The 140,854-nt window shown below is 37.8% G+C and overlaps 2 protein-coding genes across 6 annotated transcripts; both read left to right on the top strand.

The window, feature by feature from the left end:
* Positions 1 to 56,130: 56,130 nt before the first annotated feature.
* On the top strand, positions 56,131 to 66,112 carry LOC126473455 (uncharacterized). The gene is made up of 3 exons (XM_050100512.1): positions 56,131 to 56,238; positions 61,014 to 61,115; positions 65,027 to 66,112. The coding sequence occupies exons 1-3, from the start codon at positions 56,214 to 56,216 to the stop codon at positions 65,341 to 65,343; spliced, it is 444 nt and encodes a 147-aa protein (XP_049956469.1). The 5' UTR covers positions 56,131 to 56,213; the 3' UTR covers positions 65,344 to 66,112.
* Positions 66,113 to 71,700: 5,588 nt separating this feature from the next.
* Positions 71,701 to 136,491, top strand: LOC126473456 (zinc finger protein 846-like). 5 transcript variants are annotated; one of them, XM_050100517.1, is made up of 4 exons: positions 71,701 to 72,167; positions 72,285 to 72,368; positions 78,561 to 78,727; positions 134,594 to 136,491. In XM_050100517.1, exons 2-4 carry the CDS (start codon positions 72,303 to 72,305, stop codon positions 134,649 to 134,651), a joined length of 291 nt encoding a protein of 96 aa, XP_049956474.1. In that variant the 5' UTR covers positions 71,701 to 72,167; positions 72,285 to 72,302; the 3' UTR covers positions 134,652 to 136,491. The 5 variants fall into 5 exon arrangements, with proteins under 5 accessions (XP_049956474.1, XP_049956473.1, XP_049956471.1 ...); XM_050100516.1 differs by having other exon boundaries at positions 71,701 to 72,368; XM_050100514.1 differs by lacking the exons at positions 71,701 to 72,167; positions 72,285 to 72,368; positions 78,561 to 78,727 and adding exons at positions 106,799 to 107,034; positions 107,136 to 107,282.
* Positions 136,492 to 140,854: the final 4,363 nt, after the last annotated feature.

Raw genomic sequence — 140,854 nt, 5'->3', positions numbered from 1 at the left:
CTTTCTACAGCTACATTTTCTGAACCGTCAGGTGTAATTATTGCTCCAAGATATCAAAATTTCTTCAACTGCTTGATTTTCTCTTGTTGTATTTCAATATGAGGAGGAGCATGTTTGATGTTTGTGATGAATTCAGTTTTGTTAAATGCTATTTTTAGGCCAGCCTTAGCAGCGATTGTAGGCTGGACACTTGAACCTTGGCTTCATCAATATTATTTGCAGTGAGTGCCAGATCATCAGCAAAAACCAAACAGTTTCCACTCAGTTTCCACTGAGGCCGTTTCTTTTGTGTCCAATTTGAATCCCATAACCTGGCGGTACGGTTGTTTCCCACTCTCTGACTATGTTTACCAGGACACAGTTGAAAAGCAATGGAGAGAGCAGGTCACCTTGTCTCACCCCTGTACATATTTCAAGTGGTTCTGATAGTTCGCCTCTGAACTTGACCTTTGACACTGTGTTATTTAAAGTGGTGCTTATCAGATTGATTGTTTTACTATCCAGACGAAATTCAGCAAGGGTTTTCTTTATTGTTTTTCGATCAGTTGAGTCATACGCTTTTGAAAGTCGACAGAGGTCACAACAGACATTCTTGATCTTGATTTGGCATATAATATAACAGATTTCAGGTTATGGACCTGCTTTGCACAGGATCTTGATGTCCTGAAACCAGCTTGATATTCGCCCAATTGTTGATCTAAGACTGAGTCAGCTCTGTTTGTTTAACAACAGTCTGGAAAAGATCTTGTACGTTGTTGGTAGCAAAGAGATTCCTCGGCAATTATTCAGATCACTGTTATCACCTTTTATGAAGTGGGTGAATAATTGATATGGTCCAATCTGGAGGTAGAGTTTCAGTTTCCCAAATCTTCACGATGATATCATGGAGATGTTTTATTGTATCATGATCTGCGTATTTCCACATTTCAGCCAAGATGTGATCCTAACTTCCAAATTCGTTATTTTTCAAGCCTTGTATAGTTTTCATCATTTTTGGAGGTTTTCTTGCTGTTTCATTTTATCCAAGCCTGTCTTCGCTTTTCAATTGCTTCATTACAATCTTCGTTCCACCACGGGTGTTTATATTTTTTATTGGTCAGTATAGTTTCAGTGGCTGATTGTACCATGGCTTCTTTAATTCTGTTCCAGTCTGTTTTTTTTTTGTTTGCTGTGTAGAGTTTATGTAAATTTGTTGTTGACATCTTTCAGTTTACTTATATCAAATTTTGGAGGTCTGTTTTTTCTTGGAATATTGGAAAGGTTCTTTCGGCTGTCTGTAATGATATTCATTTTTACCAGAGACAAGTAATGATCAGAATTAATGTTGGCATTCCTCAAAATTTTAACTTTGAAAATTTCCCTGGTGGATCTTTTAGAAATAGCTACATGGTCCAGCTGGAATTTTCCAAACATTGCGTTAGGGTGTTCCTAAGTTTTGGCTTTTCGAGGAAGACACTTGAAGGCTGTGGATTTTAAAAGAAGATCACAGTTCTTACAAATATCAATTATTCACTCACCATTTCTATTTGTTCTTTTATGTGCAGGGTAGTCACCAATAATTTGTTGATACTTTTTTTCTCTACCAATTTGTGCATTAAAATCGCCCATCAAAATTATGGAATGGTGTTTTGGAACTTTGTCAATTGTTTCATCAAGTTTTTCCCAAATTTTGTCGATTGATTGTGATTCTTTTTTTGTTTGATTCATTTGTGGGAGCATGGAAATTTACTATGGTATAAGCTTTATTCATAGATTTGAAAGACAGTGAATTGATCATTTTCTTGTTGACACTAAAGCAAGTGCCTAGATGTGGTATATTTTTTGTGACTCTTTTGCCAGGTTTTCCTTTGAATATTCTAAAGCCTTCTGATTTGAAACAACATTCAGACGAGATGAATATAGTGAATGTTTGTGTATTCCCCAGTCTCATGTCTTAGATTTTAGGTCCTTTTATGCTGAAATTATCATTGTTATCAAAACTTTTTACAACTAGGTTGTAACTTTATTTTATTGTTTCTGTGTGTGTGTGTGTGTGTGTGTGTGTGTGTGTGTTTGACGGTTCGGTTATATTTTAACTCTAGTAGAAACTTTTAACTTTTTATTGTTAGTTTTAGAATGTTGCTGTTGTTTGCCTAAGTACAAATATCATCATTATCTGCATCATAATTAGTTACTTTCTTTTCTGTTATCATTTATGAAGTGATTAGATTTTAGGAGAGATTCTAATTTATATTGAATGATAATTCTGTTGATTATGAATCAAATCTCGTTTTAACTTTATTGCAGAAATGACTCACATATAGAACACTCAGGTAACTTTGTTTTCTACACAGTAGTAAAAGTTTGTATTTGTAGTTCCATAAGTGTCATCAAGCTAGGAAATTACCAAAGAAAATTATATTAATTTATTAGGTCCTACTGGAAAGGAATTTCTCTGAATTTTTCATGTATAAACCCTTGAAGCTTTTTAAATAAACAAACTTTATTAACTTTCTGCATCTTTATTCTCCATGTCAACATCTTTCTTTCTCAATGTAGTCACCGTGGCAATGAACACATTTCTCCCAACAAGAGACCAGTTTGTTGATACCATCACTGTAAAATGTTTGACTTTGTTTACAGAGCCACAACCTGACTCCTGTTTACACACACCATGACTATCAAAATGAAGTCCTCGAAGATGTTCTTCAAGTTTTGGAAACAGATGAAAATCAGATGGGACCAAATTCGGTTATATCACTGTTTCCTTCATTACAAGCACGAACAACCCAACACTGTACATTACTAATGTTCATACAATCATCACCTACACAGATTTCATTCTTCTATGGATTTCAATTGGAGTCATGTTTTCTGTGGTTAGAAATTTAATTACAGGATGGTGTCTCTCACGTGCCAAAATACTTTCATTACAAACTGCCATGTAATACATTACAATTCGGAGTCCTCTAGTGGCAAAGGCTTGCAACTTGCATCAGTGAAGCAGGAAAGTCGGCAGAGTAATATGCATGACATGTAGACCCTCACCCAATATTGAGAACAGACTAAAAAATTAAAAGGCATTAGTTTTCAGCATGCCCTCATAATAATTTTGTGTCAAAGTAGCATAATTATTTTTGTATTCTGTGTTTCTAATACACACCACCAATCAAACAGAAAATATGAGGGAAGTACAGCATTTTTTGTTTTTTGTAAATATTTTCAAATTTTTGGTTAATGTGCAGGTTTCTTTTCTATTCTTGTGCAATTAAAGATGGGTAAAAGATCAAGATTTTCAACACTTTTTCCATAATGAATATTTCACAGGTTCAGTATTTGTTTATTTTCTATCAAAGATTTGCATTATTTTGTTTCTTATATATAAGTCACTTATTTCCATGAAAAACAGTAATTACATTGTGGCTTTGTTGGAGAACAATTTTATCACAAAAACATTCACATAAAAATTGCAGACAAGTTTGGTTTATGTATTAAGATAGAATCTGTAACAACAGACATTTTCCATGATATTATGAAGATGCAGTGGTGTTCTGAGTTAATTATTTCTGTTTGATTTCAGTGTACTGGCGTGATGAAACACAGATGTCATCTACTGAAGTAATTGCATTTGACCAAAGATTTGGCATAAACTCTATAGATAACAACCAGAGGACAGATCTTTACAAATGCCATATGTGTTGCAAAACCTACAAATTGCAGAGTTCTTTGGTGAGGCATATTAAATATGAGTGTGGAAAACCACCTCAGTTTCACTGTCCTTACTGCACTGAAAAAAGTCATCACAAATATAATTTAGAAGTGCATATTAAACGGAAACATAAACAGGTACAAGAGTCACTGGTACTGATGTGAAATGAACTGGTCATAATAGACATTGTTATGTTTGAATTTTCAAGTGTAGAATTCATTATTGGTGCTCCAAAGTAATTAGTCATTGAACAGTTGAGAAGCATTATTTAATATCACTTGCTATATGACTGGTGAGAGGTTTTGCACTTTGTAAATTGTATGCATTCTTTTAAGGATGTATAATGGTACAAAAAGTTTCCAGATTCTTTATGTATGTTGTCTGCAATAAAATTTTCCTGAAGGATGTTTGAATGATTAATAATCATGTACACATAGCCTCCTGTATTTATCTGGCACTTCTTTCAGGGGTTTCAATCAGAGTTGCACTGCTTTATTTCTTCTTCTATATTGTGGCGGTGCGTAATTTGTTCTTACCACAAATCTCATGGACATCTCAGGGTGCAAAGCATGTGTTATTAGCACAGCAGTACAACAAGAAATAAAGATTTCCATTTTTAAGTATTTTTATTGCACTGGTGTTATACAGAAAGTTATAGCATCCTACAAATTATGCAAGTTTGGAAAAGCTTATGAATTTTCAATAAAATAAACAAAATTGTTTATAAATGTATCAAGACTTAATACTATTTCAAGAGAAAAATGGAATTATGACTCTCTATTCACTGTTTTCAGGTGCACTTGCTGCATATGACAGAAGAAACAACTACTGTTGTAAATTATTCATCTCCGCTAGCCAGACAGATACAGATTTCTGACTATAATTTCTTTATGTTTGGTGATAACTGGCCATAAAATGACGTTAAAGTGGTTCTTACTTGTTGTCTAAATTCTAGAATTTGACATTCATACTCAGGAAGTCGATGAAAACATGTATGATTTTGAATCTTTTTGTTTCTTAACAACAGTATGGAAAGCATAGATTGCTATTCACCATATAAAGGAAATGATGAGTTCAGACAGGCACAGTGAAAACAATTGACACTTTAAGTTTTGTGTTCATCCTAATATGAGCTGATATGTTATCATTTTTTTGTTTCTTAGTTTTTCATGCCATGATGGATGTCTTATTCTTTCATAATCTTGAATGGGTCAGCAATCAAATTATATTTAGCATTTCTGAGCTAAGTGTTTTAGATTTGTTGTGGAGATGAATTCTGTCTGTTAATTCTATTTATTCAATATAAATATTTGAGGCAGACACAACAAATGAGCACCATGGATATTCACTGCATTTATAGAAACAAATGGGTTAAAAAAGAATATGATGCTTTACAAATGTGTTTCCAGAAGCTTTCAGCATGGTACTAAACCAGAAATCAAACAAACTCTTGAAAACAACATATTCTGCTTAACTAGTGTTTAAATCCTCACAATGGCACGTCAAATACTAGATATTCATGTGAGCCAATTTCACTGATACATATGCAAATTATTTCAACTTATTTCTTTATAACACTTCCAACACCTGCAGGGATCATGAAGAGACATTAAGATAAATCAGGTAATGAATGGCACCATATAACTACTTCTGCTTGGATAATGTATAATGTTCCTTGTAATATGAGCTGATTAGTCATGATTTTTGATGGTTATTATTAAGTATGTTGTTTGGTTGAGAAGCAGGGGAATGTGGCATAAATGAATTGAAACATCCAAGAATGTAATGAATTAAAAATAGAATGTGAAAGCCAGTAATTAAAAGAATATTAATATGCTACTTGCTTGAATAGTTCTCGGGCATATTTCAGATTGTATTATCTAAACCACTTAGTATTTCCAAGAGGCACCATCTGCGACCATGGCCAACTGTTTTGGCATGTGAAGTCCATGCCTTAATTCTCAGCCATGGAGTCTGTAGGTCAACATCCCCAGTGATGATGTTATAGCTCCTCCACTTGAACCCTATGTATTTCTGGAGGACCAGTATATAAATAGGCAAACCGCAACATCTGGTCACAGTCACACCTTAAGATAATGAGCAGCTGTCTCTTGGATATAGTCAACATTTTAGGCAGTAGATCCAGTGCATTGTCCAATAACTTTTCAAGTAGTTGTTGCTTAGAGAGAGTCCAAACAGCATAATATGCAGCTTGTTTTATAAAATTTTTCCAACTGTGTTACATAATTTCTCTTAGGCATCATTTGACTCCATAAGACATTTTTTTTATCCAGAATGAGATTTTCACTCTGCAGCGGAGTGTGTGCTGATATGAAACTTCCTGGCAGATTAAAACTGTGTGCCCGACCGAGACTCGAACTCGGTCGGGCACACAGTTTTAATCTGCCAGGAAGTTTCACATTTTTTATCATCTGTGTATCTACATCTACATGGTTACTCCACAATTCACACTTAAGTGTCTGGCAGAGGGTTCATCGAACCGTTTTCATACTAATTCTCTATCATTCCACTCTCGAATGGCGCATGGGGAAAAGTAACAACTAAATCTTTCTGTTCGAGCTCTGCTTTCTCTTATTTTATTATGATGATCATTTCTCCCTACATAGATGGGTGTCAACAAAATATTTTCGTGTTCGGAAGAGAAAGTTGGTGATTTAAATTTCGTAAATAGATCTCACTGCAAAGAAATCCGCCTTTGTTTCAGTGACTGCCACCCCAAGTCACGTATCACATTAGTGACATTCTCACCCCTATTGGACGATAACACGAAACGAGTTGCCCTTCTTTGCACTTTTTTGATGTCCTCCATCAATCCTATCTGGTAAGGAACCCACACCACTCAGCAATATTCCAGTAGAGAATGGACAAGTGTAATGTAGGCTGTCTCTTTAGTGGGTTTGTCGCATCTTCTAAGTGTTCTGCCAACATAGTGCAGTCTTTGTTTTACCTTCCCCACAATATTATCTATGTGGTCTTTCCAATTTTAGTTGTTCATAATTGTAATTCCTAGGTATTTAGTCGAATTGACAGCCCTTAGATTTGTGCGATTTATCGTATACCCAAAATTTGTCGGATTTTTTGTGCACCCATGTGGATGACCTCTCACTTTTCTTTGTTTAGTGTCAATTGCCACTATTCCCACCATACGGAAATTCTCTCTAGATCATTTTGTAAATGGAATTGATAGTCTGATGATTTTACTAGATGGTAAATTAGAGCATCATCTGCAAACAATCTAAGGGGGCTGCTCAGATTATCACCTAGATCATTTATGTAAATCAGGAACAGCAGAGGGCCTATGACTACCTTGTGGAACGCCAGATATCACTTCTGTTCTACTCATTGATTTACTGTCTATCACTACAAACTGTGACCTCTCTGAGAGAAAATCATGAATCCAGTCACACAACTGATACTATACTTCATATGCATGCAATTTGATTAATAGTCGCTTGTGAGGAACAGTATCAAGCCTTCTGGAAATCTAGGAATATGGACTCGATCTGAGATCACTTGTCAGCAGCACTCATTACATCATGGGATGATATTTTCTGAATCCGTGTTGGTTATGTATCAATAAGTCATTTTTTTCAAGGTGATTCATAATGTTAGAGTACAGTATATGCTCCAAAATCCTACTGCAAATTGAGGTCGGTGATATGGGTCTGTAATTCAATGGGTTACTCCTATTTCCTTTCAGTGCTACTTTCCAATCTTTAGAAACAGACCTTTCATCAAGTGAGCAAGTGTATGTGATTGCTAAGAAAGGCGCTGTTGTATCTACATACTCTGAAAGGAACCTGATTGGTATACCATCTGGACCAGAAGACTTGCCTTTCTTAAGTGATTCGAGTTGTTTTGCAACAACTAAGATATCTACTTTTATGTCTCTCATGCTAACAGCTGTTCTGGTTTTGAATACCAGTGGACCTATGCTTGTGTCAAAATTGAGGGTATGCTCTCTCCTACCACTTGCTATCCAAACTGCATTTTTTGTAAAACCTACTTCATCAAATAGTAACATCTGTGAGCCAAAATTTATCTTCAGTATCCTGTGCCATCTGTTATACATTACATAAATACATAATGGATATAGCAGCATGTGCTCTGTGGCACCTTAACCACACCTTTTAGGCCTGTTTCATTATGTGGGTCTTTTTTTATTTTTTCTCTCTGTAGCAGTGGTTTCATACTTCACAGATTGGAACTTGCTCCACAATATGCATTTGGTTCCCACTATTCTTTAGCAATGATGAATTAAACAAACTCCATTAACTAAATTTAATTACCTACTAATAGCATAATTATTTTCCTTTTGTACTCCACTTAGAAGTTGGTTTCCTTGAAAAATTCCATTTCAGAAATGGTTTTCTTTTAACATGTGATTTATGTGTTCATTTTCACTTGTTTTGTTTTACTTACAGTACATCAGTCATTTCATTCCCATTGCTTCTGCAGCTGTATCTCTCTGTTTCCAACATCTCCCATGAGATTTGTTATAGATTTAGTACTTTACTGTGTAAATGTTTCTTGGAATATAATATTTTACACCACAATTTCACTTTACTAAATCTTCTGTGGTGATGATAAGTGATAACCTTATGCTGATGACACTAGCAAAGTAATACCCTAGAAAGGGATGTAAAATTTTATGGGTGAATCCAGAAAGTCTTATTTTAATCAGTGCTCAAGTCTACTTTTGGTGTAACATTTCATATGATAAAGGTTTGAGTACTATTCTAAAACATCATTTCATTATTAGATTCACTATATTTGCAATGTTAATTAAAATGAACTCATTGATCTGTATATTTGTTAATCTATAATAGCTGTTATTTATAAAACTTGGCAGTGGTTTCATCTTTTGTATGATGTTTTTCACAAGACTTTCATAGACTCAGTTTATGGTCATGTATGTTTTTTAGAAACCAAATCAGTGAAGGATGTTAGGAGATATTATTATCAGTTGTGGTATAGCATGTTAATTTTCATAAGAACAGATGAATTTTTGTTTAACTCATCCTTCATTTATTGCATAATTTAAGCCATTTTTGGAAGCAGCCAAATGTTAATATGACATTGTGAATATCTTGGATAAGAGAATTAACCCCCATTAAGAGACTGCATACGTCATTTTGGAGCACATATTATTGTAAGCTATAAGATGTACATGAGCACTTTGTTGGAGGTTTGTTGCAGCATAGACCAAAAATGAAGGAGTGTAATTAAATGTCTCATGTGTTTGTCAGAAGTTCTCAGATTGTGAGAATTCCCAACTGTCGTTATACACCTTTTTATTCTTCTTTTCCATTTCTCACTTCTCCTCTGTGATCAAACAGTAATGATGAAAAATTTGGGAAAATAAAGAGTTGTACTACTGATTGTTGCTATATTAGTGAATAAAAAATGAAATGACAATAAATTGTATGTTGGTTTAAAGCTCAGAACATGTAAAAGTCATTCAGAATCTTAGCATCTCTATTGACACTGGTGTGTTACTATACACAGTAGTTAAGGACTGTAACTGTCTCATAGTTGGTGACTGTAATATTAGATACGTATAAATAATTGAAGGTGTAAGGGTAATTGTGTTCACTATTAAATAGTTTAAGAACATCCGAATTTTGAAATTACTATTTTACAAGACTTAAATTCATCTTGTTTTACGAGACTTAACTTAGTTTTGCAGTGGCCATGGGAGAGCATGCATTGAGGTGTCTGTATGTTGTGTGTGTGAATGTGTGTAGCGTTGCTAGAAAAAGAGCTAGTGCTCAAAAACTGTTGCGAATTCTCTTTGCTGTTCTGTGTTTTTATGTTCCACGCATCGATCTGCTAGAGGTGAGTGGTTGTCTTTCCTTTATTTTACATTAAGACTTAAGCTGGTATGGAATGAAACTGAACGTGTTATTAGTATTTAAAAATGGAAAATTCAGGATGGAATGTAACAATATTGTTAAAAGGAAAGTTACTACTCACCATATAATGGAGATGTTGAGTTGCAGATAGGCACAATGAGAAGACTGTCACAAATATAGCTTTCAGCCAGTAAGGCCTTCATCAAAATTAGATGACAAACACACAAATACACATACGCAAATGCAACTCTCACACACGGCTGCAGTCTCAGGCAACTGATGCCATAGTTGCCTGAGAGTGCGGTCATGTGTATGTGAGTTGCTTTTGTGTGAGTGTGTATGTGTGTTTTTGTCGTCTAATTTTGTTGAAGGCTGTACTGGTTGAAAGCTATATTTGCGACAGTCTTTTTGTTGTGCCTATTTGTGATTCAGCATCTCTGCTATATGGTTATTAGAATTTAGGAAGAAATGATGGAGTGCATTCCATGTAACTGAATTTACTACTACTTTTTAATGTATTCTTGCTGTGTACAGTTCATGTTCTACAATTCCAGAGATAGCCCAATTTGTCATAAAGATTTTGGAACACAAATCAGTAAACATGATTTCTCATCATTATCATGAACTCCATTGTTGAATACATGTTTTCCTCTCTGAAATTGCTAATGCTACAGGGAATGTAATTTATCTCTCTAGTTTCTGACGGATACTTCACCTGGAAACACTTAACAGCAGTGACTCTATTATGTGTGTAAAATTCTATAAAAACAAACCAACCTGCATGTTAATAGTGTTTGAAGTTCAGTACAGATTTACTTTTTCTTTATTGCAGTTGTTAATGCCTCATGGACTGAAAATGCCCTGCCATCTCAGTTGAGAACTACAAATCTTGGAGCAGCAGGGATGCAGACCATGTTACATGACTTTGATAGGAATGATAAGTTTCACAGAATGGAGCCATTTGTTTGCAGCACATGTGGTAGACAGTACTCAAGAAAAGACTCACTACAGCGACATGTTAAATATGAATGTGGAGTAGAACCTCAGTTCTACTGTCCATATTGCCCTGAAAGGAGTCGTCATAAAAGCAATCTTCGTCGGCACATAATACTACGTCATCACTCTAATGTGCCATGGTGTGACATTGTTTAGGATACTTTGCTTGAGAGGATTCTGTTTTCCAATCATATCCATGTTTGTGTTAGACAAATTAACTTATGAATGGTTATTTGAAAAGTACACTTGATTGTACAAGAGGAAGATCTTTTATTGATAAAAAATTTACCTAAGCCATGTTGCTTTTTCGATTTTGGCAAGCAGTCCAATGAGGAAGCATATAAATGTCTAAAAAAAAATTCAGTACTTATAAAGACTTTATGTTTATAGCCTATTAATTGAGGAATGTGTGCATGTGTATGTCTTTGTTTAGGTATGAACATAATAGAGGGAAACATTCCAAGTGGGAAAAATATATCTAAAAACAAAGATGATGTGACTTACCACACGAAAGCGCTGGCAGGTTGACAGACACACAAACAAACACAAACATACACACAACATTCAAGCTTTCGCAACCAACGGTTCCTTCATCAGGAAAGAGGAAAAGAGAGTGAAAGACGAAAGGATGTGGGTTTTAAGGGAGAGGGTAAGGAGTCATTCCAATCCCAGGAGCAGAAAGACTTACCTTAGGGGGAAAAAAGGACAGGTATACACTCGCACACACACACATATCCATCCGCACATACACAGACACAAGCAGACATTTGTAGAGGCAAAGAGTTTGGGCAGAGATACCAGTCGAGGCGGAAGTACAGAGATGTTGTTGAATGACAGGTGAGGTATGAGCGGCGGCAACTTGAAATTAGCAGAGGTTGAGGCCTGGTGGGTAACGAGAACAGAGGATATACTGATGGGCAAGTTCCCATCTCCATAGGTCTGACAGGTTGGTGTTAGTGGGAAGTATCCAGATAACCCGGGTGGTGTAACACTGCCAAGATGTGCTGGCCGTGCACCAAGGCATGTTTAGCCACAGGGTGATCCTCATTACCAACAAACACTGTCTGCCTGTGTCCATTCATGCGAATGGACAGTTTGTTGCTGGTCATTCCCACATAGAATGCATCACAGTGTAGGCAGGTTAGTTGGTAAATCATGTGGGTGCTCTCACACGTGGCTCTGCCTTTGATCTTATACGTCTTCCGGGTGACAGGACTGGAGTAGGTGGTGGTGGGAGGTTGCATGGGACAGGTTTTACCCCGGGGGCAGTTACAAGGGTAGGAGCCAGAGGGTAGGGAAGGTGGTTTGGGGATTTCATAGGGATGAACTAAGAGGTTACTAAGGTTAGGTGGACGGCGGAAAGACACTCTTGGTGGAGTGGGGAGGATTTCATGAAGGATGGATCTCATTTCAGGGCAGGATTTGAGGAAGTGGTATCCCTGCTGGAGAGCCACATTCAGTGTCTGATCCAGTTCCGGAAGGTATCCTGTCACAAGTGGGGCACTTTTGGGGTTCTTCTGTGGGAGGTTCTGGGTTTGAGGGGATGAGGAAGTGGCTCTGGTTATTTGCTTCTGTACCAGGTCAGGAGGGTAGTTGCGAGATGCGAAAGCTGTTTTCAGGTTGTTGGTGTAATGGTTCAGTGATTCCGGACTGGAGCAGATTCGTTTGCCACGAAGACCGAGGCTGTAGGGGAGGGACCGTTTGATGTGGAATGGGTGGCAGCTGTCATAATGGAGGTACTGTTGCTTGTTGGTGGGTTTGATGTGGACAGACGTGTGAAGCTGGCCATTGGACAGATGGAGGTCAGCGTCAAGGAAAGTGGCATGGGATCTGGAGTAGGACCAGGTGAATCTGATGGAGCCAAAGGAGTTGAGGTTGGAGAGGAAATTCTGGAGTTCTTCTTCACTGTGAGTCCAGATCATGAAGATGTCATCAATAAATCTGTACCAAACTTTGGGTTGGCAGGCCTGGGTGACCAAGAAGGCTTCCTCTAAGCGACCCATAAATAGGTTGATGTACGAGGGGGCCATCCTGGTACCCATAGCTGTTCCCTTTAATTGTTGGTATGTCTGGCCTTCGAAAGTGAAGAAGTTGTGGGTCAGGATGAAGCTGGCTAAGGTAATGAGGAAAGAGGTTTTAGGTAGGGTGGCAGATGATCGGTGTGAAAGGAAGTGCTCCATCGCAGTGAGGCCCTGGACATGCGGAATATTTGTGTATAAGGAAGTGGCATCAATGGTTACAAGGATGGTTTCCAGGGGTAACAGATTGGGTAAGGATTCCAGGCGTTCGAGAAAGTGGTTGGTGTCTTTGATGAAGTATGGGAGACTGCATGTAATGGGTTGAAGCTGTTGATCTACGTAGGCAGAGATACGTTCTGTGGGGGCTTGGTAACCAGCTACAATGGGGCGGCCGGGATGATTGGGTTTGTGAATTTTAGGAAGAAGGTAGAAGGTAGGGGTGCGGGGTGTCGGTGGGGTCAGGAGGTTGAGGGAGTCAGGTGAAAGGTTTTGTAGGGGGCCTAAGGTTCTAAGGATTCCTTGAAGCTCCGCCTGGACATCAGGAATGGGATTACCTTGACAAACTTTGTGTGTGGTGTTGTCTGAAAGCTGACGCAGTCCATCAGCCACATACTCCCGACGATCAAGTACCACGGTCGTGGAACCCTTGTCCGCTGGAAGAATGACGATGGATCGGTCAGCCTTCAGATCACGGATAGCCTGGGCTTCAGCAGTGGTGATTTTGGGAGTAGGATTAAGGTTTTTTTAAGAAGGATTGAGAGTTGTAGAAATGATCAACCATACATCAAACACATCCACATCTCCAGTCAAAATATGTAATAATTTGTCATACATACCATGGAAGAAAGTGGAACATAACGACTGCAAAGAAAAAAATATCATCTTTTTAACATAAAATTTATTCAACCAGATTTGGAATCATACATATAAGTGGCTTAGATTTATTGACAGCGAAGAGTGTACCATAGAGACAGTTCCAATTAGTGTCCAAAGAATATTTCTCATTCGTGGCCTAAGTCCTTATACAATACTGAATCACACAGCGAGCTGGCTAACCAGACAACGAATGATGGCACTGACGACTGCAATGAGCTGTCAGCAAGACCCCCTGACTCGGGGCCAGCGCTCCTGTTATATCATGTAGCCAGAGGGCACTGTAGGCCCCAGATCGACAAGGGCGCGACGTCTTTGGTCGGCAGCAACGCCATGCGCTACCGTGGTCACGACGGGAAACTGCGGCAAGCGATGCGACGGCAGGGCGCACGTGCTATTTGGTTGTGTCTGCAGATACAACAAGGAAATGTAAATTATTTATTATTTTTTACCTCAAAATATTGTCTTTGAAATGGTAATCAATTGCCGTGAAGAGGCCCATTTGAATCACTGAACTGGTGGTGCATAAATTTCCATAAATACCACAGATGCCTTAAAGTTACTAAATATTCATATAGGCCTCTCAAAGAGAACTTGTTCTTACACTCTCAGGCGATTTTGCATGAGAGAAGTTGTGGAAATAGTAAAAGAAATGTTACAGCCAGTAATGATGGCCAACACTGACTTTTATTGATGCAGTCATTCCATGCTACTGCAGTCACTGAATATTAGAAAAGTTACTACTTCCTTCATGGGAAAGAACTGTTTACTTAAATGAAACAGTAATAACTCATTGTATAATATATTTCAACAATTATTAAATTAATACAGACTTACAGTGTTCAATAGCTGACCGTTGCATGCATTCCAGAACAAGAGAAACCTAATAGTGGATTCTTTGTCTTTGTACAATGACTAACAAATAAAACCATTTCATTCTAATAACACATAACAAAGGGGTTCTTTATTATTATGCAGTTTATACGCTGAGCGTATCAACATTATTCTTAAATTAATTAAACTTCTTTTTTCCTGTACACATGGCTTTTTCAAAGTCTTTGTGTATAGTCAAAAATATTTCAGCACATAAAAATGTTCACTTTCTTTAATGTCATCAACAGCTATTGGTTCACATAAATGTAAAATTTATCTAAGTAGTTGCATCAGCAACCCATTTTGACTGCTCAGAACCACATGTGAGAATACCGTTACTGTGTTTGCAAGCATATCAATGTTTTAACAGATATATATTTGAGGTACGGGGGGAGGGGGGGGGGGGGGGGAATGGTGTTGTCATGATTTTAACTAGAGGAATATTATAGAACATGTAATTACATAAAAATTCTTATTACAGTACTAATAGTGTAGAGCAGGGTATGTAAAATGTAACAATTTAAAATAGTAAAGTTATGAAGTGGAGCAATGGGGATCAAGGGTATGGAAAAAAAGGCAAGAGACGAGGGGAGGAGTGATAGTGGCAGGGATGTTATGGGCTTAACAAGAGAGGATGTTATACTAAATTTGCAAAAAGTCAGTTATGTGAAAAAAACCTTCTGCTAAAATACCAGAATGAATGTGTAAAACTGTAACATGAGGCAATAAAATAATTGTAAAAAGTGGAAATATAGTAGCAAAAACTGAATTAGTATCTTAATTTATTAAAGCATTAATCTTTGAATGTATAAAACCATAAGATTTTACTCTGAAAGTATAAAAAATGCAAATTTTATAATTTTTTTATTAAAACATTACAAATAATGGCCTGGAACAGTTGATGTATAAATAGTGAAAAACATAAAAATCATAAAGTTACAGAAGTGGAAATATGTAGAGGACCGAGAACTGCTTGAAGTGTCATAAAATAAAATATTTTTTTAAAAAGATATTGAAAGTATAAAACTGTAAAAAGTATATAAGAATAAATAATAAATGTGAAACTATGTGCAGCAAGTGGAGTTACAGGGAACAGTATGTGGCAGTTACAATTAATTGCATGTGCTTCCGCTTGAAGGTATTGTATGGTGCACAGATTTGCAGAATGTACAGAACCCAGTCTGTATTCCGGCCTGCTGCTAGGATGGTGTGAGAGTCGATGCACTGCTGCTGTCTCTTTTTCCTGGAGAGTGGTGCTGTTGATGGTGCAAGAGCTGCAGTGAGGTGGACAATTGGAAGAGACTTTCAAATTTTCTTCAAAATGCACACTTAATAAAATTGTTCTTGCATATGGTGTGTAATAATCTTTGTTTCTTCCAACATTGTCCAAAGGTGTTCCCTTAGATTCATTATGCAGCACTTCCAAATACACATCAATAGCTCCAGCAGCATACTTTAATTTTAGAAGATGCTCACCAAATGCTATTTTGTTTTGAAGTGTGTTCTTTGAAGCATATTTCAAACATGTTGCCTGACTTACGTAAACGTTTGGGTAGTTTCCACACTTCAGTTTATATAGACCTACTGCTGTGAATTACGAGGCTTTTTGATTCACATTGTGTAGCAAATAGTGTCATTGCGACTTTGGCTACCAATAATTTCTGAAGCACATCCTTTATAATTCATTGATAAGTACATGACTTTCTTGTCTTCCCGTTCACCTGTTAACATGCTGCCATTCATTTAAACTATCTTTGTCCTTTAATTTTCTGTAGTAACCTAGTTACTGTAGAGTGTGAATAACCATTGCTCACTGCAACTTGCTTTATAATAGTGATTTCTTTATTCCCGTAAGGCTTCCTTAATGGCAGTTTTAATAACCTATTAATAATGGATTGAAGATATGCTCTCTTGATGCTTTCAGGGTGCCACCATGTAAGAGTCGATAGTTATGTCTGCAATATTGATTTTCTGACCTTGTGGTAAAATGATGTTTGCCCTCTTCTCTTGTAATCAAAATGTCGAGATAGTGGATGGCTCCTTTATTTTTGTGCTCAACAGTAAATGAGTTTTTGGTTGAATATCATTCATTCCCTTCACTATGTCATTAACATCACTTTGATTTCCTTTAATTGACAAAGTACCATCATCCACATATTGTTAATAGTAGAGAACTTTGCTGGCTACTGCAGGGTTGTTAGTAAAAAATTGGTTTTCTAATTGATTAAGGAAAATCTCAGCCATAATGCCAGCCAGGAAATTTCTGGTTTATGGCGTATCTTACCGTTAAACATGAAATGCCTATAGGATAATGTCATTTATAGAAGCCCCTTTATCCAAAGATCTCTCCTATAGCCTTTTTTGTGTTTTATAAGGTTGTTCCTAATTATTTCTGATGTGCAGACAGGCACATTAGTATACAAATTCACCACACCTAGGGATGTGAAGATGGAATCAGCTGTTGTGATTGTATGCTTAACTTTGTGCACAAACTCATACTTATTTCTTAAACTATACTGCTCATAAAATGTGTACAGCATTTTCAACCATTGTGCTAGCATTGTATTTATCAGGGCATTAGGACTCTTTTATGTTGGATATGAGCCTGATGGATTTGTCCTTTTTTGATGCTTTAACTCTGTGCACACATCTGGCATTTGGGGTTCATGACTACATATATGCTTTCTTTCCATCAGAAAACAGAAAACCAGAATTTTTAATTTTGTGTTTTAACTGTGCATCTAACTTTTTGTAGGATCTCTAGTCATATTGTTAATCCCATTTTCAGAGGAAAATATTTCAGTTTTATTTACATAATCTTCATCACCCATAATGACCTCAGTCCATATGTCTCTTTAACTTCTTATTTAAATTATCTGTAATCCTACTCTCATTATTACTGTGTTTTTAACATGTTGGTGACTTTGACTGCTAAATCATTCTGTTTATGAGTGGGAAGCTTTGCTACATCACTAGTGCATTTGACTTATGTTTGAATTCTCTTTATGTCTTTATGTTAGTTAGGGATTATAGTTTAAACCTTGTAATAGAAGCTATACCTCTTCAACTATAGAGGAATATCAATAAGATTAACAAGCCTGTTGCCACGCGGGATTAGCCGAGTGGTCTAAGATGCTGCAGTCATGGACTGTGCGGCTGTTCCCGTCAGAGGTTCGAGTCCTCCCTCGGGCATGGGCGTGTGTGTTTGTCCTTGGGATAATTTAGGTTAAGTAGTGTGTAATCTTAGGGACTAATGAACTTAGCAGTTAAGTCCCATAAGATTTCACTTACATTTGAATGTTTTTGAACAAGCCTGTTGAAAAATCATGTTCCTCCTGCCACCAAACTTCACCCACTAAACCTAACTTCAACTTATCTATTCCCATTTTTAAATTTTCATCAAGTAACCTTCCATTAGGAATGCGAGTGCACTCAATGACCATTATAAGAAATTCAAGTGATCGAGCACAGAAATCAGTCATCCCTTTCTTTCAGGGTTTATTAGGCACATCTAGATTTTGGCTAGTGCCTAGTTATTATCAATCCACTATTTCATAGGATCAATGCATGTTCTACTACGTCAGTCCCCTATTGTTGAGGTTTCTGTCACAGTTCATTCAAGTCTTGAACAAACTGTGATGGAAACCTGACCACAGGACTGATGTACTAGGACACGCATTGATACTATGAAACAGTGCATTGCTAAATGATAAGCACCAGCCAAAATCTATATTTGCCTAATGAAACCTGAAAGAAAAAGATGACTGATTGCTGTGCTTTTTAAATTTTCTAACCTATCTGCCCAATGACATATTCCTAAGTAGTCCCCGAACAGAGATCCAAGTAGAGGACTATTTTACCTCAGGAATAATTTACGTGAGATGATTATCATTTAACCTTCAGGTCAGCCGAAGGCCCGGGAAAAAATTACAGCTTTAGTTTCTCCTAGCTTTTAGCCATTCACAATACCATCACCACAAGACCATGTAGGCTGATGTTACAAGGCCAGATAAGTCAATCATCCAAATTGTACCTCCTACAACTACTGAAGAGGTTGCTGCCCTTATTCACGAACCACACATTTGTCTGGCCATTGAGGTTGCATCAACGGTACGGATATCTGTGTGGCTAAGGCACACGAGCCACCCCACCACATCATGATCCATAGTTGGAAGTAATGCTGCAAAATCAGGGAACACAATACAGTTAATAACCAGGCTTTGTATGGTACCATTCTCACAAAAGGGCAGAAGTTAACTTAAATGAAAACCTGCATGCTACTTCAGCTAATGGAAAGATGAGTGTAGTGAACATTTAAAAGTTTATGTATTCTACAACTGTTATAGTTCAGAGACTTTTATGCTGAAATTATTGATTCTATCTATTTTTGTTTTAAACTGATGATAACTTTATTTTTTGTGTATTTGGTGAGGGGCACTCACTCTGGTAGATGTGGTAGATTGTGTGTGTGATTTTTAGGGAAATATTATATTTAACTCTGACAGGAACTTCCTAGCTTTATATTATTTTTATCTACTGCACACCTAAGATCTCACTATTGTGCACTTAAACATGATCATCATCATTTACCTCCATCTCATCATCATCATAATTGACTACTTTTGTACCAGAACAGGTTTTGGGAGAAATTTTTGTTTATATAAAAGGATAATTCTGTTGATTGTGAATCAGATCTCATTCTTAGTTCTGTTGCAGAAATGATATTTAGATAGAACATGCAGATGACTTTATTTGCTGCATAGCAGTAAGAAGTTTGTATTTATTGTTAAAAAATCATATTGATGTAATAATTTATGTGGTATCACAATTTTATTAGCTTTTGATGCTAGATTACTACCACATAATATCAATCAAAGAAAATAAGGGAACCGCAACATTTTATATGCTTGGTGAATGGTTTCAAATGACTGGATCATATGAAGGGTTTTTCCTTTCTTTTTCAATTTAAGGTGAATAGAAGTCCAAGATTTTCATTACCTTTTCCATAATGAATGTTTCATAAGTTCACCATTGGTTTCTTCTTTATCAAATTTGCTATTATTTTGTTTGTTTGTGTGTGCTACTTTTTTCCATGAAAAACCTAAATTGAAGACCTTGGCTACAAACAGTGGTAAGGGTTAGTCAGTGAGAAACATATTTACTGCATGTAAAACATGGTATGTGGAGTGCTTTCTTGGTATTAGTTGATAGTTCCATGATAAACCAAGAAATGGAAGCTCTATCTCTAATTTTAGAATTTCACTAATCACAAATTTGTAATGATGTGTGAAGGTAAATGGTAGTAAGTACCAAAAATATGGCATCTAGTAGTAGTAACATGTGTGGTGTTTGTGACAGAAAAATGATTTTCAGGGATCATTTGTACAAATCCATGATGTGGATAACTATGGCTCAGTTAAAGATCCTGAATGTGTTCCTGAATGCAAATGTGCTTTGAAGGTTTTTGCTAATCAGATAAATAAGAATAATTATTTAAGCAAGTAAACAATGTTAAACTGTGTCTCTTACCATAATTTAAGAGAATTTGGATGACAGTGTAATGGAAAATATGTTAAGGGACATCCTTAGTATCATACATTACTTTTTGATTTTGTTATACTTCTTCTTCTTCTTCTTCTTTTGAATGGGCCAGCTAAGGACCACAAAATTCGGCTTCTCAGCATGGAGAGGGACTTGATGTTTTCCCAGTAATCCCGCATTCTCTGGCTATGTTTCTCCTTTCTCTCCTTTGTCCAAAAGGCGCTGGTCTTTTTACGGGAAGATCTGTCCTGAAACCTCTTTTCTTTTAGTATCCTTCTGAGAAGTGGTGTCATGATCTTCCTGCTCTTCCAATAGTTGAGAAGATGGTTGGTTAGTCTTGTTTGGTCCAGCCTTGTGAAATGTCCGTAGAAAGTGAGATGTGTCTTCTTGGCTACATCTGCGATTTTCTCAGTATGATTGTATAGCTCCTGGTTTGATTGTCTTCTGTACTCACCACCTGTTTTGACTGGTCCCAGAATTTTTCTCAGGGTCTCCCTCTCCTGAATCTCTAGTTTATCTGTCAAACAATGGAAAATCCAGGATGAAATGTAACAATACCAGAGAAGGAAAGTTGCTACTCACCATATAGTGGAGATGCTGAGTCATGATAGGCACAACAAAAAGATTCACACAATTATGGTGGGAGTGGTGGACAGTGAAGTGTTGCAGTTAAGATGGAGGGCAGGAGAGAAGGTGTGGAGGGGGAGGGGGTAAGTAGCGGAAAGGAGAGAAATAAAAAGAAAATTAATTAAAAGACTTGGTGTGACGGTAAAATGATGGCTGTGTAGTGCTGGAATGGGAACAGGAATGGTCCTGGATGGGTGAGGACAGTGACTGATGAAGGTTGAGGCCAGGAGGGTTACGGGATCGTAGGATGTATTGTAGGGAAAGTTCCCACCTGCGTAATTCAGAAAAGCTGGTGTTGGTGGGAAGGATCCATATTGCCCAGGTTGTGAAGCAGTCATTGAGATGAGGGATATCATGTTTGGCAGCGTCTTCAGCAACAAGGTGGTCCACTTGTTATTTGCCCACAGTTTGTCGGTGACTGTTCATGCGGACAGTCAGTTTGTTGGTTGTCATGCCTACATAGAATGCAGCACAGTGGTTGCAGCTTAGCTTGTAAATCACATGACTGGTTTCACAGGTAGCCCTGCCTTTGATGGGATAGGTGATTTTTGTGACCATATTGGAGTTGTTGGTGGTGGGAGGATGTATGGGACAGGTCTTGCATCTAGGTCTATTACAGGGGTATGAGCCATAAGGTAAAGGATTGGGAGTAGGTGTTGTGTAAGGATGGATGAGTAGTATGGAATGGGTGGCAGCTATCGAAGTGGAGGTATTGCTGGTAGTTAATAGGTTTGATATGGACGGAGGTGCTGATGTAGCCATCTCTGAGGTGAAGGTCAGTATCTAGGAAGGTGGCTCTACCCAACAAGCCAATTATTTGAAATCACTTCTATGCAACTGATTAGTGGTTTTCTATTTTGAGAACATCATGTGTCTTTTCAGGAATGTATAAGTGAAGTAAATGTGTTCTTTTGCTTAACGTAATATGTTGTCTGTGTTTAGATTTTCCTTAGGGAGATCTCTTTGAATAGTTAAAAGTAATATGTACAGTGCTTTTATAAAGGTATGAAGACTTATTACAATTCCATTAGAGAAATTGGTTTATTATGCACCTCTTTTGCATCATTAGAAAAAACACAGAGACTCTTGTTATAAAGTGCTATTGGGTGTGAGACAGTATTTTCATGTTCCTTCACTGCATATGACACTAGGAAAGCCACTGCTGTAAATTTTTTTATCACAATTAGTGAGAAGAGATACAAATTTCTTGGTATAATTTCTGTATCTTTGGTGATTACTGAGTAGTTACTCATTTTATCCTAAAGTAAGGAGTGTTAATAAATGGTAATGATGCAAGATGCTTTATTTTTAATGGTCATGTAAGAGATCACTATCGAATGACAGCAACTTGAAAAATTGAGAATAATCTAAAAACACAAAGTCTTGCACATCATCTCTCAACTTCTGCATTCACGTCGACTCCTTAACTGTCGATATGTGCAATCAAACTTTGAATATCTGTGGAAGTGAGGCAACAATTGGTTATTGTGGACTGAAGATTTAATTGCAAAATTTGGGGGCAGTGGGAATAGATGGGAGTTTTGAGTGTATCTCCCATCCTGCTTGAGTGAACATACCTCCAGAAGATATTGATGCCATATGTGGATCGCCGTTGTGATGGCTGAAGCTCATCTACTTGTGTCCATCAGATGTATGTCTGTGCCGGGTGAAGGAATGGTTGGTATATTTAATTTTCCAACATGCTGGAGTAATAAAACCCGGTGGGGATGGAGCTTCAAATTTCAGTGATTCGCATCTCTCAGGTATTCGGATGGAATTGTGTCATTGATAGCTTGATCTGGTGAAGTTGTAGTGATGTTCTTCTCTGAGGATTGTTTGTCTGGTGGGGCTGGCCTTGGAAAACTTGCACATGTCGTCTTGGGAGACTCTTCCTCTGTGAGGTCAGCAGGCTTTATTCTCTCAACACATATTGTTATGGTCTTCCCATCTTGCAGTATTACAACAGTGTGCAAACCATGTTGTAAAACTGGATATGTGCCCATGTAGGGGACACGAAGGTGGCTTAACTGCATCAGCTTGTAACCACATATGTAAGCATTTTTGGAGGTTCTTGTGAAAAAATGTTTGCTTGATGCTATGATGGGTTGATGCTGCCAGAATGTGGCCAGAGGGTTGTAACCTTCTGGCTCTCTATGAGATCTGATGGAACATGAATTTGCTGTCCATCAACTAACTGAGTCAGAGCCAAATCGATGTCTTTGTTAGTAGGTGTTCTCAAACCGAGCAGTATGACAGGTAATGCATCACTCCAGGTACTGCCATGGCACACAAGTGTTGCTTTGAGGTTCTAATGCAGCTAGGAATCAGCTAGTCCACCATTCCATTACTTACGGGATAGTTTCGTAAAAAGGGAGTGATCAAATTGACGATGGTGATCTGTGGTCACTATAGCCAGAATTCCAAATCTAGCAGGTCACAAGCAAACAAACTCTTTAGCTCCAGTTTCTGCTGACAGTAATTAGTGTAGCTTCTGGTCAGTCAGTAAAATGGTCTATTATTGTGAGCAAGTACTAATATTCATTGGACTAAGGGAGTGATCGAACAATGTCCAAGTGCACATGTGTTAATCTTATTGCTGGGGTGACTGTATCTCCAACAGGTGTTAAGGTGTGCGAACCAACTTTGTTTGTTGGCAGTGTAAACATGCTGTTGCTAATGGGTGACACTGTAAAACATTGAGTCACTGTCTGTGTGGAAACATGAATGGCATTAACTAAATTACTACAATTAAACAATAATGAGGATCAGTGTTTTGTGTTTTTGTTACAATGAGAAGTGGCTGCCTCTTAAACACTGTGTTTCAAAATATCCTCTTCCTATGGAGTAAAAGTATTTTCTCTTTCCAATCATTTTTTATATTCTAGTATTCAACTTTTTTTTCAGTGTATCAGTCATGTTATCCTCTTTGTTTGTACAGTTGTATCTCTTTCCTTCCAACATCTCCCATGAGTTGTATTATAGATTTAGTACTTTAGTGTTAATGTTTCTTTGAATATAATATTGTGTACCAGGATTTTACTTTACTAAATCTTCTGAGGAGACTGATTAGTGTCAACTTCATACTGATGCCACTAGCAAAGTAATATTGTAGGAGGGTGTGTATAATTTTGTTTTATTGTAATCAATGCTGCAGTCTACTTTTTATCTACTCACCAAGCAGCAGCAGAATACACCCATAAAAGTATATTGTAATCGGCAAGCTTTTGGAGCCAGTGGCTCCTTCTTCACGCAGAAGGGTGGAAGAGGAAGGAAGAGGGGCGAAGCAAAAGAACTGGAGAGATCTAGGAAAAGTCACCCAGAATCACGAGTAAGGGGAGACTTACAGCATAGAATGAGAATCCCTTCTCATCCTGTGCAATAAGTCTCATCTGACCCATGGTTCTGGTTGATGACTTTCCCAAAATCTACCCCTTTTATTAGACTTCTCCAATCATTTTCTTCACCCCTCTTCCTTCCCCTTCAATTCTTCTGCATAAAGAAGGAGCCTGTGGCTCCAAAAGCTTGCCAATTACAACCTTCTGTTATGTGTTCTGCTACTGCTTGGTGAGTAGATTTTATTATTTATCTAATTAATTTATACCATAAAAAATTGATTGTTTTCATTGTTATATTAGTCTACTTTTGAGGTACCATTTTAGATGATAACAATTTTAGTAGTGTTCTAAATCAACATTTCATTATTAGATTCCTTATATTTGGTATCCTAATTTAAATAAACTTGACCTGTGTATTTGTTATTTGTGACACTTGGCTGTGGTTTCATGTGTTTATATGACACATTTCACAAGTCTCAGTATATGGACATATGACATGTATATTTTTATAAACCATACCAGTGAAGGTGGTATAATTGCTAGCAGTTTTGGTATAGTGCGTTAGTTTTCATAAGAATAGATAAATTTTCTTATAACTCATCCTTCATTTATTGTATAACTTGAACTTGAACCATTCTTGAAAGCAGTCCAGTGTTAATATGATGGTACGAATATCTTGGATGATAGAATTAACACCATTAAGAGACTGCATATGTCATTTTGTAACACATATTATTGTAAGCTAGAAGCTGTGCAGGAGTACTTTGTTGGAAGTTTGTTGCAACATAGACCAAAAATGAATGAATGAATGTCATTAAATGTCTCATGTGTTTGTCAGAAGTTATAAGATCATGAGAATTCCCAACTGTTGTTATACACGTTTATTGCCATGTTAGTGAATAAACAAATGAAACAATAACAAACTATATGTTGGCTTAAATCTCATTGCATCGAAAAGTCATTCACAATCTTAGTATCTCTACTGACAGTAGTACATAATATGTTTGTTATTATATAAAGTATTTAATGACTGTAATTGTCTCATAATCTTTGAGTGTGATATTATTTACACATAGATAAAAGAAGGAATAAAGGTAACTTGGCTCAACGTTAAGCTGAACATCCTAGTATCCAGATTCTTGTTTTATAAGACTTGAGTTGATAAAGAATAAAATTGAAAAAGTTATTAGTAGTCTGGAGAAATTTTGTATTGCATTCCATGTAAAATGAAGTCACTGTTGTTGTTGTTGTTGTTGTTGTTGTTGTCTTCAGTCCAGTGACTGGTTTGATGCAGCTATCCATGCTACTTTATCCTGTGCAAGCTTCTTCATCTCCAAGTAATTACTGCACCCTACATCCTCCTGAAGCTGCATAGTGTATTCATCTCTTGGTCTCCCTCTATGATTTTTGCCCTCCACATTGCCCTCCAATACTAAATTGGTGATCTCTTGATGCCTTAGAACATCTCCTACCAACCGATCCCTTCTTCTAGTCATGTTGTGCCACAAATTCCTCTTCTCCCCAATTCTATTCAGTACCTCCTCATTAGTTATGTGATCTACTCATCTAATCTTCAACATTCTTCTGTTTCACCACATTTGGAAAGCTTCTATTCTCTTCTTGTCTAAACTATTTATCGTCCATATTTCACATCTGTATATGGCTACACTCCATACAAATACTTTTCTAAAAGACTTCCTGACACTTACATGTTAATAAATTTCTCTTTATAAGTTTTTTATCTTGCCATTGCCAGTCTACATTTTATATTCTTTCTACTTCGACCAACATCAGTTATTTTGCTCCCTAGATAGCAAAACTCATCTACTACTTTAAGTATCTCATTTCCTAATCTAATTCCCTCAGCATCACCCTATTTAATTAGACTACATTCCATTATCCTCATTTTGCTTTTGTTGATGTTCATCTTATATCCTCCTTTCAAGACACTGTCCATTCCATTCAACTGCTCTTCCAGTTCCTTTGCTGTCTCTGAGAGAATTACAATGTCATCGGCAAACCTCAAAGTTTTTATTTCTTCTCCATTGATTTTCATTCATACTCCAAATTTTTCTTTTATTTCCTTTAGTGCTTCCTCAATATACAGATTGAATAACATCAGGGATGGGATACAACCCTGTCTCACTCCATTCCCAACCACTGCTTCCCTTTCATGCCCCTCAACTCTTATAACTGCCATCTGGTTTCTGTACAAATTGTAAATAGCATTTTTCTCCCTGTATTTGAGTCCGGCCACCTTCAGAATTTGAAAGAGAGTAGTCCAGTCAATGTTGTCAAAAGCTTTCTCTAAGTCTACAAATGCTAGAAATGTAAGTTTGCCTTTCCTTAATCTATCTTCTAAGATAAGTTGTAGGGTCAGTATTGCCTCATGTGTTCCAGCATTTCTGCGTAATTCAAAATGATCTTCGCTGAGGTCAGCTATTCTTATTTTGTTCTTAATTTATTCTTGGGGTATACAGATCATATACCAAAATACCAGACACAGCCTAAGTTATCATATCACTTTCCTTGTCATGATCTCGACTGCTGTTGAACACCTTTTTTCCACTTTGCAACTGCCAATGCCCTAGGGAAGGTAATTTAACTTTCTAATTTCTAACGGATACCTTTACAGAAAACACTTAACAGCTGTAAAAGTATTATGTTTGTAAAAGAACGAAAAACAAAACAAACTGTGATATTTAGAATTTGCAGTTCAGTATAAATTTGCCTTTTTTCTTGATTGCAGTATGGACTGAAAATGCCATGCCATCTCAGTTGACAACTACAAATCTTGGAACAGCAGGGATGCAGACCATGCTATATGACTTTGACAAGAATGATAACTTTCAGAGAATGGAACCATTTGTTTGCAGTACATGCAGTAAACAGTACTCAAGAAAAGGCTCTCTACAGCGACATGTTAAATATGAATGTGGTGTGGAACCTCAGTTCTACTGTCCATACTGCCCTGAAAGAAGTCACCGCAAAAGCAATCTTCATCGACACATAATACGTCATCACTCCAATGTATCATTGTGTGATGGTGTTTAGCCTATTTTGGTGAAAAGAATTCCATGGTCAGACCACATCCATGTGTTGTGTTAAGTTAATTTTTCAACACTTTTCTTACCATGGTTTGCAATAATCTACACATAACACATTCCAATATAAATGCTGGCAGATTACCTTATGATGTAATATTTGGAAAGTAACTATCACTTGATTATCATTGAACAAGAAACTTCTGCTGATAAAATATTTGCCATAACCATATTACTTTTTGGACTTGAGGAAGTGGAAAATATAAAGAAGCATATTAATGTATGGTGATTTTTTTCAATACCAGTAAAGACTTACATTTTTGGCACTTATTAATTGAGGAATTTTTGCATGTATGTATCATTGTCAAAGTATTGTAGAGATGATTAATTGTATGATTAAAACATCCACATTTCCAGTTAAAATCTCTAATGATATGTCCCATGTACTTTGGAAGACAATGGAACATAATGAGTGGGGTGGAAAAAACATGTACTTAACAGTCAGGTTTTTCAACATGGGATTGACCCTTACATAATAGAGACTACTGCTTTTTTAGTGCATGGCATCTGGTTAACCCATGATTTTCAAGGACTAGCAATTATAAGCAGAACTACTTTAGTGTTTTCAAGTTCAAGATTTCTTTACTGTCTCCATAGTGTTGAGAAGATAGTAATGCATGGAGACATGTCTCTGCTGATAATATAAATAGTTTGACATATTTACATTGTACTGTATTATCATGTGCTATTATCTAAAAGCATTTAAATGAAGCCTTTTTCCTTAACTGTTGTGCCCATTGCTAGCTAGCCCCTATTGAAATACTAACAGAAAATTAACAAGCAACACTTTTTTAATTTTCTTTTTTTCTCATCATACATGGTCAGAAAGTAATGCTGCAAAAGCTGGAAAAATAATACAGTTGACGATCAAGTCTCCCTGTGTTTTTATTTTGACAAGAGGTCAGAAGTAAACATAGTGTGAACCTGCCTGATATTTTAGTTATTGACAAGGTGAGTGTATTAAAACATTTAATAGTCTGTGTATTCTTCAGCTCCAACCCATTGATTTCAAGCCCTTTTGTGCTGGAATTTTCATTTTTATCAAATTTATTTATTACTGACAGATAACATTATTTTATTGTGCAATTCGATGTGGAACTAATGCAGGCATTCAGGTTGGGGGAAGGGGTGGTTTGGAAAGTGTTATATTTTAACTCTAGTAGAAACTTTTAACTTTTTATTGCTTTTAAACATACTCCTGGAACTTCACATTTGTGTATCCAAACACAAATAATACAAATATCTTGACTGTAAATGATTGCTTTTCCTTCTAATATAATTTGTGAAATGAACAGATTTTTGGAGAAATTTTAATGTATGTCAAAGGATAATTCTGTTAATTGTGAATCAAATCTCATGTCTGCATTTAGCTGTTACAATGTAAGATCAGTATGGGAGTTGTCTGTGTACCCACTTGGAAGGCTCTATTATAGTGCTTTTATACTGTGTGGAGCGCTGGCAAAAAAAATCACTCACATGAAACTTCATATGTTGAGATAGTATTTCAGTGATTATTAAATTTTGGCAAATTTACAAAGAACTTGGTGGTATGAGACCACTTATCAGTGTGACGTTCCACTCCATGTCACCTACATTATTGCATTGATGCTGATGGGAATTACTGTCATAAAGCTGTTTTATAGCTGACGGATTCTCACCTAAGGCAATCTGATCCACAACTATTGTAACTAGTCTTTGATATCTTGGGTACTGGCACTGGGATGGAGATGCAATCCAAGATTGTCCCACTCATATTCTGTCTGGGACAGATGGTCATGGGAGTACCTCAACATCATGCAGACAGCTCATATAGACATGTGCCATGTGTGACCTAGGATTGCCCAGTTGGAAAATGGCCCTGTGATACTGTTGCATGGGAGATAACACATGAGGATGGAGGAAGTCTGTGATATGCCATTGTGCATTAGAATACCCACAATTACTACCATTCATGACCTGAAGTCATACCTGATGGCTCCATGACTGCCCATACCATAAAACTTCAAGTGACTTAGCTTTGCCTTTCCATAACATTGTAAGAATGGGTCCTATCTGTAGATCTCCACCATTCTCATCGAAGGTGGTCATCCAGGATAGCATTCATTGCTGAACACGTTGCGATGCCATTCGTAGGCAGTCCGTGCTTTCTGCTTGCGGCATCATTCCAAACACAGCCTTTGTGTTGTAGTGTTATCAGTAGTCCATGCATGGGATAGTACTTCACTAGTCTGGCTGCAGCTAGTCTCTGACCAAAAGTGTGAGATGACACAGAATGTCGCAGGTAGTCCATTACTTGTTCTTGGGTGGTAGCTGCAGAAGTGAAAGGCCTACAATGTCCTTAGTAAAAGATGTGGTTGACTGGAACCTTGACAGTGAGGCCCTCAAGTTCCCATGCAGTCCTTCATCAGGCCACAGTCACATCCGAATGCCCCACAAATCAGTATATCACATGATTTGACCAACCAGCCAAATGGGGACCCACAAAGAGACCCCATTTAAACTCTGTCAGGTGCTGATAATGCAGCCACACAACTTTGAGGCATCTTCATGTCCTTCACAGTGATCACTCAGTATCTGATGGTGTTTGTGCCCCTCATATACTGCACCAGGCCTGGTAACAATGCTAAACATGAATAACACTAATGCATTATGTTCGCCATTCTACCTGTCACAGAGAATGGCAACTTTAATCATTTACTTACCCACTGATGATGTGTTTTTTTATTTGAAGTGCATTGATATCCAAGCATGTCTTCTGGGTACTTCACTTTTTTGCCAGACAATGTATTAACTGTTAAAACTGCCAAATGTAAGTCAATCTTTACCAGTTTAAAGTAATAAATGCAGTGAATGAAACAAGTGAACTTGACTGTGTGTGATATTAAGTCATTATTTACTGTGAATGAATCTATTAATTATCTAAAGAAGATCTTTGAGGTGAACTTCAATTATACTGTGGATACAAAGTAACAGGTCTGTAACTCTTCAATTGCTCCATAACTGTTACACAGCAGGAGATGTACCACAGAAAACTATATTGATTTAGTAATGTATGTAGCAACAAAATGTCTTTAGTTTTCTGGTACCATGTTTGTACAACGTAACACAATTTGAAGAACAAAACACTAGTGAAATATGGCGTTTTATGTTCCTAGTAAACTGTTTCACATCACTGGGTTATGTGCAGTTTTTTTTCCCCCCTACAATTTAAGGTGAATAAAAGTTAATGATTTCAATACCTTTCCTGTAATAAACATTTCACAAGTTCAGTATCTGTTTTTCTATTATCAAATTTTGCATCGTGTTGTTTGTTATGAGTCTTATTTTCTCCACAGAAAACTATAATCTCATTGTGGCATTCCTAGAAAACTTTTTTTTAAAAAAACATTCACTTAAAAATTATAGATAATTCTGGTTTATGTGTGTAGGTATAAATTGCAACAACAACATAACTTTTCCATTATGATTTGTGAAGATGGAATAGGATTTTGCATTAATGCATTTTTGAATTTCTATCTGATTTCAGTGTACTGGTCCGATGAAACACCGATGTCATCCACAGAAGCAAATACATTTGATCAAAGATTTGGAATAAACTGTATAGATAACAACCAGATAACACATTATCTTTACAAATGCAGCATGTGTTGCAAGTCCTACAAATTTCGATGTTCTTTGACAAGGCATATTAAATATGAGTGTGGAAAACCACCTCAGTTTCAGTGTCCTTACTGCACAGAAAAAAGTCATCACAAGTGCAATTTAGAAAAGCACATTAGACGCAAACATAAACAGATACAAGATCCACAGGACCAAATGTGAAATTATGTGATCAACAGACATGATTAGATTTGTATTTTAAAAATTTAGTATGTGCTACTGACATTTAAAAGTAATTAATCAGTGGACAGTTGAGAAGCACTATTTTAAATCACTTTTTATATGACTGGCTTTTCATTTTCCATTTTGAAAAATACATGCACCTTTTAAGTATGTATAATGGGAGTAAAGTCCCCTTTTACATAATTATGTTGTTTGTGTCTATATTTTTCTCAGATCTGTGTGTAGAACTAATAATCATATACACAATGCCTTTTTTATTTATCTGGCAGGTCTTTCAAGGCTGTGAGCTGAGTTAACTTTTGCATTAAGACAGTGTATAATAAGTTCTTACAAGAAATTTTGAAGGGAATTTCTGGAGGTAAATCACATGGCCTCGATACGGCATTATAATAGGAAATCAAAATGTTCATTTTTAAGTATTTTATATTGCACTAATATTATGAAGAAAGTTGTAACATCCTGTAGACTATGAAGATTTAAAAAGACTTGGGAATTTTCAATGGAATGAATAATATTCATTATTTAAGTATGGAATTATGTTTCTCTGTTCACGTCATTAAAAAGATATACAGGGATTACTGTTGTAATATGCTGCTGAGTATGAGCCAGTATCTTCATGTACTTTTGCCGCATATGACATAAGAAACAGTTTCTGTTGTAAATTTTTTATCTCAACTACAAAGAGCAAATACAAATTTATGGATGTAATTTCTTTATGTGTGTTGATAACAGTTCTGAGAATAGTTTTTAAGTGAACCTTCATGTTCTCTAACTTCTGAAATTGGAAGTTTTTATTCATCAAGTGAAAGAAAACATGTAAGATTATGAACATGATATTACTTTTTTTTATTTTTGTTTCTTAGTGTGTGTTTTTCTGTTTTCTTTCTTGATGAGTGACTTATTGTTTCATAATCTTGGATGGGCCAACGATCAAACGATGATTACTATTTCAAAGTTCAGTGTTTTAGTTTGGTTATGGAGAAGAATTCTCTATATTAGTTATATTTATTTAGCCGGCCGCGGTGGTCTCGCGGTTCTAGGTGCGCAGTCCGGAACCGTGCGCTGCTACGGTCGCAGGTTCGAATCCTGCCTCGGGCATGGATGTGTGTGATGTCCTTAGGTTAGTTAGGTTTCAGTAGTTCTAAGTTCTAGGGGACTGATGACCATAGTAGTTGAGTCCCATAGTGCTCAGAGCCATTTGAACCATTTTATATTTATTTATGAAAACATTTGAGATATTTTTGACAAAAGAGCATTATATATAAAAAAAACAAAGATGAGGTGACTTACCGAACAAAAGCGCTGGCAGGTCGATAGACACACAAACAAAAACAAACATACACACAAAATTCAAGCTTTCGCAACAAACTGTTGCCTCATCAGGAAAGAGGGAAGGAGAGGGGAAGACGAAAGGAAGTGGGTTTTAAGGGAGAGGGTAAGGAGTCATTCCAATCCCGGGAGCGGAAAGACTTACCTTAGGGGGAAAAAAGGACAGGTATACACTAGCACACACGCACATATCCATCCACACATACAGACACAAGCAGACATATTTAAAGACAAAGAGTTTGGGCAGAGATGTCAGTCGAGGCAGAAGTGTAGAGGCAAAGAAGTTGTTGACAGAAAGGTGAGGTATGAGTGGCGGCAACTTGAAATTAGCGGAGATTGAGGCCTGGCGGATGACGAGAAGAGAGGATATACTGAAGGGCAAGTTCCCATCTCCGGAGTTCGGATAGGTTGGTGTTGGTGGGAAGTATCCAGATAACCCGGACGGTGTAACACTGTGCCAAGATGTGCTGGCTGTGCACCAAGGCATGTTTAGCCACAGGGTGATCCTCATTACCAACAAACACTGTCTGCCTGTGTCCATTCATGCGAATGGACAGTTTGTTGCTGGTCATTCCCACATAGAATGCATCACAGTGTAGGCAGGTCAGTTGGTAAATCACGTGGGTGCTTTCACACGTGGCTCTGCCTCTGATCGTGTACACCTTCCGGGTTACAGGACTGGAGTAGGTGGTGGTGGGAGGGTGCATGGGACAGGTTTTGCATCGGGGGCGGTTACAAGGATAGGAGCCAGAGGGTAGGGAAGGTGGTTTGAGGATTTCATAGGGATGAACTAACAGGTTACGAAGGTTAGGTGGACGGCGGAAAGACACTCTTGGCGGAGTGGGGAGGATTTCATGAAGGATGGATCTCATTTCAGGGCAGGATTTGAGGAAGTCGTATCCCTGCTGGAGAGCCACATTCAGAGTCTGGTCCAGTCCCGGAAAGTATCCTGTCACAAGTGGGGCACTTTTGTGGTTCTTCTGTGGGGGATTCTGGGTTTGAGGGGACGAGGAAGTGGCTCTGGTTATTTGCTTCTGTACCAGGTCGGGAGGGTAGTTGCGGGATGCGAAAGCTGTTTTCAGGTTGTTGGTGTAATGATTCAGGGATTCCGGACTGGAGCAGATTCGTTTGCCACGAAGACCTAGGCTGTAGGGAAGGGACCGTTTGATGTGGAATGGGTGGCAGCTGTCATAATGGAGGTACTGTTGCTTGTTGGTGGGTTTGATGTGGACGGACGTGTGAAGTTGGCCATTGGACAGGTGGAGGTCAACGTCAAGGAAAGTGGCATGGGATTTGGAGTAGGAGCAGGTGAAACTGATGGAACCAAAGGAGTTGAGGTTGGAGAGGAAATTCTGGAGTTCTTCTTCACTGTGAGTCCAGATCATGAAGATGTCATCAATAAATCTGTACCAAACTTTGGGTTGGCAGACTTGGGTAACCAAGAAGGCTTCCTCTAAGCGACCCATGAATAGGTTGGCGTACGAGGGGGCCATCCTGGTGCCCATGGCTGTTCCCTTTAATTGTTGGTATGTCTGGCCCTCAAAAGTGAAGAAGTTGTGGGTCAGGATGAAGCTGGCTAAGGTGATGAGGAAAGAGGTTTTAGGTAGGGTGGCAGGTGATCGGCATGAAAGGAAATGCTCCATCGCAGCGAGGCCCTGGACGTGCGGAATATTTGTGTATAAGTACGTGGCATCAATGGTTACAAGGATGGTTTCCGGGGGTAACAGATTGGGTAAGGATTCCAGGCGTTCAAGGAAGTGGTTGGTGTCCTTGATGAAGGATGGGAGACTGCATGTAATGGGTTGAAGGTGTTGATCTACGTAGGCAGAGATACGTTCTGTGGGGGCTTGGTAACCAGCTACAATGGGGCGGCTGGGATGATTGGGTTTGTGGATTTTAGGAAGAAGGTAGAAGGTAGGGGTGCGGGGTAGTTCCTTTCGTCTTCCCCTCTCCTTCCCTCTTTCCTGATGAGGTAACAGTTTGTTGCGAAAGCTTGAATTTTGTGTGTATGTTTGTGTTTGTTTGTGTGTCTATCGACCTGCCAGCGCTTTTGTTCGGTAAGTCACCTCATCTTTGTTTTTATATATAATTTTTCCCACGTGGAATGTTTCCTTCCATTATATTGATATCATTAATTTGAATCCAACAATTACGTTTGTTATTGTCACTGTTGCATTTCGAAATCTTTTCTGTCGTCTTATTTTCCTCTTTCTGTTTTTGCCAGTAGTTTCACTTTGTATTCACCTTCTCCTTTTTACCGTAATCTGCTATACTATTTTATCCCGCCTATATATATACTTAATAATACGTAACCCACTTCCAAACCATAACCAAAAAAATTTTTTTTTTTTTTTGCCGCTTTCAGCACTACCGCCGCTATAATATCCACCGTTTCTAGTTCACAAACAGCTCCTTTCACCTTTTAAACAACCATTTCGGCCAGTTCTAATAACTTTCGCTTTATTTCCATTTCCGTTTTTCCCACATCACTGATCATTTTTAGCCGCTTCCCACGGGTTTTAACGCCATTATTTCTTCGTCAGACAATTGTTGGCCTCATTTTCATAATCTGCCACCACAATACCACTCCTTTTAATATACTACACGCAGTTTTTTCGAAATTTTCCCGAATTTCTCCGTCCTTTAACGTGTTTTGGCGGCAACACAACCACCTAACCTTTATGCACATCGTTGTCTACCAACCCAAGTCCAACATAGCCCAGCTGTAACCAACACCTTTTCGCCTTTTCTCATTCCAGATCTCCAGTTTCTTTCCGGTTCACCTTTATCTCTCCCCATATATTTTTATTTTCATTTTCATTTTCATTTCACCTCATGTTACACTTTCCACCTTCTAATACCATGTCACCCTCACAACACCCCCACAATGACCCCATTAAGTTTTATTTACATTCCCTCCGCAAACGTGCCTTCGCCCTAGCCAGATTACGCTCGCGTATTTTATTTTCTCAGGCTTGTCTGACATTTGGCATTACCCCCAAAGGCCTCACACTCAAAGTTCCCATCTCTGGCTGCAACCCTTCCTTCCATCAGTCCCTATACCAGTTCCAAACTGAACAATCCATTGCCCTCACCCACCTAATCCTTCACCTACACATCAACTCAGCCAATGAACACACCCGTCAACTCCTATCCTTAATAAAAGTCCTTAATCTTTCCTCTCCCACATCCACACCGGCTGTTCAGAGCATCCTCCTACAGGCCAACCGTAAATTAGAACAGTATGCCACCCTCCACCTCAAAAAACTATCCAATCTTCTGGTTTCCCACCTCCGGAAAGGCAACTCACTCACCCTTCACAACCTTTCCAGCAAACCTCAACCTCCTCTCATTGCACACAAACCCAGTCTCTCCCATCTACTCAATCTCCCACTTCCAGCTCCACTCCCTCCCAAACCTCTAAATTCCGATCAACACAATCTGGAACCACAACACCCTAATTCAGTAGTTAACCTTTCCTCCAAACCTCTCTCCCAATCCGAAACCTCTGTCCTATCCAAAGGCCTCACCTTCAGCCCCACTCCCAGATTCAACCAAACAGCACTCGTCAAAGATTTACTGTCCTACACTCGTACTCTCTGCTGGAAGTATCACTTTGCCACGAAGAAAAATGATCCTAATCCTACTCCTAATGATCCGACTCCTCAAGACACCATCCAAATTGAACCCTGCCTGGAACAGTTCCGTCCTCCGTCACAGCGGGACCCACCTCCTCTTCCTCAAAATCACCCTCTCCAAACCTTCCAGGAATTTCTGACTTCCAGCCTTGCATCTCAATCCTTCTTTAAAAACCTTAATCCTACACCCAACATCACCACTGCTGAAGCCCAGGCTATCCGTGATCTGAAGGCTGACCGATCCATCGTCATTCTTCCGGCGGACAAGGGTTCCACGACCGTGGTACTTGATCGTCGGGAGTATGTGGCTGAGGGACTGCGTCAGCTTTCAGACAACACCACATACAAAGTTTGCCAAGGTAACCCCATTCCCGATGTCCAGGCAGAGCTTCAAGGAATCCTCAGAACCTTAGGCCCCCTGCAAAACCTTTCACCCGACTCCATCAACCTCCTGACCCCACCGACACCCCGCACCCCTACCTTCTACCTTCTTCCTAAAATCCACAAACCCAATCATCCCGGCCGCCCCATTGTAGCTGGTTACCAAGCCCCCACAGAACGTATCTCTGCCTACGTAGATCAACACCTTCAACCCATTACATGCAGTCTCCCATCCTTCATCAAGGACACCAACCACTTCCTTGAATGCCTGGAATCCTTACCCAATCTGTTACCCCCGGAAACCATCCTTGTAACCATTGATGCCACGTCCTTATACACAAATATTCCGCACGTCCAGGGCCTCGCTGCGATGGAGCATTTCCTTTCATGCCGATCACCTGCCACCCTACCTAAAACCTCTTTCCTCATCACCTTAGCCAGCTTCATCCTGACACACAACTTCTTCACTTTTGAGGGCCAGACATACCAACAATTAAAGGGAACAGCCATGGGCACCAGGATGGCCCCCTCGTACGCCAACCTATTCATGGGTCGCTTAGAGGAAGCCTTCTTGGTTACCCAAGTCTGCCAACCCAAAGTTTGGTGCAGATTTATTGATGACATCTTCATGATCTGGACTCACAGTGAAGAAGAACTCCAGAATTTCCTCTCCAACCTCAACTCCTTTGGTTCCATCAGTTTCACCTGGTCCTACTCCAAATCCCATGCCACTTTCCTTGACGTTGACCTCCACCTGTCCAATGGCCAACTTCACACGTCCGTCCACATCAAACCCACCAACAAGCAACAGTACCTCCATTATGACAGCTGCCACCCATTCCACATCAAACGGTCCCTTCCCTACAGCCTAGGTCTTCGTGGCAAACGAATCTGCTCCAGTCCGGAATCCCTGAATCATTACACCAACAACCTGAAAACAGCTTTCGCATCCCGCAACTACCCTCCCGACCTGGTACAGAAGCAAATAACCAGAGCCACTTCCTCGTCCCCTCAAACCCAGAATCCCCCACAGAAGAACCACAAAAGTGCCCCACTTGTGACAGGATACTTTCCGGGACTGGACCAGACTCTGAATGTGGCTCTCCAGCAGGGATACGACTTCCTCAAATCCTGCCCTGAAATGAGATCCATCCTTCATGAAATCCTCCCCACTCCGCCAAGAGTGTCTTCCCGCCGTCCACCTAACCTTCGTAACCTGTTAGTTCATCCCTATGAAATCCCCAAACCACCTTCCCTACCCTCTGGCTCCTATCCTTGTAACCGCCCCCGATGCAAAACCTGTCCCATGCACCCTCCCACCACCACCTACTCCAGTCCTGTAACCCGGAAGGTGTACACGATCAGAGGCAGAGCCACGTGTGAAAGCACCCACGTGATTTACCAACTGACCTGCCTACACTGTGATGCATTCTATGTGGGAATGACCAGCAACAAACTGTCCATTCGCATGAATGGACACAGGCAGACAGTGTTTGTTGGTAATGAGGATCACCCTGTGGCTAAACATGCCTTGGTGCACAGCCAGCACATCTTGGCACAGTGTTACACCGTCCGGGTTATCTGGATACTTCCCACCAACACCAACCTATCCGAACTCCGGAGATGGGAACTTGCCCTTCAGTATATCCTCTCTTCTCGTCATCCGCCAGGCCTCAATCTCCGCTAATTTCAAGTTGCCGCCACTCATACCTCACCTTTCTTTCAACAACTTCTTTGCCTCTACACTTCTGCCTCGACTGACATCTCTGCCCAAACTCTTTGTCTTTAAATATGTCTGCTTGTGTCTGTATTTGTGGATGGATATGTGCGTGGATATGTGCATGTGTGCTAGTGTATACCTGTCCTTTTTTCCCCCCTAAGGTAAGTCTTTCCGCTCCCGGGATTGGAATGACTCCTTACCCTCTCCCTTAAAACCCACTTCCTTTCGTCTTCCCCTCTCCTTCCCTCTTTCCTGATGAGGCAACAGTTTGTTGCGAAAGCTTGAATTTTGTGTGTATGTTTGTGTTTGTTTGTGTGTCTATCGACCTGCCAGCGCTTTTGTTCGGTAAGTCACCTCATCTTTGTTTTTATATATAATTTTTCCCACGTGGAATATTTCCTTCCATTATATATATATATATATATATATATATATATATATATATATATATATATATATATATATATATATGTGTGTGTGTAATGGAAGGAAACATTCCACGTGGGAAAAATTATATATAAAAACAAAGATGAGGTGACTTACCGAACAAAAGCGCTGGCAGGTCGATAGACACACAAGCAAACACAAACATACACACAAAATTCAAGCTTTCGCAACAAACTGTTGCCTCATCAGGAAAGAGGGAAGGAGAGGGGAAGACGAAAGGAAGTGGGTTTTAAGGGAGAGGGTAAGGAGTCATTCCAATCCCGGGAGCGGAAAGACTTACCTTAGGGGGAAAAAAGGACAGGTATACACTCGCACACACGCACATATCCATCCACACATACAGACACCAATTTTTCCCCCTAAGGTAAGTCTTTCCGCTCCCGGGATTGGAATGACTCCTTACCCTCTCCCTTAAAACCCACTTCCTTTCGTCTTCCCCTCTCCTTCCCTCTTTCCTGATGAGGCAACAGTTTGTTGCGAAAGCTTGAATTTTGTGTGTATGTTTGTGTTTGTTTGTGTGTCTATCGACCTGCCAGCGCTTTTGTTCGGTAAGTCACCTCATCTTTGTTTTTTTTTTTATATATATATATATATATATATATATATATATATATATATATATATATATATATATATATATATATATATATATACAAGTAGAGTATGTTATTCGTATCCGGTTTATTCAATTTCTGTTTTAGTATTAAACTGAATGCTTTTGAAAAAAAATATATATATATATATAAAGAAAAAACAATGTTTGACAAAAGTATTTTCAAAAGCATTCAGTTTAATACTAAAACAGAAATTGAATAAACCGGATACGAATAACATACTCTACTTGTCTAGTGTTAAAAGCATCACAGTAGCACTTCAAGATGTTAATATTCATGTGAACCAGCTTGACTGGTGCATGTGTATATTTTTCTTTTTATTATCTGCAATTCCCACATGTAGAGACATAAGATAAACCGAGTCCATAGTGTGACCATGTAACATATTCTTGTTGGAATTAAGTATTGTTTTCCTGCTAATTTGAGCTGCTTAGTCATATTTTTTGCTGGTTGTTGTTAAGTGTGAGTATCTGACTTTGTTTGGGTGTGATACAGAAGAATATGCCATAACTGAAAAGAAGCATACAGTTATGTAATGAATAGAAAGTCGAATATGAAAGACAAGATACTGACAGGATAGTAACATGCCACTTGTATTGAAAAATTTTTGCAGCTGTGTCACAAAATCTCTTTTGGACATCATGTGCCTTCTTAAACCATTTTATTGACATCGACACATATCAGTGGGCATAGCCTGGTGACAAAATTTATCCTATGCTCTCTCCTAACACTGTTTATCCAAACCCCATTACTTGTTAACACATGTTGTGTTGTGGTCTTCATTCCTGAGACTGGTTTGATCCAGCTATCCATGCTACTCTATCCTGTGCAAGCTTCTTCATCTCCCAGTACCTACTGCAGCCTACATCCTTCTGAATCTGCTTAGTGTATTCATCTCTTGGTCTCCCTCTACAATTTTTACCCTCCACACTGCCCTCCAGTACCAAATTGGTGATCCCTTGATGCCTCAGAACATGTCGTACCAACCGATCCCTTCTTCTAGTCAAGTTGTGCCACGAACTCCTCTTCTCCCCAATTCTATTCAATACCTCCTCATTAGTTATGTGATCTACCCATCTAATCTTCAGCATTCTTCTGTAGCACCACATTTCAAAAGCTTCTATTCTCTTCTTGTCTAAACTATTTACGATTCATGTTTCACTTCCATACATGGCTACACTCCATACAAATACTTTCAGAAATGACTTCCTGACACTTAAATCAATACTCAATGTTAACAAATTTCTCTTCTTCAGAAACGCTTTCTTTGCCATTGCCAGTCTACATTTTATATCCTCTCTACTTTGACCATCATCAGTTATTTTGCTCCCCAAATAGCAAAACTCCTTTACTACTTGAAGTGTCTCATTTCCTAATCTAATTCCCTCGGCATCACCCGGTTTAATTCAACTACATTCCATTATCCTCGTTTTGCTTTTGTTGATGTTCATCTTATACCCTCCTTTCAAGACACTGTCCATTCCATTTAACTGCTCTTCCAAGTCCTTTGTTAGGCCTGGCTCTCCCAAGGCTGTCAGTAATTCTAATGGAATGTTGCCTACTCCCGGGGCCTTGTTTCGACTTAGGTCTTTCAGTGCTCTGTCAAACTTTTCATGCAGTATCATATCTCCCATTTCATTTTCATCTACCTCCTCTTCCATTTCCATAATATTGTTCTCAAGGACATCGCCCCTGTGTAGAACCTCTATATAGTCCTTCCACCTTTCTCCTTTCCCTTCTTTGCTTAGAACTGGGTTTCCATCTGAGCTCTTGATATTCATGTAAGTGGTTCTCTTTTCTCCAAAGGTCTTTTTAATTTTCCTGTAGGCAGTATCTGTCTTACCCCTAGTGAGATAAGCCTCTACATCTTTACATTTGTCCTCTAGCCATCCCTGTTTAGCCATTTTGCACTTCCTGTCGATCTCATTTTTGAGACATTTGTATTCCTTTTTCCCTGCTTCACTTACTGCATTTTTGTATTTTCTCCTTTTCTCAATTAAATTCAGTATCTCTTCTGTTACCCAAGGATTTCTACTAGCCCTTGTCTTTTTACCTTCTTGATCCTCTGCTGCCTTCTCTATTTCATTCCTCAAAGCTACCAATTCTTCTTCTTCTGTATTTCTTTCCCCCATTCCTGTCAATTGTTCCCTTATGCTCTCCATGAAACTCTGTACAACATCTGGTTCTTTCAGTTTATCCACGTCCCATCTCCTTAAATTCCCACCTTTTTGCAGTTTCTTCAGTTTTAATCTACAGGTCATAACCAATAGATGGTGGTCAGAGTCCGCATCTGCCCCTGGAAATGTCTTACAATTTAAAACCTGGTTCCTAAATCTCTGTCTTACCATTATATAATCTGTCTGAAACCTTTTAGAATCTCCAGGGTTCTTCCATGTATACAACCTTGTTTCATGATTCTTGAACCAAGTGTTAGCTATGATTAAGTTATGCTCTGTGCAAAATTCTACCAGGTGGCTTCCTCTTTCGTTTCTTAGCCCCAATCCATATTCACCTACTACTTTTCCATCTCTTCTTTTTCCTACTGTCAAATTCCAGTCACCCATGGCTATTAAATTTTCGTCTCCCTTCACTACCTGAATAATTTCTTTTATCTCATCATGCATTTCATCAATTTCTTCATCATCTGCAGAGCTAGTTGGCATATAAACATGTACTACTGTAGTAGGAGTGGGCTTCGTGTCTGTCTTGGCCACAATAATGCGTTCACAATTCTGTTTGTAGTAGCTTACCCGCACTCCTATTTTTTTATTCATTACTAAACCTACTTCTGCATTACCCCTATTTGATTTTGTACTTATAACCCTGTATTCACCTGATCACAAGTCTTGTTCCTCCTGCCACCGAACTTCATACTTCATAAAATAAAGGTAGCTGTGGGCCACACTTCTCTTCAGCATCCTTTGCAGTCTCTTAGGCAGGATGTTCACATGATGTAGCTCAAGGTTTGCATCCAACACAAATGGTCTAATGGAGAAGATCTTACAGACTGATGCTACTTAACTCTATCATGTGATACCCCATTTTACTGTCAGATGAATGCAACAGTTGCCCTTCACCACACACTACATCTTTGTTTTATAATGACATTTGAAGGCAACAGGAACACTCAATTGAAATTCATTTAATCTGTTTGCAGAAGACAATGAAGCTGTAAAACTAAATGGAATCATGTAACAATACCAGAGAAGGAAAGTTGCTATTCGCCATATAGTGAAAATGGTGAGTCGCAATAGGCACAACAAAAAGATTCACACAATTAAAGCTTTTGGCCATTAAGGCTTTTGTCAGCAGTAGACACACACACACACACACACACACACACACACACAAATGCAATTTGCATGTAAGGTAGTTTACTGTAAAACAAAAATATGTCTACAAACGTTTTTACTGATTTGCTGGATCTAATGCAATATTAAATGCTTTTGGTATGTTGCTACACATGAACATTGTTCTTAAAAGACAGTGAACAGCTTGGTGTAGGAAAAACACTGTAGAGCAGATTACCCAACTCCACAGAATTGTTTGTTGGCCAATGTTGGTTTTTGGGCTTTTGACAGAAGTTCTCAATAGGATAGGCTTCATTGTGCAGCACACATGATTTAGAACATAAACCATCATGAATCCATATAAAGTCATGAAACAAACAAATAGCTTGAACTATCATCATATATCATTTTATTCATGTCACAGTTTATTGGAATATTGAACTCCCGGAACTTTGACACCAACGTAACATTCTACAGACTTCTTCCACTAGATAATCTGTAATTAAATATGCATCTTTCATTAGTTAATTTTCTCTGAGGACATGCTCTCATTATGTGTTTTGTGATAGGGAAAGCTTCATGCACAACAAAATAATAAGGAAATTTGCAGTCTTCTTCTAGCAAGGTGCATATCAGGAAGTAGGAGCATGCCTGCAAACAATGTTGTGCTGAAACAATTTTCATATCATACTCTCCCTTCACTGGTGTGGCCATATGTCCCAATGTCAGCTGATAAAAATAATCCATCTGCATCAAAAAGCAGCTAACATATATTTGACTCTGATTTAGTAGGAGCTCTAACCTACATGTGCTTCCTGTCAAAGGTAAAAATATGCTCAATAGATTCCATAGGTCCCAGTAACAGTCTGCTGTTTTCTTCCAGAATTATTGAGTTGCTGTTGGCGAATATTCAGGCTACAAATGTTCACATATTGCCTCTGACTTCTTCAATTGGTAATGTGTCATCAGAAAAAATAAAAGGGAAACAGGATACATATTCAACCATTTAAACACCTTAAGGCTGGGTTCACATAAGCAGGACGTATGCACAATGTCACCTGTGCAGCGAAGTTTTGAGAAACTCCTACATTTCTCTTATTGTTGCAATGTTACATCATACTTCTTGAGCACAATATGGCAAATACATGAATTCAGTTGCAATTACAATGAAACATGAAAATGAGTTTTTTAAACATGCAACTAAGGACAAGACAAATCAAATAATTATGAAAATTTGAAATAATATGATTCCTGAAGTGTTCCTAGCATGAGTGATCAATGATTGGATACCAGGAAACAACTTATTGTTGATATAAAGATAAATATGTAATTTGTTAAGCTTAAACATGCACAACAAATGAAATGAATTACTGATAAGTCATTGGTAGCAGCATGTATAATTATTTTTTTTCAAGGTGTGACAAAGGATACCATTCTTGCACTTGTTTTGTGAATAAGCAACAATAAGAACATTGATTCCATTGCAGAACTTATTGAAGCCACTTCATCATCTTGGACAATTACATTATTAGAAAGAGTGATACTTAATCAGCAAAAACTGAACATTAAAGAATCCACTTTCAGTAAACACTGATTTAAAATAGATTTCTGTGTAGTGTGACAAAGAATTAACAGTACCAGATTAGTTTGTTTTATAATATTTCAAATGAATTTACAGAAACAACTACTGAAAATAACAATCAAGATAGGACAATGAAATTAGCAAAGCTGTACTGTATGTGATAGCTCATTTTCTGTCTAATGTGCTATTTCAGATTGTGCTGTGCTGCTAAGGCACTATACCAGTCTCACTTACAAAATAATTAACCATTGCATCTCTGTTTCTTGTTGCTGGCACATTTCTTCTTCTTTCAACCAAGTTGTGGTGAACCAAAATCCTTTCATGGTGAATGTGTCTGCAAATTGGCAACCATCTCCCTCACAGTTACTACCACTAGTTCTAAAGTAAAAATAACTCTTAAAGCAATGTTAACTTGGAGTCTGACTGCAACTGGCTTCATAAACTACACGCTAAAGAGGAACATGAGCCACAACTTCACGTAATGTGCATCTGTAACCTAGGGTGTGGCATGCTGTACCCCTTAGTGGCCAACTGCCAACCACCTATTTATTCAACACTGGAAAAGAGACTTAGCTCTCCTACTGGTCTTAAAACAGTTTCAATATGTTAGTTACATTTTGTATGGGGTGATGTATTACATAGAATGCACCAAATATGAAATGGCCAGTGACTACATTTTTCAGTATAAACTTTTGAAAATACTTGTGGTGGATTACTTAATTTTGAAGTATCATAATAACTGTGGGAATAACAAAAAGAGAGAAAATTCTGACTAAGATGATACATGAGATTGTAAGATGTGAAAGACTCTGATTTTTTTATCCAGTAGTTTCCTCAAAATAAGATAAGAAAGATTGCATAATGGAGGAGACACACACATCTCAAAACAGTGATTTCAAATTTTTTACACAAAAATTATAAGATTTACTGAGAAAGTGACTGCTGTGATGGATTTGGCATTGTTTCATTTACATAAAACTTCAATGAAATTGACTAAAGCCAGACCACATTCATAATCCAAAGATGATTTGTTGCCACCTCACTAATGCCCAATGATTTGTATTGGTATTGAGTCATATGCATGCCAACCAGCTCCCCTCTCACCCTCACTGTGACCTGTCATGCCATGCATCACATCACTTGCCATGCCATGTCAGTGGGCATCCAGCCTTATGCTTCGCATAAAGACAAAGAGATACAGCAGAGTGTGCCCTGTGGCACAATAGCCCTTCAGGCCTGCTTCATTATGTGGGCTTTTAGTATACCGACTCTCAGCACTAGTGTCTTCAGACTTCAGAGATTGGAAATTGCTCAACAACATATGCTTGGTTCTCTATCTTCTTTAGTAGTGATAAATTAAACAAACCCCATTAATTAAATTTATTTAATTAGCCAATAATGGCATCAGTATTTTGATTTTTTATTGCAGTCAGACATTGATTGCCTCTGAAATGTCCTGTTTCAAGATTCTTTCATTCTGTGATTTAAAATTATAGTTTTCTTCCATTATTTAATTTTTTGTTTATGTTCATTTGTTTTATTTTACTTGCAATATGCCAGTCTTTTTAGTCCTTTGTTTTTACAGCTGCATCTCTTTCCTTTCAAACAGATTTAGTACTTTACTGTATAGTATTTCAAAATTCTGTGTTTCTTAGAGTATAATATTTTGTACCAATACTTCAATTCGCCAAGTCTTTCAAGGTGACTGATTAGTGACAACTTTAATCTGAATTCATTTATGGGGTAATGCCCTATAATGAACTGTATAATTGCACAGATAAGTTCAGAAAGTTTTACTTTAATCATGCTTTCTACTTTTGATGTAACATTTCATATGGCAAAGGTTTAAGTACTATTCTAAAACATAGTTTTCATTATTAGCTTCACTGTGTTTGCATCCTAATTTTAATGCACCTACTTATAGGTACATTTTTTCAACCTATGAAGTTTAACATATGACATTTGGCTATGGTTTCATCTCTTTATAGGAAGCATTTACTTCACAAGACCCGTACACATTCAGTTTTTATATATATATATATTCTTTTTTAAAAATCACATTAATGATGTGTGTGCAGAGATATTGTTAATGGTTGTGATATGGTGTCTTAATTTTCCTAACAACTCAGATGAATTTTCTTAGAATTCGCTGTGTGTTTATTAAGCCATTTTTGAAAGCAGACAGGTGTAATTATGATGGTATGAATATGCAGGTAGTGGGGAGTGGGTGTGGTAAATACAATGATAAAAAATCACTTGCAGTCCCGTCACTTACTATGAATACCTTTATCCTCGCGGTGTATACACAATGCATCTAACACAGATTGCATACTACAGAGAACTGATCTGGCAGAGATACAGTTGGTCTTGCTGTGGTAGGACAGCGATATTATTGGGGAGTAGACCCAGTGGTTTTTTTATCCCCACAAACACATTGGATGATGGAATAAGCAACCATTAAGTGACTGTATATGTCATTTTAAAATATCTTATTTACGGTATAAATTGTGATTTCCCTAAATCACTCCAGGCAAATGCCGGGATGGTTCTTCTGAAAGGGCACGGCCGACTTCCTTCCCCATCCTTCCCTAATCCGATGAGACCGATGACCACGCTGTCTGGTCTCCTTCCCCCAACCAACCAACCAACCAACGGTATAAATTACTGTAAGACATACACAAGCACTTTGTCTGAGGTTTGTTACAGCATAGACAAAAAATGAAACTAAATGCTGTTAAATATTTTGTATATTTCACAGTGACTCACTGTGTTAAATAAAAAGAATTCCCAAGAGCTAAGGTTTGTTATTGTGTCACAGTTTTTAAGTGTGATATTAGTTATATATAAATAATGGAAGGAGTAGAGATAACAGCTCATGGTATAGATGAGATGTTGATTGGTTTAAAAATGTCTTAATTTTGAAATTATTGTTTTCAGGACTTAATGTGGAATATAATAAAATTAAAAAACTATTATTAACATTTAGAAACAAATGTTGTAGTGCATTCCATTTAACCTGAATATATTTTACATTTAATTTTTTATTACTACTTTTTAAATTTATTTTTGTTGTGTGTAGACCATGTGCTACAAATGCGGACACTGCCCAAGTTATCATATGGCTTTAGGAACACAGAGTAATAAACATTATTTCTCATCCTTGTCATGATATGCTCTCTTATTTGTTGAATATCTTTTTTCCACTTTGCAACTGCTAAAGCTGGAAAGAATGTAATTTATCTATCTCTATTCTAATGGATGCCTTCAGTGTAAAACTATTACGAAAAAAGCAAGCTGTGAGTTTTTGAGTTAGTGGTTCACTATAAATGTGCCTTTTTTTCCTGATTACTGTTGTTAATTCATCATGGACTGAAAATTCCCTGCCATCTAAATTGACAACTAGAAATCTAGTAACAGAGAGGATAAAGACAGTTGTATATAATTTTGACTGGGATAATGAGTTTCAAAATTATATACAACTGTTTTGTTGACAGGGATAATGAGTTTCACCCCCCCCCCCCCCCCCCCTCCATGAACCATGGACCTTGCCATTGGTGGGGAGTCTTGCGTGCCTCAACGATACAGATAGCCGTACCGTAAGCGCAACCACAACGGAGGGGTATCTGTTGAGAGGCCAGACAAATATGTGGTTCCTGAAGGGGGGCAGCAGCCTTTTCAGTAGTTGCAGGGGCAACAGTCTGGATGATTAACTGACCTGGCCTTGCAACACTAACCAAAACGGCCTTGTTGTGCTGGTACTGCGAACAACTGAAAGCAAGGGGAAACTACGGCCGTAATTTTTCCCGAGGGCATGCAGCTTTACTGTATGGTTAATGATGATGGCATCCTCTTGGGTAAAATATTCCGGAGGTAAAATAGTCCCCCATTCGAATGTCCGGGCGGGGACTACTCAAGAGGACGTTGTTATCAGGAGAAAGAAAACTGGCATTCTACGGATCGGAGCGTGGAATGTCAGATCCCTTAATCAGGCAAGTAGGTTAGAAAATTTAAAAAGGGAAATGGATAGGTTAAAGTTAGATATAGTGGGAATTAGTGAAGTTCGGTGGCAGGAGGAACAAGACTTCTGGTCAGGTGAATACAGGGTTATAAATACAAAATCAAATAGAGGTAATGCAGGAGTAGGTTTAATAATGAATAAAAAAATAGGAGTGTGGGTAAGCTACTACAAACAGCATAGTGAACGTATTATAGTGGCCAAGATAGACATGAAGCCCATGCCTACTACAGTAGTACAAGTTTATATGCCAACTAGCTCTGCAGATGACGAAGAAATTGATGAAATGTATGATTAAATAAAAGAAATTATTCAGTTAGTGAAGAGAGACGAAAATTTAATAGTCATGGGTGACTGTAATTCGACAGTAGGAAAAGGGAGAGAAGGAATCATAGTAGGTGAATATGGATTGGGGCTAAGAAATGAAAGAGGAAGCCGTCTGGTAGAATTTTGCACAGAGCATAACTTAATCATAGCTAACACTTGGTTCAAGAATCATGAAAGAAGGTTGTATACATGGAAGAACCCTGGAGATACTAAAAGGTTTCAGATAGATTATATAATGGTAAGACAGAGATTTAGGAACCAGGTTTTAAACTGTAGGACATTTCCAGGGGCAGATGTGGACTCTGACCACAATCTGTTGGTTATGAACTGTAGATTAAAACTGAAGAAATTGCAAAAAGGTGGGAATTTAAGGAGATGGGACCTGGATAAACTGAAAGAACCAGAGGTTGTACAGAGTTTCAGCGAGAGCTTAAGGGAACAATTGACAGGAATGGGGGAAAGAAATACGGTAGAAGATGAATGGGTAGCTCTGAGGGATGAAGTAGTGAAGGCAGCAGAGGATCAAGTAGGTAAAAAGACGAGGGCTAGTAGAAATCCTTGGGTAACAGAAGAAATATTGAATTTAATTGATGAAAGGAGAAAATATAAAAATGCAGTAAATGAAGCAGGGAAAAAGGAATACAAATGTCTCAAAAATGAGATCGACAGGAAGTGCAAAATGGCTAAGCAGGCACAGCTAGAGGACAAATGTAAGGATGTAGAGGCTTATCTCACTAGGGGTAAGATAGATACAGCCTACAGGAAAATTAAAGAGACCTTTGGAGAAAAGAGAGCCACTTCTATGAATATCAAGAGCTCAGATGGAAACCCAGTTCTAAACAAAGAAGGGAAAGCACAAAGGTGGAAGGAGTATATAGAGGGTCTATACAAGGGCGATGTACTTGAGGACAATATTATGGAAATGGAAGAGGAGGTAGATGAAGATGAAATGGGATAAATGATATTGCATGAAGAGTTTAACAGAGCACTGAAAGACCTGAGTCGAAACAAGGCCCTCAGAGTAGACAACATTCCATTAGAACTACTGACAGCTTGGGAGAGCCAGTCCTGACAAAACTCTACCAACTGGTGAGCAAGATGTATGAGACAGGCGAAATATCCTCAGACATCAAGAAGAATATAATAATTCCAATCCCAAAGAAAGCAGGTGTTGATAGATGTGAAAATTACCAAACTATCAGTTTAATAAGTCACAGCTGCAAAATACTAACGCGAATTATTTACAGACGAATGGAAAAACTGATAGAAGCTGACGTCGGGGAAGATCAGTTTGTATTCCGTAGAAATGTTGGAACACCTGAGGCAATACTGACCTTACGACTTATCTTAGAAGAAAGATTAAGGAAAGGCAAACCTACGTTTCTAGCATTTGTAGACTTAGAGAAAGCTTTTGACAAATTTCAAATTCTAAAGGTGGCGGGGGTTAAATACAGGGAGTGAAAGGCTATTTACAATTTGTACATAAACCAGATGGCAGTTGTAAGAGTCGAGGGGTATGAAAGGGAAGCAGTGGTTGGGAAGGGAGTGAGACAGGGTTGTAGCCTATCCCCAATGTTATTCAATCTGTATACTGAGCAAGCAATAAAGGAAACAAAAGAAAACAGTTTTTATTGATGAAAGGTATGCTGTAAAAGTTATTATTTTTTGGACTTGATCAAACAGTATGTAAATCAAGCATATGATTGTCTGACAAATTTTAAATACCTATAAAGATATGCACATTTGGCACTATAACTGAGGAATGTTTGCATGAGTATACCATTGTCATAGTACTGCAAAGGTAATCAGTCACAAACTAAACACATTCACATCCGTGGTTAAAATCTCAAATATTTTGCCCCATCTACCTTGGAAGATAATGGAACATAATTAATGGAATAGGAAAAAAAATCATGTATTTAACATTCAGATTTTTCAACCTGGAATGGACACCTACAAAAAAGAGTGTATTGCTATTATAGTGCATATCATATAACCAATGATCTCTCAAGAACTAACAGTTATAAGCAGAAATTCTTTAGTGACTCAAAGTACAAGAATGCTCTTTGTTTCCATTAATTTCAAAATAGCTTAAGGCCACCTACCACTTAATTTTTTTCTTTATTTGTTGTGCAATTGGACACCTTTGCTCTAAGACTATTATCAGTTACTTTCACAAAAAATTCATTGATATCTCATTATGCCACTCAAGTCCCTGCCTCATGTGTAGAGTCATATATGGCATAATATACTATCGCATATTTTTTGTAAAGATGCTTGATAATAGTCTAAGAGCAAAGTTGTGCAATTGTACAATGGATAAAGAAATAAAATGAGACCTCCAGGTGGCATTAAATCATTTAAACAATTCATCACAGCTGCAGACCCATACTCAATTAAGATAATTATTTCCATGGAGTTGAGGTTATGGACATCACTACAGAGGTTATAAATAATGTGGCATATGTATGTCCTACTGTAAGCTTGGGTGAATCCAATCAAAAACAGCAGTTTTTTTTACAATACATCCATTTATTATTGTAGTGATATTGCAATATAAAATTGAACTGTTAAATGACACCCTTATTGACCGTAAATTTGTGTAGTATCTTTATTTACCTTTCAGACATTCCATACCTTTCACACAAATATTCCGCACGTCCAGGGCCTCGCTGTGATGGAGCACTTCCTTTCATGCCGATCACCTGCCACCCTACCTAAAACCTCTTCCCTCATTACCTTAGCCAGCTTTATCCTGACCCACAATTTCTTCACTTTTGAAGGCCAGACATACCAACAATTAAAGGGAACAGCCATGGGTACCAGGATGGCCCCCTCATACGCCAACCTATTCATGGGCCGCTTAGAGGAAACCTTCTTGGTTACCCAGGCCTGCCAACCCAAAGTTTGGTACAGATTTATTGATGACATCTTCATGATCTTGACTCACAGTGAAGAAGAACTCCAGAATTTCCTCTCCAACCTCAACTCCTTTGGTTCCATCAGATTCACCTGGTCCTGCTCCAAATCCCATGCCACTTTCCTTGACGTTGACCTCCATCTGTCCAATGGCCAGCTTCACACGTCCGTCAACATCAAACCCACCACCAAGCAACAGTACCTCCATTCCACATCAAACGGTCCCTTCCCTACAGCCTAGGTCTTCGTGGCAAACGAATCTGCTCCAGTCCAGAATCCCTGAACCATTACACCAACAATCTGAAAACAGCTTTCGCATCCCGCAACTACCCTCCCGACCTGGTACAGAAGCAAATAACCAGAGCCACTTCCTCATCCCCTCAAACCCAGAAGCTCCCACAGAAGGACCACAAAAGTGTCCCACTTGTGACAGGATACTTTCCGGGACTGGATCAGACTCTGAATGTGGCTCTCCAGCAGGGATACCACTTCCTCAAATCCTGCCCTGAAATGAGATCCATCCTTCATGAAATCCTCCCCACTCCACCAAGAGTGACTTTCCGCCATCCACCTAACCTTCGTAACCTGTTAGTTCATCCCTATGAAATCACCAAACCACCTTCCCTACCCTCTGGCTCCTACCCTTGTAACCGCCCCCAGTGTAAAACCTGTCCCATGCACCCTCCCACCACCACCTACTCCAGTCCTGTAACCCGGAAGGTGTACACGATCAAGGGCAGAGCCACGTGTGAAAGCACCCACATGATTTACCAACTGACCTGCCTACACTGTGAAGCCTTCTATGGAGGAATGACCAGCAACAAACTGTCCAGCACATCTTGGCACAGTGTTACACCGTCCGGGTTATCTGGATACTTCCCACTAACACCAAGCTGTCAGAACTCTGGAGATGGGAACTTGCCCTTCAGTATATCCTATCTTCTCATTATCTGCCAGGCCTCAACCTCCGCTAATTTCAAGTTGCCGCCGCTCATACCTCACCTGTCTTTCAACAACATCTTTGCCTCTGCACTTCTGCCTCGACTGACATCTCTGCCGAAACTCTTTGCCTTTACAAATGTCTGCTCGTGTCTGTGTATGTGCGGTTGGATATGGGTGTGTGTGCGAGTGTATACCTGTCCTTTTTCCCCCTAAGGTAAGTCTTTCTGCTCCCGGGATTGGAATGACTCCTTACCCTCTGCCTTAAAACCCACATTCTTTCGTCTTTCCCTCTCCTTCCCTCTTTCCTGATGAAGCAACCGTTGGTTGCGAAAGCTTGAATTTTGTGTGTATGTTTGTGTTTGTTTGTGTGTCTATCAACCTGCCAACACTTTCATTTGACTATTACTTTTACTCGTCCAGGATCATCACAAAAATTGGTCTTGTCATAACATATAATGTTGGAAGGAGGAACACCATTCAAGGACACTATAAGGTTCTTAAAATAATCACTCACTGTTGTTCAGGCAACTACTGTTCTTGCTTCTTTAAATTCTCTCTTACTGTAATCATTACAGTATAAATAAATAAATACAGAATACAGTTGACAGTATAGATAAATAAACTCCTTATTTCTTAGAAAATAGATTACTCACTCATGGTCAGGACAAATGTCATGAAATCTTTTTCAGTCTGCCCTTCCCGAGTAATAGAAGTCAGTGCTGTGTCTCTAACATCGTTATTCCTCAAAGAAAACCCCATTTCACTTAACATAATATTCTTTCAATCAGAATTTCCTCACTATTGATAGAAGCTGGTTGGCCACCTCTTTTATATTAGTATCTGTTCTTGAGTTTGTCATTTAATTTTGCGTAAGGAACAGAATATTGTTCTGAAGCTTTTTGAATGCTTAATTTTCCTGACTTGATATCTTTAGAGTACTTAAAATAAATTCTGTGTTGTAGTTAGGTTTCAGGGTTGGTTCTAGAGCCTTTTTGTATACTCATATAATCTGATTCACCCTACAAAAACACAATTTTGTAATAAGCGGTAATAACAAAGACAAATAAAGGAACAGTAATACTTGAGATGTTCATATGCAAGTAAAAATATTACAGCTTACCAACTACCCAATTATATACTAGAAGTGCTAGTATCTGATGTCAGCAGGTTTTTTCACAATGATGTATTTGCTTCATGAATGCAGCACATGACTTGCATATCTATTGACAATGGCATTTGTTAGTACCATGTACTCCAATACATCATTGTTATTGACAAATCAGTCGGTACTCTTGTTAAGATACCATGCTCAGCTATTCAGATGTTGAAAAACAGGTCAATGATTGGATTCACATCACCTGATCAGATTCACCTTATTTTACAGTACTATATCATCATGTGCTGTTCTGTAAAAGTATTTCAGTGAAGCTTTTTTTTTAAAAAATAGTTGTACCCATAGCTACATATCCCCTGCTGAAATACTGTCAGAAGATACACAAACAACAGTTTTTTTGTCCTGCTGTGCATGTTCAGAAAGTAATTCTGTTTACTATCTTTATGTGAACCTGACTGTAAGACAGGTAACCAAAAAAGCAGAAATATGCTAGCAGTATCTGTATACCATGTGTTGACTGAAAACTCATTATGCGTGAGAAACATACTGAATCCAAAAAGCATGTTTGACAGTGACCCATAAAATGTTCATTTTTATACACAGTGGTTGAAGCTTGCTTCTGTCTCGTATTTTACTCGTAATTTGTCAAGGTCTGGTAAAAAATTTCAGAACATTCATAATTTTGTGCCTATGGTGTGTTGGAGCAAAATACAGTTGCCATCCCTGCGCATTCCTGTGCTAAATATGTAAATGCTGGAACTTTCTTGGTGTATGTCTGTTAGTTATTGTTCAGCACTGTACTGAGCAGGATGTTGTTTCACACAGTTTGCGAATTTCGAGATGGCAGGTTTAGAGGAGCAACACGTCTGTATTAAATTTTCCTGAAACCCAAGATAACCATTATAGAGACGCACTAAATGATGCAGGAAGCCTATGATGCTGAGTGCTTAACTGTAATCAGTGTTACGAATGGTTCATATGGTTTAAAAGTGGCCAGATGGAAGTTAAAGATGACCCTCGTTCTGTATGCCCTTTGACAACTACCGATGGCACTAATGTCAGGAACATCGATGAAATTGTGTGTGCCAATCAAAGACTGACTGTCCAAGAGATTGCAGAAGAATATAACATTTGGATCATGTCAAGAAATCCGGACACAGCATCTCAGAATACATTGTGTTGCCACCAGGTTCAGCCCGCAGCTCATGAGTTAAGACCAGAAAGCCCTTCGCCTCAGTCTGTGAAGAGCTTTTGGATCGCACAAATGAGAATGAGATATTCCTTAAGAGAACCATAACTAGTGATGAGAATGGGGTCTATGGTTATTGTGTTGAGATTGAGGGTCAGTCTTCACAATGGGTCGGGAAAGGTTCTCCAACACCAAAAAAAGCTTGTCAAGTCAGGTCAAATGCTTGACTTTGATGGATTAGTCCATCATGAATTCATGCCACAGAAACAAACTGTTAATCGTGTTGTGATGCCTGTGAGAAAATGTGGAAAGTAAATGGCGTGAAATCTGGCGAGACAATTCATGGCTCTTGCATCACAATAATGCACCCATACCCTCATCCCTGTTGGAGTGTGACTATTGCACAAAAAAATGAAATCTCTGTGCTGCCTCATCCTCCATATTCTACAGACCTGGCTCCTGCAGGCCTCTTTTGTTTCAAAAATTGAAAACTCTGTTAAAAGTATGAAGACTTGCAAAGATAGACGAGATAAAAGAAAATTTGCAGACAGCACTTCATGCGATTCAGCAGGAGACATATAAGACTGCTTCCGGAACTGGAAACGGCATTAGGAGTGGTGTATCAATTATGGAGGAGAGTATTTCAAAGGAGAGTATTCTGGAGGAGACCATACACAATAAGTAAAAGGTAAGCACAGAAAAATTTTGTGAACAAAGTTTTAAAATTTTTTGAACAGACCTGATACATCTTAGTTTTGAAATTATTGCTTTATATGTCATTATGTGGTATAGTATATTTAGTACCCCCACCAGTGGACATTGCAATGGAGGTAGATGAGCTGGCCTTGGTAGCACAGTGGAATAGTGTGGAAGCCTGCCACAGAGGCACACGCGATGTGTGGCATGAGTAGACGCGCTGTCGGAAATGCTTACCTGTGGGCAGTAGTAAGCCAGGCAGATCAGTCATAACACTGAATTCACCCACTGCGGACCTTGCCTTGCACTTCATGCTGAGTGTTTTCATTGACTGCTCAGTGATCAGCTACCAGTGTCAGCCATGTAGTGAGTTTACCTGTTGATGTCTCTATGTAATTCTGGTCTTTATGTTTCCTCATAGATTGGCTCAAAGGATGAAGTTTCATTTCCTCTAATGGGTTTCTGTTCCGTGATTATTGTCGAGCTACCATCAGCCCAGAAAGTACCCACACCGATAGTGTAGTGGCAGTGCGACACCTGTGTAGATGTTAAAGTATAAGTACAACATGATTTAAAAAATGTAGAAAGAAATGCTTGGTGCATTTGCTTTTAAAATCAGTATTAAATTTATATTTATGCATTACAATGACTACTTTTGAATTTATGCATTCTGTGTAAAGATCATATGCAACACTGCCAGGATACAGCCGAAGTTGTCATGTATCTGTAAACTTATCAAAAGACAAACATTATTTATTAACCTTGACATTACCATGACACTTATCTGTTGAATACCCCTTTTTACATGCTGAACTGCAAATATTGCTAGTGTACTTATTTGATTTTATGATTTCTGAAGAATACTTACAGCAATTAACATCTTTTTTGCATTGCCATTTAATGACATTGGTAATTATATACTGTTATACTTCACACTAAGAGTATTACCAACACACAGTGAAAAATTGAGTTGTTTAATCCACGTATTTAAAACAAAAATAATTCCATTAACCGGCAACACTTTACATTAGTTGAAACATTTCAGCCTATCAGTATCTGAAAAACAATATCAGTATCTGAAAAGCAAAACAAACTGTGAGGTTTAGAAATTGCTGTTGAGTATAAATTTGCCTTTTTTCTTGATTACAGTTGTTAGTGCTTCATGGACAGTAAATGTCATGCCACCTCAAATGACAAATCTTCAAACAGCACGGATACAGACTGACCTTAACAGGAATGATATGTTGCAAGAAATGGAGCTGTACGTATGCACCACATGTGGTAAACAATACTCAAGAAAAGGCTCACTGCAGCGACATGTTAGATATGAATGTGGCATTGAACCTCAATTCTGTTGTCCACATTGTCCTCAAAGAAGTCATCAAAAAAGCAATCTTAGTCAGCACATTAGACGCCATCACTCTGATGTGTCATGTTGTGATAGTATTTAGGTTAATTATGCTTAACAGGATGTTGTGATTGTTCATCTCAGTATATTGTGCAGAGCTAATATTTCAACAATTCTCTTGGCATATACTGTAACAGGCTACAGATACACATTTTGACATGACATTGAATTATTTGTATTCTGTGGGTCCCATGGAGAGTCTTCTCTGGGATGTGGAAAGAAATCAGGGGTGTATATTTAATTTATGTGCATTACAGTGAAATGGCATTAGAGTACTATATTGCAGTATTAATTCTAATTATAAATTAATCCGAAACATTAGATTTAGGAGTTTCTGGCAGTGAAGTTGAAGGACTTGCTGAACAGTATTTTTGATTTAGTCTCATAGTCCATTTTATTATCAACATGATGTTTAATTTTCTCTGATAGATTGAACTGCCAAAATGCTAGTAATTTCTGATTTATTGATTCTTGTAGGTATACGTTTTATGTCCAGGTAAATATAGCCTGTTCAGTGGACAGTTCTTTTTTAGATCCACCATTTACTACTGAGAATGTTCTCCCCTGTACTAATTGTATACGTTTTATGTCCAGGTAAATATAGCCTGTTCAGTGGACAGTTCTTTTTTAGATCCACCATTTACTACTGAGAATGTTCTCCCCTGTACTAATTGTATATGAAGTCTCTTGTGCATTATTCTTTAAAAAATTGTTGAAAATACTGTCAGTGATGGGATTGGTTGATAAATTATTAAATGTTTCATTTTTGTAAGTGGTTTGAAAACTACATGTTTAGATCTCTAAGCACCACAATTAAAAGATTCATTACATAAGTAACTCAATATATTACAAAGTTCAGCTGAAAACATTTCATTATTTTACTGCTGGTTTCATCATAACCACTAGGATGAAATGTAAGGGAAGTTAAATTTTATCATAATTGTTTTGGAAGATTTTTCTTAGGACCTGTGTGCTTTCTTGTAAGGAAGCGTTCAATCTTAAATTATCTGCTACAACCAGAAAAAAGTTTTTAAAATGTTCTGAATGTTTGATCAATTCATTATTGAACCTTTAAATCAAAGTGCATTCAGTTTGATTCTCTAGTGACTTTGCTTACAATTTTACAGTATGTACAGTTTGTAATGTGGTGTTATGTGTTGTGCATATCCTGTAAGTATTTTGCAAATTACTTGTGAACTCATCAATCCCTTTTTCATTTATTACACTTATAGTTTTCCAGGTATTTTGCTTTACTTCATGCAGTTTAATACTGAATGGTGATAATGGTCTGAGAGTTCATTTCCTATGGGAATTACACTATGACTCAGCAGTCTCGATGCATCTATAAAACTATTGTCACTAGCAGTGTTGCTGGTTCCCACAGCTCCTGTTTCAAATTGTAGAAAGGGAGCTAGTTTACATGAAATGACAAGGGATTCAAGTTTAGCTCTAGAACAGGTATGCTCTAAAAAACTTTTAGCTGAAATATCCACTGAATGTCACCTCATTCTGCTTGGAAATCAAGAGTTTAATAATGCATCAGGTTGTTTAAAAAATAATTCAAAGTTATCAAAAGGTACCGTGTATATTGGGACTGTTATCACTAAAGTTTCTTAAGATCTGCTTCTGTAGCACAAGCTAAAATTGCTGATTACAGAAAGACTTATGGCTATCACTGTTTTTACAGTATCACTTTGTAATGTAATTGGCATCTCCTCCATTCTGCATAACTGACCAACAGTTAATGGATGCATAGTTATGCCCATCAATATTTAGTATGCCTATAGCAGTAATCAAATGTTGTTTAGAAACACACATTACATTGATGTGATTTGCAGATTGCAGCTCATCTAAACAAATCAGAAGTTCACTGATTTTATTTTTTAACTCTGTAATAGACTGATGCAATTAGTTCCTTTAAACTTCATTCTTATCTTAGAAATAAGCTCAAAATTTTCACTTATACCTATTTCTTTTAACACTGATAGTCTCAAATCAGAGTTCAATCTAGAAAAGGTTCTGCCTCACATCAGTGACTACATGGATATGCCAATGTGTATCAGTGTCCCCCCCCCCTTAAAGATTCTGCTGCCAAACAGGTCAATTTCCCTTTGCCATTCCCATTGAGATATATGGCCATGCCTTACAAAGCCTCATGTATCACTTCCATTAACAGAAACCAAATGTATGTTCACTCGACACCTGACAGAAGTAGCTGGCTCACAGAACATCTTTCCAGAATAATTTATGCACATATTATCTTGTGAAAGTGTATTTTTGTGATAAAATCATGGCATAAATCATGTCAATTTTTGAAGTCAGTTAACCAGTACTTTTAGTGTTCTGAATGTCTGACAGATTTTACATACTACTTGTGTAACTTTGATTCATTGAGGAATGACTGGATGCTTGTATTTGTCATTAGCAAGATATTGTGGAGATCAGTCATAGACCAAACACAAAAGCATTTACTGTCACTACATGTCACAGAGTGCTTCGTGGCCTATATAATGCAGCACAACATAATGAATAGAAGAAAAAAGTTCCTTTGTATAATGATCCAGATTTTCCACCTTGTCATTATTACATGTTTGATAGTGTGGTACTACATCAAGGCGGCTGATAATCTCTCACAAGAATGAACAGCTGTAGGCAGATTGCCTCCAAGAACAAAAATGTATTACTGTTTCCACAGCATTGAGAACATAGTGAGCATATAGACATGTCTGTCAGAGAGTACAACTAACATGGAATATTTGCATCAGACTATATTATCATGTGCTGTTCTCTAAATGTTTCTAACTTTTGAGCAATTAAATGAAGCAGGTTTTTAAATGTTGTTGTGAAAACTGCCATGCATCTACTACTAAAATAGTGGCAAAAGATTCTTAAACAAAAAAATTTTTTATTTTTTAACTATTTTTTTCATCCCCCCCCCCTCCCCCCCCCCCCCCCCCCCCTCCCCAATTCCTGATCAAAAGAAATGTGGGAAAATGAGAAATTTAGTTATTAGAGTCTTGTTGCATTAGAGATTTTTTTGTGAGAATTATTACCTTCATTATTGTTTCGTGTAGAAGGTCTATATTTATGCAAATACAAGGAAATTTAGGAGCATATATTTTGCTTACACTCGCTTTGTATTGACTTATGGTGTGCTATTTTGGGGAAACTGTGGAGAAGTTTTGAAATCTTTTGGATTACAGAAAAAGATTATTAGAGTAATTGAAGAAGTGGACTAGAGAGCAGCATGCAAAGTAGTACTGGTATTTAGAAAAAAATAAAATATTACCTCTTCCACTTATTTACACATTAGACAACATAATTATTATAGAAGAAAAATTAACCAGAAACAATCTGTGCATCTCCCATAATGAGTCTGTACATAGCTACCACATAAGGCACATAAATGGTGTGCAATAGACAGATACAACACTGTTACAGAAAGACATGCTCCATCCTAGCACCAAGTCATTTTGTGTAGAGTTTCTTTATGTATACAAATACTAAGAAATTGTATATCACATGATAATTTCAGGAACTTATATTTTGCTTAAGCTCATTATGTGTTAAAATGTGCTGTAGTAATTTGAAGAACTGTTTAAAACACACACACACACACACACACACACACACACGCACACACACACACAACTTCTGTCGGGCTTCAGCTGCCGGAGACTGTGGTCATGATTGATTGATTGATTGATTTTTATTGTTGTAGAGACGTCAGAGATCATCTGAGGCATTACGAAAGTCAATATTACACTGTATAAATGTTACACAAATAATGACAAAAACAAGAAAAATATTACACAATATAAATACTACACAAATAATTATAGTACCTTCACAAAAGTACAAAACAGAGAAACTTCTGGTACAAATTGATATTGCATAGTAAATTTAACCAATTACAGGCAGATATAGAAGCCTATACAAACTGATCACATAAAGTGTAGTCATGCCATATTCTTCGCCTCTCATAAAAATTGATCAGTTTCATAAATGCTGAGCTCAAGAAGAATTTTTTTTGAATTGCTGAATTGGAAGATCCCTGATATGTTGGGGTATGGCATTAAAAATTTTTATGGGCTTGTATAGGAAGTGCTTTTGTGTTTTTTTATTGTTTCATTGGAAATAAACTATGTCCTGCTTGTTTCTTGTGTTATAATTATGTCGCATGTCATACTGTTGATAACTGGAATAGTTTTCCTTAATATGCATTATGCACTGTAGTATAAATATTGATGGTAGGGTAATAATCTGTAATTTTTTAAAGGTTGGCCTATAGTGAGCTTTGGGTGCCAAGCTACATATCAGTCTTATTGCCTTCTTTTGTAGTGTGAAGACATTAGCTGCCTTGCTTTGATGTCCCAATAGTACTGTGCCATAGGAAATGTGACTGTGTATTAAAGCTAAGTAAACCACTTTAAGTACTGGCATGTTTAGATAAAGACAAGATGAAGCTTCCTTGGAGCAAATATTCCTTTGCTTCCCACTTTTTCTATATGGCTACCCCAGGATAATTTTGAATCAACTGAGATTCCAAGGAAATTAATAGCATTTGAGCTCCGCCCAAATTCAGTGTTATTATTCCACGATACACACAGGTCTTGTATTTTTTTCAGTTGACACAAATGGAATTAGCATTACACCAATTTTCGCCTTTGACAGTGCACTGGTGTGCTTCATATTTCATCTTCTGTGCTGTGGGGATCAACTGCAAATAAGTAAGTTCTTGTTGATGGCCCAACTATGTTACATGGTAAGTCATTTATGTAAATAATAAATAGAATTGGGCCAAGTATAGAACCTTGTGTAACACCCATACATACAGGGTAAGTAATCTGATTCTGCACTATTAAAAACCGCCTTTGCACTTTATCACTTTGATAAGATTTTATCAGTTCCAGAGCACTTCCTGTAAAGCCATAGAATTGCAGTTTGTTCAATAAGATTCCATGAGACACAGTGTCGAAAACTTTTGATAAATCAAAGAGTTTATTCTGAACCACTAGCTTGGTTTCTAGTTGCTTCACTCACTGTGTTAAAACTGATAAGGCAGATTTAATAGTTCCTAACCCTAATCTGAAGCCAAATTGACTATCAGTGAAGATTTTGTTTTCTTCAAATATTTTACTATTTGATTATTTAGTGTAGCTTCTATCACTTTAGACAAGATTGACACAATTGAAACAGGCATAAAGCTATTACATCTTGAGAGGCTGCCTTTTTTATGTATTTGAGTGATTTTAACAAACTTTAGTGCCTTTGGGAACTGAGCCTCCAATATACATGTATTTACTACATGTGTTATCAATTCTGGCAGTTGAACTGAATCATACCTTAACATGGCTGAACTTAAACCATAAACATCATTACTAAAAGTGTTCTTCGTTTTCTTCAGTATATTAGTAACATCCTGTAACTTGACCAGTTTAAAGCTAAATGTACTTTCAAGATTTGTGGTGTTTCTCAGGTAGTAATTATGGACAGTGGATATATTGGAAGTGCCAATCACCTTTATTATTTCTTGCACCTTCTCAGTGAAGAATGTATTTAACTGTGCAGCATTCAGATTACTGCTTTCAGCCTGTGAAGTCATTTCCCTGTTGCACTGACTATTAATGATCTTCCACATTTCATGTGTCTTATTTTCAGAAGTTAGTATTATATCTTCATTTTTTTTGTACACCTAGCTTCCTTTAAGGTCTGTCTTAAGCTTTTATTTTTCACTTTGACCATGTTTTTAATTACTTGAGAACCTGTACTTCTATACCAGTCATAATATTGATCACACTCCCTCGTGATCATCAACACCTTGCCATCCTTGACCTTATTTACTCTAAGTGCCTTTTTATTATTTAGTAAAATAATGGGAAAGGACATCTTAGCATATACAGAAAGAGTAGATATGAGATCTTCCACCTTTTTATCTATTATATGGCCTTGATAAACCTGCAACCAATTACTTTTATCAATATGATACTTAAACATATTTAGATTTTCATAATTATCCACACATACTTTCCTGCCATGTGCACTTTTAATTTCTTGTTATATCTGATCTAAGAAATAGTGGCCAGTGGTCAGATACCCAGGTCTTAATTACCTCTAACTTGAGATGCATTAACTCATTTGATACAACTATATTGTCAATACAGGTACCTGTACCTTTATAATGTGGTCTTATTATTTCAGTGGTTGTAATATAAAGACCAACAGAATTTAATAAATTATTTACATATGAGTTATAGATAGTGGACAACTGAAAATTCAAATTGAAACCTCCACAGATTATTATCCTACTACTTACTATTACTGGTACTGTTAGGCCTAATTCTCTAATGTCTTCACTACTTTATGTAGATGAAATTATTTTAAGGTATGTTTTACCTTCCAGCAGGACCTTATTAATATGTCAATGCTTGCACATAGTTTGCTTTTTCCTCTTGTATTTAAGTTAGTACCATGATGTACGAAGTGCCCTCTGTGCAATATAGCATTCACATGCAAGCCACTGACATTGAAGTACACACCTTCCAAGTCCATTACTGCACTATTTAGTGTATAGATTACTAGGTTGTTTTCTGGTTTATCATAATGATAGGGAATTGTACACATCACATTTCTGGTATTGGTAGTTTTGTGGTAATCATAAGATGGTTACTGTTTTTATCACAGTCATTTGAGCCTGAAAGAATTACAATTACTTCATCTAAGCTAAAGTCTTTTGTTAACTTTTCTACATCCTTGATCACATTCCCAAACAATGCATTTGGTTTGATCATTGCAGACACACTGAACTGTGACTCTAGAGTTTCCGTTAAAATTGATGCACAATGTCTGCCTTGACCATCTGACAACAGTAGAATCTTTTTTGATCCATTAACATTACATTTCACAGTGTTCCTGCTTTCATAATTAATTTTTACACTTCTGTCTACAGTGTTACTGTCACATAATTTCAATACTGATTCGTGATTATCAGTCTCAATTTTAGATACTTTTATGACGATGTTCTTGTCTACCCTCTTTTTGGTCATTAATAAACTGGATTTGTCAGTACTTAAACCTACAGCCTTTTCTTGTGTGTTATTTTGGGAGGATGAATTTTTTAGGCCTACCACTGTTTGTTTGCTTTGTGGCCCCTTCTGTAACACTAAACTGTTCACATTAGGCCTAGTTGCAGAAATATTATTTTCATCTTCTGTTTGAAGAACTTAAAACCTGTCGCTTGTCCTTCTAATTGATGAACAATCTTTTGAAATGCCTCTCACTGTTTTAAATGTCTTTTTAGCCACCATATATTGCTTTGTTATCGCTACAGTTTCTTTAACACAACATTGATCTTTACATGATGTAGCAACATATTTTTTCTCTCTTCAAATTTCACTCTCATTTTGTCACTTCTGTCAAGGAGGAACATCAAGTTGACTTTTTAGTTCTTTCACTTCATTGATGAGCACATTAATAACTTCATAAGAACACTCTTTCTTATTCAAATTTAATCCTAATTCGCCTTCCATACATAACCAAGTTTTTGTTTTGAATTCACATTTACACAGGTGGAATGAAACACAGTTTTTCATTTGATACACATTATTCCCTTGCACACACGCTTTCCACAATAACAGTGTCCTGAGACTTTTTGAGGTGAAATTGTACTTTGCCGGTAAGATGTTGTTGCTATGCTGTCTAATTTGCCTGTTTCCTCACGTGTCTTTTCCATGTTATAAAGCATGCTAAACACATATTTCCACTATATATGTTACACTTGTCAATATATGAGTTACATTTACAACACTTATTTACACAAATTTTACTTTTATTTATTGAGTATTGTGACTGACTATTCGAACTTGACGCCATCTCTGAAATACTTCTAAATCTCTGTGTGTGTGCGTGTGTGTTTTGCCAAAAGCTTATTTTATGACAGTCTTTTTGTTGTGGCTATCTGCAAACCAGCATCTCCACTGTATAGCGAGTAGCAACTATCCTTTTCATAATATTGCTAGTTTCGGTATTGTTGTTTCACAAGATGTGATGTGGTGTAGGCTAAGCATAAAATCATAACAAAAATTTGGGATGTAATGATTTATGCGTATGCTTTAATCTCACTATTAAATTTACATGTATGTATTAAAAGGCTACTTTTTAATTTATTGTACAGATCATATACAACAGTGCTGGTATAAGCTTAAGACATATCAACAAATTATTTCTCAGCATTGCCATGATCAGGGATCTACCTCTTTTTCCACTGTCCCATATTTTCCATTGTTTGAATGCCTCTTTTCTGTATTCATCTGCGAACACTGCAGGCACACTAATTTGATTTTCTGGTTCCAGGGGATACTTGCACTATTCAACAATTTTCTATATTGCCATTTCATAGTTGAAATCATATTTAGTGCTTATTTTGATGTGTGACTTCACACAACTCCAGAGAATATTATCCAAGAACTTTGAACAACATTGGTATTTAATCCATGGATTTGAATCAAAATAAAAGTGATTGAATGGGAAATACTTCAGAGCAGGAGGCCTACTTATGTGCCTAAATATTTGAAAAACAAAACAACCTGTGGGTTTTAGACTTTATAGTTGAGTATAAATTTGTCTTTTTTCTTGATTACAGTTGTTAGTGCTTCATGGACTGTAAATGCCATGCCATCTCAGGTGACGTCCACAAATCATCCAACATCTGGGATACCAGCTATGGTACCTGAATTTGGCAGGAACAAAATGCTTCAAGGAATGAAGCAGTACATTTGCAGCACATGTGGTAAACAGTACTCTATAAAAGGCTCACTACAGCGACATGTTAGATATGAATGTGGTGTAGAACCTCAGTTTTGCTGTCCATATTGCTCTAAAAGAAGTCATCGAAAAAGCAATCTTAGCCAGCACATTAGACGTAATCACTTCAGTGTGTCGTTATGTGACAGTATTTAGACTAATTTGTTTAACAGAGTGCTGCGGTTAGGACATGTCTGTGTATTGTGTGTGAATACTTCAACACTTTTCTTACCATATTTAGTCACTCCGTACACAATACACATCTCATGTATCTCTATCAAAAGTAATTGCAGTGCAAATTATAATGGGGTATTTAAAAAGTAAATTACCATTGATTAAAAGCTTTATGATAAACTATGTTACTTTTTTGGACTTTAGCAACCATTAAATATAAAAACATGTTTGGAGATCTGTCAATTTTTTAAATTTTTCAACAGCTTTAAGAACTGCTGTGTGTTGTTAATTCTTTGACAAATAACTGTTTGCATTTTTTCCACTACCCAGGTATTTTAGGGGTCAGTCATAAACCAAACACATCCATATCTCCTGTAAAAATGTCAAATAACGTGTCTCATGAGCCATGTAAAGCAATGGAACATTCTTATTTGTTGACTTGCTATTATTGTTTGCAAGAGACTGACAACAGTAAACAACTTGGAGCCAATGTCCTCCAGCGGCTCCAAAAACAAGTACACTTTAGCATCGTCACAGATCTAACAACAATTTAGGCTACAATGTTGTATTATAATATGTTTTGCTGTAAAAGTTTCTGATCCTGTTGTAATTAAAAGAAGTTTCTCTTCAAATATTGCTGACTATTGTTACATAGCCACTCCTGACATATGTACCGAGGATTCATCATCGTTATTATTATTGTAAACAAAAATACAGATATGTAGCTGGTATTAGCAGAATTGTGCTGTGTGAAAACAGTACCTGTGGTGCTTAATATTTTGTTGAGATGCCTTTTGCACAAATATCAAAATTGTATTCTTCATTGTCTATATTATCATAATGACTGTTACATTAAAACATATTCTGAAAGATGTATGATCTTTGTAATATGGGCATAATTGTATATTAAGCATATCTCTCTCTCTCTCTCTCTCTCTCTCTCTCTCTCTCTCTCTCTCTCTCTCTCAAAACACTTGTTTTGATTAATTTATTTTTAGAATAAATAATTTTGTGAACCCTCAAGTTGGTTTTGGTACATTTATGATACTTTTATTATGTGATGTACTGAATAAAAGTAACACCCAAATTTTTTGTATGACACTAATTATAACATAAATTTTCCTATGGAAAAAGAGAAAGAAGGTCAAATTCCTTTCTTGAATGTTTGGGTACTTAGGAAACTTGACTTATCTTCAGGGAATAAAGTTTACAGAAAGTCCACTCACACTGGTAGATACTTTCATAGAAATTCCAGAAGAGGAGTAATCAAAACACAAGTGAATAGGGTTATAAGATTCAGTGCACTGCATTACTTGGAGTATCAGTTTGATGTTTCAAGAACTGGCTTGAGAAGAAATGGTACTCCGACACAGATAAATATGACACTACACCCTAAAAGAGCTGTAGTTTCAAATTTGAAGGGGTGGGGGAGGGGAGGGGGGGGGAGGGAGGACCAGTGGCTGATACTTATTGGGGGGGGGGGGGGGGGGGAGAGCAGGGTGCACAGGCCATGTGCCCTTCCCTTGCAGGGCCACCCATGTTGCCACCCCTGCCATTCAGCTCACATGCTCTTTTTTTCATTTCTTTCATCAGTCGATTCAACTGATTTGAGTTATCAAGTAGTTGTGTTTATGTAGCATGCGCTTCCACACCTTCATATTTTATACATTTCTGTCTGGCACATAGGGATCGACTTAACGGCTCAGCTCTGTTGAACACTCACACTGACATCGATTGTCCTATTGATGTAATAAACCAATTTGCCATGAAGAATAGACACATAGAATTCATCATTTAAGGAAGAGAACCACTATTGTAACTTTTTATGTTATAATATGGCATTGTCTTGTATATGTGTATAATCAGTTTAAATAAAACTTTCTTATATTTTGCATGCAACTTGAGTATTTTTTATTATGGTAAAAGTAAAGGTAGCTCAAGAAAGCTTTAGCTTGAGGTTTTTCTGTATCTGCCACTGGGGGAGGGGGGGGGGGGGGATTAAATTGAAAGTTTTCCTCCCTTTTCTAAAAACTGTCACATGTAGCATCAGCAGAGTACTTGGAAGGCTCAGTATTGATATGGTGTTTAAACCAGTGAGGAAGATGCATGAACATTTAATACTGCAGAGCACCTACACCTAATGCTCACACAGCAGTAGTATACAAAATCCTTTGCACATGTGGTCAAGCGTGCTTAAGAACTAAAAAAGAAGCACTAGCACCCATCATAAGGAACATACAGGCAGTTATCACATGGGCAACACAGATAAGTTGGCAGTGACACATCATGCAACTGGGCCAGGGAACCATCAAATTCCTTTCTCCAATACTATGCTTTTATCAAGATCCAAGTTAAGTAAACAAGTTATGGCCCTTAATGCTAAATAAAGCAAACAGTACCAAGTCTTCCCTACTAAAAGCTCAGTAGCACTTTTTGGTGCAACTTGAAAATCTTAGATTAGTGTTTTAGGGTTGAAAATCTTAGACAGTGATCTGATGACATCACAAACTGACCATTGCCTGGATATATGTATAAACAGTTAAGCTTGCTGAGCTTTGTTGAGCATTGCTTTCTGCATTGTTATATGCCCTGATGATGTCTGCTGCATTGGAAGGAAAAATGTTAGACAGAAATACAGCTCGGACCATGGCCTAATACCCATAGAACAAAAGTCACCAAGGACACAAAACTGGCCTTGACAGACTGTATTGTATGGTATCATATTATTTTACTTTTCTTCTCACTCATGAAATTTTATCAGTATACAGTTGTATGAGTTTGAAAATCAACAAAGGTCCTAAAATAAAGTAGCATATTAATCGTAAAAGCATGAGCTAAACCTGAGCTTTATTAGCTTTTAATAACCAGATATGTCTATGATACTGCTTTGTCAGCAACACTACATCTACATAGTGACTGGAAAAATTCTCACTTTCATCATCACAGCTTCCTCGGAGAAAAACTCCTGCACATTTGGAAAATGAATAGTAATATATTACTGTATGTTTCTGAATGAATGCAAGCAAGTGCTTTGATGTTACTATAAACTCATTTACAGTAGACACAAAATATTAGCAACTGTTATATTTTATGTTAACTGTAAAGAAGGATAAGTTTTAAAAAACCTTATTTTGTAACACTGAAGAAAGAAACTAATTCTCAAGAAACAGTTTTTGATGTTGCTGAACAACAGTTATAGAATATTTTTTAATTGAACACGATGCCATTTGACTGTACTGTTGTGTATTTAATTAAGACCCAGTTTTATCCATTTTCAAGTGATCAAGTTTATGTCATTAACATATATTGCAGCACATCAATATTAGGCTTGACGTCCTGATAATTAAATAAACAACAGTACGGTCAAATGGTGGTGTGTTCATTTAAAAATAATTCTGAAGATCTTAAAGGAGAAGTTTATTCTTTATTTATTAAAATGCATAAAATATGGAATTAAATTTCACTACTTGCACTCCACTCATATTTATTCCAGATCTCTCTGGCTCTGTAATACTTAAGAGTCTCATCTTTTACCTTAATACTGCACTACACCTTTCATTTGTTCAGTTAGTTCTAAGAGCTACAGATTAAGCCCCATTTTTTACTGTTTGAGACATGGACATGTGTAGCTCTACTTGCTACAACTGTGCTGCTTAAATAATTTTGTTTTGTTTTGTTGTATTTTCCAGCAGACATGTAATGAACTTCGCGTATAAAAATTAAAAATAGCTTTTTCATACCATATTTCACTTAACTTCATTATTCATGACATAATTTACTTATTGCTCATGATAAGAGAATATTAACTTCATACACATAAATCATTTTGTCTAAAGGAATATTCACAATTTATCACAATTTATGATACCCATAAGTTTCAAGCATGTCTAAATTCAAACCAGCTAAAATAATTTGTTTTAAGACTGACATAATTTATTAAATTGCCATCATTTTCCTATTTGAAACAAATATTTTACTTTGTCCAAAAACTTGATATTTCAAAAATAGTTTGTATTCAAAATTTTCATGTTCAGAAGGTACCAATCAAGATGTAATTCTTTCAAAAATTATAATTTTGTAGCCCCAGTTTTTCTCTTTCTAAAAATGTATACTTGTACTAAAATAACATGTTAGTTTGTTAGTTATTCCAATTAGAAAATTTTACTTTCTAGAATATTCTTGATGAACTTGGGAATCCCTGTGCACACTAGAACATATCTCTATAAGCACTTGTTATTTTGCCATTTTCTAATTTTACAGCTTTTCAATTAACAAATTTACTTCACTGCCTATTGTATCTTTTTCCATCTTTTATGTTAATATCAAAATGCAATAGTCTTGCTTTGTATCATTTTGTAGTTTCTGTAATATGAACGTCTGTAAATAGGCATTGCATACGTAGCTTCAGTCAGTTGCTGTCTAGTCATCATGAATGGAAATCTAAGTTCTGATGTTCACTAGACAAGTAATAGTCTACTTAGCTTACTGACCTGTGATGTTAAGTTGAAGTTGTTCATGACAAACAGGCTGATCATCTAAAGTTTTTATGGACGTGACTAAAGTGAAAGTTAATCTTAATTGGATTGTGTATCATCATTTTGTAACTGTTTAAAACTCCTTATAATTGTCAAGTAGAAGAAAGGTAAAAGAATAAATTCTGCAAGTTTAACAAGCAAACACATCACATCCGTAAATTACATTTGGCGCCCTTTGCGGATGAAGAGTAATGAAACGCTGTCATTGCAAAAGAACTCTCGAATAAATGGATTGCAAGTATACTAGTGATTAGTTTAGTGATTATATTAGGATGGAGTGGACCTAGATATGGAAAGCTGTAAATACCACAACCATGTTTGGAGAATATCAACCAATGGGAAGATTCCTGGATGTAAATGACTGTTTATGATGTACAAGACAAAGCAACAGTGGGAGCAACTGGAAAAAAATTTAAGGTAAAAGCGTTTATTTTGCTCAATGTTTAATAACTATTGGCAAAATGAGTGACACAGGAGTTGATATCTGACAGTAGGGGGGGACAGACTAAAAATTTCTAATCAAAATAATGTCGTAGTGAAAAGTGAACTTTAACCTAAGAAAGCAAAGTCTATCAGAAATCAGACAGGGAACATCAAGGAATCTTTGGACAAGGATTGCAATCAGTTATTACTCAAAATCTGTCAATTACTAATGCAGTTGAGATTAGTAATGAAAGAAAGTAGTCGTGAAATCAGTCAGAAATTGGGCAAAAATAGTACTGAAGTGAATTCATTATTGCATAAAAATAGTAGTGTAATCATTGTTTCAAATGTAAAATTGGACAAAAATTGTAGTCCCATAAGTAGTGTAAATTCGAAATTATACCAGATTAGCAGAGATGTTAGTAATTTAAAATCAGATTTGAACAATGGCATTCATGATTTGAAAATTGAATTGGATCAGAAAATGAATAGGATTAAGTGTGTTTTTAACAATTAGATAGATTCAGCAATGACTTATTTCAAAAGAAAAAGTCAAAAGGTAAATGAACATTTGTAATCAAGATTATTATCTTTCAGTAATGATCATGTGTCCAGAGGAAATGAAATTGCAGATAATATTGTAATAAGCAGATGTAAATCATTGTTCATTTCTGTCAGGCCATTAATAAATAAATAATAATGCAAACATCTTCTAATGAAAATAAAATTATATTGATTTCCAAGCTAGAGAAAATAGATAATGATCATCTAAAGAATGTGAAGGTAGGTAAAGAAAACATAAATTCAAATGTTGACACAGTTAATGACATTACTGTTGAATGCCAGGTGAAGAGGTAGCTCAAAATCTGGTAATGCATAAAAAGATTAATAAGTGCAACTATTTAGGACCAGTATAAGCAAAGCTGAGACAAAGTGTGTGACAGGTTGGAAATGAAAAAAGTTAATAAAGTAAATGGAACTATGATTAACTTCACATTTTTAATTAAAGCAGGAATTTTTGAAAATGGCAACAAACAGCAAATTAAATAAGGTATATAATTTAGGTTTGAAAGTGATGGCACTGTTTAGTGGATATGTATTATGTTCTGTAAAATGTTCAGCAATTTTGAGGGTTGCAGTAATGTAGCTCATAAGCAAATGACTAGTAAATTATTGATTTGTGTAGGTATGTATAAGGTTTATCTGCATAGTCAAATGAGATGTGTTAATTCATTTGGGTGCCAATTGAATGTGCCAAAGATATGTTTATTTGTATTACACTGGAATTTGAGAGGGCAGAAGAAAAATTTAAAATGATACACCCTTAGATATTTTAAACCACCTTTCTTTTTTTAGTGCTTGTAACATAGCTCTTCTGCTCCCACCTGCTGTGGTGTATGGACATATTTTTGTTTTCTATGTGTCTAACAATTACGAAGTGGATAACTAATGAAAGAAAAGTATTTTATTTCTATGAGCTTCAAATACATCTGTTTCCCCCCAATGTGCACCATGAACCATTGCAGGAAATCTTCAGATGCATGGGAATAATCCTCAAGAACACCACTGCCATTTCATCATTGGCATTGTCATACTATGAGAGAGAAGATGTACTTGTCATCAGTAGGAAGAGAACTTTCAAGACTAATAAGTTCAAATTTATGTTGCAGAAAGTTAAAAGCAGTACCTATCGACATGTCCAGCATGGTGTTTGTGTAAAAGAAAAAACTTTGCCAATCAACAAGTGCTGCTGAGTAGTGTACTGCCATCATACCTTTCTCTGGTGCCAAAATTAATTGTATGTTTATGCAGTGGTGAACGCTCCTTGGATGGTGACATGGAGAGAAAGTACATAATTATTATTTAAATGTTATATAATTGTATGTTTTATAATCTTTCATTATATTAATTATCAATGTCTTTTTTGCATTTTATGATTGGAATATTGTTTTCATCACAATGGAGGAGAAGCAGATATATGGTATGCATAAACCAAAGAGGATTAACTGGAGAATTAATATCAAGAAGACTGAAGAGAATGACTTGAAGGTAGGAAAATTTTCAACACACTATTTGCATGACTGCACTTATTAGTGCCTCTTCCAAGAATAGTCATAGCACCTTTTCCTCTTTACATCCCAATTTGAAGCATTCTTTTCAAAAAGGTAGATATTTATGTTAAGAAATTATTTTGATGTTAAGTGGCTGTATATGCAACTAACGCACTACAGATTAGGTTGTGAAATGGTATCATCATTGTTTAAAAAAGGATGTTTTATTCCTCAATTTTCAGTTATCTAATTATTTTATTGAGAGTGGCAGAAATGAGTACATCAGATAGGTCCATTGTTGATGATCCATTAATGAATATGCAGACACAAGATGTTTCCGACAACAACATAACAGCAAATGACAGTGAAGTTGGAAATGTCAATCACTATGATGGTGGCCAGCTATAGCCTTTAAATGCTATGGCCACAGTGACAGCAATGTTGTAATCTGTGATGCTACCACAATTATGGTAGAGGAAATGTTTTCTCAATTTTTGCTGGGAAGCATTTTCTCCCATGGTGAGAATGACAGGCTTGAGTGATGTGCAAACTTAAATTCAACAGGAATAATCACAAATATATAAGAATTTGGACACTCTGACAGGTGTTGTAAGCAAGTTGCAGTCAGTATGTAAAGGTTTACCAGATGAACTACATGCATTGTCATTGCAACTAAATTATTTAAATTTGAACACACAGTTTGTGCAAAAAGAGCATGAAAGAATTGAAAAAGATGTAAAAGAATTAAAGAATAGGGCTGAAGCAGGTATGCTTGACCAAGGTGCAAAAGGTAGTTCAGGAAGTAGTCAAGGAGACAATGAAGGAAAAAGAGAACGAACTATTGGCTAGGACAGATTTGGGCATTAAAGCAGGGGAGGAAAAGTTGTGGAGTAGCCCAATCAGTGTTGCAGAAGTAATAAAAGAATGTCTGATGCCAAGCAGTCAAGTTCCATTAGACTGGACAGATAATCCTAGTACTTACGTGCAGTTTGTCACAACCCCGTCAGATGAAGTAGACAGAAGTTACAATATGCAGCAGATGGCGCTAACTACTGTACCTGTCATGCAGCCATACTCAAAATATAATCCCGTGTACCAAAACAATGCCACACCACCAACAAAGACTGCTGCATGTCGTTCCACTCTATTAGGTGACTGAGGTTTTTACTACATAGATAACTCCCTGTTCCTTCATTGGAAGCAAAGGAGTGAACCTGATGGTGTCCATAATGGCCTTTCATAATGTATTGCACAGAAATAGGAAAGAGACACACCAGGCGATGTCTTGCTATGGGCCATGGACATGGCATAAAGATACCACACTTATGAACAGTTTAAGAGAGAATTTTTGGATAAATTTTTGTCTCCCATGGTACAGGAGAGGTTGCGCTTTGAAGGTTTTAATCCATCTCTATTCAATAACACACATGGGGGGGAGGTGGTATTTGAATAACACTCTATACTGGAAGAATGAGATCTCGCATGTGCACATGTTAAAGATTTTGAAAAGCCATCTGCCAGCCCACAACCATGAAAAATTAATTACCGTTCCAGAGCATGACATAAAGTATTTTTTATCAGTAATTGATTCCATTCAGCATATTAATGAGGAAGGGCCAGTGCAAACACAAAATGTCAATGCATAGGTTGAGCCTCCAAGATTTAGTGAACAGCAAGGTTGAAATGGTGGCTATAACCAACACAGTTGGCAACTGTGCTCACCTCGTAACAATGGTAATAGGAACCACTTTGGCAATGGGAAAGGCCAAAAATATGAACAATGTTGCAAGAACAATCAAGGGCAAAATTTTAACCAATTGTGTTATACTGATCATAGAGGGTACAGCCAGCAGATGCGCAGTGCACTGCCAACTCATGGCAATAACCACTGTGGTAGTTGGAAAGTACAAAATGCAAAGAGAGAATCAGACAACCCGCCAACAGCTGATTATAGTGAACATAACCCCAATTACATTTCAAATAGAGGGCAAAGCCATCAAGGTTTTGAATCAAGAGCTGCACAAGACACCAGTTGGAAGAACCAAACCCATGACATACACTTAGTTGACATCACCTCAGATGAGGAGGTCGATACCGTGATTAGCCAGGAAAACTTAAACAGGTCTCAATAAGCCCCTGTTCGATGATCAGTAGAGGGGGTGGTGGCATAAAGCTAATGAAAAACTGTTTTATTAGATGTGATCAGAATGGAGATATCAAAGACGAATTGTGCCAGGAAGATACCACTAACCATGAAAGGGAAAGTGAGGAAACAGTGTAAGCAATAGTTACTGCCCAAATATTCAACTTAAATGCACCTAAGCATCTAGATACCAGCACCATGACTAACGTGATATCTGAGGGATTACTAGATGAAGTGCAAAAGTGAGGCTGCATACCAACACTTCCAGTTCAGAACTGCAAATCACAGATAGCAGTAGGAAGCAAGTCTAAAGGAATCGAACTGCAAGCATTAATCCCTGTTAAAATTGATAATTTTCCTTTACAATGTATTTTCCTAGTGGTTGAGAAATTGATGATAAATTGCCCTATTGGTATGGACAGCTTTAGAAAATATCAGACTCAAATTGATATAGAAAAAGGGAAATGACCAAAAATTCCCAGTAGATTTTGTTGAAACAAACACCAATGAAAATAAATAAAAGCATACCTCAAATATCCACTTCAATTATTTTATCCAGCTGTTATTCTTTTTTAAATATACAAGAGGTTAAACAGCTACTAGAGGACATAGATCCTATAACTAGGTAAGTGAGTCTGCATGTTAGACTGAAGACCAAAATGTGGAGCTTCAGGAATTGATAGTCAGATGCCCCATGTTTTTGGGAGATGCCCTGGCGTAATAAAAGGACTCTTATCCACATAAGGATTTGTGAGAATTTGACACTAGGAAAAGTTAACATATGTTAAAGAACCAAAAAGTAGTATATCATACACAAGATGACACAGTTCATTTGAACCTGTATATCACAATTTTATGCTTAGTATTAAGGAAAGATTTTCTCATACTTATTTCATGTTTGTTAATCGAATAGAATGTAAGTTTCAGTTATTTAAGATTTTGATTAAATGTACATGAGTCTTAAAAGGCTCTGAAAACACTTCCATTGCTGAGTGTGAGATTTATTTTAATAATCTGTGCATTCTCTAAATGCACTGTAGTAATATGCCTGAAACACAAAACACATGATGTAGTGAAGAGAGGGAGACACTATGCACGCATTGTGTGGCTAGCTTACAATTCAACAGCCACTGCGCATGTGCACAGTACAACATAATGCTTTGCATAGCTGGCTGACTAAAGCAAATTATCAAATGAACATCAACCAAACTGTATTTTATAAACTTCATAATACAACTTAACTAGTATAGAAATTAAGAGTCTACATTCTAAAGCTAAAACTAAAAGGAGAGAAGGAATATTTACAGTGAATGAATTAAGAAAAAAGCTATCTATGAAAAACTATCTACACTATATTACTGTGTGTAGCTCGTATACATTTACGAGTGACTATATACAAGTTACACCTACATCTACATAGATATTGTGCAAGCCACCATACAGTACATGGGATAGGGTACCCTGTACCACTGCTTGTCATTTCCTTCCTTTTCCACTCGCAAATAGAACAAAGGAAAAGAAACTGTGTATATGCCTCTTTATTAGTCCAATTTTTTTGTTTCAACATGGTCCTGTCATGCGATGTATGTTGGTGACAGTATAATCATTCAGCAGTCATCTTGAAATACAACTTCTCTAAATTTTCTCAATAGTGTTTCTCAACAAGCATGTTACCTTACTTACAGGGATTACATTTGAATTCCCAAAGCATCTCTGTGACACTTACATGTTGTTCGAACATACTGGTAACAACAAATATAGCAGCCCGCCTCTGAATTGCTTCAATGTCTTCTTTCAATTCAACCTGGTGTGGATCCAAAACACTTGAGCAGTACTCAAGAATAGGTTCCACCAGTGTCCTGTATGCTGTCTCTTTTACAGGTGAACCTCTCTTTCCTAAAATTCTCTCAATAAACTAAAGTCGACCATTCGCCTTCCCTACCACAGTTCTCACATGCTCGTTCCACCTGATATCGCTTTGCTGCATTAAGCCGAGATATTTAAATGACTTGACTGTGTCAAGTATGTCACTCGTAAGACTGTATCTGAACATTACAGGTTTGATCTTCGTACTCATCTGCATTAAATTACATTTTTCCACATTTAGGGCTAGCTGTCATTCATCACACCAACTGGAAATTTTGTCTAAGTCATCTTGTATCTTCCCAAAAGTCACTCAACTTTGACACCTTACTGTATAACATGGCATCATCAGCAAACAGCCACAGATTTCTACCCATCCTGTCCACCAAATCATTTATGTATATAGAGAACTGCAGTCATATCACACTTCCCTGCAGCACTCCTGATAATACCCTTGACTCTGATCAACAATCGCCATCAATGACAACATACTGGGCTCCATTATTTAAGAAGTCTTTGAGTCACTCACATATCTGTGAACTTATTATGCTCACCTTCATTAACAGCCTGCAATTGGTTACCATGTCAAATGCTTTCCAGAAATCTAGAAATGTGTAATCTGCCTGGTACTCTACCTCGATAGTTCTCAGCATATCACTTGAGAAAATGGTAAGCTAAGTTTCAGATGAGTCATGCTTTCTATAACCATGCAGATTCATGGACATAAGCTTCTCAGTCTCAAGAAAGTTTATTGTATCTTAACTAAGAATATGTTCAAGGATTCTGCAGCAAACCAATGTTAGGAATATTGGTCTGTAATTTTGTGGGTCCATTCTTTTACCTTTCTTGTATACTAGAGTCACTTGTGCTTTTTTCCAGTCACTTGGAACTTTGTACTAGGTGAGAGATTCATGACAGACGCAAGCTAGGTAAGGGGCCAATGCCGTTGAGTACTCTGTGTAAAATCGAACTGAGATTCTCTCTGGACATGGTGATTTATTTGATTTCAAATCTTTCGGTTGTTTCTCTGTGCCAGGTATGCTTATTACTATCTCATCCAAACAGAAATCTGTCTGATAGTCAAATAATGGTATGTTTATACAATTCTCCTGTGTGAACGATTTCGACTTTCGTTTTGCTACCTACTACTGCCTCACCAGGCTGGTCAACAGGGGACTGAATGGAAGCCTTAGACCCACTTAGCAATTTTACATACAGCCAGAATTTTCTCAGGTTCTCTGCCAGATCTTTTGCTAAGTTTTGATAGTGGTAGTAGTTTTATTCTTCGTTTATAGATCTTTTCACAGATGCAGGAATCTCTACTAACCTTCGCTTGTCATTGTTTATGCGTTCCCTTTTGAACAGAAAGTCCACCAGCATCTGATTCCTCAGCATCTGGTGAATCCGATTATTAAACCATGGTGGTTCTTTTCAATCCTTTATCCACTTACTAGGCACATAACTCTCCAGACCAGGCTTTACAATCTGCTCAAACTTTGCCCATAATTCCTTTACATCCATCTTTCAGGAAATAAGCAATGCCAATTCATTGTGTAAGTGAGATGTTAATAACTGCTTACCTGCTCTATCTAGCAGAAACACTCTCCTAGCCTTCTTGACTGATTTATTAACTTTCATAATCATAGTTGGTATAATGACATCATGATCGCTAATTCCCATTTCTGTACTGACATTGTCGATAAGGTCCGGCCTATTTGTAGGTATAAGGTCTAAGATATATCCATTGCATGTCGGCTGCTGAGCTAGTTGCTCAAGACAGTTTTCAGAAAATATGTTCAAAAGTATTTCAGATGTGCTGTTTGTCTGTAAACCCCCCACCACCACCACCACCACAATGAATCCATAGGCATCCCAGTCCATACTCAACAGGTTAAAGTTGCCTCGCCATTGACTGCGGACTTCCTTTCAAAGACTCTAGAACTGTCACAGCAGAATCATATGGCCAGTAAAAACAACCAACAATTAACTTGGTTTCACTTACACCTGTTCATCTGTTATATGCAACCAGATGACTTCACTGTCGCATGCAATATTGATCTCAATAGAGGCAATATTTTTGTCAACTGCAATGAACAATCCCCCTCCTATGCCCTCTAATCTGTCTCTCTGATATACATTCCATGACTTGCTAAATATTTCAGAGCTTTCCACTTCACGTTTCAGCCAGCTCTTGTTCCCAAGAATAATTTGAATGTGAGAACTTTCCTGGAGGAAAGGAGGACATCTATGTTCAACGAAGAATGGAATAGATGTAAAGTTCTGAATAAATTGCAAAAGATAATGAGATTGTGCCCTGCCTACAACAACACTTTTGTCTTCAGGTGCAAAAGGTAAATTAAAACAACAACTGGCTTATAAACATTTGCGGTGTTATTGTATGAGACGATTGATGAATACATCTGCCTACTAATGGAAAATGAATATGTGTACATTGAAAAAGTGAAGTGTTAGTAGCCATTGAGCAACTATGTGCATAATTTTATGTTAGTATTAAGTTTCCTTCCAGTGAACATTGCATGGACACATACTTGGATAAATAAGGAACACAATGGTTTGTGTTAGGTACGAAAGCAAAAGGGCTGCGCTATACTATAAATAACTATAATTATAAAAATATGTGTCTGATTGTGATAGTGTGAATGTGTTGCATATGAAAAGGCTGTAGTATGTCAGACATTATAAAAGTTAAATTGAAGTCTCATACTACCAAACCACGAGGGGGTCAGACCAGATATAAATACCAGTATTGATAAGAGCACCAAGCACATGTGTTCATGGTGCATTTGCACATGATGACAAGCTACCCAAACATTGCCTTACAGCTATTCACTAACACAACAACATATTTATACACATCATGATACACAAGAGTGACATCCTGTAGTGAAAAATGCATAAATTACAAACAATCAAGGACAATCAGTGCTGGCATTTTCAAACAGTTGATGTTGATGACTTGTGTAATATGGTACTATAAGGTCAGAATTTACCAGTAGGTAAGAAACACTAAATGAGTGAGTGAGTTCCATGAAGTTTTCTTCTCTTCAACAACTGGAATGACGGACACTCGCATCAGATAGGATCTATGAATGAAGGTTTATGCACATCATGTGAAACTTACATACACACATTGTCCTGTTAATGCTGAAAGATGAAACTTAAATTGGATTGACTAATGTCTTTATGTAAAGCAAAACTATGTGAATACAAAACTTAAAAATACCATATGCTCATAATGGACATTTAAAATAAAAGTTGCTGTCCTTGAGCAAAAGGTTGTAAATATTATAAAATCATACATTGTAAAATTCACTTGTATGTATTCCATTGTAAGACAAGGACTATGTTGAAAGATCACATCTCAAAAAGGACTGTGAAGTTAAATGAATGCTTAACAAGTGAAGCAAACCAGAGTAACCATGTTTCACAGTGAAAAACATGTGCGAGGACTTAGTGGGACAACAGCCATTTTACAAACGAGAAGTTTCGGAATAAAGCAGGAAACATTTTTAACTTATCTTGACCTCGATCACGTGTTGACATGGTCCTGAATGCGCAAGTTGGGCACAATCACTGAAATATGTGACTTACGATGGGGAACCACTGCCCCGGGCCATAAATGCACACCACAGCACACCACTTTGAAGCAATATGATGAACACATTCTGAGCAAACTGTATGATAAAAAGTAAAATGGTCTCACAAACTTGGACAGCCTCTCTGTAGCTGTGTTACCAATGAGATCACAAAGAGTGCACACTACATACAACACGTGACATGCCGGTAGCAGGCAACAATTATACCACAATAATGAAAACAAACACTTTGTTTTTCGATTGTGCTTGTTGTAAATTATTTGTAAACATAAATGTACATATTATAACTCTGACGCATCCTGTGCAAAGACCAAATGAAAACTTTTTCCACCAATAAAGATCTTTCATATCCACACAGGCCAAAAATCATAATACTTTTGTTTGTGATTGGGAACTGTTATCCTTGAAAGCAATATTTGTGAACAAAGTAAAGCAGGGAGTTAATATTTGGTGATAATCTGATACAAGGAACTGTATTTAGTGGAATAATTATTAGAAATAGTGAAGAAGTATTTAATTTTTGTGAATGTGCTTTATCAGTTAGTAAGTTGTAAATAAAGAATTAAAGAGATAACAGATACTGGTAAATGTCAAGATATGATTGTGTAAGAGATATAATATTTGCTCTGAAAGGACATCTGTGTGATTTGTCGTAACATTTTAAGGATTTATGTAAAAGTTATGGTACCAAAGTTAAACATGTTTGTTATTTGAAGAAATGTAATAGTGAAAGAAAGCTCTTTAAACATGTAAAATGAATATTTAATTGTTAATAAAAACCAACTGCTGCAGATCTTTAATCAAATTGTTATTGTGAATACCTCTTTTGTAATGTCAGCTTCTCATAGATGATATTTTAGTAATTAATTTGGTTATGAAGTTACTCTGCAAAGCTCATCTATGTGGAATCAAATTAACTGAGTGTGAAATGAATAATAATAATAATAATAATTTTACTGTCATTTGGCCATTACAGCAATAGACAACGTCACATACATAATAAAATACAATTAATAGTTTCAAAGAAACAACAGATTTGTTGTTAACATAATAGTATTATATTACAGTTGATAAATTCTCTTATATCATAGAATGGGTGGAAGACTAGCCAGTCATGAATTGTTTGTTTGAATAATTGTTCAGGTAATTCTTGAACAGATTGAGGAAGATTATTAAATAATTTGTACCCCATGATTTCATAGCTGTTGAGGGACTTTGACAATCTGTGGTAAGGAATATAGAGGCACCTATTCCTTCTTGTATTGTGGCTATGTACATTTTCTCTGGTTTTTGTTTCTGGTAATTTCTTCTTCGCATAAATTAGAACATAGTCTATGTACAAGTTTATAAAAGCCATGATTTTCTGTTCACAGAACAATGGTTTACAGTGTGCCTTATATGCAGAACCAGTAATTATCCTAATAGCTTTTTTTTTGCAGTATTAATATGTCATGTACACAGCTAGAGTTCCCCCACAAAATAATTCCATATGTTATTATACTTTGAAAGAATGAAAAATAGGATGTTCTAACATATTTTTCAGGAATGCAATCCATAAGTCGCCTTAACAGGTAAATAACTCTTGACAACTTACCACTAATATATTGTACATGTTGACCCCAAGGTAATTTATCATCTATGTATACCCCCAAAAATTTGACATAACTTGGATTATCTGACAGAAGCTTGTCTCTAAGACTACAGACCATCTGCTGTGTTTTGTTTTCATTCAGCAGGAATCCATTTGCCTTGAACCAATAGGATGCTTGATCAATTGTCTTTTTGCTGCACAAGTTTTAAAGCTATTGAAATCATCACTATCATGAAGAAATGTTGTATCATCTGTATACAACACAGTGGTGGACTTGATAAATGACGGCAAATCATTTATCATTATCAGGAACAAAAAGGGGCCCAGCACAGATCTCTGCGAAACACCTGCCTTGACTTGTTCTATACTCGACATTTCTTTCCCTACACAAACAACTTGATTACGATTCTGAAGATATGATTTTATTAATTTAAGGCTGTTATGTCTAATGCCATAGAATTCCAGTTTTTCTAGGAGTGGCTTATGCTTTACACAGTCAAAAGCTTTACTTAGATCACAAAATGTGAGTTGAGCACAGCCCTTATCCTCAAACACTTGATGTAAGTATTTGACAACAAATTCTATAGCATCCACAGTAGACAACTTTTTCCTAAAACCATATTGAGATTCACTATTTATTCCTAATTTTTCAAAATAAACAGATAGCTGTTGGTAAATTACACATTCCAGTATTTTAGAAAAAGCTGGGACTATGGAGATTGGTCTGTAACTGGAAGGTGGGTCTATATCTCCCTTTTTATATATTGGAACTACCCTAGCCACTTTGAGTTCTTCGGGAAAATATCCATCAGATATGCATTTATTTATACAGAATGTTAAGGGGTACACAATATAGTCTATTACTTTCTTTAGTAAATTACAGGATATGTCATATATACCTACACTGTCTGAAGAATTCAACCGTTTTACAATGCTTAGGACATGACTAGGTGAGACCTCGGAGAACATAAACGTACCTGTGTCTGTTGGTGTTCTGCAACCATTTTTAGAAAGTAGCTCTGATGAACTGATATCAGGTTTGATTATAGTATTTCCTACATCTTCAACAGATTTAATAAAGAAATCTTTGAATTTTTGGGGGCTTATATTAATTTTTTTGCTTCTTACATCTTTAGCAACACCATTTATTAATTTCCATGCAGCTTTGCACTTATTTGTGGAATTATCAATGGTATTGAAATTATGTGCTTTTTTGGCTTCCACGATGGCTTTTTTTATACTCATTCCTGCATTTTATATAGGCTAATCTGGCATGTTCTGTTTTCTGATTGCTACATAGATTGTGCAACACCATAACATGGTTTTTCATATTTGATAATTGTTTAGTGAACCATGAATTTTGTCTGTTTGTAGTCCTGTTTGTAAAGCCTTTGTCAGTTAATTTGCATTTCTTTATGGGGATGTTGTCATTAAATTGTGTCAGAAATGTTTTAAAAAATCTCTCAAATAATAGTTTCCCTGACAAATCAGCACTAAGACTATAACTTGTGCCACCATGACATTGGTTACACCAGTCTCTCTCAGTAAGTGACTTACAGAGCTGAACAATTTTGTCATCTGTGACAGGTCTAGTGATTATTACTTTTGGGACAGGCTTAGGAATATTACTATTGTCAATACAGAACCTACTTGTATAGTTTAATGATACGGAGTCATGATCTGAAAATGGAAACACTGTAACATCACATGATTCTTATGTAATTTTAAAGTTGACAAAAATATTGTCAAGACATGCTTTATCTCTCATGGGCCTGTTATTGACTGAGCGCAAATTGCACTGTCTTAGAAGGTTTTTCAACTCAGTCACAGTACGTTTATGTGTTGTTATATCGAAATCTGCATTCAGGTCTTCACCAGTTACTATGTCATAATGCAACCATCTGGTCCCTCTTAGTACATCTAATAGCATGTCCAATTTTTCTAGAAATACATTGATGATACCCTTAGGCGACCTGTAAAGGGATACTATTACTAACTAAAACTGTCCATGACTATACCAGTGGCTTCAAAGTTCTGTTCCTCACATAAATAATCTAGGTCCAACATAACAATGGAGCAGCTGAATGACTGATTAATATATATTGCCACACCACCTCTTATATGCAATTTTCTACAGTAACTATTTGCGACATTATAGTTATCAAGTTTGACAACTGTAAGTACACTCTCAGTAATCCAGTGTTCACTCAGACAGAAAATATCAAATTTGTTAACTAGTCCAAAGCTGTTTACAATAAATTCTTTATCTATTAGTCCTTGAACATTCAGATAGCAAATTTTAAGATCATAATTGTTGTTTATTTTAGATTGAACCTTTTGGTGAGGTGTTATGAAATTTGTTACACTACTTATCTCGTGGGCTTCTTCATCTTGCTGCCTTCCACTAAAAAATCATTTAGACGGAGAGGACGTGCTGTTTTCCGTCTACCTGTAACACTTGATGCTGCTTCTCCTGCTGCAATTCTCTTTTCTCCTTTTAGAGGCACTGTAGTTACTGTTGCTGGTGAAACTTCTGCTGTTACTGCTACTGTTACTTCCTTTTCCACTGCTGCTACTGATAATGCCACTGGTGACTGTGACGCTTTACACGCTTGCACAGATGTAATTTTTTCATCATAGAGTGTATCTGCAGATGTTGCTTCCTCATATACTGTCCGTGCACTTTTCTTTTCTGTTGTCATTGGCAGAAAACCTGTTGCAGGTAGTGCTATTTTTACATAGGCATCGGTACCTGACAGATATTAACAAGAAGTTTCAACAATATCAAAAGTATAGGATTTTGAGATTAATAATTTGATTTGATTCTGAGATTATTTGTGTGTTCAATGTAATTTCCATCCACTTAATTTCAATTTAATATTTATAACACTGAGCTGTGGATGGACAGTGGATATTATGTGCTGTATTTTTAAACATTTTCTGCATATTTATACAATATCTACTAATGTCTTTTTTTTTTTAAGGCATGAGAAAACGAGTGTTGACTGTCGTCAGTAGAACTAGAAATGGCTCATTCAAAAGACTAGTGGATGCTGGTGGTCAATCTGAGAAATTAACTGAGACAAAAATAACTGAACAAAGTATTTAAGTAAATAAAACCTGGTTAGTGTAAGTGGCAAATTAATGTACTGGGCCACTCACATGTTGAAGAATAGTGTGTGTGAAAGAATGAAAATAAACTTTTGAAATATTGTCACCACACTAAACACCAGTGTAACAGTGCTCTCAAATTTCTTGTAAAAATTCAAGTAAATTGATAAAAAAATTTCAGTGGGTCAAAAATTTCTTCAATACAAGCCGTACATCTATGTATTATATTGGAATTGATGATTTTACATTTTGTGACATCTATTTTGCATGACTATGATCAGCTTTTTCTGATTTAATTTGTAAAAATGTAATGTATGAAATGGTTACTTATTAGTTTTCTAAACTGGTGTGCAGTTGAAAATTTGTGCTGATGGATGTTAACATGAATCTCTTTTCCAAAGAATTTATACATCGGTAATGCTTATATCTGATAAAAGTTTAAATCAAGCATTGGAAAGTCCAGGATGGAATAACAACAATATGGAAAGGACAGATAAACATTCAGCTTTTGGAATAATCCCTTCATCAGAAGTAGAAAACACATACTCATTCACACAAGTACAACTCTCTCTCTCTCTCTCTCTCTCTCTCTCTCTCTCTCTCTCTCTCTCTCTCTCTCTCTCTCTCTCACACACACACACACACACACACACACACACACACACACACACCTATGATTTGACTGTGACAGTGTTTGTGGTGAGCAGAAATCTAGCTGAGGTACGTAGTGGAGGTTCCTGAAGCTTGCAAGCATGAATGGGGACAAGATAGGGCTATTTGGTGCTGCATTGGGTGGCTGTGCTGCAAGAGCAGTTGAAAAAAGGGGGGTGGGGGGTCAGAATAGGTGCGAGGAGAAAAGTAGAGTAGGGAGAAGGACTATGTAGGTTTGTTGGCAGGACAGAATGCATGTTTAGTACTGGAGTAGGAGCAGGGAAGGGTATGGGCTGTTGAAGGACAGGGACTGGAGAAGGTAAAGGCCAGGAAATTACGGGGGCAAATGATATATTGCAGGGAGAGTTCCCTCCCACACAGTTCAGAAAAGCTGGTGTTGTTGGGAGGAATCCAGATGGTACAGGTTGTGAAGCAGTCATTAAAGTGAACCATGTCATGTCAGCCAGCGTACTTGGAAACTGGGTGATCCAGCTCTGTCTTGGTCACAATTTGTTGGTGGCCATTCATGCAGACAGCTAGCATGTAGTTGTCATGTCCATGTAGAATGCAGAACAGTTGTTACAGCTAGGGTCGTAGATCATATGGATGTGGTCATAGGTGACCCTGCCTTTGCTGAGGTAGAAAAGGACTTTGACAGAACTGGAGGAGGTTGTAGTGGGAGGATGTATGGGACATGTGTTGCATCTGTATCTATTGCAGGGATATGGGATATTACAGGGATAGGATGATGTTATGTGAGTGCGTTTTGCTGTACTATGAATTTTTTGTAGATGATATCTTGAGAGAAATACAGTGTGAGGATGTAGTTGATATGGTGACCACCAAGGAGGCTGTAGGTTCAGATTGAGTCGGGCATTGGGGAAGGTAGTGTTTAGTAGTGGCAAAGTCATGCGTACTGGGCGTGTTGGTGTAAAGGGAAGTGGCATTGATAGTGACAAGCAGGGTGCCACATGGTAAAGCAACAAGAACTGTGGAGAGTTGGTGAGGAAATGGTTAGTAGTAGTAGTAGTAGTAGTTTATTCATCCAGCGACAATGTACATTGTATGGATTTCATCAAAGAACATAGTATAACAAAAATAAGATAAGGGTGTACAGTTTCCTATATAATACAACAGTTCATTGTACCCATCATAATATTTTTGAGCAATACAACTTTGATTACTGTAATAATATACCAGTATGAGAAGGATCTTTTACATGAAATACATTCCAAGTAAATAATTGATTTAACACTTTTGTTCAGAAAAATTAACATTGAGGTTGTGACAAGCATTTGATTTGCGGTACTATTAGCATATAGTAAATGAATGTAGTTACTTGCTACAAGGTTGCTGTAGATATTCATTTACACTATAATAGCAGTTGGTCATTAAGAATTTAAATATTGCTTACTTGAATGTAGATAATGTTTTTATTACTTTTAGCTGAGTTGGAAGATTGTTGTACAAAATAGTACTCTGAATGTTTTTTTTTTTTTTTTTTTTTATGTGGATATCATTGCACATTCTTGTAGTGTATGAGTGAAGATCTGAGTTGGTTTTGTAATTATCAATGTGCATTTTTATATTAACAACACTTTTTTTATATAGAGGCATGGTAAGGTTAGAATATTTAGTTGCTGAAATAACTGGAAGGTGTTAGCCTTTTACTGTTTGAAATTATTCTAACTGCTAGTTTTTGTAGGGTGAAGATGGTTTTCACGCTTGCCTTATTATGACCCCAGAGGGTTAGGCCATAGGCGATAGCAGAATGGATGTAAGCAAAGTAAACACTTCTGCTACACTCTCTACTACACGCAGTACTAATTATGCATAATGCAAAACAAGCAGAGCTTAACTTGTTAGTGAGGTAGAGGATGTGAGCTTTCCAGTCTAAATTTTCATCAATTTGTGCACCTAAGAATTTTGTGGCAGCTACCCTTTCAATTTGTTTATTTTGAATTTTGAGGTTCACATCATGGTGATACTTTGTTTTCCTGTAATATATATAATTAGTTTTTAAAATATTTAAGGTTAGCCTGTTCTGTTCAAACCAGTTTTGTGTGTATTCCGAAACCCTGGTTGCAGATGTTGGCAATACTCTATTTATGCCAGTTACAACAATATTTGTGTCATCAGCAAACTAAGTTATGTGTGTACCACTGATTGGGATCTTGATATCATTAATACATGTAAGAAATAAGAGAGGTCCTAGAATACTGCCCTGGGGTACTCCGATTGGCACAGTTTGCATGTCCGATCTGTACACAATGCTTTTGTTTTTATTGTTTGCTGAGGTAATTTCTACTACCTGTTTTCTATTGTGGAGATATGACTGAAACCATTTTAATGCAACTCCCCGTATACCTATAGCTTCTAGTTTGTCTAGCAAGATATGATGATTAACAGTATTGAATGCCTTCCTGTACTGTTATTTCTGTCAAGTCCTATTACAATGCTTTCGATGAATTGGGTAATTGCTGTTTCTTTACTCATGCCTTTGTGAAAATCATGTTGGTTTACAGACAAGAGAGAGAATTTTTCGAGGTAATTTGTAATTATATTTTTCATGACAGTCTCTACTATTTTTTTTGAAAATACCGATAACAAAGCTATTGGTCTATAGTTTCTCACTTCATATATATTACCCTTTTTAACAGTGGTTTTATTTTTGAAATTTTTAATCTTTGTTGGAGTGCCCCTTCTGTTAATGATATGTTTATGATATGTGAGAGTGGTTCTGCTATGACACTAGCACATTTAATTATGACTGTACCTGGTACCACATCAATTCCAGAGGACATTTTATTCTTCATTGTTTTTATTATCTTAAGAACTTCTAATTTATTTGTGGGACATAGCAATATTGAATTACCACTTTGCTATCTTTGAACTGTGGTACTACTATTACTAGCAAAATTTTTACTCAGATTGACTGGAGTGTTTATGAAATAGTCATTTATGTAATTTACTAGAGTACCATTTCTGAATAATACACCTCACTCATCTTTTAATACAATGTCATCTTGCTTTTTAACACTTTTTCCTTTTTTACTTTATTCCATATTGCTTTCGACTTGTTTGCTGCCCCTATGATTACTTTATCATTGTGCATTATCTTGGCTGTTTTAATTACTTTGTTATAAATTTTCTTATATGTCTTAACACATTCTGCTAAGTGATCATCTTGGTTGTCTTTTCTCAGTTGATTGAGAAGTTTTATCTTTTGACTGGACTCTCTGATAGCAGGTGTTATCCACTGGCTGCTGTTTCTTGGCATGACATTAATTCTTGTCAGTTTTTTTGGAAAACACATCTCAAATATGGACATGAAATAAAATGCATTGAATGATTCATCAGTTGATGATTTTGAGTAAAACTCTTCTCAGGTTTCTTTTGCTAATGATTGGATAAAATTATTAACCTTTTCTGGGTAGAAGTGCCTTTTATATTCCCCACTTGTACTTAACTACCTCAGGTACAGAAGAATTTATGCATGTTAGTAGTGTGTTGTGGTCTGAAAGACCTAAGTTTATGTTTTGTGCTTCAGTAACATCATTTTCAATATTTGTAAAGATGTTATCTAATAGGGATGAAGATGACTATTATTCTAATGGGGTCTGTGAAGAATGGTTTCATGTGAAAGCTGTTTAGGATACCCAAAATCTGTCTTTTTTCTTCATTTTCAATTAACAGGTTGATGTTAAAATCCCTACATAGTAATAAGTTCACTTCATTATTATACAAAATGTTAAGCACCGCTTCCATATTTTTAAGAAATATGTTTTTGTCACCTAGTGGTGACCTGTATATTGATATGACAATTAGATTTTTACGCTTCTCCTCAGATTTTTGCTCTATGGCACATGATCAAAATGTTTCTCGAGATTTAGATGGTATGTTTCAGATCTAACTTTATGCTACAGCCCAGCCCTAGTATATATGCATACTCCACCATTTTTACAAACACTGCAGCAATAACGAGGTGCTAATTCAAAATTGCTTATATTTATAAGACTTAATTCACTGACCCTGCACCAATGTTCTGATAGGCAAATACAAGAGATATCTACAAAGTTGTTTATGGTGACTTCTAATTGTAACACTTTATTCTTCAGACACTGAATGTTTTGACTCATTATCTTGAAAGTTTTGCATGTAGTTATTTTGTCAATACCTCTTGAAGTGCTGCTTTGTTACTGATTTTTGATACTTATCTGCAATTTTTCAGGCTTATTTGTCACCATCTCTTCCTTTTATTCATTTGGTGCCATAAAAAATCATCACTAAGTGAAGCAGCTGTACCTAGCCTTTGGCTCCTCCTCAGGCAGTGTTGATCAGCTGCTACTGTTGTTGGAAGTTCTTTGGCCACTGCTGTTGGTGCTGTTGGCGACATGCTTTCTCGTACAGTGACTGTGTTTGCTTTTTTTACTGACACTGTTTCTGGGGGAGGTGGGGCTGCTGCTGTAACTGATGTTGGTTTTTCCTCAGATACTGATAGTTCTTCTGCTGTTGATTTAGATTTATTTGTTATTGCTGTTTGCTCTGTTGTTGTCATTGTTTTTGTTGATGTTGTCGTTGGTGGTGGCGGTGGTGATACTGCTGCTTCTTTTTCTTCTGCAGGTGACATTATGCCTAAAAAATTCTTGGTGTGTTTATTGAGTATGGTTTCTGCTTCTTGGTGATGATCAAGTGGTGAAGTTATTTTTGGAGCTTGCAAAATTTGTGCTTCATTCACTACCGTCCTTTTGGCTTCAACCGTTTCATAATTTGACGCTGTTTTACAATTTGATGGTTTGTGCCTGGCCTACTTGGTTTAAACCACTTCATAATTTGCAACTGATTGGGTGCCTTACTGTTTGCTGCTTGCCAAAAACAGTTTGTATTTTGCCTTAGATTGCTACTTTTCCTGGTTTCTTTATTGTCAGGTGAGATACTAGTAAATATTTTATCAGCAAGAACCTCTTTTCCTGATGCATTTAAATGAAGGCCGTGAGCTGTATAGAACCTTCACTCTAAAATGTTTGTGTCTATAACATCAACATTCTGGAAATGAGTACATATTTCCATGAAACTCTTGTTAGCGACAGTAATTTCGCGGTTTATGCTTGATCAACTCAGTAAGTCATGACACTGTGGGACATTCACAAAGAGAATATTTGTTTGAGTTAAATTATTTAGACAATTTCGCAGTTCTGTGCTAGCCTTGTATGATACATTTCTATAAACTTCATTAGCTCCTCCAAGCAAAACAACAAAATCATCCTTAGTCAAGCTAGTTACTTCATTAAATTTTGTTAGGTTTGTTAGTTCTCATAATGGGGCTCCAGGCTTCACAAATCCACATGCCTGAAGTTGTATTTTTCTGTTAATACTGCAGAAATTCCCCAAGTGTGACTATCCTCTAATACACAGATCATCTCATGTTTTCCAATTTTTGCACTCAGGGGATCAATTAGCAACGGTCTGTTTACTTTATGTGATTCATTTCCAAACTTTTTGGCTCAGACTGGCATGTTCAGAGAATCTTCAGCATTGTGCACAATAAGGTTTTTTGCACTTGTGATTGACTGTTTTTAGGCACTAAGATTTCACTGTTTTTACACACAGAAGTTTCAGTTTTATTTTGAGATTGCACTTCCTGGTAACAGTTTTATTCTGTTTTCCACTTGTTTCCTGATGACAAATCTTCTTTGTTCATCAGCGTCTCACATATTCGCGATTGATGTTTCTTTATGTCCATTTTTAAAGCACTGATTATAAATTGTAAACTGAAAATACGTCAATTAAGCCTTGAAATTTCATCCTTACAATTTACACACATTTTCTTTTTACCACCAAAATTTACTTTTTTCCGCGAAGAAGTACGATTTACTTTTACTCGCCACCATCTTGCTGAATTGATGTCATTTGTGTAAGAGGGTAGGTTATGTGTAATAAGTTGAAGGTCTTGGTCCATGACGGCAGAGATTGTCTCTGTGGGGCCACAGTAACCAGCCGAAATGGACTGTCCTGATGGTAGCGTTTATGTACTATAGGAATCCTGTAGAAGGTAGGAGAGCAGGGAGTGGTGGGGATGAGGAGAAAGGTAGCCTCAGGAGAGAGGTTCCGGGATGGACCTAAGGATTTCAGGAGGGACCAGAAATCATGCTGAATTGCTGGAATGGAGTCAGTGTGACAGGGTTTATAGACATATGTGTCTGACAGCTGATGGAGGCCCTCTGCCGTGTAATTCCTCTGCTTAGTAACCATGCTGTCAGAGCCTTTGTTGGCAGGTAGAATTGTTACGGTCAAAATTAGGTTTTAGGTAGTGTATTGTGGTTATTTCTGTGAGTGTGAGGTTGGTTTACATGTTGAGGAATTTGGGGAATGGTGGCGAGGCAAGGTTTGATGTTAAGAAATTCTGGGAAGCTAACAGAGGATGATTTGGGGGCAGTGGGAGTGGATCATGGTTAGATGGAGTAGTAAATTGAGTCAGACAGGGTCAAATGTTGGTTTTTGGATCAAGTCTGGGTGATACTGTTAGTGATGAAAAAGTATTTCCACTGGAAAGACTGGAAGAAAGAGAGAGCTCAGGATGGTTGAATTTGGGAGTGGTGCAAAAGTAAGAAGTTTGGAAAGGACTGATACTTCCGTGAGACAGAGGCTTTTGGTGGATAAGTTCATGACTGTGTTGTGTGTCAGTTTAGGCTCTGGATTCTCTAGGGTGGCAGGAGTGAGTTTCTGAGGATGTAGCAAATGCAGTATGTCAGCAAGCCAGAATCTGGCAGCTATGAGGAGTTGTGGGGGGAGGTTTAAGGGAGGTCCTGCCAGTTGTGGTGGGTAGTGGTGGCCAAGGCAGGAAAGTTTCATGGATATAATTTTCAAAAGAGTAGTATTCCATGTCTGTAATTTTGTTCATCAAAATATCAAAGAATGGGATAATCCCATGGTTAAATAACACAATTACTCTTTATTACAAACCAAGTGTAACATAGTAACAATGGTGAAGAAACCAAAGATACATGTCTTATAATCTCTCAAGCTGACCATATGTAAGTGCCCCCTGACATGTTCATATATTAAAAAGAAGGTTATCAATAGCGTTGCCACTTTTTGATGTAAGAAATAAGGGATATTTACCTAAAAATATTGGATTTTTCACAAAAATAAGCAATAGTTTATAAATGCTTGGAAATCATACATTTCATAGCAAATTTAATTACATTGTAATTAGTGTAATTAATGGAAATAGGTAATTATTGAAATTCATAAAAGAAACTAATAACTTACACCCTCTTATATGTGCATGCAGTACAATGACTTAGGTACGACAACACATGCAGAAAAAACATTAAAGAAATACCATGTTTTATCCATCTGTACTTGATTGACTGATCTGGCCTTGTAACATTCACCAAAACAGTCTTGCTGTGCTGGTAATGCAAGTGGCTGCAAACAAGGGGAAACTACAGCCATAATTTTTCCCGAGGGATTGCAACTTTACTGTATGGTTAAATGATGATGGTCTCCTCTTGGGTAAAATAGTCCCCCCCCCCCCCCCCCCCCTTTGGATTTCTGGGTGGAGACTACTCAGGAGGGCATCATTATCAGGAGAAAGAAAACTGGCATTCTACAGGTCGGAGCGTGGAATGTTGGATCCCTTAATCGGGCAGGTAGGTTAGAAAATTTAAAAAGGGAAAAGGATAGGTTAAAGTTAGATATAGTGGGAATTAATGAAGTTCAATGGCAGGAGGAACAAGGCTTCTGGTCAGGTGAATACAGGGTTATAAATACAAAATCAAATAGCGGTAATGCAGGAGTAGGTTTGATAATGAATAAAAAAACAGAAGTGCGGGTAAGCTACTATGAACAGCATAGTGAATGCATTATTGTAGACAAGATTAGCGTGAAGCCCATGCCTACCACAGTAGTACAAGCCTATATGCCAACTAGCTCTGCAGATGATGAAGAGGTTGATGAAACGTATGATGAGATAAAAGAAGTTATTCAAATAGTGAAGTGAGATGAAAATTTAATAGTCATGGGTGACTGGAATTTGATAGTAGGAAAAGGAAGAGGAGGAAAAGTAGTAGGTGAACATGGAATGGGGGTAAGGAATGAAAGAGGAAGCCGCCTGGTAGAATTTTGCAAAGAGCATAACTTGGTTCAAGAATCATGAAAGAAGGTTGTATACATGGAAGAGGCCTGGAGATACAGGAAGGTTTCAGATGGATTATATAATGGTAAGACAGAGATTTAGGAACCAGGTTTTAAATTGTAAGACATTTCCAGGAGCAGATGTGGACTCTGACCACAATCTATTGGTTATGAACTGTAGATTAAAACTGAAGAAACTGCAAAAAGGTAGGAATTTAAAGAGATGGAACCTGGATAAACCAACAGAACCAGAGGTTGTATAGAGTTTCAGGGACAGCTTTAGGGAACAACTGACAAGACTGGGGAAAAGAAATACAGCAGAAAAAGAGTGGGTAGCTTTGAGGAACGAAATAGTGAAGAGAGCAGAGGATCAAGTAGGTAAAAAGATAAGGGCTAGTAGAAGTCCTTGGGTTGTTGTTGTTGTTGTTGTTGTTGTGGTCTTCAGTCCTGAGACTGGTTTGATGCAGCTCTCCATGCTACTCTATCCTGTGCAAGCTTCTTCATCTCCCAGAACCTACTGCAACCTACATCCTTCTGAATCTGCTTAGTGTATTCATCTCTTGGTCTCCCTCTATGATTTTTACCCTCCACGGTGCCCTCCAATGCTAAATTTGTGATCCCTTGATGCCTCAAAACATGTCCTACCAACCGATCCCTTCTTCTAGTCAAGCTGTGCCACAAACTTCTCTTCTCCCCAATCTTGTTCAATACCTCCTCATTAGTTATGTGATCTACCCACCTTATCTTCAGCATTCTTCTGTAGCACCACATTTCGAAAGCTTCTATTCTCTTCTTGTCCAAGCTAGTTATCGTCCATGTTTCACTTCCATACATGGCTACACTCCATACAAATACTTTCAGAAACGACTTCCTGACGCTTAAATCTATACTCGATGTTAACAAATTTCTCTTCTTCAGAAACGCTTTCCTTGCCATTGCCGGTCTACATTTTATATCCTCTCTACTTCGACCATCATCAGTTATTTTACTCCCTAAATAGCAAAACTACTTTACTACTTTAAGTGTCTCATTTCCTAATCTAATTCCCTCAGCATCACCCGACTTAATTAGACTACATTCCATTATCCTCGTTTTGGTTTTGTTGATGTTCATCTTATATCCTCCTTTCAAGACACTGTCCATTCCGTTCAACTGCTCTTCCAAGTCCTTTGCTGTCTCTGACAGAATTACAAGGTCATCGGCGAACCTCAAAGTTTTTACTTCTTCTTCATGAATTTTAATACCTACTCCGAATTTTTCTTTTGTTTCCTTTACTGCTTGCTCAATATACAGATTGAATAACATCGGGGAGAGGCTACAACCCTGTCTCACTCCTTTCCCAACCACTGCTTCCCTTTCATGCCCCTCGACTCTTATAACTGCCATCTGGTTTCTGTACAAATTGTAAATAGCCTTTCGCTCCCTGTATAAGTCCTTGGGTAACAGATGAAATATTGAATTTAATCGATGAAAGGAGAAAATATAAAAATGCAGTTAAATGAAGCAGGAAAAAAGGAATAAAAACATCTCAAAAATGAGATCGTCAGGAAGTGAAAAATGGCTAAGCAGGGCTGGTTAGAGGACAAATCTAAGGATGTAGAGACATATATCACTAGGGTAAGATAGATACTGCCTACAAGAAAATTGAAGAGCCCTTTGGAGAAAAGAGAGCCACTTGTATGAATATACTTCACCAGCGGCTGCCTTGAGCAGCCGCTGGTGAAGTATCAGTGCAGCAGCAGTGCAGTAGTGAGTTGCATATTTAGCTTTCATATTTGTTTCGTAGTTTGATTCTTAATTTATTTCTGAGTGTTTGTGCACTTGCATATTTAATTACATAAAATCCTTGCTTATTCTCGTATTTGAGAGGATTAAATTCTTATTGATAGCTGTAGAGTATAAATTCGCAGAGTCATTAGATATTTGCAGTAGGATGGATAGGTTGTGTGTGTGCTGTGTGCGGGTGCAGGAGGAACTGGCCGCAGCTCATGAGCAACTGAGTGTGCTGTTGGCCACGGTCAGCCGCCTTCAGGCTGCTGCCTCGACGTGCAGCGACGGTGGAGGGTCTGGCACGTCGCTTGATACACCCCAGGTGTCGCTTGCTGCGTCCGCTGACTCAGCCGCCGAGGCACCTTCTAGTGTACCCAGCATGTTGGGGCTGCCCTCACCTCGAGGCGGAGGGCCAATGTGGAGGCTGGCCGGCTGGCCTCGCCCTTTCATCCTGTCAGTGGGCAGGTGGCCACTCCTTCAGCAGGGCCTGAGCAGGCACACAGGGACAAAGGCTTGCTGGTTGTTGGGAGCTCCAACGTTAGGCGGGTGATGGAACGCCTTAGGAAAATAGCATACAGGGCTGGAAAGAAATTCAATGTGCACTCTGTTTGTCTGCTGGAAGTCCTCATCCAAGATGTGGAGGCGGCCTTGCCTGCGGCTATCGAGCGTACGGGTTGCAGTTGTCTGCAAGTAGTTGCTCACGTCAGCACCAATGATGCATGTCGCTTGGGTTCTGAGGCGATCCTCAGTTTGTACAGGCGGCTGGCAGATTTTGTGAAGACCACTGGCCTTGCACGCAGGGTGCAAGCAGAGCTCTCTATTTGCAGCATTGTTCCCAGATTGGATCAGGGTACTTTGGTTTGGAGCCGAGTGGAGGGTCTCAACCAGAGGCTTTGTCGACTCTGTGACGGTCTTGGCTGCAGATTTCTAGACTTATGCTATTGGGTGGGGAATTGTAGGACGCCCCTAGATAGGTCAGGGGTGCACTACACAAAGGAAGTGGCTACTCGGGTAGCAGAGTACTTGTGGCGTGCACATGGGGGTTTTTTAGGCTAGGCAATAGTGCGAGGTGTCCTGATGGGCACTCACCAGTCGACGTGCAGGCAGGGAAATCAGGACGTGCTCAGTATAAAGACACTTCAGATATCAAGATATTATCAGTAAATTTTCAGAGTGTTCGGAATAAAGTTCCTGAATTTACTGCTCTCCAGGAAGCGTGTGGCACGCAAATTATTCTCGGGACTGAGACCTGGCTGAGCCCTGAGATAGGAAGTTCTGAAATATTTAGTGAGGGTTGGAATGTGTTTCAGAAAGACAGATTAGACACTGTAGGAGGTGGTGTCTTCATTGCAGTTGACAAAAATATTGTGTCTACTGAGGTCGAAGTAGAGTGTGATTGTGAAGTTATCTGGACATGTTTAACAGGGCTAGGGGAAATAAAGTTAAATGTGGGGTGTTATTACCGGCCACCAGGTTCCACCGTGACAGTTCTAGAATCATTCAAAGGGAGTCTACATTTTGTATCGCAGAAGTACCCGGATAATGCTATATTAGCCAGAGGTGACTTCAACCTACCTAGTATAGATTGGGATGTCTATTGATTCATTACAGTTGGTATAGACAAGCCGTAGTGTGAATTACTTTTGAACACATTATCCGAAACTGTCTTGAGTAGCTAAATCGACAGCCAACGCGTAATGGAAATATTTTAGATCTGGTAGCCACTAACAGACCAGACCTCATCGACGGTGTCAGTGTTGAGACAGGGATTAGTGACCATGATGTTGTCATTACGACTATGGTTACGAAAGTTAAAAAGTCAGTCAAGAAGGCTAGGAGAGTATTCTGACTAGAAAGAGCAGATAAGCATTTGTTAGCATCCCACTTAGTAAATAAATTGACTTCATTTACTTACAGTATGATGGACATGGAAGAATTATGGGCAAATTTTAAACACATTGTAAATCACGCATTGGACAATTATGTGCCGAAAAAGTGGGTTATCGTCGGAAAAGACCCACCGTGGTTTAACAGCGCAATTCGGAGAATGGTCAGGAAGCAAAGGTAGTTGCACTCGTGGTACAAGAAAGATTGGGAGAATGAGGGCAGGCATAAGTTAGTAGAGATTCATGCTGCTGTAAAAATAGCGATGCGCGAAGCATTCAACCACTACCACCATCATACCTTAGCAAAAGATCTTGCTGAAAACCCAAGGAAATTCTGGTCTTACGTAAAATCGGTAAGCACGTCGAAGGCTGCCATCCAGTCACTCACTGATCAGTCTGGCCTGGCAACGAAAGACAGCAAAACGAAAGCTGAAATTTTAAATTTAGCATTTGAGAAATCTTTCACGCAGGAGGATCGTACAAATATATCGTCGTTTGAGTCTTGTACAGATTCTCGTATGGAGGACATAGTGATAGACATCCCTGGGGTTGTGAAGCAGCTGAATGGGTTGAAACTAAATAAATCGCCAGGTCCTGATGGGATTCCAATTCGGGTTTACAGAGAGTACTCTACTGCATTGTCTCCTTACTTAGCTTGCATTTATCGCAAATCTCTTGCCCAACGTAAAGTCCCGAGCGACTGGAAAAAAGCGCAGGTGATGCCTGTATATAAGAAGGGTAGAAGGAAGGATCCTCAAAATTACAGACCAATATCCTTAACATCGGTTTGTTGCAGGATTCTCAAACATATTCTCAGTTTGAATATAATGAATTTCCTTGAGACAGAGAAGTTGCTGTCAATGCATCAGCATGGCTTTAGAAAGCATCGCTCCTGCGAAATGCAACTCGCCATTTTTTCACTTGATATATTGCGAACCATGGATGAAGGGTATCAGACAGATGCCATATTCCTTGACTTCCGGAAAGCATTTGACTCGGTGCCCCACTGCAGACTCCTAACTAAGGTACGAGCATATGGGATTGGTTCCCAAGTATGTGAGTGGCTCGAAGACTTCTTAAGTAATAGAACCCAGTACATTGTTCTCGATGGTGAGTGTTCATCGGAGGTGAAGGTATCATCTGGAGTGCCCCAGGGAAGTGTGGTAGGTCTGCTGTTGTTTTCTATCTACATAAATGATCTTTTGGATAGGGTGGATAGCAATGTGCAGCTGTGTGCTGATGATGCTGTGGTGTATGGGAAGGTGTCGTTGTTAAGTGACTGTAGGAGGATACAAGATGACTTGGACAGGATTTGTGATTGGTGTAAAGAATGGCAGCTAACTCTAAATATAGATAAATGTAAATTAATGCAGATGAATAGGAAAAAGAATCCTGTAATGTTTGAATACTCCATTAGTAGGGTAGCGCTTGACACAGTCACGTCTATTAAATATTTGGGTGTAACATTGCAGAGCGATACAAAGTGGGACAAGCATGTAATGGCAGTTGTGGGGAAGGTGGATAGTCGTCTTCGGTTCATTGGTAGAATTTTGGGAAGATGTGGTTCATCTATAAAGGAGACCGCTTATAAAACACTAATACGGCCTATTCTTGAGTACTGCTTGAGCGTTTGGGATCCCTATCAGGTCGGATTGAGGGAGGACATAGAAGCAATTCAAAGGCGGGCTGCTAGATTTGTAACTGGTAGGTTTGATCATCATGCGAGTGTTACATAGATGCTTCAGGAACTCGGGTGGGAGTCTCTGGAGGAAAGGAGGCGTTCTTTTCATGAATTGCTACTGAGGAAATTTAGAGAACCAGTATTTGAGGCTGACTGCAGTACAATTTTACTGCCACCAACTTACATTTCGCAGAAAGTCCACAAAGATAAGATAAGAGAGATTAGGGCTCGTACAGAGGCATATAGGCAGTCATTTTTCCCTCGTTCTGTTTGGGAGTGGAACAGGGAGTGAAGATGCTAGTTGTGGTATGAGGTACCCCCGCCACGCACTGTATGGTGGATTGTGGAGTATGTATGTAGATGTATATGTAGAATATCAAGAGCTCATATGGAAGTCCAGTTCTAACCAAAGAAGGGAAAGCAGAAAGGTGGAAGGAGTATATAGAGGGTCTATAAAAGGGTGATGTACTTGAGGACAGTATTATGGAAATGGAAGAGGATATAGATGAAGATGAAGTACGAGACATGATACTGCATGAAGAGTTTGACAGAGCACTGAAAGACCTAAGTTGAAATGATACCCCAAGAGTAGACAACATTCTATTAGAACTATTGATAGCCTTGGGAGAGCCAGCCCTGACAAAACTCTACCATCTGGTGAGCAAGATGTATTAGTCAGGCAAAATACCCTCGGGCTTCAAGAAGAATATAATAATACCAATCCCAAAGAAAGCAGGTGTTGACAGGTGTGAAAATTACCGAACTATCAGTAACACGAATTCTTTACAGACGAATGGAAAAACTACTAGAACTGACCTCGGGGAAGATCAGTTTGGATTCCATAGAAATGTTGGAACACGTGAGGCAATACTGACCCTACGACTTATCTTAGAAGATAGATTAAGGAAAGGCAAACCTATGTTTCTAGCATTTGTAGACTTAGAGAAAGCTTTTGACAATGTTGACTGGAATACTCTCTTTCAAATTCTGAAGGTGTCAGAGGTAAAATACAGGGAGCGACAGGCTATTTACAACTTGTGGAGAAACCAGATGGCAGTTATAAGAGTCAAGGGCATGAAAGGGAAGCAGTGGTTGGGAGGGGAGAGAGACAGGGTTGTAGCCTCTCCCTGATGTTATTCAATCTGTATATTGAGCAAGCAGTAAAGGAAACAAAAGGAAAATTTGGAGTAGGAATTAAAATCCATGGAGAAGAAATAAAAACTTTGAGGCTTGCCGATGAAATTGTAATTCTGTCAGAGATAGCAAAGGACCTGGAAGCACAGTTAAATGGAATGTACAGTGTCTTGAAAGGAAAATATAAGATGGACATCAACAAAAGCAAAATGAGGATAATGGAATGTAATCAAATTAAATTGGATGATGCTGAGGTAATTAGATTAGGAAATGACAAACTTTAAGTAGTAAATGAGTTTTGCTATTTGGGGAACAAAATAACTGATGATGGTCGAAGTAGAGAGGATATAAAATGTTGACTGGGAATGGCAAGGAAACCATTTCTGAAGAATGAAATTTGTTAACACCAAGTATAGATTTAAGTGTCAGGAAGTCGTTTCTGCAAGTATTTGTATGGAGTGTAGCCATGTATTGAAGTGAAACATGTACAATTAATAGTTTAGACAAGAAGAGAACAGAAGCTTTCGAATTGTGGTGCTACAGAAGAATGGTGAAGATTAGATGGGTAGATCACGTAACTAATGAGGAGGTACTAATAGAATTGGGGAGAAGAGAAATTTGTGGTAAAACTTGACTAGAAGAATGGGTCAGTTGGTAGGACATGTTCTGAGGCATCAAGGGATCACCAGTTTAGTATTGGAGGGCTGCGTGGTTGGGTAAAAATCATAGAGGGAGACCAAGAGATGAATACTCTAAGCAGATTCAGAAAGATGTAGGCTGTAGTAGGTACTGGGAGATGAAGAAGCTTGCACAGGATAGAGTAACATGGAGAGCAGCATCAAACCAGTCTCTGGACTGAAGACCACAACAACATTCACAGAATATATATGTGTGCAATTGCCTGGTCCATAACCTGATGTTTGTAATTTTGTTTAGCCAAAATTTCAGAATGAAATGAGCTTGGGATTATGTAACACAACTACCCATTATTATAAACCAAATGAGACATAGTAATAATGACAAAGAAGAAATAAGAGATGCCTATTGACAAAGATAACGTTCAATACAACAAGCTTATTTTCAACAATAGTATTCTTGCAAGTTGTGATCAATTTTATCATTCCCTGAGTGTACTGTGTGTTATGTGTTCTATTTTTTGTCACATTGGATTATCTTGTTAGCTGTTTTCATTATCTATCAGCATAATCCTTGGGGGGAGGGGGGGGGGGGGGGGGGGGAAGGTGAGGTTTATGTGAGATGCAGCACATGCCATTTGTATACATAGTTGCCAAATTCTTATTCATCCAGAATTCCATTTAACTTTGACATTCAGAGCCTAATTCAGCAAATACTGGAGACAGTAGCATACAGAAACATTTTATTAAAAGGAATATTCATAATACATGTAAACTACATGCACATCAAACTTCAGCCATGACAGAAATTGTATGTTTCAAGACTGGCGTAGCATATTTGCAATCCCTTATTTTTCTCTTTCAAGGGAAGTTTTACTTTGTCCAAAAACTTTGTGTTTTTAAAATTAATTTTTATTCAAATTCTCATGTTCTAGAATGTTACAGTCTTTAAGATGTAATTCATTTCAAAATACAGTGTAGCCCCAATTTTTCTGTTTCCAAAAATATGTACAGTTCCAGAAATAACATTTTAGTTCATTAATTATTCCAATAATATTTTTTCACATTCTAGAGAATTCTTGGAGAACTTTGCAAATCCCCATGCACTAGTATCTATTATTTTGCCATTTTCTAGTTATACAGTGTTTGGTTGGACAAATTTACATCACTGTCTATTTTATCTTTTACTTTTGCTATCCTTTATATTTAAAATGTACTAGTCTTGTGTTTTACCATTTTGTAGCTTTTCCAATATGTTTCTCTACAAATAGGCACTGTGTGCAAAGGCTCTGTAAGGTGCTATCTATTCATCAACAAGTGCACAATCTATATTCAGTTTCTAGTTTTCAGTTGTTTTCTGTAGCTCATTGTACAAACTTGTATGTATGTATGTATGTCTGTCAGACACTATAGGTAATGTTCCATGTCAGTCAGTGTCCAGGAGTAAATATGTAATGTTCTCTTCAAAACAACACGTTTAGTTATAATGTGACTTGTTCAAATTTGCTAGGCTAACATTAGCATAATTAGCTTACTGATTTGTGAGCCAAAATGAAAAGAGCTCATGGCATTTTCTAAAATACTTGAGGCATTAATGAAAATCGGGGTAACAAAATATCTAGAAAAATATGAACTAATAAATAACAGTCAACAGGGTCTTAGAGCAGGATACAGTACAGAAGTAGCCATCTCAGACTACACAACCAAAATAGTAAGAAATTTGGAGTTAAAATAAACATGTTGTTGGAATTAATTCAGGTTTTTCCTAAGCTTTTGATACAGTGAACCATGAAATACTACTAGGAAAACTTGAAGCAATAGGCATTAGGGGAATCATCAAAAAATGATTTGAATCCTACTTGCAAAAAAGGTCACAAGTTGTTGAGCTTAGGTCATCTCACAATTTTCATAGTTTTAAATTCATATCAGAACCGAAGCAAACTGAAGTAGATATTCCACAGGGCAGCATCCTGGGTCCAACTGTTGTTTCTAATTTATATTAACAGGTTCCAGACAACTCAACCAAAAGTCTGTTATTTGCAGATGACACAAGTATCATAATTAGCAATATAAAATAATCTTTGTGTTCTACAGAAGAAAAAGTGTTCTCATACTCACAGCCATGGTTTTATTGAAATAAGCTGACTTTAAATACAAAAACAAGTAATATCATATAGTATGCAAGTAGGGGTCAAGTTTAAAATATATGCATGATGCTGAAGAGCAAACAAATACAAAAGGTGTCTACTACAAAGTTTCTGGGAATGCAGATTGACCAACATTTAGACTGGAATGATCATGATGTGTATCTTACACAGAAACGCAGTTCAGCATGTTCTTTTTTCCTTAAAAATAATATTCAAGTTATGGGGCCCAGAATGTACTAGAGCTGTGTACTTTGATTAATTCCAGTCAGTTGCAAACTACGGCATACGTTTTTCGGGCAAAATCAAATGAAGATTAAAAGAAATATTTATTATACAGAAAAGAGCTATTTGTTTCACGCCCCCCAGTGCACCATGAACACTCAGTAGACCCTTATTTAAACAGCTAAAGATGCTAACAATACCATCTATGTATCTTTAAGAATGCCTGTAAATGATCAGTAAAATTCACTGTAATTTTCAAACCAACTCTAACTACCATAATCTACAACACAAAGCATTGTAAAGACTTCCATATTCCCTATGTAGCAAAAACCAGAAGTCAGAATCATGTCAGCCACTTAGGAATAAAGCTTTTAAATGCACTTCCATCCCAAATTAAAGAGCTGGAAGACAAAAGTTAATTTAAGCATGAAGTAAAATACTACCTCATGGATAAATGTTTCTGCAGTATCAGTGAATATCTGTCACAGACAATAAATTGAAACCTTTACTTGCTTTCAATAATTTAAATGAATTTAAATTTATTTTCAAATTGTAAAACACACATAAAAATTCTGTTAAGTGCCCCCAACATGCATAAGGCACATTTAATGCCCTACATATGTTTGTCATGAGTATGTCCTTTTTTGGGTACTAGGTGTCTGTTCTCTATTTATGTACTATGCGTATGTAATGTGTTTTGCTTGTTTATCATGTTTTGTGTTGTTATCATGTATCACAAGTGTGATCTTTTGGATGATGAATAAAATAAATAAATGAAGAATGAGCTGACCATCTACAGGACTTATGACAGTAAATATTAATGATGTGAATGTTAGTCTCAACTGTGTTATCTACCATAATTTTGCTATTGATTAAAGCTTCTAATAATTGGGGTTTGACCAAGCGAGGTGGCACAGTGGCAAGAACACTGGACTCACATTCGGGATGACGACGGTTCAATCCCGGGTCCGGCCATCCTGATTTAGATTTTCTGTGATTTCCCTAAATCACTCCAGGCAAATGCTGGGATGGTTCCTTTGAAAGGTCACGGCCAACTTCCTTCCCCATCCTTCCCTAATCCGATGAGACCTATGACCTCACTGTCGATCTCCTCCCCCAAAAACAACACAACCCAATTGGGTTTGATCTTTTAGAAATTGTTTGTGGAAGCCTAATAACCATCAAGAAGAAGAAAGCTAAAGAAGAAAATCTGCAAGACTAATGAGGCATATGAACAAGTTGTGTTGGCTGGTTTATGAACCATATTTGGTGAAATGGTCTTTTACCCATCATGACAACAATTTCAGGCTACAGTGAAGAACAAATTGCCAGTGTGCTTGAAATGCTGTTGATTGAATTGTGGAAGAGTAGATTAATGCCTAAAATGCCTCTAAAGGAAATAAAAAGAAGTCAATATTTTGACAGACGAGAAAAAAAGGAAACTAAATTAGTTTCAACGTTGAGTTCAGGCAGACTAAGAGGATATTAGATGTGCCAAATCAAGATAGAAGTCACATGGCCAAGATGCAGAAATATATTTCGGTTCTTGCAGAATCAGGATGATAGATATAGAAAGGAATGTAAATAGAAACAATTAAACGTGAAAAAGAAATTCAGATTTTTTAAGTATTTCGAAAGAAGTCTGCCAAGTCAAACAGCAACTGGTTAGTCTATTCAATTTGTTTGTCACATCCAAGCAAGACCAGCAATTGTATCAGTGTACAAACAAACTCAAAGTAGGTGGATATTCATACCACATGACACATCATCATCAATGTTGAACAAAAAGTACGTGAGAAGCATATGAGTGGGAATATATTTGTATGATATACTAAGAAGAGAAGTGTTGTGCATTAGAAACCATATCTCTTGCTTTTATATTATCAGTTTTAAAGTTTAAGAAATTAACTTGTGTTTAGGCTATATGATTAGGTTTTATGGACACCAGATGAAGTATGATTTGCATAGTGACATTCATTTGTACTGTATGAAGTGACAGTATATGGTATTTTAATATGTGACTTACATCAGATGCTTTTACATCAGTTAAATTTTCCTTTTATAATTGGTACACCATTTTCAAGCTCTAAGAGAAATACTGTCTTTTGTATCACTCTTTATGCTCATATTCTAACAGAACTTAAAGGGAGTAATTTTTCAAAAAGTTCCTAATTTATATTATTTGTGTGAAGTACATTTTCAGCATCTTACTTCAGCAAAACAGTAAGATGTTTAACTAAACTTGAATGTAGGAGAAGTGTGGTTCAAATCCTCATTCAGGCATCCAATTTAAGAGTTTCTGCAGTTTCCTAAAATCATATGGGGTGAAATTAGCTCAGTCTGGATGGTATATGAGAACGCAACTTCCTTCACTTGTTTGAATCATTTCACAGCCCTCTGAAAAACACAGAAATTAAATGTACATGCTACATAGACTACAAAGACTTTAATATCATACAAGCCTTCTGGAGTACTTGATGTTTCAGAGTTGAAATTAGACTTCATGTTTTTTCTTTGGGTAGAAGAAATTCACATAGTTTCATTAGAAACTTTATGTAGTGTGATGAAATGAGATCAAGTGCACACATGATAACCTCGATGTACTTAGAAAGTGCCTTAGTTAACCTTAGTTAAGGACCATCTTATAATAATTATGATAATTTTTATTTTGTTACAGGCCAGCTAAGGACAACATTGAGATAACTATTTATTTCTCTTTTCCTTCATGTTCCACTGAAATTCTTTGATTTTATCAGAATGAGTTCTTTTCCTCTCATCCAATCATTTGAAATGTTTGTTTATCTTCCTGAAAACCTTTAAATTTCTAGACTCCTAGTCTGAGTTTCTCTCTATTGAGTAAAGTCTCTTGTTCAGTCTGCCCTTCTTCTAAGTCCTTTTCTGTCCTGCCTCCATATCCATTTCTTTGTCTGTTTTCCTGGTCTGGAAGAATGTGTAGAACTTCTTTGTTAATGTGTCTTCCTGCATTCTCTCTAGTTGTCTTTAGAGGGTAATATATCTTTTCTTGCTCTCATCTGCTATTTATGATTTAATTTTGATAAATTTTATAACTTTTTTGAAACTATGATATAGGTAGGGTGTGCATAAACACTTTCTTTTCCATTTCCTCTGTATAATTTCAAGTTTCAATAAAGAGCAGCACCCCAAAGCGGAATAGTGGCAGCCTACTTTACACAGAAGTCCCAATACAGCAGAAAGAAAATGAGTGTGTAATTGCTGTTAGATATAACTGCAATGTATCATGTTTGTTGTTTGTATGAACTTGAAAATTATCCTTGATACAGATGAACCAATTGCATATTTTCAAAATAAAACAAGTAGCATGAAAATTTATTGTTAATAAATGTGTTATACTTTTAATTATGTTTTTATGTTTGGTGTTGGTTGGTAGTGATCAAATATTTCATATTTGTAATTTTCAAGGAACATTTAGAAAGTTAATGCCCAAGAGTTAAAGTAAGTAAATGCAGTCAAAAACAGTAAGAAGATGTGTTTGTCTTAATGTAGCATGAACTGCCAAAATTAAGTTGTTATATTATTTTTAATTCTCATGAAACTGCCTTATACAGTATTAGCAATCATGTTTCCTGTTCATTGGCCTTTAACCACTGCCACATATTACTATTCATAAGTGATCTGGTATAAGTTGTCATGTATTATCAAAAGCTTTGGAACTCAAGTAAGTGTTTATTGTCTTTAATCTTGTGCTACTAAAATATTTAAAACAGTTATAAAAATCTTTCAGTGAATATTTTCTAAAATAAATGCATCACACACATATATTGTGATTGTTTGGCAATAGGTAAATGTGATACATGCGATTCCATAATGTCTGCATTTTCCTTACATTACATGAAATTTGCAATTTGTTATTTGCCTTTATATTGGAAGACATTTCTCAGGTTCATTACAAACTTTTATTCAGAAGATCAAGGATTAATATTTATGCAAACAGATTCAGATATGATGTTTTCAATTACCTTGATGGTCCTTCTGTCAGAGAGGAAAGAACTCATCTGGGACTGACACGCATCTGCTGGGCTTTCTCATAAAACTGTGAGAATATATTGTAGCTAATATTCCTAATAGCATTTCATTAAAAGAGTACTCTGACCTATTTTCATGCTGATATTGACTTGATTCTTACTTCTTCACAGGTTGGAGTGTTGATGATGTGGATGGACAAAGAGCAGATAGACATCAGACATTATTTATCTGCAGGATGTGTGGGAGAAATTATGTTTACAAGAAGAACTTACTTAGGCACATCCGTGTAGAGTGTGGTAAAGAAGCTACATTTTCATGTGAATATTGTGATTTTGTTACGAAATACAACTTTTGCCTACAAAATCATATTCGTCGACTACATATGCTACAGATTTCATAAGTAGTCATATGCCTGAAGTAAAAGTATTCCCACTTGCTTTTTATGTTTAATGTTACTACAATATCTTTCTTCCGCATCACATGTTGAACATCTATCATCAGTCAGCTGACACAACATATTGGGTCAGGTTTTTAACAGAAGCATCTGAAACTGACCTGTCATTGTGTATAAATCCTGAAATTTCATAGTGTACAATATTGTCTTTATATATATATATATATATATATATATATATATATATATATATATATATATATATATATATATATGTGTGTGTGTGTGTGTGTGTGTGTAAATTTATGAAACATTGTGAGTCAATAAAACAGCAACTGTTATGTTGTTCTCTAAGATCATGTATGAGTACTTGTTCTTTGTGTCTTAAATCATTGGGCTTGAATGTTTTTTCCCTATGAAGGTGACATTAATAACATTATTTATTTGAATATGTATTTTATTTTATATCCACTTGCCTTTGAGTTCTTTATTTCACCTTGAAATTAATTTTGTCACTGAAGTGTCTAAGAGTCGATCAGAATCTTGAATCTATTGGATGGTAATACATTTATCTATTCAAATGAATGGAATTGTTATAGCTTGAAATATGAGACAACAACTAAAGTTGATGTAATGTATGATAATTAAAAATGGTATCAGTTAGTTCTGTAATTTGTAATTTCAACACTTGTCAAAATCTTTAATAGCTTGTCTGACATGTCATTGTAGAATAGTTACAATAAACCACATAAAGCAATGGATCCAAAAATAATTGTGGTGAAAGAGAGACTGAAAGTAGTTACCAAAATACTTGTAGACTTAAGACTTTGTCAAAGTCACCAGTCTCAAATTAAAAGAAACAAATTCTATCCAAATAATTGCATGGTACACTGCACAGTTAAATAATGGAAAATCCAGGATGGAAATGACAATGTTACTGCTCGCCATATTGTGGAGATGCGGAATCGCAGATAGGTTCAACAAAAAGATTGTCAGAAAATAAGCTTTCTGCCAACAAGGTCTTCATCAGAAATAGAGGACACACACACACGTACGTGACCACAATCTCTGGCTGCCGAGGTCAGACTGCGAGCAGCAGCGCATGACGGGAGAAGCAGCTGGGTGGTGGGGTAAGGATGTGGCTAGGGTGGGGAAGAAGAGGGATAGCAGGTAAGGTGTGGGGGATGGTAAAGTGCTGCTGGTGGGAGCATACAGGCATGAAGTGATTAGTTAGTAGGGGAGCTAGGGGCATTTTTTTTTTGGGGGGGGGGGGGCTTGTGGAAAAGGTGAAAAGTAAAAAGACTGTGGTTGCATTGGTGGAATACAGGCTGTGTAGTGCAGGAATGTTTACAGGGAAGGGACTGATTGGTAAGGACAATGACTAATAAAGTTGGGGCCAGGAGTGTTACAGGAACGTAGTATAGATTGCAGGAGGGCTTACCATCTGCACAATTCAGAAAAGCTAGAATTGGTGGGAAGGATCCAGATGACATAGGCTGTGAAGTAGTCATGGAAATGAAGAATGTTGTGTTGGACAGCATGCTCAGCACCTGGGTGGTCCATCTGTTTCTTGGCCATAGTTTGTCAGTGGCCATTCATGTGGACAGACAGCTTGTTGATTGTCATGCCCACGTAGAATGCAGCACAGTGGTTGCAGCTTAGATTGTAGATCATATGGCTGGTTGCACAGGTAGCTCTGCTTTTTATGGGATAGGTGATGCTTGTGTGTGGACTGGAGTAGCTGGTGCTGGGAGGATGTATAGGACAGGTCTTGCATCTGGGTCTAATACAGGGACAAGAGCCATAAAGCAAGAGACTGGGAGCAGGGGTTGTGTAATGATGGATGCGGATATTGTGTAGGTTCAGCCGGCAGTGGAGTAACGCTGTGAGAGGGGTGGGAAGGATAGTGGATAGGATATTTCTCATTTCAGGGCACAACAAGAAGTAGTCGAAAACCTGGCAGAGAATGTGGTTCAGTTGCTCCAGTCCTGGGTAGTACTGAGTCACGAATATAATGCTCCTCTGTGGCCAGACAGTCAGACTTTGGAAGGTGGCATGTGACTGCAGAGATGAAGCATAGGAGATCTGTTTTTGTACAAGGTTGGGAAGGTAATTACTGTCTGTGAATGCTTCAGAGAGACCCTTGTTATATTTCGAGAGGGACTACTTATCGCTTCAGATGCGACAGCCATGGATGGCTGGTCTGTTCCTGCAATATGTAGTACATTCCCATAACCGTCCTGGCTTCAACCTTCACTAGTCATTGTCCTTACACATCACCCCTTGCTGATCCCATTCGAGCACTACACAGCCCTCTATTCCACCAAAGCACCCACAGTCTCTTTACTTCTCTCCTTTTCCACTACTCCCCACAACCCTCCATCTAACTTCCCAACTGCACCCAGCTGCCCTATCCTCTCTCCACCTTACCCCTGTATGCTCCCACAAGCAGCACTTTTATCATTCCCCATCCCTACCCTGCTATCCTTCCTGGTCCCCCTCCACACATCAGCCTCCTCCTTATCCCCACCACCCGGCTGCTTTTCCTGTCATGCGCTACTGCTCAGAGTCTGGCATCAAAGCCAGATACTGTGGTCGTGTGTGTGTGTGTGTGTTGTGTTGTGTTTTCTATTTTCTATTTCTCATGAAGAAGCTTACTTTCTTACAGTCTTTTTGTTATACATATCTGTGGCTCAGCATTTTCACTATATGGTGAGTAGCAAGTATACTTTTCATAATATCGACACTGTCTAATTGCTATTGTGTTTCCTCATTGATAACTGCTATTGTCTTTCCTCACTGATAATTGCTATTGTGTTTCCTCATTGCACCATGCCCCTCACACACATCTCATAGTATACAAAACATTACTTCTACTTTCTGTGTGTATGAAATGGAATGGCTGTTAGTTGCATAATGTCTTAAGTTAGTGATTTACAGTAAATGAAATTGTTACTAGTTCATTAATAGTTTCACTAATTTTTCATTGTTTCTGAATTATCATAGAAGATGGTAGCTGCTCTCTCCATAAAGCTTCAATTCTACAATTTGTTCCACATCCTGTATGTTTTTGCATCAAATGTTATCAGTACTTTGAATAACTGTGTATGTATTAACTCTAGTGTCAGCCTCAATCCACTTTCCCTTTCAGAGTAATTGGTTTTTGGATGAAATCATTGGCTAAAACAATAATCTGAGCTAACTTCACAGCTTTGGATGCTAAAATAGTGCATAATAGGGTATATGAATGAGTACAGTCTACAATGAAGTCACTAAGACTGATTAAACATTTTCAAATTATGCTAGTGCATGTTATGTAGAGACAGTTAGTCGTTAAATGGTAAATGATTTTGTCTGCAACGAATTCTTCTTAGGAAAAAGAAGTTATGGAACATAATAATGAAATTAATGACGTATTTGTACTGTACTGATTTCTCTCTGTGGATTATATGCAGGCTATAGCACCACCTTATAATGTTACATAAAAATATTTGTGCACACTGTAAGAATAGTGATTTCATATTGATTTCCAAACTTAAGTGCTCTACCTGCCATCCAGCATTAAACATTGGTGATTAATTCATTATCTGTTAATAACAGAAAATTTATCAATTCAAATTTAATTTGATCTTGTGAATATCTTTTTGTGTATTTTAAAATAGTGGGTGTCCATTAAAGAATTTCCCAGCTATACATTTTAATTATGTCATCTGTAAGCATTGTAGAGTGTTGGTTCAAACTCACAATTAAAGAGGAACTGAAACTGTTTTACATAACCACATGAGCAAATACTGCTTTATTGTTTTCCTGTTTGCAGCAACACATATAAAAAATGTCGACTCCTGAGTGTAAGGCGTTTTGTGTTCTGCAGTTTTCTAAGTCTGCATCTGTAATTTCAGTTCAATATGAATTTTGTTCAAAGTTTAATTCTGATTCACCATGTAGCAAAAGCATCTGCTGATGGTATAGTCAATTCAAAACAACTGGATGTGTGTAAAAGGAAAGATATGGGAAACCAATAGTTTCTGTAGATGATGTTGACTGAGTCAGAGCGTCTTACCTTCTTAGTGCTAAGAAATCTGTTCAGAAAGCAATTCTTGAACTTAAATTGTCAAAGACAGATGTGTGGAGGGTTTTCAGAAAACATTGACACATATGTCTGTACTGGTTACAGTTGGTACATGCTTTAAAGCCAGACCACTGTGGTGCATGTTATGACAAGTTAAATGTTGCAGTAGGAAGATTACTTTCTTGACTGTATGGTGTTCAGTGATGAGGCAACTTTTCATCTAAGTGTCAGCAGTGCGCAAGTAGCAGCATTACTGCATTTACTAGGCAGTCTTATATTTTAATAACCATTTAAATTTTGTGTCGAATTGTTTGTGCTCTCTGTAGATTAGTTCAGATGTATTTAGCATGGATAGGAACTGCGACTGCTGTGTTCGGATGTGGGCTGAGTTGGCATCCCTTCGCTCCCAGATTCAGGCAGTGTTGGCTTCAGCTTGAGGCTGTTGCCAATGGGCATCACTGTGGGGGTCCGGATGGTGGTTTGTCAGGAATGGCCAGCTCGTTCCACGCATCCCCCAATCGGACTACAGCTGTGGCTGTCCAGGATACTGCCCACATTGAGGCTGACCCCTCACCCGTGGTAGAGTGGGAGGTCGTCTTGAGGTGTGGCAGGGGGCGAAAGACATTCCAGAGGGCTGAACAGAAGGCCTCTCCAGTTTGTCTGACGAACCGGTTTCAGGCTCTGTCTCTGGATGATACTGATCTTCAGCTGGACACGGTTGCTTGTCCTGTTCCAGAGGTTGCCCCTCAGTCTGCAAGATCCAGGCAGTCACAGAGGGTGGGCTTACTGGTAGTCGGAAGCTCCAACATTAGACACATAATGGTGCACCATAGGGATATAGCTAAAGGGAGGTGAAGAAAACCAATGTGCACTCCATGTGCATACCAGGGAGCGTCATTCCAGATGTGGAAAGGGTCCTTCTGGATGCCATGAAGGGTACAGTGTGCGCCCATCTGCAGGTGGTCACTCGTGTTGACACCAATAATGTGCGTCACTATGGATCGGGGGGAATCCTCTCTGGCTTCTGGCGACTATCTGATTTGCTGAAGACTGCCAGTCTCACTAGCAGGATGAAAGCAGAGCTCACCATCTGCAGCATCGTCGACAGGACTGATTGCGGACCTTTGGTACAGAGCCAAGTGGAGGGTCTGAATCAGAGGCTGAGACGGTTCTGCGACCATGTGGGCTGCAGATTCCTCGACTTGTGCCATAGGGTGGTGGGGTTTCGGGTTCTGCTGGATAGGTCAGGAGTCCACTACACACAGCAGGCAGCTACATGAGTAGCAGGGGTTGTGTGGTGTGGACTGGGCAGTTTTTTTAGGTTAGATGGCCTCGGGCAAGTACAGAAAGGGCAACAACCTCAAAGGGTGCGGGGCAAAGTCAGGACATGCGGGGACCATGCAGCAATCAGTATTGTAATTGTAAACTGTCAAAGCTGCATTGGTAAAGTACCAGAACTTCAAGCACTGATAGAAAGCACCGAAGCTGAAATCATTATACGTACGGAAATTTGGCTGTAGCCAGAGATAAATTCTGCCGAAATTTTTACAAAGGCACAGACGGTGTTTAGAAAGGATAGAGTGCATGCAACTGGTGGTGTCCTGTTTGTCGCTGTTAGTAGTAGTTTATCCTGTAGTGAAATAGAAGTGGATAGTTCCTGTGAATTATTATGGGTGGAGGTTATGCTCAACAACCGAGCTAGGTTAATAATTGGCTCCTTTTACTGACCTCCCGACTCAGCAGCATTAGTGACTGAGAGAAAATCTGGAATACATTTCACATAAATTTCCTCAAGGTGGAGATTTCAATTCATTATATATAGACTGGGACACTCAGATGTTTAGGACAGGCGGTAGGGACAGAGCATCGAGTGACATTATACTGAGTGCACTATCTGAAAATTACCTCGAGCAATTAAACAGACCCGAACTTTTTGACTCTGTAAGCGCAGAACAGGGAATCAGTGATCAAAGGCCATTGCAGTGTCCCTGAATATGGAAGTAAATAGGAATATAAAAAAAGGGAGGAAGATTTATCTGTTTAGCAAGAGTTATAGGAGGCAGATTTCAGCTTACCTAACAGATCAAATTGAAAATTTCTTCTCCAACACTGACAATGTTGAGTGTTTATGGAAAAAGTTCAAGGCAATCGCAAAATGTGTTTTAGACAGGTACGTGCCGAGTAAAACTGTGAGGGATGAAAAAAACCCATCGTGGTTCAACAACAAAGATAGGAAACTACTGCCAAAGCAAAGAGAGCTTCACTGCAAATTTAAACACAGCCGAAACCTCTCAGACAAACAGAAGCTAAACGATGTCAAAGTTAGCATAAGGAGGGCTATGCGTGAAGCGTTCAGTGAATTCGAAAGTAAAATTCTATACTGACTTGACAAAAAATCATAGGAAGTTCTGGTCTTGCTTTAAATCAGTAAGTGGATTGAAACAGAATATCTAGACACTCTGGGATGATAATGGCAGTGAAACAAGAGGATGATATGCTTAAAGCTGAAATGCTAAACACCTTTTTCCAAAGCTGTTTCACAGAGGAAGACCACACTGCAGTTCCTTCTCTAAATCCTTGCACGAACGAAAAAATGGCTGACATCGAAATAAGTGTCCAAGGAGTAGAAAAGCAACTAAAATCACTCAACAGAAGAAAGTCCACTGGACCTGACAGGATACCCATTTGATTCTACACAGAGTATGCAAAAGAACTTGCCCCCCTTCTAACAGCCATGTACCACAAGTCTCTAGAGGAACAGAAGGTTCCAAATGATTGGAAAAGAGCACGGGTAGTTCCAGTTTTCAAGAAGGGTCGTCAAACAGATGCACAAAACTATAGGCCTATATCTCTGACATCGATCTGTTGTAGAATTTTAGAACATGTTTTTGCTCATGTATCATGTCATTTCTGGAAACCCAGAATCTGCCCTGTAGGAATCAACATGGATTCCGGAAACAGTGATCGTGTGAGACCCAACTCGCTTTATTTGTTCATGAGACCCAGAAAATATTAGATACAGGCTCCCAGGTAGATGCCATTTTCCTGGACTTCTGGAAGGCGTTTGATACAGTTCTGCACTGTCGCCTGATAAACAAAGTAAGAGCCTACTGAATATCAGACCAGCTGTATGGCTGGATTGAAGAATTTTAAGCAAACAGAACACAGCATGTTGTTCTCAATGGAGAGACGTCTACAGACGTTAAAGTAACCTCTGGCGTGCCACAGAGGAGTGTTATGGGACCATTGCTTTTCACAATATATATAAATGACCTAGTAGATAGTGTCGGAAGTTCCATGCGGCTTTTCGCGGATGATGCTGTAGTGTACAGAGAAGTTGCAGCATTAGAAAATTGTAGCGAAATGCAGGAAGATCTGCAGTGGGTAGGCACTTGGTGCAGGGAGTGGCAACTGACCCTTAACATAGAAAAATGTAATGTATTGTGAATACATGGAAAGAAGGATCCTTTATTGTATTATATGATAGTGGAACAAACACTGGTAGCAGTTATTTCTGTAAAATATCTGGGAGTATGCGTACGGAATGATTATAAGTGGAATGATCATATAAATGATTATAAGTGGAATGATCATATAAAATTAATTGTTGGTAAGGCGGATGCCAGGTTGAGATTCATTGGGAGAGTCCTTAGAAAATGTAGTCCATCAACAAAGGAGATGGCTTACAAAACACTCGTTCGACCTATACTTGAGTATTGCTCATCAGTGTTGGATCCGTACCAGGTCGGGTTGGCAGAGGAGATAGAGAAGATCCAAAGAAGAGCGGCGCATTTCGTCACAGGGTTATTTGGTAAGCGTGATAGCGTTAAAGAGATGTTTAGCAAACTCAAGTGGCAGACTCTGCAAGAGAGGCGTTCTGCATCGCAGTGTAGCTTGCTGCCCAGGTTTTGAGAGGGTGTGTTTCTGGATGAGGTATCGAATATATTGCTTCCCCCTACTTATACCTCCCAAGGAGATCACGAATGTGAAATTAAAGAGATTCGAGTGCGCATGGAGGCTTTCCGGCAGTCGTTCTTCTCGTGAACCATACTCAACTTGAACAGCAAATGGAGGTAATGACAGTGGCACATAAAGTGCCCTCCATCACACACCATTGGGTGGCTTGTGGAGTATAAATGTAGATGTAGATGCTAAATACCCATAATATTTCTATCGGTGGGTCAGAACATCATCATGAACTCCTACAACATCAAAAATATTCCCTAAAATTAACCATTTTCTGCACTGTGTTCTGGTGCCAAGTGTAGGACCATTCTCCCCCCCCCCCCCCCCTTTCCACTGAAGCTACCATAATTTGGGTGACTTATCTGGATATGTTGCAAGAATGGCCCTTTCCATGATTCAAAGGTGAACCTGAAGCCTTTATTTTGCAACAAGATGGAGCCTCTCCCATTGGCATCTCTTTGTATGAAAGTGGCAGAACGTTGGAGTGCCTAACCATTAGATTGTAACAATACCAGAGAAGGAAAGTTGCTACTCACCATATAGCGGAGATGCTGAGTCGCATAGGCACAACAAAAAGATTCACAAAATTGAAGCTTTCGGCCATTAAGGCCTTTATTAGCAGTAGACACATATACACACACGCGCGCACACACACACACACACACACACACACACACACACACACACACACTCACATAAACGTTGATGTGAGTCTGTGTGTGTGTGTGTGTGTGTGTGTGTGTGCGCCTATTATATGTCATATTATGCTGTTGACTTTTAAAGGGCCAGGTGTTAGGCAGTTACTTAGTGTGTCTACAGTAACATTTGATCATTTCAGTCTGACAGTACAGGGTGTAAGGTGCAGTCATAGGCTAGAAGATAAATAGAATAAGACCTTATTGCTAGGTTGTAGCCATGGGACACAAATGTCAGAACCAGTACAGAATCCTTTGTGTAATGATTACTATGTAATATATTTTTAAGCCAAGAACGGTGCTCAGTAGTGCCACCTGTGCTTTGTCCCATACTGCCTTGAGCTGTACTGCATACAATTTGGCATAACAGTTAGCTTTGCTGGCCGGCATGCTGTATGCCATCAGTTCTAACCCTTCCACCATCATTTATTTCTTATATAGTTACTATAATTTCTGAAAGGTTCTAGAACTTTCTTTTGTTTAAAATGTGTGTAAACTGTGGAATATTTGATGTTTGTATAAATAGCAACACATAATTTCCAATAGTTGGTTTATCTTCTATCGGTATGTTGGTGTTCGTAATAAACATTTACTTCATTGCTAACCCAGCTTTCAGATTTGGACTGACTGTGGATTACAAAGTGACATTGTTTGGTGGAGCTGCCAAGTACTTTCAAAAGTCTGCATCACCATGACTCCAATTAGGCAACATAAAAGCTGTCACTTACATGGACAGGAACTGGAATATCAGCTATGCACCATTTCTGAGGTCCATATATTCAGGAAAGCAATTGGTACGAAAACAGTAGCAAGTCAGATGCACATCAAGTATCCATCAGTGTTTTCTGGAGACACTGGTCAGGACCCAGCAAAACGGGTGGAAGGATTTGAGTGAGTCACCAAATACAACAGGTGGGATTACATAATGTGTCTGATAAATTTGTACTTTTACCTGAGTGGCATAATGCAGCAGTGGTCCAAGAATAGGCAAGAGAATATTTTTAGCTGGGGCAAATTCCAGGCTGAACTGAAGAAATCTTGGTGACAATCAGCAGCAAGTCTGCTTAGCAGAAGAACAACCGAAGAACACGGATCACCAACATGGGGAAACGACACAGTCTTACATAGATAATGTTCTGACTGTAGCCTGCATTTGGAGTCCAAATATCACAGAAGCCAACAAAATTATACACTTTATGAAAAAAGTCACAGATGACTTGTACCAAGGTCTTACAATAAAGGGTGTCGCAACAGCCAAAAAATTCATAAAGTGGTGCCAGCACACCAAATAAATGCAGTAGAAAAGGAGTCAGATGAAAGAAGTATGACTGAATCCTGAATGTTGTCTATGGCAGCTGTGGAAGACCACCACAACCTCACTTTGCTCATCCACCAGCCAGTAAGAGAAAAAATACACTGCTTTATGGGAGCCAGAACTGTCAGACCAAGTAAGCAAGAGATACCAGACATGAATGTTAACCCCATACGTAGGAAAGTAATAGAGAATGTTGTAAAAGATATGTATCAATCTTTAGCACCAATCTCCACCACCATTCAAACATGCCAGGAAGAATGAACTCAAACTTATGCAGCAGTTGTCAAATGACAACCCTGCATCGGACTAATGGAGGTATAACCAACACCTCTGCCAGGTGTAATACCCTGCAGAAGAACAAACATTAGGACGACAGAGGACAACACACCAGTATGTTTCCACTGTGGAAACCCTTGACACATTGTACACTGCTGCAGAGAAAAATGATGACTTTTCAGTGACTACTGTACTGCCAGACATCAACTGTCCCAATAGTCCTATTCATCTCAGTCAACAGCAGACAGTTACATTCAAGCTGAGAGATGAAAGCCTTTGCTGTACCCTGGACAAGATCACTACCCATCACCATACAGAAGTAACTAGTTGCTTGCCTAGTTACCAACTTCAGGAAAGTAAACAAGGCAACCATATGTGGAGGTAAGGTTGCCACAGATGAAAATCCTCTATGGATTACAGTTACCAAGATGTCAGAAGATCTCATCAATGGCCAACATATCTGGGCATTAGTTCTTTTTCTGTAATGTTGAGTGCTTATCGCTGCGAGCGCAAGAGGTTGATGTTCCTTCACATGAAAGCGATTGTCATGAAGGTCACAAATGGGAGACATGCCCATCTGACAGGAATGTGCATAGCAAGAATAACAGTCAGTGACAGAACACAGCATTCAAATTTGTCAGTTTATCAAAATGTAATCATAATGTTGTTTTCGAAAGAAATGTCTGGTTGGCATCAAAAGCAGTCCTGTATCACAGACCAGAGCTCCGGATTGACAGAACTTTTCCAACAAGAACAAAAATACTCTGGGGAGCTGTTTCCTGTTGAAGACATTATTATCCAGCCATCATTAATGAGACAAATTGCAGTCATCACTCTCGATACCCAGTTAAATTGTTGATTGAAAAAATGTTACTCAGTGTCACAAGAGAAGTCCACATCCTAGAAATGATCGTTAACATTACAAATGGTGAAGGAAAACTTCGGATCACTAATTGTCTCATGCAGGCACAACTTGTCCTTAATGGAATGTGCACAGCAGCGTCTGAACTAGTCCAGGATGGGCAGCACAGTGCTATCAGCAAAGGATTGCCCTCCAATACCACTATAGAAAATGCAGTGGCAAAAGCCACTATCCAGCTGCCAAAAGGATGTGGCCTGACCAGGGAGCAATGTTAGCAAATTTTAGCAATTCTATGACAGTTTTTGGATCCTGGAGGGGAAAAAACATGAAAAAGTGGTCCATGATAAGACACTGTATCAACACTGTGGATCATCTATAAATTAGCTAGCACTTGTACAGGATGACACCAACTGAACAAAGTATAGTTCAGGAGGAAGTCGAGGAACTGCTGCAGGATTACGTAACTGAACCTGCAGAGAGTCTCTTAATCCTCTCCTCTAGTCCCTATTAAGAAGAGGTAAAGCACATGTCATTTCTGCGTCAACTACAAATGACTGATAATAATCTTGAAGAAAGATATCTACCCATTGCCATGTATTGGTATCACTCTGGACTGCTTGAAAGGAAAAAAGTATTTCTCTACTGTGGACATTCAGATAGGCCACTGCAAATTTGGGGATGAGACTGACCAGGGCAAGCACACCTTCATAACTCCTGTTGACCTGTATGAGTTCAAAGTTATGCTGTTTGGGCGGTGTAATGCTGCATCCACTTTCGAACATATGATAGTCAACCTTCTCTGACACTGTAAATGGATGACATGCCTTTGCTATCTGGGTGATGTTTTCAGTTTTTCAAGGACATTTGTAGAACATCTAAGCTAACTAACAACTACGTTGAAATGTGTTCGTACTGCAGACCTCTGCCTGAATCTGGAAAAGTGTCTCTTCCTCACCCAAGAAATGAAAATCTTGGTGCTCCTAGTTAATGGTGATTGAGTCCATCCTTATACAGAGAAAATAAGTGCAGTCACAGTTTTTCCAGTTCCTCAGCACATTTGTGATATAAGACTTTTTTCAGAATGACCTCATACTATTGATGATTCATACAGGACTTCTGTACCAGGAATGTCCCTTTCAAGAATTATTGCAAGGAGTCACAGAATAAGGCACAAGAAAGATCTTTTCTTGTCCTTAAGGAGGTGCTAACATCTTCTCCAGCCCTAATGTTGTATAAATAGAAGGCTGAGACAGAGCTTCACAGTGATGCTAGCAGTTACACGATAGGTGCAATTCTAGTACAAATTTAGGAAAGAGCTGGAAAAGTTATAGTTTATGCTTTCATAGTACTCACCAAGTTTGAGATGAATTACCTTACAACCTAAAAGAGTACCTTGCAGTTATCTGGGCCAACAATAAGTTCCATCCGTATTTATTTGGCAAACCATTCACCATTGTGATGGATTACAGTTCTCTGTGCTGATTGATTATCCTGAAGGATCTATCAGGTCAACTGGTAAGATGAGCACTGATGTTTCAGGAGCATGATGTCACAGTGATATACAAAAATGGATACAAACTCATGAATGCTGACTGCATTTCAAGGAATCCTCTGGGGGCACACAGCAGTGTGGACAAAATCTCAGTCATCACTTCATATAATAATGTTGGTGCTGAACAGAGAGAAGAACCAGCACTGCTGTAAACTGTAGAAGCCTTGAAGAAGCAGGACCTTACCAAAGGAGAATTCCAGAGCATTGTATAAGGAGCACTATTCCCAGAGGGGTGAAAATGTTTGCTCAACATCTTAACTCATCTGTGGTCAGTTATCCTGAAGTTTTCCCTTCATGTTCAGAATCTGGTCACCTGGCATTTGTGAAGACTGTTAAACAGAATCAGATGCAGGTATCACTGGCCAGGTCTCTACTGATCTGTTAGATACTATAAGGGTCAGTAAAAAAGTAATGCTCCATTTTGTTATTATTATTGTTTATCAAGAATTTCAAATGCAACTACATAAATTGAAAACCACAACATTGACAGTTAATTTGTGACCATTCAGATAATCTCTGTCCATTTCCACTGTTTTGGAGCATCTGTTAACAAGGGCTTGTGCTCCAGTGTGGTAAAATGCATAGTCCTGGTCAATTGACATACAGATGTTTTCATGGCCTCGTCATCTTCAAAGTAAATCAACCAACAAGCTTCTTTTAGTGGCCTGAGCATACGAAAATCTGATGATGCATGGATTTGAACTATATGGTGGATGAGGCAAGACTTCCCATTTTTCACAATCCCTTCAGTGGTGTGACAACTGGTGTGTGGTCTTGCATTGTCATGCAAAAGAAAATCCGCCATAACTTTAGTTGCATGAACTTGCTGAAAATGTGCTTTAGCTGTTTGAGGGTTCTGATGTATTTTACTGAATTTATTGTGCATCCCTGCTCCAAAAAATCAACAACAATAACACACCCTGTATCCTAGAATATTGTAGCCATAACTTTCCCTGCTGGTTGCAAGGTTTTGAACTTTTTTTTCTTTGATGAGTTTTTCTGATGCCATGTCAGTGACTGCCTATTTGCTCTTTGATTCTGGTTAAAAAAATTCCAGAAACTCCTCTCCCTCCAAACAGAGCAAGACCTGGGAGGCAATTGTTTTTCTTGTTTCTTTATTCTGTTGGGGTAACATTGAGTACCCAAGTTGTTGTTCAGTCATCATCACACTGAGGGAGGTAATGCAACACAAATCATCTAGATCTTCCAGCAGACACCACAAATGATATCATCGACTCACTGAATGTTGTATGGAGTCACTGCAGTCCCTGGCCTGCCACTCCCCATTTTGTCAGCCAATGGTGTTTGCCCTTCAGCTTCATTACAGTGAGGAACCCATTGTCTAATAGTGCTGGTATCCACTGTGGCATCATCACATATAATTTTCAGTGTTTTGTGAATGTGGACAGGCATTTCACCTTCTGCATTCAGGAGTTATATCACAGAACGCTGTCTAATATGAACATCAAAGTTAGCCATTATGCAAGTGACTGCAGTAATGACATCTGCTGATGTAGAAAGTTAATACTGCAATATGTTGGAGAAGAAGCTTTGTGGAATAGTGCCATATTCAAATTTTTCATTTAAAAAACTTTATTTAAAGAGAAAGAAACAAGAGGCATTACTTTTTGACTAACCCTCTAAGGAATGGTAGCAATGCTAGCATGTGCTACATTTCCTCTGGGGTTAAAGAATGACACCTGCAGCAGTACATTTCATTATACAGCAACCAACCTCTTGGGTAGTTTCCCAAAATTGAAAATGGGAGTCAATGTATAATAGTTTACCCTTACCTCACCAAATATGCTGTCTACCAAATCTGTGCTGACTGCTGAAGCTTCAAAAATTGCAACATTCCTTGTAGAATGCATAATTTTGAAGTGCAGGTTACTTCAAATGGTGTTATCTGATCATCATCCACAGACAAATGACCTCATCCAACACTTTGATAAGACATTGTAGATATGCTCTTGATGTAAATTGATCTGTAACAGACAGATGAGGATGCAGTACTGCCCGTCGTGGTTTTCACATACAACAGAGCGAAGCAAAACACTATAGACGTCGAGGTATTCTTTCTGCTCTATAGTTGCGAGGCTGAAATGACAAGGGGTACACTGTTCTTATTTCAACTGTTTCAACTGAACTATTCATAGAATGACTGTGTGATACACCTCATCGCCAGGACCAAAGAAGCAAGATAGCTGGCTCGTGTGTGGACTCTGGATGCCCAGGACAGGAACCTTATGCATTATAACATCAAACACCAAACTGTGGAATATTATATGGAATGTGAGACTATTGGAAAAATTACTAAAGCACTTCTTTGAGATGTATCATATCCTTTGTCATTTGTCAAACTTCACATACAAAGTTGAGTATTTTGACCCTTTGTCAAGAAGACAAAAGTGCAGATGTGTCATTTTTGTCATACATATGAAACCCAACTACAGTCCTGAGACACAGACCGAAGATGAAGGCTTCTCGTTCAGGTTAATTAAATACCCACTCAACAACTGCGACGCTTTGATGGAAGAGGCTATCTTCAACACCCATCATAATGAAGAGGACATGACAACATGACCGGAATGCGAGGATCCACTAGTGCTACAATACAGAGGACCACTGGCAAGATCTAGATCCTGGGTGCTGTAGTCAACTCCAATGATAACTTGATGTACAACTTGGCATAATGGTTAGCGTTGGTTGCTAACATTTTACAGATATGATTCTTCAGTTTCTCCTGGTGTATTTGTTGCTCGAACAGTCCACAGGTATACAGCCGGTTCATAGTGTCCAACGGGACACTATGAACCAGCAGTATACCCGCCCGTTGACTGTTCGAGCATTTTACAGATAGACTGTTAAATCTCAATCAACAGTAATTATTTATTATATAGTAATTATCATTTCTGGAAGTTGTAGAAATTTCTTGTGTTTGTAATGTTTGTATACTCTGGAATATTTAATGTTTATATAAATAGCTGTAGGCTCCATCCAGGAGTTGAGTTCTCTCCTACATGTAAATTGTTGTTCACAATAAATGTGCTTTCAGGACAATGTTGTACTTGATTTAACTTGATTTATGTCCCTGCTTTCAAACTTGAACTTGACAGTGGATTACATCATGACATTACAATAATAGTACAAAAGCAACCTTGATTATACAGTTCATCAAAACACCTGGTGGTGCTGACAAGATTAATCACTGAAAAAGTTTGCCCTTTTCATGCTAACAAATGGCAGTTTGAAATGGATCAATGCTGAACAGTCCATGCTGATATGGTGAAAGTGTATGGAAACAATGTATCATCAAATGACACAGTGGTTAGGTGTTCCTGACATTTCCTCTGTGTCATAGACGTAAGTGATAAAAAATAAAGTGATAGACTATATCTTTGTGAAGAATTGGGAACTGAAAGATAATTCGAGGCCCTGTAGCTCAAAAACCAATGTATTGCAATTGAGGTAATAGTAGAAAAAGTGAAACCAGTTTTAAAAATATGACGCAACAGTTTGAACATGATGGAGGTCACCACCAATTGCAGTCCATGACTGTACACACCCACTAAAAAATGTCAAATCGAAGCAGCAGTGGAAATGTTCCATCTGTGTCAGGTGAATGCAGATGACTTCTTTCATGTCCTAATCACAGTAGATGAGTGTTGGTTGTATTGCTGTAACTGTGAGACAAAGGAGCAAGCAGTTGATTCGCCACACCTGAAAAAGGCAAAGTCCAACCACTGCTGGGCAAAGTAATGCTGGGTGTTTCTGAATCTGCAGTGGTGGTACTAGCAGATTATGCTCACAAGATACAAGCCATCAAAGGAGCTTACTACTAAAATCTCTTGAGAATGTTACAGAAATATTCACACATGCTGCATCTTTGTTCTGTCAAATTTTGCCATACCCTTATATTCCACTGACATGATACCCAGTGATCTCCTTTTCTTTCCTTGCCCAAAGAAACCATTGAATGGCAGGCATTCTCAGTATGTCAACGATATGGTGGTTGAGGGGCAACATTTCCTGAACAGCCAAAATATAGACTTCTACAACAAAGGTCTCCACCAAGTTATTCATCACTGGGAAAAGTTCATTGCGTTGTAGAGTGAATGTATAGAGAAAAATTAAGACTATCACCAAGGTTCACTGTCACAGCTAGATGTATTTGAAACTTTATCACTAACCCTCATATTACCATGATTTAAGTTCAAAGACTGCTTTTTTAATAACATTTGGAAAATTTTTCCACTGATTTGTCATCTTTATGCTGTTATTATTTAAGTGTACAATGAAATTATATGGGCTCTCATTGCCGGCTCTTTTACTATTGTCCACACAGCTTTCATTTGATCGTCTTGCATAAGTGATGGTCAAACAAATGAACAAATTTTAAAAAATACATAAAGCTGTGCTGTCTGTAATAGTGTTATTTTATTTTGCTACCAGTTTCGGTAGCTACCATTGATGATGATTCAAAACTCAAACTGGTAGCAAACTAAAGGAGAGGGAAAGACAAAAGGATGTGGGTTTTTAGGGAGAGGGTAAGGAGTCATTCCAATCCCGGGAGCGGAAAGACTTACATTAGGGGGAAAAAAGGACAGGCATACACTCGCGCACACACACACATATCCATCCGCACGTACACAGACACAAGCAGACATTTGTAAAGGCAAAGAGTTTGGGCAGAGATGTCAGTCGAGGCGATGGTACAGAGGCAAAGATGGTGTTGAATGACAGGTGAGGTATGAGCAGCGGCAACTTGAAAGTAGCGGAGGTTGAGGCCTGGTGGGTAACGAGAACAGAGGATAAACTGAAGGGCAAGTTCCCATCTCCGGAGTTCTGACAGGTTGGTGTTAGTGGGAGGTATCCAGATAACCCGGACAGTGTAACACTATGCCAAGATGTGCTGGCCGTGAACCAAGGCATGTTTAGCCACAGGGTGATCCTCATTACAAACAAACACTGTCTGCCTGTGTCCATTCATGTGAGTGGACAGTTTGTTGCTGGTCATTCCCACATAGAAAGCTTCACAGTGTAGGCAGGTCAGTTGGTAAATCACGTGGGTGGTTTCACACGTGGCTCTACCTTTGATCGTGTACACCTTCCGGGTTACAGGACTGGAGTATGTGGTGGTGGAAGGGTGCATGGAACAGGTTTTACACCAGGCGCGGTTACAATGGTAGGAGCCAGAGGGTAGGGAAGGTGGTTTGGGGATTTCATAGGGATGAACCAAGAGGTTACGAAGGTTAGGTGGACGGCGGAAAGACACTCTTGGTGGAGTGGGGAGGATTTCATGGAGGATGGATCTCATTTCAGGGCAGGATTTGAGGAAGTCGTATCCCTGCTGGAGAGCCACATTCAGAGTCTGATCCAGTCTCGGAAAGTATCCTATCACAAGTGGGGCACTTTTGGGGTTCTTCTGTGGAAGGTTCTGGATTTGAGGGGATGAGGAAGTGGCTCTGGTAATTTGCTTTTGTACCAGGTCGGGAGGGTAGTTGCGGGATGCGAAAGCTGTTTTCAGGTTGTTGGTGTAATGGTTCAGGGATTCCGGACTGGAGGTGATTCATTTGCCATGAAGACCTAGGCTGTAGGGAAGAGACCGTTTGATGTGGAATGGGTGGCAGCTGTCATAATGTGGGTACTGTTGCTTGTTGGTGGGTTTGATGTGGATGGATGTGTGAAGGTGACCATTGGACAGATGGAGGTCAATGTCAAGGAAAGTGGCATGGGATTTGGAGTAGGACCAGGTGAATCTGATGGAACCAAAGGAGTTGAGGTTGGAGAGGAAATTCTGGAGTTCTTCTTCACTGTGAGTCCAGATCATGAAGATGTCATCAATAAATCTGTACCAAACTGTGGGTTGGCAGGCTTGGGTAACCAAGAAGGCTTCCTCTAAGCGACCCATAAATAGGTTGGCGTACGAGGGGGGTATCCTGGTACCCTTTGATTGTTGATATGTCTGGCTTTCGAAAGTGAAGAAGTTGTGGGTCAGGATGAAGCTGGCTAAGGTAATGAGGAAAGAGGTTTTAGGTAGGGTGGCAGGTGATCGGCGTGAAAGGAAGTGCTCCATCGCCCTCATACACTGTGTATGTGCGGATGGATATGTGTGTGTGTGCGAGTGTATACCTGTCCTTTTTTCCCCCTAAGGTAAGTCTTTCTGCTCCCGGGATTGGAATGACTCCTTACCCTCTCCCTTAAAACCCACATCCTTTTGTCTTTCCCTCTCCTTCCCTCTTTATTGATGAGGCAACAGTTTGTTGCGAAAGCTTGAATTTTGTGTGTATGTATGTGTCTGTTTGTGTTTCTATCGACCTCCCAGATATATATAATAGAGGGAAACATTCCACGCGGGAAAAATATATTTAAAAACAAAGATGATGTGACTTACCGAACGAAAGCGCTGGCAGGTCGATAGACACACAAACAGACACAAACATACACACAAAATTCAAGCTTTTGCAACAAACTGTTGCCTCATCAGGAAAGAGGGAGGCAACAGTTTGTTGCAAAAGCTTGAATTTTGTGTGTATGTTTGTGTGTCTATCGACCTGCCAGCGCTTTCGTTCGGTAAGTCACATTATCTTTGTTTTTGGATATATATATATAATTAAGGTTCTGTTTGATGATTTACCCCACACATTCCAATACAATCCACTCATTTTAAGATTTATGTTGCCAGCAGAGAATTCTTTTTCAATAATGACAAGCTGCTGCCATAAGACAAACATAATCTTATATGATGATGGTTTAAACAATAGTCTGATTTTTGCCTAACCATTTATAACATGCAGAACTGATATAAACACATCACTTCTCAGTATAATTCTTGTGATGTGTAGATATGAATTTCATCGATTTATAAGTGCTTGATTGCATCATTTTTAATAGAAGTATTTTGCTTTGAAATGTTGCCACACTTGCGCTGTTTTTTGTACCTCTTCTTCAGATAGGAAATGTTTTCCCTCAGACACTGTTTTCAGAACTGAAAGACTTGGTTACTGGAGTTAATGTCTAGGGAATATGGTAAATGTGGAAAACACTTAAATTTAATATCTTGGATGACGACAAAATTCAGTTGAGTCCTCATTGTTTAGTTTTTTTGTGCAAAGGAAGAAGTTGAATTAAGAAGTCTACATCAAGTACTAAATGATCTATTCCAGAGCAAAAATTTATTTCTGCAGACAATATCCGAGACTGGGATCTAGGCTTTCTGTGCAATATACTTTCTTTTATAAGTAGCATGAAGACATGCTTTAGAGATTCTGTAGAGTTTGAAAGTGAGTGAACCTATTAGTCAACACCTGAAACAATTTTGGTTGATTCTGTAGGATAATGTACTGGCCATTAAAGATGGATGGCTTTGCTGTACAGTGTAATCTCTGTTGCAAAGTGGACCCTTCTATCTGGAAATTTGGTTCTGTAAGTCGCATAGTATTGCTGTTCTCATTGACTACTTAAATTGGAAGATACAGGCTTAGAGAAAATGTTCAATCATCAGCTCGTCTGTGTATGGGACACTGGTTGTTTCTTAGACATTAGTATTACAGTTCCGTAAGGATAGCGTAATGCATGAGTACACAGCATGTTCCATATGGGTATACAAAAGGCAGGTAACATGTTGTATGAGCTGCTTTTTATCTTATGACACAAAGATTGTAATAGTAAAGTAAGTTCTTTGCCAGCTTAAGATATCAGTCTATTCCAGGGTTGGTTATAATCTTCATATTGAGTCTCCTTGTCTACCAACACTTCAGATACAAAGGCTGTTAACAGAAGTTTGAAGTGAAGTTTTACATGTTGACTTTTTATAAATAATTGTCGCTGTTTTTACTGCATCTCTTCATGATTGCAACCTACAAATAAAACCATAGTTTTTCCAAATCATGTTGCAGATGGCCACATGCATCATGTCACATCTGCTGAAGTTACACCTGTAGAAACTTACTATCTTTTAGTGCACATGTCTTCAAGACTAAAAACAAGGAAAAGTCACCTAGACAAAGGAGAAACTTTTCCAAAATTTTGAAATGTACTGCATTCAAACAATTAATATAAATGTTTGACTGGTGTGCTGAATCACTTCCAGAATAAAAAAAAATAAAAAATAAAGAAAACAATTGTTGACAATATGTCATGTTAAACACCACAGAAACTTGACACAAAGCTTTTTCTGTGTATATACGCACCATTTATCAGTAACAGTTTCATTGTCTTGGACTCAAACGTGATAACATTCTCTTGCAGTCAAGAAAATAGATGCTTTTCTGTTCTTGCCAAAGTGAGGTTTTCATATTGAAATGGGTGAACTCCTACTACATACAGCCATGTTTTGTTTCATGGAGTTGGAACATTATTAACAACAAATTGATATTTTATTATTGTGCCTATCAAGTATATTCACACAGATAGTTGCATTAGTTTTCTTGCATTGAAGGTAAAGCTATCCTCAACTCTAAGATTGGGTGGAACAGTGGAGTACGTTGAGCTAGGCATGGCTCTGTTGGAAGCAGTATGCCTTTTCTTTCCATAAACTGACTTATCATGAAAGTTATAGCACACCTACAGTTTAATATGGACTCCAAATTGCAATGCAACTTGGCATTTTTCACGTTAATAAATGACTGCCAAAGTTGAGAGAAGGGATAACTGGCAGAAAAATCCTAGAATATACTAGAGACTGAACTCCAGACCCTCTGATTTCTATTGTGGCACCTACTCGTTGAACAGGGCTATTTTAAGGTCGAAGTGACACAAACATCTGCTTGGCTGCCAAGCTGAGAGGGGAGCCAAGTGAAAATTAGTCCACAGGGTATATGACGATTAGTTGCAAAAACAACCTATTTCCCTGTTCACTATATTTAAATTTGCTTAAAAACTGTTACCAAGAGCGTAAGGAAAGCTTACTTATGTGTGACGAAGGGAGACCATGGTTGGAGAAGGGGATCAAATAATGTTCTCAAACCATCACAGCCAGTGTGATACACTTCTTCACATTATAAGATGTAATATACAATGTTGGTCCTGCGTCAAGGAGTGTTCACTTGTCTGTGGCCATTAGGCCGAGAATTGCAGCAACATTCTGTTCAGTGACTGATGAATAACTTGGACATTTATCACCGAGCACTGGAAACATTTCCTATAAGTAATGCTCTCTGAGAAAAGTTAAAGAGCAAGCCACTATTCCTTTTTACAATTTGCAAACTCTTGGTATATAAAGATCTACAGCCCCTACAGTAATAGCAGAAGCACAAGCTTTTGGGTATGGTACATGTATGAAAAAGCTTAAACCTGCACCAGATGGTTGAAATCCAAGATGATATGATACAATCAGTCACAGCACTTTCCAAAGAGGGCTATGCTACTCACTGAAATGTTATGCAGAAAAATGAAATGGTCATTCCACATGGATGTACCAGATATGTCTTCTTTACTCTGAAGAAAACTGATAAGTCCACCTGGTGCCTCAAATTGTAATACTTTTCTTGTATCCTTTTTTTTCTGAGTCACTGGATGTTTCATGGATTGGTCAGAATAATAGTAATGTCCTTACAGAAGCTAGGACAAGTTCCCTACACCCTTGTCTTGCAGCCAGATCACTTGACAGCTCAGGAAATTGACAAAAAGCCTTTGGGAAGCAAAAAGTCCTGATATTTCTCTTTTCTTTATCCAGAACTTGTGTCAAGTAGATGATTCTCAACATTCTGCTGCAGAAAAGGCTCTTCCATTGTCCTCTTTCAGATAACAAAGGATACATGTGGTCAGCTGCTGGAAAGAGATCAAAAGGTGGTTGATATGTGGACTAATCCACATACACAAGTTGCAGTTTCCATGTAACCCCCACTGAATGAGCTTCTATTTATTTACCAGTCATTAGATATAATTAACTGATAGCTGATGCACCATCACATAAGGGACTGTCATGTACAATTTTATATACAGGACGGAGAAAAATTGTGTCATGAAATTTTAACCCTGGATAGCTGATGCCAATAGGAACCACAATTACTAATTTTGTGTAGGTTGACATTGCACAATTTTTCAACTATCAAAACTTGGCACCACGCGCTCCAAGTGGCCCTGTTGCCAGATGCTCTGGACAATGCATGACTGCCAATGGTTTGCCTGCCGGAGACTAAATTGCAGGTAACGTGTGTGTGTTCTGAAGTGCAAATGCCTCTGATGTGAGGTGGAGACAAACAGCAAGATCTATTCGACACATGTGCATATTACACTGGGGCAGTGATGGGGTGAGGGGCATTTGTATGTGTGAACTGACAATTAGAGCGCTGCCTGTCAACTGATGAACGATAACAGGGCAATTCCACATCAATTGGAGTGTGTGTTGCCAAGTTTCCGTAGTTTAAAAATGGTGTGTAGTCGACCTACACAACATTAGTAATTTTGGTTCCTAGTAGCATCAGTTATCCAGGGTTAAAATTTCGTGACACAGTTTTTCTCCAGCCTGTATTTGTGGTACTTTACAATTAGTGCATGTACATACGTGGCTAAATATGGAATAATAAAACTATGATTTCTGCAGTACATTTTTTTTTTCAAATTAATGTTATTTTCATTAAAACACAGACTGTTTCTAACATTTGAATTTCGAGTAAATCTCAATTTCTTTGCTTACACACATTCATAAACTTTTGGAGTCTCTCTCTAGTAATCTACATATTCATTTAAGGAATAAAATAGATTCTATTGGAATATCTGTCTAACATGTGTTTAAAATTGTAAGCACTTTCCGTCTGGTTAGCACCATGTGGAAGGTGATTGTACAGGCAGATCCCCATGTATGTTACTCTTCTCACATAATGACTTGTCCGATGTTGTATAGGTCTCACTTTCCAGTAGTATCTTGTTTAGTATCAGTATACCTCTCCAATTTTTAAAACTGACTAATATTTTTTCCTCTTGCATATTAACGTTTTATATGTATATACACTCCTGGAAATGGAAAAAAGAACACATTGACACCGGTGTGTCAGACCCACCATACTTGCTCCGGACATTGCGAGAGGGCTGTACAAGCAATGATCACGCGCACGGCACAGCGGACACACCAGGAACCGCGGTGTTGGCCGTCGAATGGCGCTAGCTGCGCAGCATTTGTGCACCGCCGCTGTCAGTGTCAGCCAGTTTGCCGTGGCATACGGAGCTCCATCGCAGTCTTTAACACTGGTAGCATGCCGCGACAGCGTGGACGTGAACCGTATGTGCAGTTGACGGACTTTGAGCGAGGGCATATAGTGGGCATGCGGGAGGCCGGGTGGACGTACCGCCGAATTGCTCAACACGTGGGGCGTGAGGTCTCCACAGTACATCGATGTTGTTGCCAGTGGTCGGCGGAAGGTGCACGTGCCCGTCGACCTGGGACCGGACCGCAGCGACGCACGGATGCACGCCAACACCATAGGATCCTACGCAGTGCCGTAGGGGACCGCACCGCCACTTCCCAGCAAATTAGGGACACTGTTGCTCCTGGGGTATCGGCGAGGACCATTCGCAACCGTCTCCATGAAGCTGGGCTACGGTCCCGCACACCGTTAGGCCGTCTTCCGCTCACGCCCCAACATTGTGCAGCCCGCCTCCAGTGGTGTCGCGACAGGCGTGAATGGAGGGACGAATGGAGACGTGTCGTCTTCAGCGATGAGAGTCGCTTCTGCCTTGGTGCCAATGATGGTCGTATGCGTGTTTGGCGCCGTGCAGGTGAGCGCCACAATCAGGACTGCATACGACCGAGGCACACAGGGCCAACACCCGGCATCATGGTGTGGGGAGCGATCTCCTACACTGGCTGTACACCACTGGTGATCGTCGAGGGGACACTGAATAGTGCACGGTACATCCAAACCGTCATCGAACCCATCGTTCTACCATTCCTAGACCGGCAAGGGAACTTGCTGTTCCAACAGGACAATGCACGTCCGCATGTATTCCGTGCCACCCAACGTGCTCTAGAAGGTGTAAGTCAACTACCCTGGGCAGCAAGATCTCCGGATCTGTCCCCCATTGAGCATGTTTGGGACTGGATGAAGCGTCGTCTCACGCGGTCTGCACGTCCAGCACGAACGCTGGTCCAACTGAGGCGCCAGGTGGAAATGGCATGGCAAGCCGTTCCACAGGACTACATCCAGCATCTCTACGATCGTCTCCAAGGGGGAATAGCAGCCTGCATTGCTGCAAAAGGTGGATATACACTGTACTAGTGCCGACATTGTGCATGCTCTGTTGCCTGTGTCTATGTGCCTGTGGTTCTGTCAGTGTGATCATGTGATGTATCTGACCCCAGGAATGTGTCAATAAAGTTTCCCCTTCCTGGGACAATGAATTCACGGTGTTCTTATTTCAATTTCCAGGAGTGTATATTTTTATTACTATTAAAATGTTAGCAGGGCTTTCATTTTGTGAGCAGGCATATATGACTTTAAGCAAAGCTGCACAAACCGTAATAGACAAGAGGCTCCACAGCTGTTTTAAATTTTGTTTCCAAACGGAATAAGGTCACATCATGCAACTTTTTCTGTTATTTATCTGCATCAGTACTCTGCAAGCCACATGATGGTGTATGATGGAGGGTTATCATCGCATTACTGAGTGAGCATCTCAAGTGCTCAAATGGTATACTGAGGTACACTGAGGTTTGCTTATAGCATGGTATACACCTCATAGTATCATATGGAAACTACTTCATAGGCACTTCATATATTTGTAGCTTGTTTAATGTGTGTGGGGTATTTTGCTTGCCTGTTACTGAGCACAAGAGACCCTTTGCTGATGGTTTGCTGCAGATATTGCCATCTGTTATACTATCTTCAATTTTGTTTGCATATGAGCTAACATGTGGTAGGTAGGGAATAGCAAATTTTCATAACCAACCTTTATTGAAATTTCTCATGTTACAATTTAGGTTTAGACTCCAGCAGTATTCTCCAGTTAATGTGTCAGTTGAAACTGTAGATCCTGTCTGGTAGGTCCATAATTTCTCCCAGCAAGTCTTACAGGCGCTACATAGAAGGACTTTACTCAACACACTTTTCCAGATTTGCTACATGAGATGTCCCTGTAAATAAGTGGGTTATGTGTCTAAGTGGGTTATGTGTCATTCTGTAGGCACTTAAAACAGTTTGTTTATATAGCAAAAATACTTAATTCAGAGAGAATTCATGAGCATGTTAAGGAAGCCTGAATTACCATTTGAAATTGTATAGGAGCATTTAAAAGGACGTCACTATTCACTGTTAACCAAAAACACTCATTCTGCATGTAGAATGTATTTCTGAGTTGTGAATTCCATAAAATGTCATTTCATGAATACTTAAGAAGTGTTTTCTAAAGTTTATTTATGTGAACTGTTTCCTCTCTTTTAGTGTGAGGAATCCACACCCAAAGTTTCTAAAAGTTTTTTTGATACACCCTGTATGTAATATGTGTGTATGTATGTAATTTCTACCAAATAAAATCTCATCAGAAATGTGATGAAAGAAATTTAAGATAACGTATAAGGATATTCTTTGTCAGGCTGTACAGTACCTGCATTGCTCGACTGCCATGTTTGAGTAAGTTGACTGACCTACTATAGTAGATTTCATATTGAATATCAAACAAAAACGTGTATCATTTTGCTCAATGCTGTTAAGCATAACATCTCAGCCAGCTGTATGCTGCTGAGTACTAACATAAGGAAGTATGGAAATTCATGCCACATACAAAAATACAGCTCTTGAAAAGATATAGCATCAATTAACTTTCACTGTCCCCTGCTCCACTATGTAACCACTGACAGTCTTAAATTCATCATTTTCTTCTTTCTTCCTGCCCCACATATCCTCGTGACTCTTACACACACACACACACACACACACACACACACACACACACACACACACACAATCAAAGTACACTCTGCATAAATATGATCAATCTTTTGCATGGCGTTAACATCCCTAATAACAATGTGAATGAATGAATGTATGTACGTATGTATTTATGTATGAAAGGCTTGCTCTTAAACCATGTGGCATACCAATCACTCATTTATTGATACTCTTCTCAGTACACCATATTTTAATTGACTGTAGTTTATGTTATGAGGACTTGTGTGTTGTGTCCCACAGGATCTGTTCACTATTTCAAATGACAGTGTTTTTGTTTTACTGTTTTAGAATGTATTACATGGACAGATATTCTGCATATTTTAAATTGTGTTTATTCTTTTGCTTGTTCTCTCTGGGTTGAAGTTGCTCACAGTCTACATTAAACTGTTGGTCTGCCTATAATTGGTTGAGTAAGACAGTTCAGAAGGTTGAAGGAAGGCAAGGGCATACTCCCACCCATATGATCAATCCAAGTACAATACTGTAGTTTTCAAACCAAACTTGAAGCTGGGGACAGCTTTGCTTTTACTCTGTGATGTAGTATTAATTATATAGTGCTTGTTTTGCTGTAAAGTTTGCTGTATTTTTGAACAATTTTTCATTTTTGTTTTAGGTATGTTAGCATACAGCAACATGACATCAGCTTGGCGACTATTGGCAAGAAGTGGTGAAGATTTTCAGTGTCTCCGATGTGGAAAAACATATATGCACAAAGGCACTCTTAGTCGTCATGTCCAATATGAATGTGGCACAGTTCCACGATTCACTTGCAGAATATGTGGAGCAAGAAACAGACGTCGTTATGGTCTTACAAATCATCTCATCATGGTACATGGTGTGCAGAAGAAACAAGCTGAATTGAATATAACAGAAAAATATATAGAAAAGACTGAAAAATTTCAGTAGCAATGTAACTCTGTAGATATTCCTTCCTTCTCACTATGGCAAGAGTAATAGTTTTTATATAGCCAGCTACTGAAAATTTTACAATTGGAGAAATAGTGAAATAATTTGATTGTATGGTTTTCAGTATTTCGGTGAAGGCTTTTGTTTTAATACACTTAATTGTTCTTAATAAGATATATGACATACATGTGTTATACCTTTACAATATATGAGGAGACACACTTATAGACTTACGTGGTAGCTTTGGTGGTTAATTAGGGAAACAAATTACAACAAAGATGTCTTTGGTTTCCTTCCCAGCTGTTCACTTTTAAGGCCTAGAAATAGGAAAAAGTGTAGTTTGTCATCAGCTAATAAACAATTAAAAATATTCACAAGATGAGAGTGCATACTCACATCTATGTATAGAAAATATGTACTTAAAGGGAAGATGTGGAAACAGAAGTAACAGTGGTATCAAAAGGAACAGAAATTTCCATGTTTGCTTTTTTCATCTCTCAGGAAGTGATGACAAAGGAAATGAAAAGTGAAACAATACAAACAAGATCACAGTCACAACCTAGAAATTAAGAATGGTATTTTTATTATATTAGAAAGGAAGTCATGCAATGATACATTGAATTTTTTTGAGTAACCGAACTATAGATTCTGAGTTGAGCTTTCCCTTCTGGTACATTTTTGGTGTATTTACCTTTTCATCCTTTCCCTCTCCCCTCATTTCCTGTTCATGGACAATACCAAATCCTTGAAACTTGCACTGGTTTTGGTGCCAATGTCAGGTGCACTTTGATGTGTTTACAGTAAGTACAACTTTTTCAATATTAATCAGTTTGTTTCTTATGTTTAATTACTAGTTTTAAGCTGCATGTGTTAATCAGTTCAACAATAAGCTAATTTTATCAAATAATTACAATTTTATATAACAAAGAGACTGAAAGGAGACACTGTTGTCCAAGGGTTCAGTGAGAACTTATTGCTTAGCCATAGCAATTTCTGATCCACTGTGCTATTTTGTCCTCCATTTATATTACAACTTCATTTTCTCTGATTCCATAATCTTAACATTTATATCAAATATAGTTACTGTAATTATTAATGTCTGACAATCCTTCAAAGCTTAATAAATTCTCATTTTTCTTCCATGCTATAACATTTCTATTATTTGCTTTTTGATGTAACACACTAGTTTTTGGAAACAATCCTAGATCTATTCCCTTACACAGATTGTTGGCATAAAACAGATTGTTGTCATACATCATGTTGTGAAGAGTGGTTCAGTGATGCTTTCCTTCTTTCTTGTATACAACAGTATAATTAAGAACTGATAATTGTGGTGTATGTAGGTTAATGCATAAGAATGACTGCCAATTTCTCTGTCTTAAATAGATAGCCTGTTTCATATGCATGATCTAAATATTAACGGATTCATTTACAGGTGAAAATGTGCCTAGCAAAAGTTACCATGAGTATTATTACCTGCTAGTCATATGAACCATAACTTAACATTTTTTGTAAGTGTGTTTTATGCATGTAACACACACTCATCTTATATTGTGATATATGCACATGTAACGGAATTTTCAAAATGAAATAACAGTCTAATAAAACTGGAAACAACTTTTATGCAACAAATGATATTTGGATGCTAATGATGCTAATGAGTTTCACATGTGGAGTTTTCTAAAATATACATAATCCTTTAAGACTTAATGTTACATTACTTTTACTTGAGGTGTGGGACTTTACGAGATGTGTTTCTGAAATATCTCAACACTGTGATCCATATGCATGTATGTTTCATTTTGTTTTGAATATGTCCCGTACAGGAAAGTTAGTCAAGTTTTTTGGAGTTATTTTATGGCAATGACAGATCATTAATGTAAATTGAGGAAAGTGATAGTGAAGTGTTTTGGCACTAGGTACTATGATTTAAAATCAGAAGCCTGTGAAAGTTCACAAAAAATACTCAAACTAGCTTTTACTGTCAGTCCACATAGCATTTTGTGCGAGGGAGTGAGTATAGTTTCTTTCCTGTTAAGGCATAACATACAAGGGCAAATGTTAAAAGAGAGGTCAGCATGTCATTTTGTGTAAAATCGCTGTGAATTATGTCACAAACAATTCTCTCAAAAACTTGTGAAAAAATTGGCAGGGAAAAGATAAGTCAACAGTTAGATGTTACTTGTTTGTCTTGTAGAATGTAACAATATTTACTTGATTTTACAAATGATTTTAATATCTTTCCTAATGTTACATAAAACTGTGAAGAATTTAAAATTTTTGGTCTATAATGATTTTTATAAATTAATTTTTTTTTTTTTTTTTTTTTTTTTGTAAATTTATCTGCACTTGTGTGTATGAAATCGAATGTATTGGCTCGTTGCAGTTATGATCAGTTCTATAGATTCTATACAAGTGTCATTTTTTAAGCCCTACTTTTTCAGATATTCTTTGGATACTTCTTTTATATTACTCCAGTATTGTTTAACACCGAAAGAACTGATACATTTAAAATTATTCTCGTGTTGTATCTCATTAATTGATGTTTCTTAAGATTTTCAGTTTACTGTTTGTTTTGTTAATTCTGTGTGCAGATTACATTTTTTGGGTTTTCTGCAGTACAGAGCTAGAAATTTCAGTTCCTGTTGAGAGAAGAAATTTGCCTCACTACTATTTGCCAAAAGGAGTAGTAAAGATGATGAGATACTGACATATAGTTCCTAGTCACTAGACTATGAGCCAATGTCCTCCATTCAGTCTCAAACTTCTCCACAATTGCTTATGGATTGAGGACATATGAGATGGTTGACACTGATCTGTTTTTCACATAGAGTCATTAAGCTTAGCATCCCCATGGTGTCACTGTAAAGAAGTAAGCTATATGCCAGCATCAGATTTCATACTTTCATTTCTCTATCTCCACTCTATCTCTGTTTATTGCAATTACTTATAGTGAACAGGTACACACAAGGTACAACACTATCACTTTGCAAACATTAGGTGGCAATACCCATGAGGGATGAAAACTGTAATTGTGCGGCCAAATTAAATTTTAGCATTAGTTAGCCAGGGGGTCATATATCTGTTGTCTAATGTCTAATTGTAAATGTATGTAACTTTTTAATGATGACACCGACTACATTTAAAAATATTTAAATATGAATAAACATATTCCATTCTACTCCTCGAGACCTTTCAATCGATATTGCTTATTATACATGAAGTGCTTCTGCTTGTTTCCACTGATCCAGTGCACTCTTTTTAGGTCTTTATTTCATGATTGGAGGTACTTTCTACCCGTATCATGTATGTTTGCTCTCGTTTTTATTCATCTCATACATAAACTGGCACTGATTTACCATTAAAACAAGCTAAAAAAAATTAAATTTAAGCTTCTCACCTTTGTGACTGCAAAATAAACTACTCTCTATTGCTCCTGTTATAAGCTTCCTTTAAATATTTTGATCAATTTCATCACTTGTGTTTCTTACCTACATAATTCATATGTGACCTGATACTAGTTCCCTGTCAACAAATTTTAAAGTTGTTCCTTGACCATTATAGTGTGGTTTATTGTATCCTGTGTACTTATTTTGTGGTCACATGCAGATGTTAGAAACATTTGTGATGTTAGTTTAGCTCAGCCAATTTGCCTGTGATAACAATGTTAGCATTGAAAGCAAGTTAAAAATATCTACAGTGGTTCTGATTGCCTGTGTTTGTGACTAGATAATAGAAAAACCAATGTTGAAGCTTTTGCTTACATTCATTCATCTGTCATCCTTGAGTATTTGACTGCAAAAAGTACTTTGAAATACTGCTTGTTATCTTTACGAAAGGTTGTATTTCTAGTTTTACTTTAGCTGCACACCGTTTACACAATGCTTTAATTTGAATATTCCCAAAAGAGCATTCTGTTTGCCAAAAAGTTGTTACATGTACATATTTTGTTTAAGAACAGCTATATTGGTAATATTCTAGGTGCATCTGTTAAGGCTTCATCCCCCCACCCCTCTTCCACCACGCATCGAAAGGAGAACCAGTAGAAATATGAAACAAGTCAAGATACTTCTAAATTAAAGAGAAGCCTCACTGTATTAACAATAAACTACAGCTCACTATATCCATTAGTTGTGCGTACACAGCTACTTTGAAAAAAAGATGCTTGTCACTGAGTTATTTCAAATAGTTGCTCCTTATCTGCTATTGGTATCTTTATAGTTGCCTGATTATATTTGTACTTTCCTAAGAAAGTGGTCACCTACCTCTACAAACAACAGATCTCTGTTTATGATACACAACTACTTCTCCTGCAGTTCCATGATAGTCACTGCTACTTGCCATTTGGCTTACAGGAATTACAGTCTTTGAATCTAGAATATGAAACCGTCAGACAAGGGCTGCACCAGGGCTCTACCTTAGGTCCCTTGTTGTTCCTATTATATATTAATGACCTTCGAAATGCAGTGTCAGAAAATGGAAATTTTGTCTTATTTACAGATGACACAAGTATCGGTATAAAAAACAGTACCCGTGATCTCACTGAGCAGTCAGCTAATGAAATATTTGTTAGTATCAATGGGTGGTTCACAGCAAATGGATTGTCACTGAATTTTGACAAGACCCAGTACATACAGTTTAGTACCTCACAAAGAATACCTGACCCCATAAGTATAATGTATTCAAACAATGAAATTAAAGCTCTAGACAGTGTCAAATTTTTAGGGCTACAAATTGACCACAACCTAAATTGGAAATCTCACACCCTAGACTTAGTGAAACACATTAGTTCAGCTACATTTGCAGTACATATGATAGCAGAAATAGGTGATTTAAAAATTAAGAAGTTAATTTGTTCAGCCTACTTCCATTCACTAATGAGTGATGGAATCATCTTTTGGGGAAACTCCTCTCACAAAGAGAACATTTTCAAAATTCGAAAATGAGTCATTAGAATTACATTTGGTGTCAGTCCTAGATCATTATGCAGAGACCTCTTTAAGTATTCTAACTACTACTTCTCAGTAAATACACTCATTGATGTCCTTTGTCATTTCCAACATGTCACTTTTTACACAAAATAGTGCAAAACATGATTATAATACCAGAACCATAAACAATCTGTATATGGACTATAAAAGTTTCACATTAGTACAAAAGGGAGTCAAATACATGGGTACTCATACATTCAATAACTTGTCAGAGCATATCGAAGGTCTTGTAAGTGATAAAGGTTGGTTTCAGAGTGAATTAAAGAACTTCCTGTTGGCCAAGTCCTTCTACTCGATCGATAAATTAAAAGAAAAAGCTTTGACTCTTTCCACTTCCCAGAGACTCCTCTCCAAGGGATCCATGTAAAATGATAAATGTAATGTAATCATTTGTAGGAGTGGATAATGACTATGTTTTCAATTTTCTTTTGAATTAACGGCCAAAAAGGAAACACTTCATTGATGTTTTTTCAAAAAATAAACCAAGATGATGTTTCATTTTTCTTTATTATTGCAATTTCTGTCAAGTACTAACTAAGAATTAAGTTTTTGCTATATCACATGATTGGTGTTTATCCACTTACACGGTATTTTTACTACTTGCTTCTGTAGGATCTACATTATTTTCTGACAACAGAACACATTAGCAAGTATTGTATATTGTTACATTGATATTTATAATGACCACAGATTGTTAGTTATATTTGTATAATCAAGTCTTTCATGACTGAGAAAAATGATTTGTGGCTGAAAAAGAGACCTTGGAACATAATTTATTGTTCCTCTGTGTGACAGCATTGATAGCATTTCCAATGTGACAGCATTGATAGCATTTCCACATAAGTATGGCATGTATTGGGACCAACATAAGTCACATCTTATAAAATGAACTGAACAGTGAATAAAGGATCAGCTTCACCTAAGCACACATCACTGGAGCCATATGAAGCTACATAGCTCTTATCAAACATATCACT

The sequence above is a fragment of the Schistocerca serialis genome, chromosome 4 (genome assembly GCF_023864345.2).
Source record: "Schistocerca serialis cubense isolate TAMUIC-IGC-003099 chromosome 4, iqSchSeri2.2, whole genome shotgun sequence".
NCBI classification, from domain to species: domain Eukaryota; kingdom Metazoa; phylum Arthropoda; class Insecta; order Orthoptera; family Acrididae; genus Schistocerca; species Schistocerca serialis.
Note: the sequence above shows the minus strand (reverse complement) of the source record. Positions and strands in the feature narration are given on the sequence as shown.

What these genes read in the sequence shown, in the direction of transcription:
- LOC126473455 (XM_050100512.1), top strand. Translation starts at nt 56,214, where the DNA reads ATGATATGTTGCAAGAAATGGAGCT. An exon ending in ATGTTGCAAGAAATGGAGCT is followed by an intron (nt 56,239 to 61,013) that starts GTACGTATGCAC and finishes TATTTTTTTCAG; the next exon opens with TTGACACAAATGGAATTAGC. An exon ending in TGGGGATCAACTGCAAATAA is followed by an intron (nt 61,116 to 65,026) that starts GTAAGTTCTTGT and finishes TCTTGATTACAG; the next exon opens with TTGTTAGTGCTTCATGGACT.
- LOC126473456 (XM_050100514.1), top strand. Translation starts at nt 107,201, where the DNA reads ATGTGTGGGAGAAATTATGTTTACAAGAAGAACTTACTTAGGCACATC. An exon ending in TAAAGAAGCTACATTTTCAT is followed by an intron (nt 107,283 to 134,593) that starts GTGAATATTGTG and finishes TTTTTGTTTTAG; the next exon opens with GTATGTTAGCATACAGCAAC.